Source organism: Rhinatrema bivittatum, chromosome 4 (assembly GCF_901001135.1).
Source record: "Rhinatrema bivittatum chromosome 4, aRhiBiv1.1, whole genome shotgun sequence".
NCBI classification, from domain to species: domain Eukaryota; kingdom Metazoa; phylum Chordata; class Amphibia; order Gymnophiona; family Rhinatrematidae; genus Rhinatrema; species Rhinatrema bivittatum.
Genome location: NC_042618.1, coordinates 172,479,345 through 172,623,523, shown reverse-complemented (window position 1 = coordinate 172,623,523; position 144,179 = coordinate 172,479,345). Strand labels below are relative to the sequence as shown.

Sequence of the window (144,179 nt, the reverse complement as noted above, 5' to 3'; positions counted from 1 at the left end):
TACCTTATTACTAGTAACACATAGTCTGACACTTCACCATTATATTTAGCTGACTACTAGGGGTCACATAATCTTAATCACTGTCTAGGGGACTATATGGTGTTCATGAGCCTATGGACTGAAATAACAAGGCGGCCTTCTCCACTCTAATTCACTAGCCAGGAGTTTATAAATTTGTAAATGGGCCACATGGTGGTCTTCAGTCTTATAAAGATGTAATTCATTGGAATACAGTCTGAACAGGGTAGTTTTCACCGGTCTAAAAATGTCACTCAGATATCTGTGGTCTTCATTACAACCCGTTAGTAATCGAGTCTGGTGCCCTCTGTTAACAGTATTAAGTCTTCACTAGGAGCAGAATGCCTCATGTCACTTCACTGAAACAAGAGTTAGATACTTTATGCTACATTTGTTTTGGTTAGCCAGCTACTAAACCATCACTGGCATATTACTCAATACTTAATTCCCTCATGAATCATCACCAGTGATTTACTACCGGTAAATCTCATTATTAGGCCAGTGCTGCAGGAAGTACAAAAAGTGCTCTTGGGTTTCAACAAGGCCCAGCAGTACCAGGTGTGAGGCAAGTGTGACAGGGGCTGAGTAATAAGGGGAGGGATGTGAGCAAACTTGGCTAAAGCAAAGACGGTTCCCCTGCTAACTCAACTAAGGGGGAGCTACCGCTGTAATTCAGTAGCAGAATCCCTAGGTGGAGAGACAAAAGGTTGCAAGCTGAAGTCTCAGCTGGAAAAATTGGCCGTGGTGGAGCGGCATGCACAAGAACTGTGGGACCTTCAGAACAAGGTGCAGCCTGTGCTGTCAGTCGGTGGGGACTACTTAGCACTTCCTTCTGCTCTTTTTCTTGTAACTTATTCTATATTTGTGACTGTAAATATTAAAAGCTGCCTACTATAGAAACTGGAACCTTTTTATAACTCTCAGCACAGAGGCAGGCGCAAACTAAGCTGCTGTGTTACTCCAAGGCACCTGAATGCACCAATACAACTTCGTCGATATAGTAAGCAGCTTTGGTTCCCTCACCTATTCGCTATTAGATGATGTTTAGGGTGAGGTGTTGGTGCTCTTTGCCTTTTGATTTATACTTTGCAGACAAAGCTGTCCTAGGAACAGGCTCATTTCTTACCTGCAGGGAAAGTTCTGACTCCTCATTATTTTGGAGATGGTTTACTGATATGGATTCCAGAGAGCTACCAAACCCATTTCACTTGGATTTTCAAGTTAAACTGGAATCCTTATCATAGAAGTGTCTGGTAAATTGTTTTCCAGAATCCAGTCAAGAGCACATGACAATAATTCATAAATATTGACTGCACACATTAGAAGAATGAAGGACAGACCAGTCCAGTACTGGCAACTTGCATAAACAGCCAAAATCTCCTTGCTGATTTTCAGAGCATGTCTGGAACAAGAAGTGTCAAGGTCATAGTCTAATGTTGTTTCAGGATTGTTTTTCTTTAGTGGGGTAGTGGTCTTTGGAGATTTTGGCTGATTATTATATTTAAGGTCCCCCTTAGTCGTTAAGCTCACCCTCCCTGACAGTCTGCCAAGACCTAGTACTGACCCACAAAGCTAAAAGGACAGCTGTTCCCAACTGTTCCCTTTACCAGAATCTCAGCTTGGTCATTTCACAGATAATCATGACTGCTGCATCTTTCTACCACCCACTTTCAGCACCTCCTAGAGCTCTTCTCTGCTGCCTCTGGCTTGACCACATCCCTTCAGGTCATGCCAGGGTGTGAGATGCTAAGCCTTATGCTTTTACCTTTATGAAAAAGCAGCACCTCGATTCCCAGGCTTCTTTGAGAAGGGAGGTTAAAAATCCAGAACTAGATCACTCTGCCAAGTGGCTTGGAGCCATGGTGTTTTGCCCATACTAGGGCAGAGCTCTGCTGGAGCAGTGCAGACTAACAGGCAGGCACAGCTCAGGCAATCAGGTGCAGGATGGAGGACAAGGCCAACAGGAAGGATGAGATTTCTTCAGACCGGATTGCCTTTCTCTTTTTCTCCACAGTGATTTTTAATCCTGCCAGTCAGGAAGGAAAGATTAACCTCATGAATTATTCAGGTCCTGAGCTCTCTCGGTTGACGGCTGTGCACTCAGGTCTTCGGTGACCTCTCCGTCCTTGGGAGAAAAAAAACCAAACAAACCAGAATCTCTTCGATGCATGTACAGAAAACAGACTGAAAGGTTGCCTCTGGGCGGGAACACTAACGGTGATGAACATATCAAGCCTCTGCTTCACAGGCTGCTTATCTTTTTGTTTTGCTGCCTTTAAAGTGAAGTTATTAAAATCCAGATCTACTGCACCAAGTGTTATTAATGACTGGTAAGATACACTCCTGTTAAACGAGTTTCACTCATTTCTAGATGATATACTGCAGAAGGCTCTCACAACCTCCTCACAGTCTGCAATTGAGTCTCACTAATTTCCTCCCATCACTAACCTCACACACTGCAATGGGGTCTCACTCCTCCCATCGCTGACCTCACACACTGCAGTGGAGTCTCACTCTCAACGATGACCTCACACACTGCAGTGGAGTCTCACTCTCAACGATGACCTCACACACTGCGATGGAGTCTCCCTCAAGTCTCCCAGCGCTGACCTCATACATCACGATAGGGTCTCAACCCCTACTTCTAATCCTGACCTCACTGTAGTGGACTCCCACTCATGCCACCCATTGCTGACCTCTCTCAGAGGTTCAAAGAAAATGCAAGCAAATATTTATTTACTGAAAAAGTCATGGATGCCTGGACTTGCCTACCAAAAAAAGTGGTAATAACCAAGGCAGTGACAGAATTCAAGTATCTTTAGCACAACCCAGAAAGCGGTGGTAAAAGTAAGAGAAAGAGAACCCAAGAGATTAAGCAGAGTCTGCATGGCGCAGTAGATAGGGGGCAACTTGGTGCATTTGGGGTCTCGTGGTCCTTCTCTGCCAACAGCTAGAATGTTATTCTGAGAAATGAGACAAGGCGGCGAGACATGAGATCAGAAGGGAGGCAGAAAGAGATCCACATGCAGAAGAGAAAATGGACAGGGAAAATAAAGATGGAGGCAATGGACAGGGGATTATTCCTGACAGCCGAAGGAGTTATTTAATGAGATTATTTCTGTGTCTTGAAGAGATGCTGGAAGGGAGACATATTACAAAGCTCCCCCTACCACTCTCACTCCTCTCTCTGGCCTTCTGCTTTTGCTTCCCCTCCCCCCCCCCCAAACCCCCAACCTATGAAAGCAGGCAAGATCTTCAGATTATTCTCTGGTCAGATTTCCTTAAGTACCTCACCCCTCAGCACTCACCTTTAAATGCTGTAAATTCCTTCGGCCCTGCAGGACAGCATGATCAATAATCAACATGCCCATAAATTTAGCCTCTGGTTAAAAATCCAGTTGTCATGGTGATGAGTTCAGGATGAGTGAGCTCTCAGTGTTGCAGCAGGGCTTAAACCTGCTTACAAGGTGTTCTTTTGCACAAAAGTAATTGTAATTGTAATTTTAGTTTACTCACACCTTTCTGCAGGCAAAGCCCACACCCATTGAATGTTACAATGGGCCTAATTACATGCATAATATGACAAATCATCAAATACGTCTTAAAATATAGCATACAAATTACATTAATATATATGTGGTGTGTGTATAATTCATATATATATATATATATATATATATATATATATATATATATATATACAATTCTATTACAATCTGACCCCCCTCCCATTCTGACTAGGGAGCTAGAATAGATTGTATTATTTATTTCTATAGATTTTTTTTTTTTTATATTCCGCTTTTTGGTCTTCAAAGTGTACATCAAAGTGGATTACACTCAGGTACTATAGGTATTTCAGAGCTAAAGTGAAAATTACGCTATCTCCTTCCCCCCATTAATATAAATCCATCATAAGCCCACCTACTCCCTTCCTAAAACCAAAAGGCCAGAAAAGGAGTAACATTAAACTCATCTGCTGAAAACTCACCACCTGGCAGTCCTGAAGGACCCCCCAAGGGGAGCCCCCTTTCTGCCCACTGACAGTTGGGACCAGAAACAGCAGGGTCGCGAGTCTGGGACCTGATGGTTCAACTCCCCGCATATAATATAAACAGCTGCTTCTTACTATAATATAGACCAATGGTTCTCAACCTCTCATGGTTTAGGGTACCCCTTTCAAGAGTTTGAGATGGTTTGACTACCCCCAGAATTGAAAAAAATTCAAAATTCACAAAAATTCTATCTTTACATTTCAGTCAGGCCGATTCAGTAAAGACTGCGGGAGAACGGGCGCTCCGTGTTGAGCGCCCGCTCTCCCGATGCTCTCTCCTGGACGCGCGATCCTATATTTAAATGAGGGGTCGAGTTAAAAGGAGCTGCTAGGGACGGTTACGCGCCCCTAGCAGCTCCTTTGCCCCAGGAGTGGTGGCTCTGTCAGCGGGTTCAGGTAACCAACACTCAATTCACGAGTGTCAGTTTTCCGAACCCGTTTGACAGCGATCGGTTAGGAAAACGGACGCCGATAAAATTGAGCGTCCGTTCTCCTAACCAGACAGGTTGGCACATTTTTTATTTTTTTTTACATTTTTGGTTCCTCCGACTTAATATCGCTAGGATATTAAGTTGGAGGGTGTACAGAAAAGCACATTTTACTTTTTGAATCCTGGGTGAATGACTAATAGGCTCATCAACATGCATTTGCATGTGATGAGCGCAATTAGTTTTCAGGGGGTTTGGCCACGCGCTTTCGAGGCGCTAAACCCCTTACAGTAAAAAGGTAACAGACACCCCTTGAAAACACGCGGCCAAATGCGTGCTGAACAGTGCACATGGCCCAGCGCACTTTACTGAATCGGCACGAGTGTGTGATATTTTGGCCTGTTCCACAATTGGCATTTAACTGCTAAATAACAAACATTCACATCAAAAGCTGAGCTTATTGAATTCAAACCGAGTCTAGCAGGAAGTGACATTCGTGAGGCAGAGCTGGTGGTACTGAGTAGGCTGGGGAGCACAATTCTTGCAATGCTTTCTCTCTTCCCCACAAACTGGCACCAGTTTTGAAGCTTAGGAGAGAAATGGAAGTGCCTGTGGCAGGGAGAAGGAAATGTCAGACAGCCCAAGTTTGCTTTGTTTATTTTAGGGAGATGAAGGGATAAATCTTGGAAGTCCATTACCTGCTATTAATTTAGTTGACTTAGGGAATAGCCACTGCTATTACTAGCATCAGTAGCATGAGACAGAGTTAGTGTTTGGGTACTTGCCAGAAACTTATAGCCTGGATTGGCCTCTGTTGGAAACAGGATGCTGGGCTTGATGGACCCTTGGTCTGACCCAGTATGGCATGTTCTTATGTTCTCACATAAACAATGAAATCACCAAAAGTTGTATAAGGTATATTCTTAGTGGGCATTCAGGCCAGCAGATCTGAGAGTAATGAACTTGGCGCTTCCTGCATGGTGGTGAGTGGTTGTCTCTTGCAGTTCAGGTTCCCCTCTTGTGTGACAGTAGTGGACTGGTTGCGTATCCTCTGACAGGCTTCAAGTACCCCCAGAGGAAGATATACCCCTGGCTGAGGGCCACTGATAGATACACATTCTAATCAATTTCTACACTAAGTGGGCAGTTGAAACTCTGCACATTAATAGTCCTAGTATCAAAACTAACAGGCAGAGTTCAAAAAACATGTTTAATTATTAGCAGGGGAATGGGATTCAAAAGTTTTTCAATTTTTTTTCTAGCTGACTTGGATTGCATATCAAATAATTATTATCAAAGCTGGTGACTTTTTTCAAAACTGTAGGCCCTACAAACATAAGGATCAGTGTTGAGTCAGTTTTAAATTTTAACCCAGTTCTGCATCTCCCATCCTCACCTTCCCCCCCTAATCTGTTACTGTTTCCTGAACAATGATTTCCAGACATATTGGGGTCCATTTTCAGTTGCCGTCTGGCTAACTTGCAGGGTATATTTAACGGCACAGTTGTGCCACTAAATATACCAGGCTATCTTATAGTTAGCTGGTTGTGTCTAACCGGCTAACTTTAAGACAGCCCTACAGTCTGACCAGAGTTAGCTGCATAGTTTAAGCGGCTAACTCCGAATATCTCATGGCTAACTCTGCTCCACGCAGAAACGCCTCCCACCCGTCTCCAGAATGCTCCCTTCTTAGCTGGATAATGGCTAAATATAGCTGGTAAGCCATTTAGATGGATAACTATTGCGTATCCGTCTAAATGGCTTTTGAATATTGACCTTGCTGTGTCCATTTTGGAAATATTTTGACATCTTTTTCCTGGAAGCTTCAGGTCAGCATTTAGGATTATACATGGAAAGGGATTAGCAACTTCTGTTTCAGACAGACTTCTAGAAGTTTGTAGGTTTGCCATATTGGTTCTTTCCTTTTTCTAACTCTGGAGGTTTGGGGTCTTTTTGACAGTACTCATCAGAACTGGTTAGGGCTGGGTCACCTACCATCCCTAGAGTTGTTCACCAGTTGATTATCAGAAATCTCAGTTAACAAAGTCTTCTTACCCTCAGTGTTCTGCTTGCATGTTTCACAGTTCCTCTCGCCCTTTCTCTTACCTCTCTCTGCTTTTATTTCCACATTCCCTCCTTCTTTTGCTTTCCCCCCCCCCCCCCCCCCCAACTTCTTTTTTTCAGTCTTTTAATTCACTTGGAACCAGGCCTGGTCGGCTGCACCCTTAAACAAACATCAGAGGCAAATATTTAAGCATTAGACTGTATTGCAGCCAAAAGCACACACAAGTGCTATGCAGAGCTCCACTCGGCCCACACACTCACCCCTGTGTTTCAGCATTCCTTCTTTCTCACAAAAGCAGTTAAAATGACAAATATTTAGTTTTGACAAATACCCAGGGGAGGCGAAAATTGTTATTTATCACGCAAGTCCAGTTTCATTTCCTTTCCTGGGGAGAATGTCTGCCTGTGCCTCAAGGTGATAAACTCCTGCCAGTCACACCTTGGTCCACCGAGATCTGGTGGCCGCATTCAGGAGAGTGCTGGCCTTTTTAAGACATAGCAAAATCACATGGGCATTTCTTGTTTCATTGTGTGTCATTTCCCATCCATAATGACCCAAACCAATCCCAACAAAATTTGTGATTCATTTGCAAGTTAAAACCCAGAAGCAAAACAAAATGGAAAAAAAAAAAAAGTGAATGAAATGAAAACCAAAATGAAATAAAAGATTTTCTTATGCCAGCCTCTGGTTCTATATATAAATCATTACATTGCATTATTGTCCTGATACAGTACTATCCTCCACCTACAATACCTGAATTTAATCTGCTTTGAACTGTCATAAACTGTCATAAATCAACAAATATTACTATTATTAGCACCAGTACTGAAAGAAAGTAATGTAGAAGTGCTAACTTTATCCCCCAGTAGATAAGTTTACCTGTTTTGGGATTCTCTACCTGCCACTGACATCAATTAGTCTTATTCCTAGGTCTCCTTTCATTCTTTTTTTTGTCCAAGCCTTTTTATTTCTCACACTCATACATTTGGCAAGAAATCGAGGCATCTTTCGATAATGGTCAGTCTCACCCTAGTTCGATTGCTCTGTTCATTACTTAGTGCTGATAGCATGGAATTGGCACAGCGGCATCCTGACCTTACCTAGCTCTACAATGAAAGAAAACAAGTTGATCAGAAGAAGCTTTTAAATGTTCAAGCACTTGTTCTTTCTCAGGGAGGAAATAAGAATCAGATAGAAAAACCCACATTGAAAACATTCTATTTGTCTTTAAGTGCTGATAAAATTCTGTAAAACTGTGGTAGTACTGATCCTGGGAAGCATTCAGTTTAATTATGATGAGTGGAGGGTAAGACAAAAAAAACGTGGCTGGTAAACATGGCTTCCCAGGCCCTAGTGTTCCCTCATCATCTATTTGTTTTCTATGGACTACTGGAACATGCATTAGAATGAAACAAATTTAGCAGCTCTAACATAATAGCACAGTATTGTCGGCAGAAAAAGACCAAATGGGCCATCCAGTCTGCCCAGCAAGTTTCTTATGGTAATGACTGCTGCTCCGTGCAGGTTACCCCCAAGCCTTATGTTAAAGGTAGTAATATTTACAATTAAAACCAAGCAACTGTCAAACCCATAACAAAATTACTGCTAGCAATGTTTTACAGGGTGAACAGCCTTTCTGATAGTTCAGACAATGCTGCTTGAACGCCATAGAAGCAGTCCTGTGTTTTACCCCTAATGCCAGTGTATCAGCAGCAGCACCCCAGACCGTAAACGTCGGGGCCCAGCATTGACTGTCGTCCAAATCCAATTCCCCTTTCCACTTCCCTCCACCCCCTGCCTTCAAAGTGGAGAGCGATGTTGCAGTTTCATCAAAAACATCAAGGCTAATTGGTTAAGGGTAGTAATTCTCCATGCCTTCTGTTAAGGATAGTAACTGTCGCTCTGTGCAGGTTACCCCCATGCACCCTTTAGTTCATTATCATCCACAAGCCTTTAGGGATCCTCAGTGTTTATCCCATGTCCTTTTGAATTCTTTCACTGTTTTTGTCCTCACCACCTCGTCCGGAAGGGCATTCCAGGCATCCACCACCCTCTCTGTGAAAAAAAATATTTCTTTATGTTGGTGCTGAGTCTCCCCCTTTGGAATTTCATTTCGTGATTCCTAGTTCTACTGGGGCCAATATTCAGCCGCAGAGTGGCTAGTTAAATTAGCCAGATATAGTTAACCAGAAAACTTAACAGGGATATTCAGTGGTGCAGCCGCACCACTGAACATCCTGGGCTATCTTAAAGTTAGCCAGATAGATATATCTGACCAACTTTAGGACAGCCATATGGCACGACCAAATTTAGCAGCATAAGTTATGCTTTAAATAAAGCCAACTAGCCATTTAGCTGGATAACTTTTCAGTTATCCAGCTAAATGGCTTTTGAATATCGACTTTACTGTTTCCAATGGAAAAGTTTTGACAGTTGTGCATCATTAAAACCTTTCAGGTATCTGAAGGTCTGTATCATATCTCCCCTGTATGTCCTCTTTTCCAGGGTTTACATATTCAGATCCTTCAGCCTTTCCTCATAAGTCTTCCGATGCTGACCCTACACCATTTTGGTCAACCTTCTTTGGACTGCCTCTGTCCTGTCTCTGTCCTTTTTGAGATACAGACACCAGTATTGAACGCAGTACTCCAGGGAAGGCCTCACCAAGGACCACCTGTACGAGGGCATTACCACCTCCTTTTTCTTACTGGTTATTTCTCTCTCTATGCAGCCCAGCAATCTGCATAGAATACTTAGACTTCATAGCTCTGAAGTACTGCAGAAAAGGGAATGACAGATTCACTTCTGGTCTCTTACTAGTTTTTATGTTAGTACTAGGTGGATAAAACGTCCCATGACATGAGACATAACCCATGCCCTGCTTCTACTCTACACACATAATAATTTGCATTTGGACCAATCCCAACATTTCCGAGATATTGCAGCCACCGCTGCCAGCTGGTTCCACGTATTCTGGCCAGGCTGATCAGGCCTTGCTTTCTCTTGGACGCATAGTCCTCTTTTTAGCCAAATCAGTCCTATGAATTCAGAGGTTCAGCTTGTTGAAGAAAACTGGAGTTAGTTGGCACCCCTAATAGAAATTAAGGCATGCTGTGGGATAAATTCAGAAGAAAACAAAAGTACGATATTCTCAGCATTACTAAATAAGCATGCTTGGTTGATTAGTCTAAGATCACATGCAGAGAGGGGATGCCAGGGGCTGGGACTAGGTCCACTAATCCTAGGAGTTCTTTTGAAACCTCAATTTGTATCCTACTGCAAGACCATCCTCTACCACCAAAGCACCTGGTACTAACTAGTCTATTTGCATTTCTTGTTCAGAAGATAAGTAGCAAAGCAAAGGACAGGAATTAGACTAAATGGTATATGATATAAACTGAATGAACAGAGTAGAGGACATCCAGAAAAGGGCACTAAAATGGTTAAAGTCTGCACTTAGAACTCTGTAACATGAGATTAAGGTCCTAATCCTGTACTACCCCAGAGGTCAGGAGAGAGAAGGGGACTATGACAAAGACAGTCAAATACTTCAAAAGTATAAATAATGCAAAAGAAAAATCTTTTTCACTGGAAAAGAAGTTCTAGAACAAGTCATGATGTATGACTCAACAGGGACAAGGAAATATTTATTCATGGAAAGAGTGGTGGCTTTATGGCCTCCCAGGGAAGATGGTGGAGACAAAAACAGTTATAACAGAATTTGAGAGCCTGGGATAAACATGAGGAGGGGGGGGGGGGTCCATATTAGGTAAGCCGATTGAATATAACCTGCCTAAAGTTATCCAGCTACATGTAGGTGGATAACCGGAGCTTCGACAAGAACCTTGCCATCGAACATTTAAGAAACACCTCAAAACATGGCTTTTCAGACAAGCCTTCCCGGAATCCCAAGACCACTCGGACACCGGTTGAAGGACATAACATGACATGCTCCTCTCTCTTTTCTTCCTGACCCACAGCCCTTACTTCTTGTCCCCCTTCCCTCTCATCTCTTGTCTCCTCCTCACCTCTTATCTCTTATCTCTACCCATTGCCCTGTCCCTCTCTCCACACCCTGTGCCATGTGTTACTCTAAGTTAACCCATATTATCATACTTAGTGATAAAGTTAAGGTTACTATTAATGATTTAAATGTTCTAATGTGCCAATGCTCCTTGAAGACCCTATTCGTTCTGTTCCAAGTGTCTATATGTACTCATATTTATATATTCTACTAGACGTTATGTTCTAATGTTACGCCCTAACCACAATTGTCCTGTTATTATATTCTTTTGACGCTATGTTTTTAATGTAACGCCTTAGACGCTATTGTTCTGTTGTATTGTAAACCGATATGATTTGTAAATCCTGCAAGAATGTCAGTATATAAGAATTCTAAATAAATAAATAAATAAATAAATAAATAACAAACACCTAATGAGCTCAGAAGCGGGTCCATAGTTATCCAGCTAACCTAGCCTAATATGAGGTGTATCCAGCTACGTTAGCTGGATAATTCAACCCCTCCTCGAAATGCCCCGAAATACCCCTTTTTTTTTCTGGCTAAATTCTAGCCAGGTTAGCCATTTAGATGGATAACTATTACAATATCCATCTAAATGGCTTTTGAATATGGACTTCAGAGGATCCTTACATGCAGGCAGGGGAATGTAAAGCAAGAGATTGTTGGATCTGCAGTATTGCATCAGGAAGTAAACTGGGCACAGACTAACACAGAAACATAGAAAAATGATGGCTGAAAATGAAGACTAAATCTACCTAATCTACCCATCCATAACAATTACTCAGCTCTGCAATCTCTACTACTCCTCATGGATTCCCTGTGCTTCTCCCATGCTTTCTTGAATTCAGATATTGTCTTTATATTTACCACCTCCACTGGGTGGCTGTTCCATGCATCCACCACTTTTTCTATAATGGAAATACTTCCTTAGATTACTCCTCGGTCTACTCCCTTTCACCCTCATCCCATGACCCCTTGTTCTAGAGCCTCCTTTCCATTGAGAGTTGATCACCTCCTATGCATTGATTTGTCCGAAGTATTTAAATGTCTCTATTGTATCCCCTCTCTCGCCTTTCATCTAGGGTTTACATATTTAGACCATTAAGTCTGTCCCCATGTGCTTTACAATGAAACTGTAAAGATCCATTTCTGAATTCTCCTCTAACCTGCAGATGGTGTTGTGAGCTGCCTGGATTATCTATCCAGTCCTCCCAACCCAGTGCCCACTGGTGGCCATTGTTACGATCCTGCCTGCGGACCCCATCCCGCGGACAGGCCCTTCACCTAGACCAACGCTGCTCTCTCTTCCTGCAGCCTAGCGCTGCTCCTGGGACCTCCCTCGTGGCCCTGGCCGCCTCTGCTGCAGCTGTCTCCACTCTTCACAGCTGGAGCCAGCACCGCTGACTTCTCCGCAGCGGGGAAACCCCCGCTGGGATCCCCTCAGGCGATAGGAGGCCGCCGCCGCCACTCTCTCCCTCTTCGTGGCTATGAGCCGCCGCTGCTGACTTCTCCTACGCAGCGGGGAAGTCCCCACTGGGATTCCCTCTTGCGGCATGGAGCTGCTGCCGTCTTCCTATCCTCTTCGGGGCAGGAAGCCGCCCCCAGAGTGGCTCCTTTTTGTGGCAGGAAGCCACCACATGCCTCAGCCCCTTCTTCATTCCTCTGGGGTCCTCCTAGGTGTGGGCGCGCGCCTCTCTTCCTCTTTTAAAGGGCCAGCAATAGGAAGCAGTTCACGGCTCCACCGGATGACGTCTTCACATCACTTCCTGGACCAATACTATATAAAGGCCCTGCTTCAGTTCCTCAGGGCCTTCGAATCGGATTCCATCGGATCCCATGGTCGTCCTTGTCTTCACTTTTCCAGTCAAGGTCCTCAGTGATCTGCTCCTAACCAGATGGCTTCATGTTCCATGATCTTCATGTTCCTGATGTTCTCCATCTGATGTTCTGGGTCTCGTCCCTCGTCGGACCTTCTTCGAGGTATGTTCCAGTCTTCGGGTTCCTCTTCCAGAAGCCCTGGTGTTCCTCGTCTGAATCCAGATGTCCTAGATGTCCAGATGTCCTCATGTCCAGAGGTACCAGTCTCCTGTGTCCCCAATGTCCTTCATTCCAGTCCAGTTCCTGATGAATCCACGAGCAGCCTTGCTGTCCACCAGACTTCGTCTCCAGTTGACCTTCTTAGGAGTAAATCTGTCTCATTTGGTGTCCATCTTCGGGTAACTGGAGTCCGCTTCCGGCTAGATTTCTCTTCAAGTTCTGTCCGGATCCTTTCTCCGTCCTGTGCATGTCCCGCTCTCCGCATGGTCCGCGACCAGCCTCTCAGGTGGTATACGGCGTGCAGCAGGACAGGGTGGTCCATGATCAGTCCTCGTTGGGCTGTGTAGGGCACCCTGAGGGACAATGCCTTCCACGTTCCAAGTCTCGTCTCTTCCAAGTTCCAAGAATCTCATCTCTTCCATGTTCCAAGAGCCTCATCTCTTCCATGTTCCAAGAGTCTCATCTCTTCCATGTTCCAAGAGTCTCGTCTCATCCAAGTCTCCAGAGTCTCATCTCGTTCTAGTTCCAGGAGTCCTCATCTCGTTCTAGTTCCAGGAGTCCTCATCTCTTCCAAGTACTCTGACACTTCTTTGTGTCTTCCAATTATCCTGAGTCTTCTGAGTCTTCAGTCTAAACTCTCTAAAAGTATACTGACTCTTTTATGTCTCTCAAGTGTCCGGGGTCTTCTATGATGGATCCTTGTCTCTTCGTTTCCAGCCCTCTGCCTCCCTTTGACCTCATGCACTTGTCGCTCCCTAGTGGTGGGCCTGGAAGGGCTACTGAGTGGCTGGAGGCCTACTCTCAAGACCAGCATTGCGTTGCTGGGTCTCACTGGTGCATGTTGGTTCAGCGAAGGGCTGACCCTGCCTTGTTCTAGTTCCTGTGTTCCTGCTTTGCCTGTGCCTGTACTCGCTCACCTCCCTCGGAGTGTGTCTTGGGCTCCCTTCTGAGTTGCCCCGTGGGCCAAGGGCTCACTATGTCTCAGGAGCAGGTGATCGCGCCTCTGTGTCCCTCCTCAGGGCCTGCAGGGCGCATTCTCAACAGACATCTTGTTTTCTGTATAGACTGTATTTATACTGAGGCAGTTTCATTAGTCAGTTGCCAGAGCTTTGTCCTACTGTCTGGTCCTCGTACTCTGGCTCCGTTCCTGTATCCAGAAGGCTTCATCTGCAGATTCTGTAATCAGCATTCCTGGCCAATATGGACCCCATTGACCTGGCTGCGTATTTGGCAGCCCAAGGTAAACTCCTGGGGGAACTGAACCAACACTTGGAAGAGCCTGGTAAACCTATAGGAGCAAGTTAATGCACTTGCTCAAAATCCTTTCCCTGGGGCCTTTGGATCACAATTGCAGCAAGTGACTCCTTCTGCTCCTACACCCTTGCAGTTGCAGACTGTACGTAATAAGGAGCTCTGGGTAAAAATCCTCTATACTTTTCTGGAGACCCAGAAGCCTACTGGGGCTTTCTGAATCAGTGCTCTATATTTTTTACTCTGCAGGCTTTCCATTTTCCTGACTGTCAGTCAAGAGTGGCGTACATAATATCACTACTGACTGAAGAGGCTTTGGCCTGGGGGCTTCCCACTCTGGGAAAAAACAGGACCCCTTGATTTCAAACTGTGATGCTTTTCTCACAGCGGTTAAATTAAATTTTTTATGACCCAGGCTGCTTGATTTCAGCTTCTACCTCCCTTCTCTACATGAAGCTTGGGACCTGACTGTGGGGCAGTATGCCTTGTAGTTCTGCACAGCCATGGCACAGAAAGACTAGAATAATGAGGCCCTTGTCACAGCCTTCTGGAGTGAATTAGCAGGTTGGATCAAGAATGACCTGACCTGCCAGGAGTTGCTTTTAAAATTGGATGCCTTGTGTCTATATCGGGATGCCCATATTTGTGAATCACAATCAGAGCTCCAGCCTTTCACCACAAGCCCTGTGCCCCATGCTGTTCAATGGGCTAACCCTATCCACCAAATGAGGAGCCTATGAAACCAGATTGTATTGGCACTTGCCTTTCTCAAATGGAGAAAGATCATAGGAAGTGGCTGGACACTTGGTCAGAAATTGTCTCTGGCCTCATAAAGAGCAGATTCCTTTGGACCTTGTTGAGGTGTCCCTCTATCATGTTGCCTTGCATCTCTCAGTCTCAGTCTCCTTGCATTGGGCATTGGGATCAGCGCAGACCCTTGCCCTTATTGACTCTGAGGCAACATGAGATTTCATTAGTCTGGATTTTGTCCACTTGCATGGAATTCCTATTCGACCTAATCCTGCATCAGTCTCCATTGTCACCATTGATGGTCAACCGAAACCAAGGAGGGGGTGCAGCAGGTCACAGTGAACCAGAATCTTCTAGTGGGTATGTAGCACTCTGAAACTATTTTATTCTGGGTCTTGAATCACCTTCCTGTTTAGTTCTTCTGCGGTTACCATGGCTTCAGTTACATAACCCACTTATTGACTGACGTTCAGGACAAATTGTGTCTTAGTCTTCTCGTGTTCCAGACCCAAGGTCTTTAGCTTCCACTCTTGTGGAAATACTCCCGGGCCTTCCCATTCAGTACCATGCTTTTGCCGACATTTTTAGCAAGAAACAAGCAGACACAACTATGGCATCGGTATATGATTGTACTATTGAACTTCTTCCTGGAACCATGACACTAAATGTCTGGATATACCCATTGTCAGGCCCAGAAACTGAGGCCGATGTATTGTCACAACAGTTTTCTTCTGAGGAGAGTCCTGTACCTTGCAATAAAGGCCCCATTATACCAGCCTCCAGGATCATCACATACACATTCAAAAGTGATCTAATGGAGAAAATTAATCTGGAATCCTTGGTCCAGAAACCTCCTGTAGGGGTTCTTATTTGGCATACTTTTGTTCCAGAAACTTACCTCCCAGATGTTTTCAAAAGAGGGCATGATTCCAAATTCTCTGGACATTCAGGGATTAAAATAAACTTTTGAAATGATTTACAGGGTTTTTTTGTGGCTTTCCCTGCAAAAGGAATCCAAGACATGTCTCGGTCTGTCCAGTATGTGTTAAACCGTCAGGTGAATTGCACTCACTCCCAATTCTTTCTGTACTGTGGACTCACCTCACCGCAGACTTCATTGTGGACCTTTCAATTTCCACTGACTGTACTGCCATCTTGGTGGTAGTAACCAAATGGTTCTCTTCATTTCCATCTCTAAGCTGCCTTTGGCCCCTCAACTAGCTATCATCTTCATTAGGGACGTGGTCTGTTTACATGGAATCCCAACCACTATCATATCAGATTGAAGTCCCCAATTTGTTGCCAGATTCTGGAGAGGCTTTTGTAAAGATTTAGGTATTAATTTGCAATTTTCATCAGAATACCTTCCCCAGACAAATGACCTTATAGAGAAGACCAACCAAGATTTTGAACAGTTCCTTAGATGACTCATCTCTACTCATCAGAATGATTGGGCCAGATTGCTCTCTTGGGCTGAATTTGCTCACAATAATCATGTTAACAAATCTACAGGGGTTTCCCCATTCTTTAACGTTTACGGCCGACACCCTGTTTGTTTGCCTTTTATTGCTTTGGCTACAGAAATTCCTGCAGCTGATGAAAATCTGTGTACAGATGTACAATAATTTGGAGAAAAACATGACCCAGCAGAAGAAATTTTCTTATTATCATCGTAAACATAAACCTCAGCTTCAGGTTGGCTATAAGGTATGGCGAACCTACTAGACCCATGCCAACAGCTGACATTTGCACCCTGGACTGGGATGGAACTGGACTTCTCCTATACCAGCTCCGTTCCCTGTAGATTGAGCCTTTGGGTTCCAAGGGCTGGTAGAACTAAGGCAAGTGTCCCACAGGGCGGTCAGGAGGAGAGAGTCCAGGGCCAGGCTGAGGTCAGGGCAGGCAGCGATCAGACAGTTACCAGGTTCAGACTGAAGGTCAGGGTAGGCAGCAAGCAAGGCATAGTCAAGGACCATAGCAGGGGGGTCAGTGGTAGGCAAAAGAGTAGTCAAGGTCCGTAGCAGAGGTCAATACCAGGTAGACAAGAGAGGGACTGGGACAGGGCAAGACTGAGGTAGGACAAGGCAAGATGGATTGTCAGAAGCAGGGCAGGCTGGATGAGGCAGGACAGGCTGGATGAGGCAAGGCAGGAACAGAATACGGCAGGAGCAAGGCAAGGAACAAGACAGGACAAAAAACACATATTACAAGGTGCAAGAGGACTTGTACCTAGGCGAGGTTAGGGAGTATGGCTGGGGCTTATAAATCCAGCCATGTGATGTCATCTGTATGCACCAGCATCCCTGCTTCCTGTCACAGGGTCTTTAAAGGAGGAGTGGGTGTGTGGACACGTGTCTAGGGAATGACACAGCACGGTCGGAGAGGGAATGGCATTCTTGACAGCATCAGGGATGGTTAACAGCATCTGGGATGTGTGCAGCCAGTCAAGGGGTCAAGCTGTGACCAGCCAAACATTACAGTACCCCCCTTCTAAGCCCCCTCCCCAAGCCTCTTGGTTTAGGCTTCTGGGGAAAGCATCGGTGGAATTCTCTTTCCATCTGAGAGGCTTGGAGGTTGGACACATGCTCCTATGAGTTCTCTTCGGGGTCAAATCCTTTCCAAGAGATGAGATATTTGAGCCAATTTTGACATCTGGAGTCAAGAATTCCCTGAACCTTGAAATCAATATCCATTTCAGATATGGCTTTCAATGGGCTGGGGGGATGATGGGATGGCCACGATAGGAGCAGGAGTTTCAGGAGCGACTCATGAAATACATTGTGGATGGGAGTCACAGTTGGTAGGCAACTGCCCCTATCTGCCGAAGGATGGCAATGGCTCAATGAACCTAGGTGCACACTTGGTTGATGGCATCTTGAGACATAGGTTTTGAATGCCCAGGTATACCAATTCCCCAGGCTTGAATTATGGTTTTGGCCATTGCCTCTTGTCTGCTTGTTTTTTTTTAATTGGTTGGAAACTTCAGTAAGGACTTGCCGTGTTTTCAGCCATAGGTCTTTGAAATTGTGACTTATGGAATTAGCTGCAGGACAGGAGACAGAGTGGAACTGGGCGTGGTACCCTTGGGTGTCGGCCGAAGACTATTTGAAAAGGTGAAGATCCAGAAGAACTCCCAACATGGGTGTTGTGGCAGACGTTTGCCCATGGAAGGAGGGAAACCCAGTTGTTTTGGTGCTCATTTACATATGCTCTCAAAAAGCTTTTTGAGGGTCTGGTTGACCCTCTCTGTTTACCCAATACTTTGTGGATGGTACACAGATGTCAACTCCAGTGTGATACCAAATCTTTTGCAAAGAATCTTCCAAAACCGGGCTGTGAACTGAAGTCCTTAGTCGGAGAGGATATGTAGATGAAAGTCTGTGTAGGTAGAAGATATGTTGCACATAGAGACGGCCCTACTACAAATAATCGGAGGTAAATCAATAAATACCATATCATAACTCATACTCAATGAAATCCAATCCTTTATTTTGTAATTATAATGGACCTATGTATCCTATAAATATAAGCACATTAAAAATGAACGCACCTAAATCTCAGTTCAACACACCCATACCACAACACATCATGCTTTACCCTCCCATCATTAAAATCACACCATTACACACTCATTCATAACATAACTTGCACTCGCATCCCATAAAACCAACAGCTTATTTAACTCTGAAATACCCTGGTCTTAACAACCTTAGAATCACATTCTCACTTATGATTCATAACAGGTCAATATCATTTTGAACACTATACACCTTTTCACATATGTGTCTCTTGTATCAAATATAATGGATCAATGTCCTTTTGAACAGGTATTCCCCTAATCTCAATCACGTTCTTGGACAGGTCTTCTCTTTTATCCTGAATATACTCCTGTCCGACGAGAGCCTCGTTTCTCCCTGTTGCACAGGGCTTCTTCAGGGACTTCACTTGTTGAAATTTCAATGAGAAGTTATTTCTGGATCCCTTTTCAATCGGCGTCCATAGGTCCATTATCTAGCTTCAATAGAATATGTTACCGTTCATATCCATTTTGCCCACACTTCTTTCATCCCACACAGGTCCAAACATACTGCAGTCGTCATATCTCTGTATCTTCCTTCACTGTTTACCAGTTATCAGAACAGATTACTTGCATGTATACTTTCACAGCTTCCCTCCATTGACTTCTTATCTGTAAACCGCAGCAGCGTTCACATTCATGTATTGTACCAGCATTCAAAGTGTTGTTCCTGACGGATTACAGCCTCGATGTAAACGCTCTTTGATAAGAAGTCAATGGAGGGAAGCTGTGAAAGTATACGTGCAAGTAATCTGTTCTGATAACTGGTAAACAGTGAAGGAAGATACAGAGATATGAAGACTGCAGTATGTTTTGACCTGTGTGGGATGAAAGAAGTGTGGGCAAAATGGATAGGAATGGTAACATATTCTATTGAAGCTAGATAATGGACCTATGGACGCTGATTGAAAAGGGGATCCAGAAATAACTTCTCATTGAAATTTCAACAAGTGAAGTCCCTGAAGAAGCCCTGTGCAACAGGGAGAAACGAGGCTCTCGTCGGACAGGAGTATATTCAGGATAAGAGAGAAGACCTGTCCAAGAACGTGATTGAGATTAGGGGAATACCTGTTTAAAAGGACATTGATCCATTATATTTGATACAAGAGACACATATGTGAAAAGGTGTATAGTGTTTAAAATGATATTGTCCTGTTATATGATTCATAAGTGAGAATGTGATTCTAAGGTTGTTAAGACCAGGGTATTTCAGAGTTAAATAAGCTGTTGGTTTTATGGGATGCGAGTGCAAGTTATGTTATGAATGAGTGTATAATGGTGTGGTTTTAATGATGGTAGGGTAAAGCATGATGTGTTGTGGTATGGGTGTGTTGAACTGAGATTTAGGTGCGTTCATTTTTAATGTGCTTATATTTATAGGATACATAGGTCCATTATAATTACAAAATAAAGGATTGGATTTCATTGAGTACGAGTTATGATATGGTATTTATTGATTTACCTCTGATTATTTGTAGTAGGGTTCACTGATGTTTTGGAGGACATGCATATTATTGTTTACCTTATGAGGTTAGCACATAGAGACGGGCGAGCTCTGGTGCAGAGAGAAGGCCAGAGAGTGGTTTGAAATGAGCCGTCTTAGAAAAGCAATCCACCACTATCCATACAGTGGTGTGGCCATTAGAGAGGGGAAGGTCAGAGACAAAGTCAGTGGCCAGTAACAGCCAAAGTAACAGACACTCAGGCCGATACAGTAAGGACGCGTAAGAAAAAGTGCAGCAGTGCCGGGCGCCCACTCGTTTGACGCGTGCACATTTTGGTTCACAAGCCACTCGATTCAGTATTCAAATTAGACGCAAATCCAAGCGGCGGTAAACGAGCATCCAAAGCGCGTCAATGAAGCGGTAGGCGTTCACAGTCCATTTTACTGTATAGAGCGGTATACAGCGCCTATACAGTATCCAGGGTGCGCTGGATTTGAAATGTCATTTGAAATGTCATTTGAAATGTCATTCCACCAGGTAGGTGGATGGTTCTTTTCTAAATGATCGGAGGCCCTGCTGCCTTGAGCGCCTTTCATGGACATCCAAGGTCGGGGCTTCTGTTCATGGACCTTCCTGCCTGTATCCTGGCGTCCATGATCGTAGGCCAGACGTCCAAAGTCGGGGCTTCCGTTCATGGACGTCCATGAACGGAAGCCCCGACCTTGGACGTCCATGAACGGAAGCTCAGACTTTGGACGTCCATGAACAGACGTCCATGAACGGAAGCCCCGACCTTGGACATCCATAAATGGATGTCCATGAATGGAAACCCCAACCTTGGACGTCTATGAATGGACGTCCATGAACGGAAGCCCTGACCTTGGACGTCCATGAACGGAAGCCGGACATCCAAAGTCGGGGCTTCCGTTCATGGACCTTCCCGCCTGTATCCGGGCATCCAGATGAAGGCGTCCATAAAGGCGTCCCTATAGGCGTCCATATAGGCATCCATAGAGGTGTCCATGCCTCCGCTGGACCATGGAACCTCAGGATGCCTAGCAGACGGATGAAGGCCTGGCAAGCCTCCCATCTCTCCGGCGTCCATAGAGGCGTCCATGTCTGGAGCCTCAGAGACGCCCAGAGATGGATGGTACACTTGAACCCAAACAGAATACATATCTCCTCCGATCTTGCTGCTGGGTTCTCCGAGCAAAAATAGCACCAGAGCCAATATATGCATGTTGTCCATGGCGCTGTCAGGTACGAAGCTGACTGAACACCACACTAACGCCAGGGTCAGGGTAGGCGGTTATGCAGGTTAAAGACGCGGTAAATAAGCCGGTTAAAAAGGCGATAATTTGGGCTCATGTTACTGTATCGGAGGAAATAGCTAATCCGATCATTAACATATCATATACATGCGGCGGGCGGAAAGGGATACGCGTCTTTTGCTGCAAGCGATAAGGACACATAAAAGCCGATACTGAATCGCGGGTCCGCCTTACGCGCTCAAAACGCGAGTCCAAAGCGGGTTAAAAAACGGGCAACTGCGGCCGCACTTTACTGTATCGGCCCGAAAGTCAGTGGTTGTAACAGCCCCCAAGGACAAGCATGAGAGCTCTTGTACCTTGTGCAAGTGGGTAAAGATTCCACATAACATGAGAGGAAATGACATCATCCGGGCTGCCGGCAGCTTAATCAGTGAACTCCTTCCCCATGAGCCATAATCGAGCTGAAAGCTCAGATATCTGTACACTATGAAACCTCCAATTATCTCGATCTGCCAGAAGTAATGTTGCCGATGTCGACAAAGAGAAAATCACTTGATTTTAAACAGTTTTCTTACCAGAAAACAGAATCGGGCCACAAGATGGCCTTAGCAAGAATGGCGGCAGTGGATGGTGCTGATGCCAACAACATGGCAGAAAAAATCTCTGAAAACTCAGTATCGGAGTTCCCTACTCGTACCAAAATGTGCACCTGGTTCAGAGACCTACGCCAAGATTTGAAATCTTATAAACAAGAAATGATGGCAATGTGGAACGAAGTGAAGGAAGAATTGGCTGATATGGGGAGGAGGATAGATGAAGTGGATATTTGCACGGAGGGTCAGGCCAAGTATATATCTCACTTGCACCAGGAGCATCAATCATTGCATTCTGAGTGCATGACGCTGGCTAAGAAGCTGGAGGATATAAAAAATCGCTCTCATTGCTGCAACCTCAGATTCTGTGGGGTGCTGGAAACCCCAGAGTTTCAGGACTGCTCTGGCGCTGTGGCTCAAATTTGTACCAGCATATTGGTATCCTCTATGCCTGCAGACTCGCACAATGTTTCCGATATTAAGCTGGACCGAGCCCATCGCTTGTTGGGTCCAAAAAGGGATAACAAGTCATGTGATATAATTGTTTGTTTCCACAATTATTCCACTAAAGAAAAAAATTTACAACTTGACTAGAAAACAAGCTATATGGCCCTGGAATAATCATGATATATCCATTTTTGCGGATTTATCACCAACTACTTTGTGAAAGAGGTAGGAATTTCGCCCTATCATTGACTTGTTAAGAAAGGAGAATATCCAATATCACTGGTTATTTCCATTCGGCCTCTGGTTTTCGATGAAAGGGGTCTCTTACTGAGTTAAAACGAATGAGGAGATGAATACCATCTTTCAAGATCTGGGCCTTCCGGCAGTACCAGCGTTATCAGGGTCTCAGCCCATGCTTCCCAACAGAGACGACATAGAAGATGGCAGTGCATAGGAAAGGTCGGGAGGAGATTCCATCGCAACTCTGAGGAATCTGCAGCGCCCAGCGATGGAACCTGAAGCTTTTCTATGGTTTCCAAGGTTTTGTTCGTAGGAACGCTGGATAGCTGGTGACTCATGGGACATGAGGTCTTATTTAAGCAACCGTTGGGTTAAGAGAACTAATTGTGCATTTCATTGTTATCAGTTCGTTAGGATGCAACTGAGTTTTTTTTCTTTCTTTTTTTTTTTTGTGGAGAGGATCACTGGTAGTCTGAATGACATTTCCTCCTTTATTTAAAGTGGGATTGCGGGTTGACTGTTTTGGGGAAAGGTTGGGGGGAGGGATTTGGGGGTGGGAAGGCTTGCAGTAGAATACTGCATCACCAAAGCTTGCTATTATAGATGTAGGAGACTGGAGTGGATAGCAGATTACAGGCTTTTTCCTGTTTTTCTCATTAATCATGACATATCTATCTTATATCATGGCTTTGTATCTTGGTTTGACATCCTACTAGCTTTCAGAAACTTATTATGTTTTCCATCATGACATCCTGTAAAGTTTGTATTTTTAACATCAAGGGCTTAAATTCTGGATGGAAATGGCGTCTTTTTTACGATGAAGTGCGCCCTATCCATGCTGCAATAGTATTTGTGCAGGAGACCCATCTGCAAGCTCGCTATGATCATCTTATGCACTCGGGTGTGTTTCCTTCTCAGTAGTGGGCACCACGATCCAAATTGTCCAAGTACACAGGTGTTGGAATCCTTATTCACAAGGATCTTATTTTTTAATTTAAAGGATGCCATAAAGACTGGGAGGTCATTTTCTACTTTTGCATATCAAAATTGAGCGAGAACTTTATAAATTGCTTTCAGTTTATGCTCCCAATACGCAACAACACTCCTTTTATATTTCATTGAGTGATACTATAATGGAACACTCGCAGGGTTCCCTAATAACAATGTCACTCTGAATCCAGTACTAGATAATTCTCCCAGATCCTCACCATCTGATTCTAGGGGAGGGAGGAGTGGGTTGAAATCCCTTATATCCCAGGCTAATCTAGGAGATATATGGCATTCACGTTTCCCTAAATCACATAATTACACTTTTTACTCGTGTGCTCATAGATCCTACTCTTCTAGGATAGATTTTTTATTAGTGAATAAGTGTATCATTAATAGAATTACTTCTTCAGATATCGAGTCCATGACATGGTTGGACTGCGCCCAGTCTGGTTTAGTATTCAGTTTCAGGACTATAATAGAGGGCAGTTATTCTGGAAATTAAACAATAGTTTGCTAGTCGATGAGATTTCAGGAAACAAATTCAGAATCACGTTAGCTCTTATCTAGAGCTGAATGATTCTCCAGATGTCTCATCAGTTTTTAAATGGTCATGTCTTAAGGCAGTATTGAGAGGCCATTTTATTGCTAAGGCATCTCATGAGAAAAACTGCAGGGAGAAGATTAGGTGTGAGTTGCAAGCTAAATTCAAGGAATTGGAGAGTTGTCATAAGTCTTCTCTGTCACCTCAGATATATTATAATATCCAAGTCTGCAAGTCTAAATTAGCAGAGCTATATTCAGCCTCTATATCCCACAAGCTAGATTTAGTAAAACAGAGACATTTTGACGAGGATAATAAAGCAGGTAAAATATTTGCTAATAAATTGAGGGGTCCGCGTAGCCTGAATATTGTGGTGAAAATAAAAGATGTCAATGGAAACATTTTGACCACAAACCAAGATATCAGAGATCAATTTTTGTGCTTTTATTCTGATCTTTATAGCGCCAATTCTTCAATAAAATCGGAAGATATTGACCTATATTTGTCGAATATATCTTTGCCGGGTGTGACAGAAGCTCAACAGGAAAGCTTGGACCGTGAAATCTCACAACTTGAATTAATGCAGGCTATTAGGAATTTGAAACCAGGTAAAGCAACAGGCCTTGATCATGTTTCTGCCAGGTTTTTGCTGATCAATTGGCTTTACCGCTAAAGAAAATGTTTAATGCCCTTCGGGGGGATTATGTCCTTCATTGTTTTTCTAATTTGGTGGGTATAACAGTTCTGGCCAAGCCTGGCAGAGATCTAGCCTTATGTGGGTAATACAGACCAATTTCTTTGTTAAATTTAGACCTAAAAATTTTAGCCAAGATCTTTGCCAATAGGCTTAATTCTGTCCTGCCTTCTATTATACACCTGGACCAGTCAGGGTTTATATCGGGCCGTATGGCATCTGACAACATCTGAAAAATTGTGGATATCATTTGGTGGGAGAAGAAGCAGAAAGACCCTTTTCTTTTATTGACCATAGATGCCGAAAATCTTTTGATTTAGTTCATTGGCATTTTTTATTTAGGACACTGGAGAAAGCACAGTTTGGACCATTTTTTCAGCAGTGGATCTTTAAGCTCTATGACAAACCCAAGGCGTGTATTAAGATCAACAGGGGACACTCGGACATGTTTGAAGTGACTAGAGGAACAAGATAGGGATACCCCTTATCTCCCTTACCCTTCTCAATTTTCTTAGACCCTTTCACTACCAAAATTAAGGATAATCCTTTGATTCGCGGGGTTCAAGTTGGGCCATTTTCATCGAAAATGTCCTTATTCCCGGATGACGTGTTATTCACATTGTCTCACCCAGTGGTCTCCTTGAGGGCGACAGTAAATGAGATTGCTCAATTTAGTGCAGTTTTGGGGTTTACCATCAATTGGGAGAAATCTGAGATCTTAAATTTTATGAGCCCCAGTCAATCAGGTTAAAATATTGCAATCTCAATTTTCTTTTAAATGGTCAGATAAACAAATTAAGTATTTGGTGATCTACACTGGTAATTCGAAAGATCTCTTTCAACTGAATTACCCTCCTCTCTTGTCATGAATTTATAGGGACCTGAAGGAGTGGGACCATTATCATATCTCTTGGCTGGGCAGAATCGCTTTTTTTAAGATGAACATTTTGCCTAGAATTTGTTATCTATTTCAAACTATACCATTTGCTATTCCCGCCTTTGGTGTTGAAAAGATGGCAGAGAAGATTTCTCCACGTTATTTGGAAGGGGAAGCCACCGAGGTTCGCTAAACAGTTTCTGTTTCTTTCAAAGAAACAAGGGGGACTGGGTGTACCACATTTATTGTGGTATAATGCTACAGCCCATCTCAGGTCCGTCATAGACTGGCATAAAACAAATCCTATCAAACCTAGGGTTATTCTAGAACAGGAGATTATTGGGAAAATGCCACTTCAAGCTTTAATTTGGCAGCATAGAAAACGTGCAGACCCATTTCTCAGATGCCCCCTATTGTTTCATAGGTACTTTCTGTGTGGTGAGCCTGGAAGAGTTTATTAACTGGGCAACGGGATTTTTATCTCAGTTCCTCTTTATTTGATAACTTGGCTTTTGGCCCAGGTCTTACTTCCCCTTTGTTTAATTTATGGAAACAGCAAGGGATCTCCCATATTGAACATTTATGGGGGGTAAATGGCCCTCTGAGCTTTACTGATCTACAGAGGATTTATGATTTTTCAGCTAAGGAAATTTATGCTTATTTAAAGGTCAGGCATTTTTTGTCAACTATTTCTGTGGCGCAAAATCTGTCAAGGGGGGATCTCTGTGTTTGAATCCTGGTGCTGGAATGCAGATAAAATGGGGAAATTAATTTCTAAATGTTATACCCTGCTAATAGGGTCCCTTCTTCTTCTCCAAGTCATATCAAGGCCTGGGAACAGGATTTGGAGCATCCCTTTTCAGATGAGGAATGGAGGGTTATCTTCTCGAAATGGGAAGAGGGCTGATTGCTACCAATCTAATTGAAATTGGGTATAAAGTTTCTGTTCGTTGGTATTATACTCCTGTTAAGTTGATTTGATTTTCTTTGATTGCTTCTGACAGGTGTTGGAAGAAGTGTGGGGGATTGGGAATGCATATGCACTTTGATGGGCGTGCCCTTTCATGCAAGGTTACTGGGGAAAGGTCTCTACTTGGCTGCAGAGCATGTTGTGTCTTACTTTTAAGTTGTATCCATTACAGGCACTACTGAATGTTCCCATCCCTGAAGGAAATAAATTCCAACAAAAATTAGTGATTCAGGTTGTTACGGGAGCATGCTGTGAGATTGCCAAATATTGACGTTCCATGCAGATCCCTTCATTACAAGGTTTGCATAGTCATATCCATAGCCTGCATTTTATGAACACGATCACTGCTCATATATTTATTTATTTATTTATTTATTTATTTGTTGAGTTTTATATACCGTCATTCGGTAAAGCCATCATAACGGTTTACAAAATTTAAATTGTAACTCTCTTAACAATTGTGGAAAAAGTATAACAATGTGCATATTAAATAGAGGTTAAACATTTCATCAAAGGAATACTATGGTAAAGTTTGACAAAATTTGGTCTGCTTATATCTTCTGAGAGATTCCTGCTCTTCGGAGTGTTCATGAAGTTAAGGGGGTTTCTTGGAGAGGTTTAGTTTTGGGGAATACTTTATGATACTTTATGATGATCTGAACCCTCTTATTATAGGGGAATATACTATAGGTAGAATCTTATAAGCCCCTTTTGGGGGGGGGGGGTTGAATGGTGTTTTCAGAGGCTTTCGTTTTGGTGACAATATTGCTAAGAATGTCTGATTTTGAGGCTGGGGGTGGGGGTGCTATTATATTATATTTTCTTGGAAAATTTCTAAAGACAGCGTTTGTGTTGTGGGTTATTGGGCTCATTAACAGTGTTTTATATCTGTTTTTTGTATTTGTTCCCATAGTCCAAGATGGTGTTCTTGTATTTGCTATTCTGTCTTTAATAAAAATGGTTAATTAAAAAAAAATTCCACATAATGTTTCATGTCTTGCTTCACTTGAAGGTACCAATAGTGTTGGAGAATGAGTTCCAGGGTTCTGGTGACCCCGGGATGTCCTGCCAGGTGGGAGTCCTGGGCCGATTTGAGTACCTTTTCCTGGAGTTGTTTGGGAATTACGGTTTTCCCATACTGTACAAGTTCAGCAACGCCAGCCACAGTCCTTGCTGGATTTAGGATGAGGCAAGGGGGCTCCAGGGTGTCCTAGGTCTCGAAAGACTATGAGAGAGCATCAGCTCATTGGTTCTTTTCTGTTGGGTGACAGTATAATTTGAAGTCAAAGCAGTTGAAGAACAATGACCACTGGGCCTATCAAAGATATTCCAAGTTCTTGTGATCCATATAAATGGTGACTGAGTGTCTGGTTCCCCTAACAAATGACATCCCTCCTCCAATGTCAACTTTACTGCCAGAAGTTTGCGACCTCCAATCGTATAGTTTTTCTCTGCAGGAGTGAATTTTTTTTAGAAGTAAGAGCACGGCAAGAGAGTTCCGTGGTCATTATGTTGAGCGAGAACAGCCCCTACTCCAATGGCAGAGGCATCTACTTCCAAGATGAAGGGTTTTGATAGGTCTGGCTGGCGGAGACAGGGCTCCTGAAGGAATTCTTGCTTGAGACTGTTAAAGGCCTGGCTGGCCTCTTCCAGCCAGTGCCTAGTGTCAGCGCCCTTCTTCGTGAATGTCGTGAGAGAAGCCACTAATGAGGAGTACCCGGGCATGAACTGCCTGTAGTCAATTGCAGAGTCCAGGAAGCGTTGTAAGACCTTGAATCCAACAGGCTGGGGCCAATCTAAAATGGCCTTTCACTTTTAGGGTTTATGTGGAACCTGTGCTGGGAAATTATGTAATCCAGGAATGGCAATTCTTTCTGTTCAAATGTGCATTTTTCAAGTTTGATGTATAAGTAGTCTCCCGAAGTCTCTGTAAGACTTGCTTTACAAGTTCATGGTATTCTGCCAAGAAACATGAGAAGATGAGCATATCATCTAAATACACCACCACATGCAAGTACGGGAGGTCTCGGAAAATCTTGTTGACCATATGCTGAAAGCCGGGGGCACTAAAAAGGCCGAATGGCGTAAGCATTTACTCAAAATGGCCGTTCCCAGTGTTAAAGGCAGTTTCCATTCGTTGCCCTTACGTATGAGATTATAGGCTCCTCCACCACCCACCCCTCCGGAGATCAAGTTTTGTGAAGATTTGTGCTCTTTGAAGGCATTCAAACAACTTGGTGATAAGACAGGGGATAACAATTTTTCTATGAGATCGCATTGAGACCCCTGTTATCTATGCAGGGTCTGAGTGAGCTGATCTTTTTCCCCACAAAGAAAACACCTGCTCCTGCAGGGGAAGATGAGGGCCAGATGAACCAACTCTTCAAATTCTCTTGGATATATTTGGACATGCCTCCGTCTCCGGGGTTAGACCCAACCTCTCGGTTAAGAGTTCTATGGGACAATCAAAATATTGATGAGACGATAGCATCTCAGCCTACTGTTTGCTAAAGACATCCGAGAAGGCGGTATATTGGGGTGGCAAGCCCGGTAGGCTAGGGATGGTGGCCTGAGTCATGGTAACTAGTAGCAGGATCTGCATGAGGCAGTTCTCTGCACAGGAGGTACCCCAACTGGCAATTGTAGCATGTCCCAGTCAATGGTCAGTTGGTTAAGCAGGAACCAGGGCAGCCCAGGAATGACAGAATTGACTGCCTTGGGTAGGACATAGAATTCAATGCTTTTCTTGTGAAGACCGGTCTGCATGGTGAGGGGGACCATAAGTATGGTCAAACAACAGGGCAGAAGTTTACTGTAGACAGAAAAGATTGTGAGGGCACTAGTCAAGGTGGTTGTGAGCAGGTTATGCTGCCAAACCAGTGACTCCTTGATAAAATTGCCCCCTGCCCCAGAGTCCAGAAATGCCTCTGAAAGGACCATGATTTCCCCAGTGGTGAGGTAGACAGGCACCAGTGATTGCAGTGAGTGGGAGGTTTAACCTAGGTTGTCTGTCTGACCAACCCTATGTGTGGAAGTTTCCCAATTTCTTGGGGAAGTGGCTGGCATAATAAAGGCAGAGGTATAATTGTCTCCATCTCAGTTTCTCTTCCTTGGTAAGCTTAGAGTGACCCAGCTGCATAGTTTCTTCCAAGGTAGCTGCCTGCACAGGACTGGATGAGGATACCAGAGGGTGCTGGAACTGAGGAGCCAGGCAGATGCTGTGATGGAAGACTCTGTTTTCTTAAGTGCATTCCTGAAATCTGAGGTTCACCCTCATGGCCAGTGCAATCAAGCCTTCCAGTGTGGGTGGAATATATCGGCCTGCCAACTCATCTTTTATTTGCCCAGATAATCATTGTCAAAAAATGGCTGTCACACTGTTTTCTCCACAGCAGAGCTCAAAGGCCAGAGTGCAAAATTTTACAGCATACCTGCCTATGGTGCACATTCCTTGGTGGATTCACAGCAATTCCATGGCTGCAGATGAGGTACAACCTGGCTCGTCAAATACCAGATGATATCGCTGTAGGAAGTGGTCCACGTTCTGGAGGAGTGGGTCATCTCATTCCCACAAAAGGGAGGCCCAGGAGAGGGTGGGACTGTCCATCAAGAAAAACATGTAGATCACCTTCATGAGGTCTGATGGGAAGAGATGTACCTGGAGCTCAAAATGCATTCTGCATTGATTAATAAAGCCTCTGCATTCCTTGGGATCCCCAAGGTACTGAGGAGGTGGCGGAAGGTGAGGCAAGGGTCCTGGGAGACTGGAAGGCTCGAATGGGAACAGGGACTGGTGTTGGTAGTTAGGCCTGCATCACATCCATATGCACCATCAGACACTAAAGTAACTCCTGTTGCTGCTGGATACACTGGGCCAATTCGGGTATGGCCTGGACTGTGGACAAGTCCACTGGATTCATGCTCTCCACAAACTTATAATGGGAGTGAGTCCTTGTGCTGTGGTGTGGTTGATGCAGCCTAGTAGGCAAACCTATTAGGCCCACGGCAACAGCTGGCAGACAGGCCCTGGGCTGGGATGGAGCTGGATCTTCACCTATACCAGCCCCGTTCCTCGCAGGTTGAGCCTTTGGGTTCCAGGGGCCAGCAGGACTTAGGTGAGTGTCCCATAGGACGGTCAGGAGGAGAGAGTCTAGGGCCAGGCTGAGGTCAGGGCAGGCAGCAAATAGTTACCAGGTTCAGGCCAAGGGTCAAGGCAGGCAGAAAGCAAGGCATAGTTAAGGTCCTTAACAAGGTTCAGCAGCAGGCAAGAGAGTAGTCTGGGTCCATAACAGAGGTCAGTGATAGGTGGCAGGCAAGAGAGTAGTTCAGATCTGTGGCAGAGGTCAATACCAGGCAGACAACAGAGGGACCAGCACGGGGCAAGGCTGAGGCAGAACAAGGCTTAGCGGACTGGCAGAGGTAGGCTAGACAAGGCAGGACAGGTTGCATGAGGCAAGGCAGGCTGGATGAGGCAAGGCAGGAATGGAACACAGCAGGAGCCAGGTAAGGAACACAGCAGGACAAGCAACATGTACTGCAAGGTGCAGGAGGACCTGTTGCTGAGGCGAGGTTAGGGACTGGAGCTGGGGCTTATGTAACCAGCCGAATGACGTCATCTGTGCATGCCAGCATCCCTGCTTTCCGCTGCAGGGCCTTTAAAGGGGAAACAGGTATGCATGCACACACTTAGGGAACGGCACAGCGCAGCCGGGGAGGGTATGGCATTCTTTGCAGCGACACCTCCCCACTTTTGAATTTCACAAATACAGACTTTGTCAAAATGGGGATGTACCTGGAAGAAGAACTGGAAGGCTGGGAGAAAATGGGTGAGGTGGAACAACAGTGGGCCAAATAATAAAGGCAAAAAGAACAGCATTCAAGAAGTATAAAGGACCCTAAAAAGAGGAACACAGGGAAGAATATCTGGTGAAACTGTGGGAGGCAAAGAGAGAAATCAGGAAAGCAAAGGATCAAGCGGAAGAAAGGATTGCAAAGAGGTAAAGTGAGGTGACAAAACATGTTTCAGATATATCAGAGAAAGAAGGAAGGCCCAAAGTAGTATAGTGAAATAGAAAGTTGATGAGTAGTAATGTGTGGAGAGAGACGAAGAAATGGCAGCAGTATTAAACAAATGCTTCAGTTCGATGTTCACTAAAGGAGATCATGGAGAAGGACCATTACTGGTTTGCAAGACTGTAAATGGGAATAGGGTAGACACAACTCCTTTTATAAAGGAGAATGTATGGAAAGAGCTAGAAAAACAGAAAGTGGACAAGGTCATGGGACCAGATGAGGTACATGCCAGGATATTGAGGGAGCTCAGAGGTGTCCTGGCAGGTCTGTTGTAAGATCTGTTCAATAGATCCCTGGAAACCTGAGCGGTGCCACGAGATTGGAGAAATGTGGTCATTGTCCCTTTTCACAATGGGGCAGATTTTCAAAGGGGTACGTGCGTAAGATACGCGTGTAACCCCCGAAAAGCTGCCCCTTCCAACCCCTGCGCACACTGAGCCTATGTTGCATAGGCTCGGCGGCGAGCGCAAGCCCCGGGGCTTTCCTGGGGGGGGCGTGTCGGGGGCGTGTCGCAGCCGGCGCGTCATTGGGGGGCGTTCCGGGGGGCATGGCCGCGGCCTCTGGACCAGCCCCCGGACCGGAACATGGCACGCCGGCAGCCGGCCCACGCACGCAAGTTACGCCTGCCTTGGGGCAGGCGTAACTTTTGAAATAAAGGTGTGGGGGGGGAATTAGTTAGGGCCGGGGGGCGGGTTAGATAGGGGAAGGAAAGGGAAGGTGGGGGGTGCCAGAAAGAAAGTTCCCTCCGAGGCCGCTCCAATTTTGGAGCGGCCTCGGAAGGAACGGAGGCAGGCTGTGCGGCTCGGCGCATGCAGGCTGCCGATTTTGCACAGCCTTGCGCGCGCCGACCCCAAATTTTAAAAGATACGCGCGGCTACGCGAGTATCTATTAAAATCCGGTGTACTCTTGTTTGCGCTGGGTGCGTGAGCAAAACTACGCGCGCGTACTTTTTAAAAATCTGTCCCAATGGTAGTAACAGAGAGGAGGCTGTAAAGTACAGGCCGGTTAGCCTCACCTTGGTGGTGGGAAAATTAATGGAGACTCTGCTTTAGGAAAGGATAGTGAGCTACGTACAATCAGGTGGCTTTCTGGACACTAGGCAGCATGGATTCACCAGGGGAAGGTCCTGTCAGCCCAATCTTATTGATTTTTTTGATTGGGTGACTAGAGAACTGGATCAAGAAAGAGAGCTTGATGTGATCTACTTGGATTTCAGCAAAGCCTTTGATTCAGTCCTGCAGAGGAGGCTTGGGAATAAAATGAGAAGCTTGGGAGTGAGAACCAAGGTGGTAGTGTGGATTACAAACTGGTTGACTGATAGACACTAGACAGCATATAATGGTTAATCCTGGGGGAATTCTGCGCAAAAAGTTTAAAATTTTACGCACAAAAACTTAAAATTCTGCAAAATTCCCCAAACTTTATATTAGTCAAAATAACACAATTTACATGACAGTCTTTAAGTAATTACATTTTAAATTAATACAGAAAAAAGTTATTACTTAAAGATGCAGAATTTTAAATATTTTGTGCAGAATTTCCCTAGAAATTCACTGTAAGAGTGTCCCTTCCACTCGTTCTCCCTACTCCCCTGGCCACTTTGCCCTCTCAGGCCCAACTCCACCACCTACCAGTATCTCTCCCCTCCACCTCTAGGCTCAACCCCTTCCACTCTATCGCCAGTCCCAGAGTTTGACCCCGTTCTGAGTACTGCCCCTCACACAGGCTCCCTCTGTCCCTCCCTCTCTCACACACATGCTCCCTCTCTCTAGTACACATACACACACCCTCATTATGGCTCCCTCACTCTCTCGCACATTCACATCCCCTCATACAGGGCCCTCTCTCTTGCATACTCACCCACAGAAGCTCCCTTTTCTCTCTCACACATACATCCTCACACAGGCTACATATGTCTCTCTTTCACACACCCCTTCACACAGGCTCTGTCTCACACATACACAATCCCTTCACACAAGCTAGCACCCTAACATACACACAATCCCTTTTTCATACACACGAGCTCCCAATCTCTCACACACATACACACTCCTTCACAATCTCCTCACTTCATGAAGGTCGGTATAGAAAAATGTTAAATAAATAAATAAAATAAATAAATATAGGCTCCCTCTCTCTGAAACCCACACTCAAGCATCCCCCCTCTCTTACCTCCTATGCTCTCTCACCCTCCCCTCCCCTCCCCACACCCCCTCCCCTCATAAAGGCTCCCTCTCTGAAACCCACACTCAAGCATCCCCCTCACCCCCCCTTTTCTCCCATGCTTTCTCTCACACCCTCCTGCTCTCTCACACCCTCCCCTCCACCACACCCCCTCCCTTCTCTCCCCCACACATTCTCTCTCACCGGAATGCTGTGAACGGAGCGTGTCCCGCATGTGCCGCGAGACGCACTCCGTTCAAGGCGATGATGAAGGCCTAGGCGCACCATTCGTGGCACACGGGGGCCTTCCATCTTCGCCATAAATGGCGCTCAGGTCTTCATCTTCGCCGAGAATGGAGAGTGTCCCACGGCACACGCAGGACGTGCTCCGTTCGCGGCATGCTGGGGTCTTCTCTGCTATTTTCTGTGCAGAATTTGGCAATTCTGTGCAGGGGGGGAATTCTGCGCAAATTCTGCGCTCCGCAGTAGCGCAGAATTTCCCCAGGACTAAATGGTAAATGGAACCTACTCTGAAGAGAGAACCATGTTAAGCAGAGTGCCACAAGGATCGGTTTTGGGAAAAGTTCTGTTCAACATCTTTGTGAGTGACATTGCGGAAGGGATAGAAGGTAAAGTCTGTCTATTTGCAGATTATATTAAAATCTGCAATAGAGTAGAAAGGCCTGAAGGAGTAGAGAGAATGAAAAGTGATTTAAGTGTTCGAAGATTTGACAGCTGGGGATTCAATGCCAAGAAGTGCAGTGTCATGCATCTGGTGTGTGGTAATCTGAAAGAGCTGAATATGATGGGGAGTGAAACACTGATGTGCACAGACCAAGAGAGAGACATTGGGGTACTAGTATATGGTGACCTGAAGACGGTGAAGCAATGTAATAATTCAATAGCTAAAGCCAGAAGATTGCTGGGATGCATAGAGAGAGGAATAACCAGCAAGAAAAAGGAGGTGATAATCCCCTTGTACAGGTCCTTGGGGAGGCCTCTCCTGGAGTACTGTGTTCATTTCTAGAGTGCATATCTCTAAAAGGATAGAGAAAGGTCGGAGGTGGTCCAGAGAAGGGCGACCAAAATGCTGTGGGGTCTGTATCAGAAGATTTATGAGGGCAGGCTGAAGGATCTAAATAGGTATACCCTGGAAGAGAGGAGGTGCAGGGGAGATATGCAGAAAACTGAAAGGTTTTAATGATGCACAAACTTTGAAGATTTTCTGTCGGAAAGGAAACAATAGAAATAGGGGTCATGAAATGAAGCTCCAATGTCAGGAAATATTTCTTCATGGAGAGGGTGGTGGATGCTTGGAATGCCCTTCTGAGGGAGGAGGTGAAGAAGAAAACAGTCAATGAATTCAAAGGGGCGTGGGATCAACACTGGATCGTTAAAGGCTAGAGGATGGAAATAAAGAAGATGGTGCATGGGGGTAACCTGCACAGAGTGGCATTTACTGCCCTTAACAGGAGGCACGGGGATTACTACCCTCAACCAATAGCCTGAATGCTTTTGAAGCACATGTAACATCGCTCCCCGCTTCAGCAGGGGGAGGAGGAGGGGACTTGGATACAGGCGACAACTAACATGGGCCCTGACTTTTATACTCTGAGGAACTGACATGCAGACATAAGGGAAAAAGCAAAGGACAGCTTCTACGACCAAGTCTCAAAGCAAAGGACATCAAGTATTATCATCTGAATCATTAAGAAGGCTCCACACCCAGTAAAATAGTTGCTAGCAATAATTTGTTAGGGGTTTTGACAATTGCTTGGTTTGGAATGTAAATATTACTATAAGGCTTGGGGGTAACTACACAGAGTGGCAGTTACTACCCTTAAAAGAAAAATGGAGGGGCAGATACTACCCTAAGAAGCTTGCTGGGCAGACTTGATGAACCATCTGGTCCTTTTCTGCCATCATTACTATGTTTCCAGTATGTTACTGGTTTACTGGTTAATGTTAAAAAAACAAAATGGATACCATTTGCACGTGTTACAGAGTTAATCCCCCCCCCCCCCCCCCCCTAATTTTCAAGTAGATGGAGTTAAGATTACAACAGTTGAGTCAGCCTAAGATTTGGGGGTGATATTAAATACCAGGTTTATGCTGCGCCCCCAGCTCCAGGTTGTTGTGAAAAAAAAAATTTTTTTTTAATTGAGGTGTGTTTGGAGATTAAAATATGTACTTGAAATAAATGATTTTAGGACAGTGATGCAGGCCTTTGTGTTATCTTGTTTAGATTACTGCAACGCCCTTTATGTAGGACTTCCAAAATGTTATAAAGGGGTGCTGCAGTTATTGATGAATGCTGCTGCTAGGTTGATTGTTGGCTGCCCTGTGTCTGCTCACATATCCCAGTTTTAAAAGAATGACATTGGCTCCCTTTTGACTCATGCATTCCATTTAAAATTTTAACACTTGGACATCGGATTTTATGTGGTCAGTGTCCACAATATTTGAAAGCATTAGTACAGTTGTATTGTCCACAACGAGCTCTATGCTCTGTGAATCAACAGTTATTAATGATCCCATGGGCCAAAGAGGAGTGCTTACAGCAAAACTTCACATTGTGCTTTTTCTCAGACAGCGCCAGTATTATGGAATTCTATTCCTTTAGAGATACGACTGGTTTCTGGTTATCAAACTTTTAGGAAAAAAATTGAAAACCTTTCTTTTTAATATCGTTTTTAATTTACATTATAGATGTTGAGTTCTATTTAAATGTATGTTTGTTATTAATTATGAGATTATAAGATTATGTATAAGAATGCTGTAATCCGCTTCGAACATTTTTTGTTAATGAATTGTGGAATATAAATATATAAAACAAATACTATGTCACGGCTGCTCAGCAGTGTGTACAGCAGGTTGCAGGGCTATCTGCAGCCGGTCAAATGTTATAATCTTGGGTTGATGCATCTGACCTCCATGCACCTCGTCTTTAGAAGGAATTTCTAGCAAAGCAAAGCAAGGGGCCGTGCAGAGGCCATCTCTGAAAGGGGGAGGGTTACTGTAAGGATCTGTTGCTGAAGTCTCCTCTGGCCTGCAGATGGTGCTGTGAGATACTTGGACTATCTATCCAGTCCTCTCAAACCAGTGCCCCTCACTTCCTCAGTAGCTATCTTATTTCCTGTATTTATTTATACAATTTATAGCCCACCGATCCACAGAACTCTGCGGGTTACAATAAGCATACATAATAATAAAAAAAAATACATATAAATACAATATTACAATATGACCTTTACAAAGACAAACTGACACAACTACACAAAAGCAAGTTAAGGTAGTAATTTTTCCACCCAGTGGAAATAAGGTTTAATCTGGAAAGGCCAGAGAAAACTTGTATTTATACTGAGGCAGTTTCATTAGTCAGTTGCAAGAGTTTAGTCCTACCTTCCAGTCCTCGGACTCTAGCTCTGTTCCTGTACCTAGAAGATTCTACAATCAGTGCTCCTGCCTGTTATCCTTCTAGGGTTCCTGGATTCCTAGTTTGTTCCAGCTTCTCGCACCATTCCAGGACTCTTTCTCCTTGTTTATATTGGGGGCTAACCCCATTTCTCATGCCTCACTGGCCACCAGCACCTTGAGGGTTCAACCTAGAGGAAAGGTGGCTGGCATAGGTGGAAGACCTTCTACCATCAGTTATCTGGATTTGACTTTCCTGACACTATGCTGCTCATTTCCGGGGCAACCTGCAGACAACAACCATCACAGAAAGTCACTGGCCATTTTAGTAGCCACCCTCTGCAACAGCTCCATCCTGTTTATATCCTTTAGAAGGCGCAGTCTCCAGAATTGTACACAATATTCCAAATGAGGTCTCACCAGGAATCTACAAAGGGGCAATATCGCCTCCTTTTTTGTACTGACTATTCCTCACCCTATGCACCCAAGCATCTTTCTGGCTTTTACTGTCACTTTATCCACCTGTTTGGCCACCTTGACATCATCATATACAATTATCCCCTTATTGTGTTCTTGATGTGGGCATAGAAAATGTCACACCTTAGACTGTCCCCACCTCTTGGGGGGTTTTTTTGCAGCCCAAATGCATGACTCTGCATTTTTTAGCATTAATCTTAGCTGCCAGACCTCAGACCATTCTTCGGTCTTCCCTAAATCCCTCCTCATGTTTTCCACACCTTCATGGCTGTCTGTTACCCTGTTGCATATTTTGATATCATCTGCCAAAAAAAGACAAACCTGTCCCAATAGTCCTTCCTCAATATCAGAAAAATATTGGAAAGAACTGGTCCAAGGACCAATCCCTGTGGCACACAACTAGTAATGCCCTTTTCCTCAGAGTGAGTTCCATTTAGTACTGTCCTTTGTCACCTCTCACTTAACCAGTTTCTACCCAGTCAGCCACTTTAGTGATGGTCGCAGTGATTCCATTAATTTACCCACCACAGAGGTTAGATTAACCAGACTGTAGTTCCCAGCCTCCTCCTTTTGTGAAGACAAAGCACATCCATCTGTCTCCAGTACTCCAGAACTACTCCCAACTCTAAGGATGCATTTAAAAAAATCAGCTAGTGGAGCTGCCAGAACTTTTAAGTTCCCTTAAAACCCTTGGCTGAATCTCATCCGGCCCCATCATTTTAAGTACGTTAGGTTTAGGTGGCTCCTCATGAACACACCTTTCTTAAAATTATTTGAGGTTTACCTCACTTTCAATTCTATTTGTGTCTGCTTTCTATGGTCATATTCCTGGCCCTTTCTCAGTGAACATCAAACAGAAAAATGTGTTAAGCATGTCTGGGTTTTTTTCTACATATTCCTCCCCTTCACCTCTGAGTATCAAAATGCCACTTTTGAACTTCATCCTATCACTAACCTCCTCTTGTCCTCCCTCCCCTATTTTACCATATTGGCCATTTCTAACTCTGCTTCTTATGGTTCTGTGAATAATGAACAAAAATGCAGTGAGCGTACCTCTCCTGGCCTACCTCAAAGCTAATACTTTGTGCAGAAGCAGCACATTTCTCTCTCACTTTCTGCCTGTTTGTTTGTTTATTCTGGAACATAATGAACCTTTATCTCTAGTGTCTCACCACTCCACTCCTCATTTATTTAATGAGAGGTTACTCTCTGAAGCAATGGACCAATTATACCTGGAGCTCCCTGAAGGCTTCCAGTGAGCAAGCTGGAAACCTTTAACGCTCACAAGAAAAGACAATGGCAATGTTTAGGTGGAATCTGACTTTATTCCTTCTTAGTGGGAGTGGGGTGGTTTAAGTTATGGTTCTAGATTATTAAATGTATGTTTTGTATGTAAGCTGTAGATGTACCTGATTTTAGGGTTGTATTATTAAGTATTGGATTTTATTGATGTATTTTTTTTTATTACCATATATAAATTGTTTGCTGTAAATCGCTTTGGGCTGAATCTGTTTCAAGGAAAGTGATATATTGTATTTTGCCTGTAGTGCCTTAGCTTGTTTATTATAGATTGTTGATTTGTAGTTTTCCACTTATTATTGTTAATCTGTTTTCATATTGTTATACACCGCTTTGGACAGCCTTTTAGGCTGGGAAGGCAGTCTACAAATGACCTAAATAAATAGATGACATAAGATTAGATAAAAGCTTTGTCGTGCCCATTCAGCGCAGGAGCAGAACTGTCCTCACAGGTGAGCTTTGCCGTGCTTTGTACTTCTGCACAGAGCACAGCTGCCCTCTCAGGAGAAGTGTACCTTACTGCAGTTCTCCACAGGGAAAGCCAGCTCACGCAATGGTGCTGCTCATCCTCCTACATCTCAAAAACAAGAAAAGGGGCATGTATAAATTGCAGGGGTACATCTTCAAACAGTGGGTCTTTTGTACAGATGCATTAAATAAACTTCTCAGGATGCTTTGTGGAATAAACCAGCCATCACAGAGATAATTCAGGAAGAAAGAAACTGTAACGTTACTTGATTTATTACGATTTTGTAAATTTTTCCCTTCTTTCCCTACCCTTTTATTTTAATCATTCTGTATATTACTTTGCCAGCATGTGTAAAATTGGCATGCCAATAAAGTTATTTGAATCTAGAATGGGCCCTCCCCACCAGAAGCATTTCATGTCTGTCACTGGCTGGGTTTCTGACTCGTTTCTTCCCATCTTCTTGTTCTTTCATTCAGTTTAATAAGAAGGGCAGAAACTGACCTGTGCAAGGACAACTGTCTCCTCTGGGTATGGGTTATGGATTGGATCTCTGAAATGCCAAAAGTGAAAAAAAAAATGACTGTGATGCACAATAAACACCACTGCAGACATGATCAGCTGTGAGGTCAATATACAGTATTTACAGGAAAAAATTAAATGCTGCTGGTTCAGTCATGTACATCACTTTGGGCAGTCAGATGAGGATTGGGAAAGCAGTAAATGAATAAAATAATGGTTTTCTTCCATTTCCTCCATTCATTCCATTGAAATATGGTGACTATATACAATTGAATGCAGAGTGGTAAGAGGATCTATACAAACTGTTTTACTTTTATTTTCCCATCTCTGATGTAAGAAGCATGTGTACAAAAATGAGCCATACAGTAACCTAGGGAAGCAGCTCTTTCACAAGTGACTTCAAACAGTGTTATCGCATGGAGCAGCCAGGAGCTGCGTTGGTTGAATGACATCATTGCGGTCTGGGATACAAATGGACAAAACCTGGCCCAGGCTTTTGTCTTCTGTCAGAGATAACATCCTACAGCCACCCTATGGGCCAGTGCCTGGTTGCCAAGCACCGTGTTTACTATGGAAATAAAAAAGAGAGATAAAGGACCCTCAAAGATCAGAAACAAAGGGTTGTAAAGAGGAACAAAGGAAAAAATTGCATCATAGGAAATATTTCTTTACAGAGAGGGTAAGTGGATGCATGGAACAGCCTCCCAATGGAGGTGATGGAGACAAAAACAGTAGCTGAATTAAAGAAAGCATGGGATAAATACAGGGGATCTCTGAGGGAGTTAGAACAATTGCAAAGCTAAATTAATTGGGAAGATGGGCAGACAAAATGGGCCATGATGTTGAGGAGGATGTAACATGTTAACTTTCGGAACTGGTGAACACTCCGCTCCCCCTGATGCAGGCATTAATATGCCGAAACGCTGCAGTGTCGGGAAAGGGAGAAATCTGATATTAAGAGTGTGCAAAATTCAGCAAGAGTAAGATTTGAAATTGAAAATTGCTTTCAAAGTTCAATGCCACCTTTATTGTGAAAGCTACAAAGAGAGATACATTGGGACTGCATTATAATTCTCTCCGTGGAAATTGTGATCTACCAAGAGAAACTACATCGAGTTTTGTGGTTTGCAACTTTCAAACAGAGAGCACCTTTCTCCAACTGGAAAGTTTGGAAGCGAGACAGGACATTGGGATTGACTGACCGTTTTGCTCAAATGAACTGAGATTTACTTTACATCCTTTATATTAAGCTGTAAGATTATAGAGACATGATATCCTTTAAAGGATATTAGGAGAATTAGGGGTGTACACACTTGTTTTAAATGTAAGACTTTTGTATAAATTAATGAGGGTTGTGAAAGCTTTAGATTAAAATAAAAATTAAGATATAAATTAATGAGTTAAAAAAATATATATATATATTTATTTATTTATTTAGAATTTTTATATACCAACATTCTCGATAGACATATCGAATCAGGTCGGTTTCCATAGAACAAAACAGTCGCTGATAAGGCGTTACATAGAACAGGGTTTTTTGTTTTTTTTGTTTTGTTTTTTTTTAGAGCATGAGAACGTAGATATAAACAAAGTTTCTGAACATTAGAACGTGACTATTAGATAAATAACAATAACATGTTAAAGCAACTCAAACATAGTTTCTGAACATGTCAAACAAAGTTTCTGAACATAAGAACGTGACTATTAAATAAATATCAATAACATGTCAAAACAGATTTTAAATGTCGTAGAAAATAATTGTCTACAAGATAATGAACTAGTTGAGTGTATCAGGTAATAGTGTACAAAATTGGGTGATATGATCTGAGCATAACACTAGCTGAAGAACTAGAGCATCTACAGTAGTGTCTTTCGTGGCAGTCCGTATAAGGTGTAATCAGGCATTGGGGAGTGATGAGTTCATGAGGTTTGTGTTGTTCTAAGTTGCCTGTTGACCAGCTGAGTGTTGCTTCAGTTCCGGGAAGGCTTGCCGGAAGAGCCATGTTTTTAAGTGTTTCTTAAAAGTTTGATGGCATGTTTCTAGGTGAAGTTCTGGAGGCAATGAGTTCCAGAGGGTGGGCCCTGCTGTGGAGAGAGCTCGTTTTCTTAATAGGGATTTAATTGGGGGGGCATATAAAGATCCTCACAGCTGATCATGTCTGCAGTGGTGTTTATTGTGCATCACAGTCATTTTTTTTTTCACTTTTGTATCTGATGGGTCTTTGTGATGTGTGAGGGCGGAGTTGCGTGTTTAGATGAAGGTGGGCGATGCCCATAATGTCCTTGTGAATCATCATTAGTGTCTTGAAGGTGGTCCTGGATTTTATCGGAAGCCAGTGAAGGCTGTGTAGAATTGGTGTGATGTGTGCTCTTTTGTTTGCGTTGGTGAGTAACCTTGCCGCAGCATTCTGCACCATTTGTAAAGGTTTTGTGGATATGGCTGGGAGACCTAGTAGAAGGGAGCTGCAGTAGTCTAATTTTGACAGAATTATGGACTGAATTACTAATCGGAAGTCGCTGAAATGGAGGAGCGGTTTCAAATTTTTTAACACTTGAAGTTTGAAAAAACATTCTCTAGTGGTATTATGGATGAAGGATTTGAGGTTAAATTGATTGTCGAGTCGTACCCCTAGGTCCCTGACGGATGGGGAGTGGTTAATATATGCTTTTGCAAATTGTGTTGCGTTTCGAGAGTTGGTGAGAATATGGTTTTCATCTGGTGAGATGATGAGGATTTCCGTTTTGTTGTGATTGAGTATGAGGTTCAAGCTGGATAGCAGAGTTTTGATAGATTGTAAGCAGTTGTTCCAATGTTCCCAGGTTTTTTGCAGGGATTCTGTGATGGGGAGAAGTATCTGAATGTCGTCAGCGAAGATATAGTGTTTTAGATTAAGGCTGGAGAGTAGGTGGCAAAGAGGTAGCAGATAAATGTTAAAAAGTGTTGGGGAAAGAGATGATCCTTGCGGGACTCCTCGGTTTGATTTGATGAGAGTTGATTCTTCATTATTGATCTTGACTTTATAAAATCTATTCTCCAAGAATGATTGGAACCAGTTGTGAGCTTCTCCTTGGATTCCTATATCAGATAGCCACTCGAGAAGGATGGAATGATTAACTGTGTCGAAGGTGGCGGAAAGGTCAAGAAGGGCGAGGAGGTATGGTTGGTTTTTTTCCAGATTTAGGAGAATAGTATCAGATAATGATGTGAGTAGTGCTTCGGTGTTTTGTGATTTCCTAAATCCGAACTGGAAAGGGGAGAGTATGTTGTTCTCCTCTAGGTAATCGGCCAGTTGTTTGTTAACGAATCTTTCCATCACTCTTGAGATCAAGGGGAGGTTAGCGATTGGACGGTAGTTTGCAGGGTCGTCCGTTGAGAGGTTAGGTTTTTTTTATTAAGGGTTTCAGTATGGCTATTTTTAGTTGTTCTGGGACTTTTCCTTGAGTTAAGGAGCAGTTTATGATGTCTGCTAATGCTTTGGAAATGGTGTTAGGAATGGCTAGTAGCAGATTGGAGGGTATGGCATCCAAAGGATGTGAGGAGGGTTTGAGCTTGTTGAGGATGATTTCGATTTCCATTGATGATGGGGTTTCGAAGGATGACATGCTGAAATTCTTGGTGGGTGTTGAGGAGCTGGGGGGCATTGCTGTCGGCTGTAGAGAAGAGATAGGCTTGAGGAGGTTGGTGATCTTCTTGTCAAAGTATATTGCTAGTTCCGTGGCATTATAAAAATATATGATTTTTATAATTAGAAAATCTGTATTTACTGTACTTTTTTGTGTATTTGGATACCAATTTCAGAACAGTATAGCAGTTATTGATGCTGAGTTTGGTGATGTAAAGGCTTCCAGCACTGAGATTTAATACAAACCAACTGTAAGATAGCAGGAAGAGGGAGGTAGTGATGGAAGATTTAGGTTTACCACATATCCACATATTGATTGGAGCACCCTGAGAACAGGACATTTTCTATGCGAGAGGACAATGCACCACATGGAGAGCAGATCCTTGCTACAGGATCATTTCATAAGAACGTAAGAACATAAGGTATGCCATACTGGGTCAGACCAAGGGTCCATCAAGCCCAGTGTCCTGTTTCCAACAGTGGCCAATCCAAGTCACAAGTACCTGGCACGTACTGCTGCACCAGGTTGATGCTTTCCGATCATGAGACCTTTTTTGCAGGGGTCGCTGCTCAGTAACATGGAGAAGGCAATATTAGATTCAGGGTAATTGTTGGTGCTTCCCTTCCCTTTCAGGCTCATGTGCTTGCAGATTTACAAACTGACTCTAAAGAACAACATGGCACACACACACACACACCCGGCTTCGTACTCTGGCAGTTGCCATGCTTGCCCTGCCCTTGTGATAGCCCTGATTAGAAATGGGGAAATGTTGCTGGTACTGAAGTAGGAAGCCACCTGGGGTCCAGTGATCATCAGACAACTGAGATCAGTAATAGCAGAGATTGGAGGAGGGAGAGTGCAGTGCACACAGCACCCTCCTATCAGATGAAAGCATTAGATGTGAGATGTCCACAAGTGTGAGAAGGGAACGACAGTCATTCCTCACACCACACAGCGCCCAAAGGACCATCAGACCAGCACGCTTCCCTTCAGTTGGTGAAAGGAGAGAAATTGCACAGAGAAGTGCAGGATGCTTAAGCCCAGTGAGGTTAATGCCTTGCTTCTGGTCACAGGTGGCGGTGAGATTACACTTGCGTCTCCAGGTCTCACAAATCCCATGTGCTCATCTCTAGGCTACACTGCTAGCCAGTAAAAATGAGAAAATAAGGAAAAATTACCAACAAATCCTGATCCATAGCAGCCTATAGGTGACTAAAACTGGGTTCTTTCTCCTGCTAAGCTTGGGCTCAGAGTGCACACACCTTTTATTAGAAAAACAGAATCACTAGGAGGTAATGTCCTACTGTGGATTGCAAACTGGTTAGTTTTCTCAATGGACAAAGGTAAACAGTGGAGTGCCCCAGGGATCTGTACTAGGACCGATGTTTTTTAATATATTTATAAATGATCTGGAAAGAGGTAAGATGAGTGAGGTGATCAAATTTGCAGACTACACAAAATTATTCTGAGATGTTAAATCCCAAATGAATTGTGAGAAATTGCAGGAGGACCTTGCAAGACTGGGGGATTGGGTATCTCAATGGCAGATGAAACTTAATGTGGACAAATGCAAAGTAATGCATACAGGAAAAGTAATCCAAACTGTATTCATATGATGTTAGGCCCCATATTAGGAGTCTCCACCTTGAAAAAGAACCTAGGCATCATCGTGGGCAATACTTTGAAATCTTCAGCTCATTGTGCAGTGGTGGTCAATAAAGCAAACATAATGTTAAGAATTATTAGGAAAGAAATGATGAATAAAACGGAGAATGTCATTATACCTCTGTATCGATCCATGGTGAGATTACTGGTCACTGTATTTCAAAAAATATATAGCTGAATTGGAAAAGATACAGAGAAGGGCAATCAAAATGCTAAAGAAGATGGAACGGCTGCCCTATGAAGAAGTTGGGGCTGTTCAACTTGGAAAAGTGGCAACTGGGGAGGGATATGTTTGAGATGTATAAAATCATGAATAGAGTAGAAAGGGTAAATGTCAATCGGTTGTTTACACTTTCAAAAAATACAAAGACTCAGGGGCATTCCATGACGTTAGAAAATAGCACATTTAAAACAAATTGGAGAAAATATTTTTTCACTCAATGCAAAATTAAGCTCTGGAACTCATTGCCAGAGGATGTGTTAAAGGCAGTAAGCATAGCTGGGTTTAAAAAATGTTTGGACAAGTTCTTGGAGGAAAAGTCCATAAACAGTTATTAACCAGGTAGACTTGGGGAAATCCATTACTTATCCTTGGGCGTTAGCAGCATGGTATCTATCTATTGTTTGGGATCCTGCCAGATACTTGAAGCCTGGATTGGCCACAGTTGGAAACAGGATACTGGGCTTGAAGGACCCTCAGTCTGACCCAATATGGCAATTCTTACTATGTCTCCAGTCAATACTTGGGCAGGTGATGACTCCTACAAACTGTTCTTTCAGAATTTATCAGCACCAGAAAATGCATTTCCTAAGATAAGCAAGGCTGCAATCACAGAGGGTTTGAGTGATACCAAATGACACAAGAGACAACAGATGATGATTGCAGTTCAGTCCTACATAGTTCTCTTTACCATTAGGCATTGCCTAAACCTACCCCCATGCTTATCTCAAGTTCACAGAGGAATGGGAGAAGGAGGATGAAACCCAACAGATAGTAGCATGGACTGAGAACAGAATATGAATTCTGTTTCTATTGCTACTAATTTCTGAGACCTTGGGCAGAGAGCAACTAAAATGATAAAGGGGATGGAACAGCTGCTCTATGATGACAGGCTACACAGGTTAAGGCTCTTAAATCTTGGAAAAGAGCTGGCTAAGTGGGGACCTGATATAAAAGGGGACACTCCATGAAACAATCAGCAGATTTAAAACAAATTATAGAAAGTACTTTTTACTCAGTGAACAATCAAGCTGTGGAATCTGTTGCCAGAGGACGTGGTTGACTACCATGGCGGAGTTTAAATGAGGTTTAGACAAGTTCCTGGAGGAAAAGAAAGTCATTGTTATTCCTAGGAGTGAGTAAGAAAAAATAAGTCTACTTTTTGAGATCTGATGGATATTTGCGAACCAGTCGGAAATAGGATGCTGAGCTCGATGGACCTTGATCTAACCCAGCATGGTATTTCTTATGTTCTTATGTTAAGTGACCATCTTTCACTCACCCCTCAAAGAGCTCTGCCAATGCACCTCATTCCTGACTTACAGCACCCCCAAATCATTCCAATATTGAGACCCCTATACCTTACCCCCCTCCCCACAGACAACTTTGCCAGTGCCCCTCACTCCTGCCCTGCAGCACCCCCTGCTACTGACTGCTGAGACTGACACACTCATTTAATTTATAATCCAAGTTGGATCTTAAATTAACCTTACCAAAAAAAAAACCCAGACAGAAATCTTAAGCTAGGAGCTAATGAGCAGGGACAGAAAAATTATTAACCAGTAATTTAAGCCTAAGCAACTGCATTCAATGAACTGGGCTATTATATTTGGAATTTGAAAACAGTAATTTTAGAGGAAATGGGTGAGTTGGGGGGGGTTTTCAAATTTTAAAGGAAAAAAAAAATCCAAAGAGAGCGTGAGCGTGTTTAAGAACTGTTCCACATCACTGTTTCTTAAGCTTGGCAGTGTTTGTCTCTGGAACCAGCTGTGCACCAGCTTCCAGCGCTTCTGAAAAAAAAAAGAAAAAAACAACCCACGCCATTCAACATTTTAATTTCTTTTAACCTGGATCACCTTGGTGCAGGGTTTCACTACTCCAGCAAATCTCCTTTGCACTTCCATCTGTGTTGACCTCTTGGTGTAGCTGCTGAATACCAAGGACACACACACACTCCCTGGCAGTCTCCATGGGAACATTAGCTAACCTGGTTAATAATCAGCGGCCTTCCAAAGCAATTGGAAAAACAGAAATTATTCTTAGTTTATAACCAGTCCCTTTGAATGCAGCACTTTAGACTTTACCAGCACTATGAAAAAAATGTCCCCTTGCAGGGATGATGTGCTTATCGTATACACTACTGCATCTGTATTCTTCTCAGATAAATAACTTCTGGTCAGACTGGTGGGTTACCATATGCCAAGTATTCTCTGCAGCCACCCTAGAAGTGCTTTAAGCCCCTATGGAGCTTTTCTGGGGGAGGCGAACTGCATTCACAGAGCTGCGTTGCTCTCTTTTCTTTAACTCTTTCTTCAGTGCCCGCTTGTCCTTCTATGGGTCCCTCTCATGTTACCCTCCTTCCTCCTTTCCCTAGAGCCCTTGCAACCCTCCCCTGTACCCTCTGAGCTCTCCCTCCTTTGGATGGCGCTCGAGTGTGGATTGGATAAGGCAAACTTGCCACAAACCACCACACTGCTCAAAGAAAGCCTTCAGTCAACTGCAGTCAAAAGACTTCTGTCCTTCCAGTAGATTTCTTAGAGAAAGGCAAACTCTGCTCCTGTCAGCCCTTCCTCCTGCTAAAACCACATCAAGGAAAAGTGTGATCTTATGGTACCACAGCTCTGGCAATAATCCCAGGATGACTGGTTTCAGCTGTCTCACTGCCTCAATTTACAAATCCAAGTTACAAAGCAAAGGGCAACACCAACGAAATGGGCTTCCTGAAGATACAGGGCTATCTCCTGTCTCCAAAGCCAGAGCTACCAAGTTACCCAGTCCCAGGAAGAAGAATTTAGGCCAGTCCTGGATTTCCGACAACCTCATTCTGATGCATTATGGGACTTGTAGGACTGAGTTCAATGGGTAAAATCAGGGACTACAAGTACCACAATGCTTTCAAAAGCAAGACTGGCCAAAAGGTCTCCCGCTTGTAACTAGGTAACTTGGCAGCTCTGCAGAGCAGAAACTTTCTCCATTACAAGCCACAGGGGATGAGTAGTGTAAGAAGACCTGGGGTAGAAATAGGCAGCTTCAATTTATTACAGGGAATAAAGAGGCTGGCCATCTATTGTGCAGCCCACTATATCCAGCTCCTCTGCCATCTGCAGTGTCACTGGAATGGGAGAGGATGAGGGTGACTGCGGATGCATTAATCAAGCAGGGGATGGTGTCACAAACCAGAACACGGGACTGGGATCCAAGATGGCTCCCTCAGGAGAACAACATCCCCAGCACTGGCCAATAAAGTACAGGAAATCACTCGGACCAATGTAATGGTCTGGTGATTGTCAAATTTGGGGAAAACTGCAAAAGCTCAATGAAGGGAACCGCTGATCCGGCCACTTAATAAACAAACCTTTTTTTTTTTTTTTTTTAATTGTTTACTTTTAATAATGACAATGGCTTGGACAGCAGGTCTACTATCTAAACTCAAATACAGCATCCCTTTCTCAGTGCCCGAGGTCAGGCCACCCTGCCTCCATGCTTCACAGCGCACCTGGAAGGCAATAATGCATGTTCTGTTAGAGCTCTGGGAAAGAGGAAAAGCACAGGCTTCCCCAAAGCACTGCTTCTCCTAGCCTGGAATAAGAGAAAGTGCTATCATGGGTCTGGGGAAAAAGTGAGCAAAAACCTTCAAAACACAAAAAAACTCCCAAAAAACGCTCTTCCACTGGAAATGCCACAGTTTTGCTGTGTTCATCTAACTGAATGAAAGCAGCCACTTCAGCAGTCAAGGCCATCCTGGTCTGAACTGCAGACCAAGAACAGTTAAAGAAATATAAGCACCGCTCAGGGCCCCTGTAGCAGCATCTTACTCAAGGCTCAGAGTAACTGAGATGAGAAAATCAAGTGTATAAGGAGCTCTCTGCTCTTATGAGCCCCCTATCTTTAACTGTTACACCAAGCTTCAGAATCTCTTATTTTTAGCTCAGGCCTTTTCATTGTTTGCTCCATACGAGTTACATTCAGGTATTGTAGGTATTTCCCTGTCCCCAGAGGGCTCACAAGCCCTTGGGCAGCCCTTCAGAAAAAGGGGATCATTGAGCCCAATGTGCCCTGCCCTGTTCTTTTGACAGTAACGGGTCACGTCATTCAAGATTTTCAGTGCAGGTCTTATGAAGTCGAAAGGTCAAGGTCATAAGTTGAAGCTCAGATCACTAGAGAGACATAAGGCTCCTTGGGGATATCTGGAATTCACAAATGAGCTCAGGAACTCAAACGCACAGCTGTATTTGGCTGCAGAGACATGCAAGAAAGAAGTGACCTCAAAGGCAACAAGTGCGTAATGAATTAAGGAAGCAATTACAGCAGCCTGCGTAATGAAGGAACAGTCAAGGTTCGGGAGCCTAAGAGTACACTTGGTGAAGGCTCAGGCAGCATCCTCTGCACTGGCAGTGACCCTAGGGGAAACCTGTAGGGCAGCTACAAGGGCATCTTGTTATACACTGACAGAATATTAGAGGTCAGTTCTTTTAAGGGAAAAAAGGGACATAGTATCTAATATGAGCGTTCTGCAAGTAGGTCTAAGTAACTCCTACCAGGGCTAGCTTTGCAACACCTCATTCACAAACAAACAATCTCTGTGCATAACTTATTTTCCTGTTTTCCCTTAGAAACAAAGAATATGGAGGTAGTTAACTGCAAGGCCTATCTAGTCTCCACCCATTTCCCCTATGATAGATCCTGCTTGATCTCTACCTTTACCATTACTCACAGAGGTGGTTCAATCATTAGGCAGGGTGAGGCGACTGCCTCAGTCAGCAAAATTTGGGGGCGGCAGCAAATGCCCCCTAAAACACTCCTGTGATGGCTGCCTCACCTTGCATTAAAATCTAAGATGCTGGTGGCATGGGATGATAACATGCCTTCTGGGTTCTCGCACCCTACGGGCAGAAAGAAGACCTCAGTGGCGGCATCGCCATTAAATGATGAGGTTCCCAGGGCCTGCAGGCAGGACGCCACCACTAAGTATGACACCACTAAGTCTCGCAGCAGCATGGGAAGATGTCATGCCTGCAGGGATCCCAGGTCCTATGGGCAGGAAGAGGATCCCATGGCCGGTATCAGATGATGAACTACCCGCAGGGATCCCACAACCTGCAGGCCAGAAGAAAATGAAAGTTGGGGAGGATGTGACTCTGAGGGAAGAGAAGTGTGGAATGAGTGAAAGGGAAGGGAAGGGAGGGAGTGAGTGGAGATGGAAGGAGGGAAAGAGGTGACTGAGTGGGAAGAGAAGGGGTGAGTGTGTGAGCAGGAAGGGAAGGGGTGAGTGAGAAGAGATGGAATAGGAGAGGAGGAAAGTGACTGAGTGTGAGTGAGTGATAAGAGATGGGATGAGAGGGGTGAATGCATGGGAAGAGAAAGGTTGAGTGAGAAGGGAGGAAAAGGGTGGGAATGAGTGGGAAGAGAAGGAGGGTGAGTGAGAAGGAAAGGGGTAAGTGTTTGAGAAGGCAGATGAGTGAGCGAGAGGGGATAGAAAGGAAGGCGGTGAGTGAGAGGGGAGAGAAGGCAAGGTGCTGTTAAGGAGGTGGAAAAGCGAGAAAAATAGTGAAGAGAAACACTATGGAGAGGTTATGAGTGGAAGAGTGGAAGGCCAATGGAAGGATTAGGCAGCCACATAGAGCACCACAGTTTTGGAGGTGCACAGAAGTGGCAGAATTGCAATTATTGTGCCGCCTTGTTCTTCCATCCAGTGTGGGCCTGGAAGAGGAATTTGTGTCATGCGGGCTCGCATAGGTGGGGAGAAGGAGATGCAATCACTGTGGTCGGAAGGAGCAGGAGCTGCACTAGCCTGCATGGCTAGAAGGTGCAAGAGTAGTGTCGAACCATGGAGGCGTCCCGTTGGTTGCATGGGCTGAAGGTGGAGGCTGCTGCCGCTTGTGCATTCCAGAAGGGGAGAAGAGTGAATGTGTATGAGTGAGCAAATGAGTGAGAGAGTGCATTTGAGCAAGTATGTGAGAGTGAGCGAGCAAGTGTCTTTGAGAGAAAATACACAAATATGTGTTAGTGTGTATATATATGAGAGCAAGAGAATGGAGCCTCCCTCCCCCAATTATCCAGAACAATCTCAGGGTGACTAGAAATCAAATGATTCCAGGTATGGAGAGCAGGGAATTTTGTATCTTTATTAGTTTTAATTATTATTATTGGATGTTATTTAATGTGGTTACAGTTCTGAAATATTGATTTCTGGGAACTTTTGAAATAAGTTTATATGCGTTTAATTATTGAATGCTATTCCGTTCATCAGCTGTTTTGAAATATTGCTATATTAATATGGTTTTACTATTATCAATGATCTTATATATTTCTTGATTTTCTTGTTATTTTATGAGGAATCGTGATGTATCTGCTTTTCCCTTGTTATACTGCATAAAGAGTCTGGCCTTTTTTTGGTTTCTAGTTCAGTTTTTTGTCAGCATATTTCTGTTTATACTTTATGGCGTCTTTATTTCATATTTTGTGTGGGTTTGCCTGTGTTCTGCATGTGTGACCAAGGAGAGGTATTCTGCTAGCATGTTGTTTCTGTGCAGGGATCGATAACATCTTGGCTTGTTCTATTTTCCTAATAGGAGGTGTATTGGTGTTTTAGGGCCTAGTGTAATAATAGCAGTGCTGCCTTTTCAGAAGGTTGTTATGTTTAAGTGCTGACAGTTTGCACTGTTTTGGTGCGGCAGGTTTACTATATTGTAATTTGTAGGTCACTTTATTTATGGCTTTCTGAGGCCAAGCCCAAACCGAATGCACTTTACAATAGACCTAATATGATACAGGTTCCAAGTTTCTTTTTTGCAGGGTTTCCTCACTGGCAACACAGAAGTGCATGTAAATATAATCTCCATGCTGTTGTAAGTGATATTTTTTTATCTCAGAAGACTGTACTTTGAATGTCCTTTTTCATGTACAATGTTACTATAAATGCATAATTTTTAATTGTGTGTGGTGAGGGCAGGGGCTGGGGGGGGGGGGGTTACAGCTATAAGGTTCACCTTCACTGGCCCTGAGAGTGTGCATCACACAGAGATCCCCTTCATTCAACCATTTCCCACTTCCCCAGGTGGCAATTGCTGGAGAAGGGTGGGATAGCAGGTGATAGGTAGGGTTCCTAGAAATAGTGTTGGTGACAATATCTGGCACTCCTCTGGGAATCCTGGCCCCTGCCTCTACCCTTCTGAAGCATTTCGAATTACCGAAAGGGCCAGACTCCAAGGGACACACACACACACCCTCCCGCTTGGTCCACTCGGTGATTTTTCCTGCATCATGCCGAGGAGGGGAGTGGAGCACCATCTCATCCTTTGCCTCAGGCAGCAGATTGCCTTGAGCTGCCCCTGTGTAATGAGCTCAGTATTGGTGAGCTCTTAGAACTGTGGCGAGCCTGCTAGGCCCACACCAACAGCTGGCAGATGTGCCCTACGGCGGGACAGGCTGGAGCTTCACCTATACCAGCTGCCTCCCTTGCAGGCTGAACCCTTGGGTTCTGTTGGTCGGCAGGACTTAGGTGGGTCCCTGGGGCAGTCAGGCAGACTGGAATCCAATAACAGATCAAGGTCAGGGCTGGTGGCAGACAGGAAAGACCGAAGACAAGCCAGAGGTCTGGGCAGGCAATGGACAAGATGTACTCAGATCCAAGGTGAAAGGTCAGGCCAGGCGGCAAATAAGGAAGATCAAGGTACAAGCAGAGGTCAGAATCCGAGAAGGCAAGCCAAGGGAAGACAAAGAAAAACAACACAAAGTCAAGGACCGAGACAAAGGCAAAGACAATGATAGGGCACGGTGGTAAGGGCAGAGCAGGGAAAGGCAAGGTGGACAGGAACTCAGGAACACTGGAACACAAGAACACCAGAACAAGAACAGAAATGCTGGGAACACAGGATGAAAGCAACACACACTGAGGCACAAGGCACATCAGGAGACCTGTTGCTAAGGCATCTGTTGCTCCTCAGAAGGAGCCTTTTGTACAGAGGTGCTGATGATGTCATCAGAGGACGCCACGGCTGACTTCCCACCATGGGCCCTTTAAGAGTTGGGCTGTCGGGCGCGCATGCACCTAAGGGAAGTCAGGGAGTGGAAACTGGCAGCGTCCCGTGCCGTGCTGAGCGGAGCTTGTGGAGCAAGATGGCATCTTGGCTACGAAACAGGTCCAGGGTCAACCTGAGAGATGACAAACATAACACCCTGATCACTCATAAGTATAACTAAGGAACTGGTGTGCCTGTCTTATGCTTGCCTTGGTTCTGATGCCCTCACCACTAACTCTTCTATTGCCCAAATGCCATACAGTTGAATGCTGGTGTGCAGACTGCATTGTTATAATCCTTTTCATGAGCACAAAGTCCTTTGGGATAGATGAGGCATAAAATACTACACATGTACTCAAACCCAAGAAGGAAAGAGGCTACAGGAATCTAGGCTGCTGGCCTCGCCTCTCTCAGCAGAGAGGGACTCACATACACCACAGCAAGCAGACTTTGTCCGTGGTCCATAGACCCATAGACAAAGATTATTATTTAAGTGTGTAAGGAGGCTCTTTAGCCTGTGGGACTGTGGTTTAGGCAGATCTCACGGCAGCACCAAAAGGCATTGTTTCTGGCATAGATCCTCAGACACTGCAGTCTACAGCCCAGAAAATCCATACAAAATTTTGTGTGAATGCAGAGCTCAGACTGAAAACATTCCTTCATTTCTAAAAGCACTAGGGAGGGATGGGAATGTCTCCAAAAGTCAGTAAAAAAAATATTCCAGGAAGCCAGTTAATTTTTTTTTTATAGGAGCCAGGGCAGGGCAGCTCATATGATAAATGCTTATTTGATTTTAATTCCAAGTTCCCTTGAAATATGCTGGTAAACAAGGTGGTATGCAATGTTTTTTAGGTAGATCTCTCCTCCCCCACATAGTCCAGCACAAAAAATGTATCTCAGACTTTTCAGCTTTCTCTGCCTTTTGAAGCACTGGCACCTGTGCAGAAACTCTGCTCCTCTCTCTCTCTCTCTATTCCCAGGCTGGCCTTAGACACACACTGTTCCCATTTCTGGTACAACATGGTTAAACTGTACACACGCAGAAGAAAGTGGCCTGTGCCTACAAATACCATTGGTCCAATCAAAAATAAAAAAATACAGAATAATTTATTATCAGTCGGGGGGGGGGGGGGGGAGAAACCAGGGCCAAGGACCTATCGGTTCAGGAACATTTCTCACTACTTTGTGATCCAACCTCCACTTCAGCTTCATTCTGGAAATTAAACAGCAGATTTGAAATTAAGCCACTTAAGTTAAGAATCGTGTTGTACTTTGAGTTATGCTTCAGAAAACAGTAATGCCGCTGTTCTCCTTTAGAGCTTCTACCTGTTGCAGACAAGGCAGAACAATTTGTACACTGAGCAGTTCCAGTGAAAGACAGAGGGGAATCTATTTTTCACATCTGGACACTAAGGAAAGTGGTTTCCATGGTAAACAGAGTTGTTTACGAGAGGTTTCTACCCTTTTGAAAATAAACACGTATTCCCTCTTTTCTTGGGGTTTTTTCTAACGCTCTTTCTTCCTTCATAATTCTGGCGTTTAAAATGAGATGGCCACGGAAGCGGCTGTACTGCTCACAAATGTTCACCCCCAAGGACTGCCACGACGCAGTTACAGGAAGAAGGATTCTGCTAGCTTGAAATAAGTTAAGAAGATAACAGCACGCTGACAACTGTTCACCAAATCAAGAAAATCTCACTGTTGCCCAAGAAGACCGCGCGTTTAACCGTGAAGAGCAGCCTGTCCCAGGTTATGTTCAGCCTCTATGAGCAGTTACCAGCAGCTGAGCGCTGACTGCCACCTGCTGGTATTACGATGCAATTACAAGAACAGAAAGCTGAATTTCCCAGTATATAAAGCAACTGTATGTATTTATTTATTTAAACACATTTATAGTTCGCCTATATCAAAACTAGATGAGCTATGCAAGTTACAACATAATAAAATACATAAGCAAATATAGAAACATAAGCAATTAAATCTGAACATATATAAATTACTGTTCCTCTCGATCAGTCACATTCTTGCACTATGAAATGGACACCTTCCATTTCCCCAAATGCTTCCAGGAACAAAAAAAGTTTTCAACTTTTTCCTAAATATCTTAATATCAGTAATAGCCCATAATTCAAGGGGTAACTTATTCAACAATACCGGCCCTATTACAGAGAAAGCACTTTTCCTAGTATCTGCTAAACGTATTCCTTTAACGGAGAGCACCTCAAGGTAACCCAGCTATTGAGAACAAAGCTTTCTAATAGAAGTATGTGGATGCAGTAATTTTGTTAATGAATTCTTTGTTTTTAAATTGAAATTTTTGTTGGGGGTGGGGGTTAACCAGTTAAGCCTCGCAACATGGAGCTACTCTGACCGTGCTCGATCATAAAGTGCAGTTGTCTTGTAATAGGCATGTTTGTGTTTTGCTGTACATCAACAAAGGGCAGCTATTATTCAACAACAGTGGAACGTGCTGTCCGTACATTTGATTTTTTCAGAGAAGCCGCTTATTTAATTTACTCAGGGCATGAACATCAAGGAACAACTTGTTTGTGCACATCTTCTGGTGTTTAGTGAAACTTCTGACATGAGTCTTAAAAGGCCACCATGGGTGCAATAATTGTGAATTATGTGATCTAACCATGTCTGGCCTAAGATGAGTTCAGCCCACCACTAGATATAGGATCGCAAATTTTATTCAGATTATGCATCAACACATGTGGTTTATTAATACAATTGCACATGTCCACATATCTATATGGGATATTGTGAAGTCTTGTGACTATGGTGAGGTTGGTGCAGCCTGTAGGCCCTCACCAAGTTGATTGCATGGGCTATGAGGACCGGCAGGACTTAGGTGATGGTCTCTTGCAGCATGGCATAGGTGAAGGTCCAGGGCCAGGCAAGGGTCAGAGGCAGGCAGCAATCAAAATAGTCAGGAGTCCAGGCGAGACATCAGAGGCTAGCTGCAATCAGAATAGTCAGTCCAGGCAAGGGATTAGAACTAGTGGTCAGGCCGAAGGAAGATGAGGAGACAGAGAGGACTGGCATGGAAAGACTGGCAGGCAGACAAGGAGTGTAGATACAAGGTGGGGCAGGCTGGAGAGACGAGGAAATGCTGGCAACTCACACTACGGAAATAGCAGGACCTGTTAGTGAGGCGAGATGCTGGAGTCGCAGCTGGGTTTAAATATCCAGCCACATGATGTCATCAGGGAGTGCCAGAGTTGGTTTTCCCACCACAGGGCCCTTAAAGCTCCATGCATTGAGCACACGCCTAGTGCAGAACCATAGCTGGGGAGGCACTGGCAGCATCCATGGTGCAGGGAAAGGTCAGCAGCAGTGCAGGGAGTGCAGCTCTTGGAGGCCTGGCCCCACTGCAGGAATTGCTCCAGTGGGACCAGCCACCAGCAGCATCTGGGGTAAGTACAGCAGCTTGCGGGAGCTTCCCATGAGCCACCAACATAACAGCAAAACAAAAACATCCACACTTTAAAATAAAAACCTTCAGGACAGAAACATTGAATAAATTGCAAAAGTGCAAGTAACTGACCCCAGAGTTGGCTTTGGTACCTGGATAAGGGAATGGAACTAATAGGAGTCAGATGGATGACATTAAATTTATTTAGTCATTTTAAATACCATTGTTCCAAGGGCTGCCAGTCGAATAATTCTGTGTATTCACTAAGTGTACTGATGCTGTGCAAGTCTAAAAGAGATTACACAAATTATTTCTCTCCTCTAAGTATTGGAAAATTTGTTCATACCTGCTAATTTTCATTCCTGTATTACCACAGATCAGTCCAGACAAGTGGGTTTTGCATCCCTTCCAGCAGATGGAAGCAGAGAATAAAAACTTTTCAGGCACTGCTGTATAACAGAGAGTGCCACCTGCAGTCCCTTAGTATTGACCTGTACCCAAGCCAAGATGTCCAAATCAACAAATGCCAAAAAAAACCTCTGGGTGAGCAGAGACTCAAAGTTGGAACCCCCTAAAACTATGGACCCCCCCGTCTCAAACAAGGAATATACTAACATAACCTATGTACACACTTAGTTATTCTGCATAGGATTACACACTGTCTCAGCAACATCCAGAAGTGAGGAAGTTTTTCAAAAGAAGGAGATGGGTCTCTGGCCTGATCTGTGGTATTACAGGAATGAAAATTAGCAGGTAAGAACAAAATGTTCTTACCTTTTTGACGAATGCATACCCCAGATCAGTCCAGACAAGTGGGATGTACCCAAGACCCTCTAAAGTGGATGGAAACTCGAAAGAGCCCCGCGCAACACACTTTCCCCAAAAGCCGCCTCCTCCTAAACCCACACATCCTTTGGTAAAAGTGTGAAGAGACAACCATGCCGTGCACCACAAATCTCTTGCGGAGAAATCAGTTGACACTCTGCCCAGGAGGTTGCCTGCACCCTGGTGGGATGTGCCTGCAACTCTTCCGGCACCGACCGACCCTTACAGATGTAAGCTGTATTTATCGCCTCCTTCAGCTGTCTTGCAAGCATGCCCTTGGAAGCCTTATTTCCCTTCTTTGCTCCACTGAACAAGACAAAAGGATTATCTGACTGGAAAAAGGCATTCCTCACCTTAAGATAGCACAAGAGGATTTGCCACACATCCAATAAGTGAAGCTCCCTCGCCAGAGGAGCATCTGATGACAAATGCGGAAAAGACAGTAGTTCAACCATCTGGTTAAGATGAAACAACCTTAGGCAAAAAGGAAGGACCCATACATAATGCCACACCATTCTCCAAAAATCATGGGAAAGGGTCCCTACTAGAGATGTGAATCGTGTCCTCGATCGTCTTAACGATCGATTTCGGCTGGGAGGGGGAGGGAATCGTATTGTTGCCGTTTGGGGGGGTAAAATATCGTGAAAAATCGTGAAAAAATCGTAAAAATCGAAAATCGAAAAAACGTAAAATCGCAAAACCGGCACATTAAAACCCCCTAAAACCCACCCCCGACCCTTTAAATTAAATCCCCCACCCTCCCGAACCCCTCCCCCAAATGACTTAAATAACCTGCGGGTCCAGCGGCGGTCCGGAACGGCAGCGGTCCGGAACGGGCTCCTGCTACTGAATATTGTTGTCTTCGGCCGGCGCCATTTTCCAAAATGGCGCCGAAAAATGGCGGCGGCCATAGACGAACACGATTGGACGGCAGGAGGTCCTTCCGGACCCCCGCTGGACTTTTGGCAAGTCTTGTGGGGGTCAGGAGGCCCCCCCCAAGCTGGCCAAAAGTTCCTGGAGGTCCAGCGGGGGTCAGGGAGCGATTTCCCGCCGCGAATCGTTTTCGTACGGAAAATGGCGCCGGCAGGAGATCGACTGCAGGAGGTCGTTCAGCGAGGGTTCCGGCGCCTCGCTGAACGACCTCCTGCAGTCGATCTCCTGCCGGCGCCATTTTCCGTACGAAAACGATTCGCGGCGGGAAATCGCTCCCTGACCCCCGCTGGACCTCCAGGAACTTTTGGCCAGCTTGGGGGGGGCCTCCTGACCCCCACAAGACTTGCCAAAAGTCCAGCGGGGGTCCGGAAGGACCTCCTGCCGTCCAATCGTGTTCGTCTATGGCCGCCGCCATTTTTCAGCGCCATTTTGGAAAATGGCGCCGGCCGAAGACAACAAGATTCAGTAGCAGGAGCCCGTTCCGGACCGCTGCCGTTCCGGACCGCCGCTGGACCCGCAGGTTATTTAAGTCATTTGGGGGGGGGGTTCGGGAGGGTGGGGGATTTAATTTAAAGGGTCGGGGGGGGGTTTTAGGGGGTTTTAGTGTGCCGGCTCACGATTCTAACGATTTATAACGATAAATCGTTAGAATCTCTATTGTATTGTGTTCCATAACGGTTTAAGACGATATTAAAATTATCGGACGATAATTTTAATCGTCCTAAAACGATTCACATCCCTAGTCCCTACACGACAAGGCTTGCAGCTCTGATATCCTCCTAGCTGAGTAAATGGCCACCAAGAAAACGGACTTCAAGGTTAGATCCTTCAAAGAAGTCCTACTAATTGGGTCAAAGGGAGGACCACAGAACTCGAAGGACCAGCTTAAGTTTCCAGGCCGGGCATACTTTCTGGACCGGAGGATGCAGATGTTTCGTCCCCTTCAGGAAACGTACCACATCCAGCTGCAACACCAACTGTCTTCCCTGCCCCTTACCTTGAAGACACCCTAAGGTGGGCACCTGAACCCAGAGAGAATTATAGGCCAATCCCTTAGCCAAGCCACTTTGTAAAAAGGCTAAAACCTGAGGAACATCCACCTTCAATGGTTGCAACTTGTTCTGCAAACACCACAACTCAAACAAACACTCTCCAAATCCGGATATAAGCCAAAGATGTGGAGGGTCTCTTTGCCTGAAGCAAAGTCGTAATCATAGGTTGTGAGTATCCCTTCAAGCGAAGATGTCGCCTTTCAAAAACCAAGCCGCTAGACAAAAGCGATCTGTCCGGTCTGAAAAGATGGGTCCCTGCTATAACAACGCGAGCAGATGAGCCAAGTAAATGGGACCGTCTACCGCAAGATTTTTATTTTATTTTATTTATTTATCAGGTTTTATATACCGTCATTCGGCTTCATTATAAAGCCATAATAATGGTTTACAAACATGAGAAGATTACAAACATATTAATATGACTGTTAACAACGAGAGACATCCGTTACAAAGATTAACTAAAACTAGCACTATGGATTGCACGAAGGGGTGCACAAAGGGGAATACCCCTTCGGCGCACAACGCCTGGTGGTAAGGCGCCGTTTAATGGTCGGTGCTGCCTTTGATGACATCAGGGGGGCGGGTCTCCCGATCGGGGCTCTCTCTCTCTCTCATTGTTATTCCTTCTCCTTTCCTGATGGTTTTTTCTTTTCTCATGGTAAGATGAGCCAGGTCTGCAAACCATGGCTGGCGCAGCCACGCTGGTGCCACCAGGATCACCCTACCTGGATGAAGTTCAACACGACGCAACACCCATCTTATGAGAGGCCACGGGGAAAACATGTCCAACAGCAGCTCCGTCGGCCATGGCTGGACAAGGACATCAATGCCCTCAGAGCCAACTTCTCTCCTGCAACTGAAAGACCAAACCGTCTTCGCATTTCCTAGAACCACCATGAGGTCTAATTCCAGCCTGCCCCATCTGGCCTATATAAGGCCAAAGGCCTCACCGACATCTCCCACTCCCCCAGATCCAGTCGCTGCCTGCTGAGATAGCCCGCCTGCAAGTTGTCCATGCTGGCCCCATGCAACACTGCCAGACGCACTAGATGGCTCTCTGCCCAAACAAACAATTCCTGCACCACCAGGCGACTCTTCGTTCCATCTTGACGATTGATGTATATCACTGTCATCACATTGTCTGAGAACACTCGTACTGTCTTTCCATGAATGAGAGGGAGAAAGGCAAGAAACGATTTGTGAACTGCTCTGGTCTCCAACAGATTAATTGACGAGGACACCTCTTATTTTTTTATTTTTTATTTCAGATTTTTATATACCGGCATTCGAGACAGCAGTCACATCATGCTGGTTCACATAAAACAGGGGTGCATAGTAAACATAACTATAACAATGGTGTTGAAAAGGCAGTTACATATAACAGGGTGATAAGAACTTGGCTGAGAAGGAAGAGAAAGGAAAAGTTATTAAATTCACCTCTTATGGTGACCACCATCCCTGGGCAGTTTTCCCTTGACAATTCACCTCCAAATCTTTGAGGCTGGCATCCATAGTCACCAGCACCCAGTTGGGTATCTCCAGGTCCATCCCTTTCTCCAAATTGGGTCAAGACAGCCATCATGAGAGACTGGACCTGGCATACCCCTGAAGCAGTAAAGGAAGCTGAAATTCTTCTGAAAGCGGATTCCAAAGGGATAAACTGTTCCTTTAAAGGGATTGCATGTGAGCAAAAGCCCATGGAACTAACTCCAGCATAGATGCCATAGAACCCAGGACCTGTAAATAGTCCCAGACTCTGGGAATTGAAAGTCGTAGAAGTCGAAGCACCTGACCCTGCAACTTGACCACCCTCTCCGTGGTCAGAAATACTTTCCTGACCTAGGTATCGAACCGAGCTCCCAGATATTCCAACGACTGGGACAGCTACAAGTGACTCTTTGCCAGATTCATCACCCAGCCCAACGAATGCAGGAGCTGCATGACCTGTCGAACTGAATGATGTCACTCCATTTCCGACATCGCTCTGATGAGCCAATCATCCAGATATGGGTGCACCAGGATTCTTTCCCTTTTGAATGCAGCCACCACTACCACCATCACCTTCGTGAATGTCCGCGGCACTGTCGCCAACCCAAAGGGAAAGGCCCGAAATTGGAAATGCTCCCCTAGGACTATGAACCTCAGGAATTTCTGGTGATCAGCCCTTATGGCATTGTGGAGATAGGCTTCCATCAAATTCAGTGTCTCCAGAAACTCCCCCTTTTGCACTGCTGCTATCACCATCCACAACATTTCCATGCGAAAGCGTGGCACCCGGAGTGCCGCATTGACACTCTGAAGATCGAGAATGGGCTGAAAAGTCCCTTCCTTCTTGGGCACCATGAAATACACTGAGTATCTTCCCTGCCCCCACTCCTGAGGGGGAACAGGAACAATTGCATACAGGCATTACAATCATTGTAAGGCAGGGCTTCCCAAACCTGTCCTGGGGCCCCCTCAGCCAGTTGGGTTTTCAGGATTTCCACAATGAATATACATGAGATAAATTTGCACATTGTGGAGACTCAGAATATGCAAAATTAACTCATGCATATTAATTGTGGTTATCCTGAAAACCTGATGGGCTGTAGGGTCCCCAGGACAGGTTTGGGAAGATCTGCTGTAAGGTGTCCTGCACCACCTCCCGCTTGGACAGGGAGACGCAACAGGAGACCATGAAGGCTTCTTTTAGCAGATGAAAAATTCTAAGGCATAGCCATCTCTTATCACGTCCAGAACCCATTGGTCTGACATAATCCTGATCCATTTCTCATAAAAGAGGGACAGTCTCCCTCCAATAGCTTCCAAAGAGAAGCAGACCAGCTTACCTTCATTGGTCAATCTTACTTCCGCCAGCCCCCTGGCCAGTACAAACACAGGGAGTCCTATGCTGCGCTCAAAAGGGCTGCTGCCTGCCTGAGCTCTGCTTTTGCACCGTAGGCAAAGAACTTCTGCTTGATCAGAATCTCCTCCCAGCTTGAAAACGAGCACATGGTGGAAAAGTCTTCTTGGTGATCTTTTTATCCTCGAGTACTTTATTTTCCTTCAACTCCCCCAACTGCTTCAGCAGTTGCTCCACATCAGCTCCGAACAGCAACTTCCCTTTAAAGGGGAGGTTACACAGCTGAGCTTTAGACCACACATCAGCTGACATAGTGAGGGCAAAGGTAGCGCCGGCGCCATTTTGAAGATTGGCATTACGGCGCGAGTGCAGGAGGTCGCTCCCGGACCCCCGCTGTACTTTTGGCAAGTCTTGTGGGGATCAGGAGGCCCCCCCCCAAGCTGGCCAAAAGTCCCTGGGGGTCCAGCGGGAGTCCGGGAGCGATCTCCTGCACTCGTGACGTTGGGTGTCAGGAACCAAAATGGCACCGGCGCTACCTTTGCCCTGTCACATGATAAGGGCAAAGGGCCACTGGCGCCATTTCTATTAACGCAGCCGTGGCCCGAGAGCAGGAGATCGCGCCAGGAACCCCCCCCCCCCCCCCCCACTGGACCCCAGGTAATTTAAAACATTTGGGGGGGGGGTTCGGGAGAGTGGGGGATTTGTTTTAAAGGGTCAGGGTGGGTTTTAGGGTTGTTTTGGTGTGCCGGTTTTCCCGCCCTCCCCCGATTTACGATTTAAAAAACAAACAAACCAAACATGACAATCAGATTTCCCTCCCCCCCCCCCCCAGCCAAAATCGATCATTAAGACGATCGATCACACAATTCACATCCCTACTGATCAACAGGAAAGAGCAGGGAAGGGGAGTCCCGAGGCCCTCTTGCAGCAGCCTGGCTCCTAACACATGGAGCTAAGATGGCCACCATATCTTCCAACCTCCCTGGGATCTCCTCCACTGGCCCAGTCGACCTCATGGCACGACCACCCCCAGAGGATTCTGTGGCGGTCCCAACCCCTCCGGAGACACAATCAGCGCAAAACGCGGCTGCATTGAGGCGCACCCGCTTCCAGCCACAGCTGCGACAGACTTTTCCACGCTGAGCGGGAGATGCCATTCAGCCACGATCGGGCCTAAAAATAGCCTCTGCTGCAGGAAAACTGCCATCAATGCGATCCTCACTCTCCAATGCTGTTCAGGCACCCGGCCCAGCGGTCGGCACAAATCTGGCCCCACTTATCTGGCACTGCCTCCTGACAGCCAATACACCAGTCTCTCTTCTGTATTTACTTTTTTTATTTTTTAAAGGAACACACACCCAGAAAACAGCAAGCAAGGAAGGAAGAAGAAATAAACCTGAATACTTACCTGCTTCTGGATGGCGGCAGCTGACCGCTGAGGGTGGTGGGGATCCAGAGGGGTTGCAGGAAGAAAGATCCCTGGCTTTCACCTCCCTGAAAGATGAGGGTCGAGCTAGATCAAGGATCACCAACCCCCCACTCACCCTGCTCTACATGAGGGATGGCCCAAGAAGGAACCTAACTCCTTGGGGAGCCTTCCTGGTAAGAATCTTCTTTCTTCCAACCTAATCTCCTCTTTTAATTATCTTTTGGATCTCCAGCCTGCAGGTTTGCCCCTCTACCATTTGCTGGAGACAGAGAAATACTGAGGGCTTGCAGGTGGCGTTCCCGGTTATGTAGCAGTGCCTGAAAAGCTTTTATTCTCTGCCTCCATCTGCTGGTAGGGATGCAAAACCCACTTTTCTGGACTGATCTGAGGTTTGCACAGGAATTGAAGTTTTGTACATTTCTTGAAAGGAAAAACAAAGCGCATTACAAGCTCTTATAGTATAGGACACCTAATTAAGATATCAGAATTCTAGTGGCCAAACTGCACCTGGAAAAAACATGGATTTGTGTAAGTTGTGTAATATCTTCGTTTTGACCAATAAAAAATGATATTGTAATAAAAAAGTCTTCCATCTTCCAGATCTCACAGGTCTAACAAAACCACTGTGGTCTCATCAGCTGGTGTGCCACATCTTTTTTTATTGGTGTAATCTGGGTATGGACACTTTTACTAAGAGTTTCTCTGAACCAAATGGCAAGTGGCATAAAAATTGCCCTCAGAACTTGAGAGCCCAAATATGACCCAACCTCTATATGAACACAACAGCAAATACTAGGGATGTGAATCGTTTTAGGACGATTAAAATTATCGTCCGATAATTTTAATATCGTCTTAAACCGTTATGGAACACAATACAATAGAGATTCTAACGATTTATCGTTATAAATCGTTAGAATCGTGAGCCGGCACACTAAAACCCCCTAAAACCCACCCCGACCCTTTAAATTAAATCCCCCACCCTCCCGAACCCCCCCCAAATGACTTAAATAACCTGCGGGTCCAGCGGCGGTCCGGAACGGCAGCGGTCCGGAACGGGCTCCTGCTCCTGAATCTTGTTGTCTTCAGCCGGCGCCATTTTCCAAAATGGCACCGAAAAATGGCGGCGGCCATAGACGAACACGATTGGACGGCAGGAGGTCCTTCCGGACCCCCGCTGGACTTTTGGCAAGTCTCGTGGGGGTCAGGAGGCCCCCAACAAGCTGGCCAAAAGTTCCTGGAGGTCCAGCGGGGGTCAGGGAGCGATTTCCCGCCGCGAATCGTTTTCGTACGGAAAATGGCGCCGGCAGGAGATCGACTGCAGGAGGTTGTTCAGCGAGGCGCCGGAACCCTCGCTGAACAACCTCCTGCAGTCGATCTCCTGCCGGCGCCATTTTCCGTACGAAAACGATTCGCGGCGGGAAATCGCTCCCTGACCCCCGCTGGACCTCCAGGAACTTTTGGCCAGCTTGTGGGGGGCCTCCTGACCCCCACGAGACTTGCCAAAAGTCCAGCGGGGGTCCGGAAGGACCTCCTGCCGTCCAATCGTGTTCGTCTATGGCCGCCGCCATTTTTCGGCGCCATTTTGGAAAATGGCACCGGCTGAAGACAACAAGATTCAGGAGCAGGAGCCCGTTCCGGACCGCTGCCGTTCCGGACCGCCGCTGGACCCGCAGGTTATTTAAGTCATTTGGGGGGGGTTCGGGAGGGTGGGGGATTTAATTTAAAGGGTCGGGGGTGGGTTTTAGGGGGTTTTAATGTGCCGGTTTTGCGATTTTTCGATTTTTAGATTTTTCACGATTTTTCACGATATTTTACCCCCCCAAACGGCAACAATACGATTCCCTCCCCCTCCCAGCCGAAATCGATCGTTAAGACGATCGAGGACATGATTCACATCCCTAGCAAATACTGGAAAGTGTTAAAACCGCAGTGAATTAGCATGGCAGAAAGTTTTCTGAAGGTTGATGGGTTATGTGGCCACCTTTCCCGGACAACTGCAGGTCAAAGAAGAGTTTATGGTTGTCACCTGCCATTGTGTGGTGAAGCCTTGATTGTTGCATGGAATGTGTGCAAAAAGGAACACTGTAAATCATGAAATGTAAGAGCTACTTCCAGCCAGTCATACAGAGCACTGTGCATTTCCTTCGATAATTTGTGCAATATCTAACAAAGGCAAAATGTTGATCCTGCACTATTATATTTTCTGTGAGTGGAAGAAGGCATAGCAAAAATGAATACAGTTTGCTGCTCAATGAATTTCTCTGCAGCCCTTACAGACACATTTAAATTCCAGTTGAGTTGCAGAGACCACAGGGAGTGGATGCATAAAGTCTGAAAAGTTCATGTTCAGTAATCTTGAAATAAAATGCATATTCATGCCTATCTGTATCAGGACCCTGAAAATTCAGCAGAAGGTTCCTTCCTAACACACAAGAGCATAATGAGCCTTAGCCCTTCAACCAAAATGTTTTGCTCTCCTCTTTCACCATTTAATGCCATTTACTGCACACATGTCCTCAGTCAAAGACCCAGGTTAGACTATACAGCTTCACTGACACTGCCGGCTGCTTGCATCAGAGATAGCAAAGAGATTACTGTGCTTTTATTACAAAACAATTTTATATAAGCTCCTGGCAATGTTGATTGTTATGTTACAATGCAGGGTGGTTGCACTTGTTGCTTTTAAGAATGCAAATTATACAGAATTATTCATGGAGGCTCTTTTGATTTGGCTCCAATTACAAACAGAGAACACACATACCTAAAAGTACAGAGTACACTGGAAACCATGTGCTCATGCACTTCCACACATTCAACTTCGCTGACACCCCAAGACCTTTGCATGCATTAAGAATCTTGGCCACATTTCGGCAGAACACACAGAGGTTAGGGTGACCTGTAGTAATGAAAGCTAGAGATTCCCATTTTCAGCACTGTCATGCCCGCAAAGAGTTGTCATGACATGGGATTTCCACCACTTTCACAAAGTTCTTGCAGCCTGTTCCATTCATCTCTGAATGCTGCAGATCAGCTGGAAATGTCACAGAGGGAGAGAGGTGGTACTCATCATTGTGTATTACACCAGAATCTGCACTGAAATATATTCAAGCCACATAGGATCTAAGTCTTTTTTCCTTTCTTCACTTTCAATCTAACCATTCCCGGGTGACTAGTCCATATTCTTCAGCTTGTCCCTGGCAGGCTGGCTACTCTGGGGCAGAGCCTGCTGTTTTTGCTTCTTTAAATCCCTATAGGCCTGAATGACTCGTGCCCTTTCTTCCTCTATTATCCTCTGCCGCGCCATTGAGGCTGTGGCTGGCTTCTTCATTCCCAAGCTGCTGTTCTGGTCCAGCAGGGATTTTAGCAGGAGCTGCTTCTGCCCTGGCTTCAGAAAATGGAACAGAACCAGAAATATAAATCACTACCATCGCAAGAGACAAATGAAGGAAAATCATAAAGCAGAGAATAAAAACAAGCAAGGAGGAAAACTCCCTCCCCCCCCACTGACATCTCATATTGCAAATGCTCTGCTTTCCACTCCTCTATAATCAACATGTCTGTTGTACTTTTCAAGCAAACTAGGTCCTTAAAGTCTTTACAATAATAAAACTAATAATATTAACAGAAAGAACCATGAAACCACCAGTTCACAATAACGAATGACATGTGAAAGGGAGCAGGAGCAATGATAGACAATTTCATCATGCTGTGGAATAGTGAAATGATTTGTCTCATATAAGGAGGTTAAAGACAGAGCCAAGTTCAGAGCTCAGAAAGGGGCGAGGGGGTCATTGACTTCAAGATTGCTGAGATTTGTACCCTTTATATCCAAGCATTACCTTTCCTTTGACAACACCCTTCCTGGGTTTGGCTGTGAAAGATGGTGGCTGCATTGCAACCTCTCCAAACTTCACCTGATCTGAAAGGCAATACATTAGGCAGAATTACAAAATCAATTAGGCACCAGGCATTGTTTTAGTAGCAAGAAATGTGCATTTATTTCTATAGTAGATAGATTGTCCCCCAACTAAAAGAAAAATGAAATGTTCATGCATAAATCATGTTGAAGTTCTTACTTTTTTTGTTTACATATCTGTCTTTTCCCTATTTTACCACTCCAGAATTAGGATTCTCAATATAATTCTATACTGAAAAGAAAGATCAAAATTCTGCATTCTGACTTGTTATAATAGAATAAATTGAAGTTCTTATTAGACGAAACAAAACGATGCAACGCCAAACCCCAGCAACATCTCCAGTGAAAATCTAGCACAATTCTTCAAGGACAAAGTCGACAACATCATTGCCAAGATTCCACAAACCCACACCGACTCAATGGACATCCTCCCTCACATCCACACATGGACACAATTCGCCCCCGTCGCAACTACAGAAATTGATCCCATCATCAAAAAAACCAACCCCGCACCCCACTCCCTAGACCCTATCCCTATCAAAACCCTAAAACTAATCAGAGAGATCATTACCAAGCCAATAACCTACATCATCAACCTATCCCTCGAACAAGGAATCTTCCCAGACAAACTGAAGAACGCCATCATCAAACCAATCATCAAAAAACCCCAACTCGACAAAACCGACCCAGCAAATTACAGTCTCCAACCTACCTTTCTTAGCAAAAATCATCGAAAAAAGAGTCAACAACCAACTTACAGATCACCTTGACGCTAATAATGTTCTCTACCCAACACAACACGGTTTCAGAAAATTCTTCAGCACCGAAACCCTTCTCCTCTCTCTCACAGATACCATCCTCAGAGGACGCGACAAAGGCCAATCATTCCTCCTGATACTCCTTGATATATCAGCCGCCTTTGACACCATCAACCACAGAACCCTCCTCACCAGACTGAAAGAAATTGGTCTACGAGACATTACAATCAAATGGTTCAAGTCCTACCTCTCAAACAGATCTTACATCGTCAAGACAAAAACATCTGAATCCGCCCAAGTACCCCTCACACACGGTGTCCCTCAAGGATCTTCTCTATCTTCAACCCTCTTCAACATCTACCTCCTCCCCCTCTGCAAATACCTCTCAGACGCAAACCTCACCTACTTCGTTTATGCAGACGACATTCAAATTTTACTCCCCATAAGCAAGTCCATTGAACACACCATGGATAGATGGAGCAAACTCAACTCAAAATTATCCCACCTGCTATCACAACTATCCCTATGCCTCAACCAAACTAAAACAGAAATCCTTCACATCTACGATGACCGTCCTCATCTCCCCTCAACATCACCCCCCCAAACTACTCTGGAAGCCCAAACAACCCAGGGGTCCCAAACATCCCAGGAATCTCACTCACGCCAGCCACAAGAAACCTAGGCGTAACCATCGACAACCAACTCAACCTCAAACGCCACATCTCTAATACAATTAAGGATGGATTCTTCAGGCTACAAACACTGAAAAAACTCAAACCCCTGCTCCAAGCGCATGATTTCCGAACAGTCCTTCAATCAATTATTTTCTCAAGACTTGACTACTGCAACTCCCTCCTTCTTGGCCTCCCTGAAATCCACCTCAAACCCCTCCAAGTTCTACAACACGCCGCCGCCAGAATCATCACTAACAGCAGAAAATCCTCACATATCACACACACTCTCAAAGAACTCCACTGGCTCCCCATCACACAAAGAATCCAATATAAAACCCTCACCCTCATACACAAAAAACTAAACAACAACGAAATGAACTGGCTAAACACCTCAATACACCCATACCCCACACAAAGAAATCTCAGGTCCTCCAACACTGGACTTCTCTCTGTCCCCAATTGCAAAGCTGCTCACCTAAATGCAACCCGCAAACGAGCCATATCTATAGCAGGTCCCTCCCTGTGGAATTCACCCCCCCCCCAGCTCAGAAATGAACCCTCATCGCAAATCTTCAAAAAACATCTCAAAACATGGCTGTTCATAAAAGCCTTTCCACCAGACACTTAACCCACCCACACGCACCTTACCCTTCCCGAATACATCACACCCCCCTCCTGACCCCCCCCTGACCCACACTCACACCCCTGCTCCCCCCCTGAACCTACACGCCTCTGCCCACTCTCCACCAACTATTATATACTAGTTATGTTAAATTACCTTTACCCCCTTCCTCTCCTCAATTATTTAACCCCTCCTGTCACTTAAGTCATACCTAATGCCTACCATGTTATTGGGAACATTGTTACCATGTTATAATGGTACCATGTTATAATGTAATATAGTTATAATTTACCTTGTTACTGTTACCATGTTATAATGTAATTTAGTTTTAGTTTTAATCTACCATGTTATAATGTAAAATAGGGCGGTCCCATCTCTAAGTTTCCTGTAAACCGATGTGATATTTCGATCGAATGTCGGTATATAAAAAGAAATAAATAAATAAAATAAATAAATTTGATAAATTTTATTTCCTTGCAAAAGGATTATAAATATAAAGACTAATCGCCACATTATGCCTTTTCTATTATTAACGGCCCCTAGGAAATGGAAACACACTGCCTGTGGGTGACAATGGCTTACATGAACATTTTGCTAATACTTAGCTGCCTTGCCTCCTCCACCAGTCTAGGTACACAGAGATCCCCAGACATAGCCAGCAATAAATCTTACCTTCAAACAACTCCTTTTCCAGCTGCATTTCCTTTTTGTCTTCCTTTTTTCTCAAGATTTTAGATAACTTCTTTTTGTCAAAACTGAAAGGAGACAAAATAAAGGAAAATTGGTTCTTACCTGCTAATTTTCGTTCCTGCAGCACCATGGATCAGTCCAGACAGTGGGTTGAGCCTCCTGTCTAGCAGATGGAGATATAGGATACCCTGTAGTTTTTTTCTCTATCAGGACAGTGCTCACCCTGCAACCCTTCAGTACAAATGTTATCAAAGCAAGAAAAGGTAAAGTTAACCAGTAGAAGATCAAGCAAGTAACAACCAACATGTAATGTTAACTATCAACATGTGAAAGAACTGCTCTTACATATATAACCAGTTGAGAAAGACTTCTGGTGCCTTGAAGTTCTGATAGGAAGTAACTGGATCCAAAATGCTGTTAAGAACCAAACAAAAAAAAGGAAAAAAAACCCTTCGAGCAGACGAATCAAAAAGAAACCACAGCCCGGGCGGGAGTCTGGACTGATCAGTTGTACTACAAGAACGAAAATTAGCAGGTACGAACCAATTTTCCTTTCTCTGTACATACCCGGATCAGTCCAGACAGTGGGATGTACCAAAGCTTCCCTAAAGAGGGTGGTATCGAGACAAACCCACTCAAAGCACCTGCCTGCCAAAGGAGCCAAACACTGGCACCTGGACATCGAGGCAATAATGACGAGCAAAAGTATGCAGAGACTTCCATGTAGCCGCCCTGCAGATTTCCTGAGGAGAGACCGACTGACTCTCCGCCCAAGAAGTAGATTGCGCACGCAAAGAATGGGCCTTCAAACCCTCCGGAACCGACTGGCCACAACAGATATAAGTCAATGCAATGGCCTCCTTAAGCCAGCGAGCAATGGTAGCCTTAGAGGCCTTGTTACTTCTATTTGGGCAGCTCCATAGGACAAAGATGATCAGAGATGCCAGGTGTGCGTGCAGTGTCTTCAGGAGAAAAGGCAGGAAGCTCCACTGACTGATTGACGTGAAAAGAAGACACAACCTTTGGAAGAAAGGATGGCACCGTCTTGAAGGAAACACCTGAGTCAGAAAAGCGGAGAAAGGGCTCCTGACAAGACAAGACTTGGAACTCGGACACTCTCCTGGCCGAGCAAATAGAGACCAAAAATACTGCCTTAAGAGTGAGGTCTTTAAGCGAGGCCCGCTGGAGAGGTTCGAAAGGTGCTTCGCAAAGGGCTTGAAGCACCAAATTGAGGCTCCATGACAGACAAGTAGGCCGGACAGGTGGGTTTAAATGTTTGGCCCCTTTAAGGAAGCGAATGACATCCGGATGAGTTGCCATCACGTAACCATCAATACGCTCAAGGAGAGAACAGAGGGCCGAAACCTGCACCTGCAGAGAATTGAAAGACAAACCTTTGGAGAGACCAGACTGCAGGAAGGAAAGGACCTGAGACACCGGAGCATTGCGCGCCTGGATTCCGGACTCAGCACATGCATTCTCAAACACTCTCCATACGAGGACGTAAGCGAGAGAGGTAGAGGTTTTCCGTGCCCGCAAGAGAGTGGAGATAACTTCCTTCTTATACCCTTTCTTTCTCAGGCGCCGCCGCTCAAAAGCCAGGTCGCTAGACAAAAACAATCTGCCTGATCGAAAAATACGGGTCCTTGGCGGAGCAGGTTTGGGAGGTGACCGAGGCAAAGAGGACCATCAGTTGCGAGGTTCACCAAGTCCGCGAATCACGGTCTTCAAGGCCATTCGGCGCTACGAGAATGACCGGCCCCTTGTGGAGTTCTATCCTTCTGAGTACCTTTCCCACCAGAGGCCAAGGTGGGAATATATAGAGAAGAACGTTGTGAGGCCAGGGAAGAACCAGGGCATCTCCCCCCTGCCAAGCAGTGCTCCCATCTGCGGCTGAAGAATCTGGGAGCCTTTGCGTTGTTCAGGGTAGCCATCAGGTCGAGGTGAGGAACTCCCCACTTGCGCACCAGAAGATTCATCGCCTCGTCGGACAACTCCCACTCTCCGGGGTCTAGGTGTTGTTGGCTGAGGAAGTTCCGCTTGTACATTCTCTGTCCCCGCAAAGTGGGAAGCTGCCAGATGACGCAGGTGTCTCTCCACCCAGGAGAGCAGCTTGCTGGCCTCCCGACCCACCAGATGACTCCTGGTGCCACTCTGGCGATTGATGTAAGCTACTGTGGTGGCATTGTCGGAGAGGATCCACACAGCTTTGTGACGGAGCAAGAGCAGGAACGTCTTTGAGTGCCAGATGGACAGCTTGGGCTTCCAGACGATGATGTGCCATCGGGACTGCACAGGAGGACTACCGCCCTTGTGTAGACTGGTGCTTGATACACCGCTCCCCAGCCAGAGAGGCTGGCATCCGTAGTCACAGCAATCCACTGGGGTGTCTCCAAAAGGCACTCCTTTCAAGAGATGGGCAAGTGAAAGCCACCGCTGCATGCTGGCAATGGTAGAGTCTGAGAGCAGTAGGGGTGTTTGGAACTCCTGCGAGACCGGCTTCCAGCGGGACAGCAACGCTTTCTATAGAGGACGCATAAGCGCAAAAGCCCAAGGAACCAGATCTATGGTGGAAGCCATGGAGCCAAGACCTGGAGATAGTCCCAGGCCGTGGGTACCGAAAGAGATAAGAGATGTTTGTACCTGGTTTATGAGCTTGAGCGCCCGGTGCTCGGGCAAGTAGGACTTTGCCCACGCGGGTGTCGAAACGGGGCTCCTAGAAAATTCCAGGACCTGGGAGGGCTTGAGATGACTCTTGGAGAAGTTGACAATCCCACCCAAGGGAGGAGGAGAAAAGCCATGACCCTGTCAACCGCTGCAGTGCACAGGTTCTTCGACTTGGCCCGGATGAGCCAGTCGTCCAGGTAAGGGTGGACCAGGACTCCCTCCCGACGAAGGGAGGCCGCCACCACTATCATGACCTTGGTGAACGTAGGCGGCACGGTGGCCAGGCCAAACGGAAGCGCCCGGAACTGGAAGTGGTGTCCCAGAATGGCGAAGCGGAGATACTTCTGATGGTTATGGCAGATTGGGATATGCAGGTAAGCCTCTGTCAAGTCGAGAGAGGCCAGAAATTCGCCTGAGCAAACCGCCACTATGACTGCTCGCAGGGTCTCCATCTGAAAATGGGGCACCCGGAGAGCCCGGTTGACCCTCTTGAGGTCCAGGATTGGTCGGAAGGAGCCGTTCTTTTTGGGCACGACGAAGTAGATGGAACACTGGCTGGATCCTTGTTCCTCCAGGGATACAGGGACTATGGCCCTGAGCTCCTGTAACCTGTCCAGAGTCTGGCACACACGCTGGACGCTTCCGAGAGCCGCAGGGAGGAGATTAGGAAAAACGGCTCGGGGAGTTCCCGAGGCAAAGTCTTAAAACGCGTAACCGTTGGCGATCACATCGAGGACCCACTGATCAGACGTGATGTTGGCCCATTCCTCGAGAAAAAGGGACAGAATCCACCTAAGGCGGGGAGCGGAGGAATGGGCCGGTCGCATTTCATTGGGAGGACTTTGAGGTGGAACCTGAAGGGTTCGTATCCAGAACGGCCGTTGGCCACAATAGGAATGAGACCAAGACGGGATCTAGTGGAGGTGGGTCTTTGGGGCAGCCCCTTTCGGCAGTTGTACCTGCACTGACCCCTGAACCAAGAGCGCAAAGGAAAAAAGGATTTGGATTGCCGAGGGTGGTCCTCCAGCAGCTTATGCACATTATTGTCCCCAAAAGATTTAATAAGCTGCTCCAGGTCCTCCCCAAAGAGCAACTTACCTTTGAATGGGAGAGTGCCCAACTGTGATTTAGAAGAGGAGTCTGCTGCCCAATTACGAAGCCAGAGGAGAGGTCTAGCAGACACCGCCGAAACCATAGCTCTGGCCTGCACCTGAGAAGATCGTAGAGGGCATCCATCCCATACACAATGGCACCTTCCCAGCCGCTCTGCCCGTTCCGCCTCTGCAGACGGGAGGTCCTGGGTGCTGAGTAGTTGTGAATTCACCTAAGGCTTGTCCGCTGCATGAGACTGGCCTACAGACTGTTGCCCGGACCCAGAGCACTAGGACCTCAAAAATCCTTTTGAGGTAGACCTCCAATCTGCGATCCTGAAGATCTTTCAACGCAGTCGCCCCCACGACTGGGATAGTAGTGCGCTTCGTGACAGCAGAGACAGAGGCGTCCACCTTAGGGATCCGGAGCATATCCAGACACGGGTCTGGAAGCGGGTACAGCTTGTCCATGGCTCTGCCCACACGCAAACCGGCTTCCGGCATTTCCCATTCCCGGAGCAGTTACTGCATTAGCATTGGATGGAAAGGGAAGATGCGCGGGGGGTGCCCTCAGGCCAGCGAGAACTGGGTCGACGTGCTAGAAGCTTGCGGCAGACGCATTGCCCTCTGGAGGGGCATCTAACATGGGGTATAAGCGGGTCCAGACTAGAACATGGGGTATAAGCGGGTCCAGCTCTTCATGCTGAAGAGACGCAACACCCTGGGTCGTTCCCCCTCTATTGGTGGATTCAGAGCGAGGACATCAGAATCTGGGTCGGGGTCTGGTGTTGGAGCAGGTGGATCAGTGGAGGCCGGTGGGATCGGAACCCCTGGGACCTTCGCCCCTTTAGAGTCTGGAGTCTGGGCCCCTGACGCTGCAGCCGATCTAGGGACCTTGGCAGGAGGAGGGCAGGCAGGCAGCTGAGGATCCGATGGGTCCCCCCTCCGAGGCAGGCTCTCCATAGAGGGAGAGAGGGGGAGGGGCAGATCTGCCGCTTGTGAGACGGCAAGAATCGCCGGTGCCTGGCTGAGAGCAGGGAAGTGAAAGTTCAGCTACCCACTCTTTCCCCGATGGAAGGGGGGGTTTTTTGTTTGTTTGTTTGTTTTTTAAACTTGTTGGTAAAGTTAAAGAAGCAGAGGAATGAACTTCTCTACAGCAGACCCGAGGTATGCTTCGTCTGGGTCTGAGAGGGGGAGGAACTGGACCACCAGTTTCACCCCTAGCCAGGCAGGTCACCGGGTAGGGTGCTAGGCTGAGGATCTCAAGAGCAAAGCCTCCTTAGGCACTCAGTAAGAGCAAGGGGCAAACACTGTTGCTCCCTACAAGAAATGAAAATAAGACCTTTTTTTTTAAACTGAAATTAGAAATTAAGTACTTGCTTGATCCAAATAAGACAGAAAGAGGGAGAAGTAGACTTTCCCAAAACAATCAAGCTGACTAGAGGGGAGCTGCATGGTCTACCAACTGCATCTGCTGGAGATAGAGAAATACTGAAGGGATGCAGGGTGAGCACTGTCCTGATAGAGAAAAAAGCTTAAGGGTATCCTATATCTCCATCTGCTGGACAGGAGGCTCAACCCACTGTCTGGACTGATCCGGGTACGTACAGGGAACTGAAGGTTCAAAAGAGTACATAAAATTCCTAAGAGCACTAAGGTGCTCCATTTGTTCCTTCCTCAAAAATTCATTAAATGTTCATTGAGAGCATCATGAGCAAAAGCAGTCCTTTTTATCCAAAAGCCAGAATTAGCTGTAATTCCTCCTGTGCACTCAAAAGTATGCTTAGGCTTAATGTACCACCAGGTATTCACAAGCACATGGGAACAAGCTCTTGCGACCAGATTCTCTCCTTTAATTTTGTGGAACTAGACGTCCCTACAATATATGCTGTTCCACTGGCAGAGTGCAGCAGCAAAGAATGAAACCACAGGGACTTTGAAGGAAACACATTCCTAGAACCAGTAGAATAAGTTATTTAGCTCCTGCACACAAAAGGAGCAAACATATCCAAGACTCACTTTTTCTTTCTCTGGGATTTAGTTTTCTGGAGTTTCTCTTCCAATGTTTGCTCCTTTTCAGGAGCTCGCTCCACTTGATTTCTGGTGAGGAACATGACATGCCGTGTTTCCCTTTCCATTCGCTCGATGTACGCATGTGCAGACTCCCACTTCCGCCTCTTAAACTTGGGAACCGGGATATCACTCTGGAATCCTGGACCATGCTTACTTTTGACTTCTTGAGAAAGAAAATAATTCCATTCAGACATCTTGGGTTACGTTACCCAGAAATTGGCTTTGGAGAGAAAACTGTGCAGGATACAGATAATCTAAGTTCTCAGGTAGAAAAATAAAAGTTAGAATGGGACTTCGGCACAACTATGGGCAGCACTGGATTTTCCGAGATTTTAGATAAACTACAAATGCCAGAGAAACCACCTGCCTGACTCTCCCCCCCCCAACTGTTATTTTCTAAACCGTTTTTCCTCTGTACAGTGTAATGGCAACAGAACTGAGGGGGGGTTGGTTTTTGGGGTTTTTTTTTTTTTTTACAATGTTTAATATAAAATTTTATATACCTATAAAACAAAGCAAAACCAGATACATACTTTCACTAATGCAAAAATCTGTGTCCCTTGCCCTTCTTCAAATCAGTATCTGTATTTGAAATATAGAAACTTGATGCAGTAAAAGACCACCACAGCCTATCTAGCCTGCCCATCTACACCAACTACTCAGCTCTTACAATCCTACCAGTACCTCAGAGAACCCCTGTGCTTGTCCCATGCTTTCTTGAATTCAGATATTCTCCTTGTCTCTATCACTTATTCCATGCATACACTACCCTCTCTGTAAAGAAATATTTCCTTAGATTACTCCTGAGTTTACCCCAATTCACCCTCATCCCATGAACCCTTGTTCCAGAATCTCCTTTCCATTGAATCAGGCCCACACCGATGATAAACATTTAAATCATTTCAAGTTATCATATAGGAAAATTGGTTCTTACCTGCTAATTTTCGTTCCTGTAGTACTACAGATCAGTCCAGACTGCTGGGTTTTGCCTCCCTTCCAGAAGATGGAAACAGAGAAAAACTTTGAGTATCCCCCCTCTTTAGCTGGTGTGCTACCTGCAGCTCCTCAGTATAAAACAGTATCCAAGCAAATATTAACTTTATGGAACAAAGGCACTTCAAGTGAAGGACCAAGAAGAATTATTAAACTGCAAACTATATACACCAAAGCTGTAACACTGGAGAACCAATTTTCCTTTCCCTATATGAACCCAGATCAGTCCAGTCTGCTGGGATGTACCAAAGCTGCCCTATCTGGGGTGGGAGTTGGAGACTCTGGCTTGAATGACACTGCTGCCGAAATTGGTTATATCCAAAGCCTGGATGTCCAAACGGTAGTGTCTGGAAAAGGTATGCAGAGATTTCCATGCTGCCGCCCTGCAAATTTCTTGCGGCGAAACTAAATGATTCTCCACTCAGGAAGCCGCCTGCAACAGAGTGGAATGCGCCTTCAAACCTTCCGGAACTGCACGTCTGCGGCAAATATAAGTGGAAGCAATGGCCTCTTTCAGCCATCAGGCTATAAACATTTTAGCCGCTTTTTGGCCCTTCTTAGGGCCGCTCCACAAGACAAAGAGATGATCTCAGAGCCAAAAAGAGTTCGTAACCTTCAGGTTCCGCAAGAGACATTCAAGCACCTCAATTCCTGGGCATGAGTTGGCTCTGTTTCAGCATTAAGGAATGGTGGTAATTCTACCGACTGATTCAGGTGAAAAGCTGAAACCACCTTCGGAAGAAAAGAGGGAACCACTCTGATAGAGACTCCCCGAATCCGAAATCCGCAAAAATGGCTCCCAGCAAGAGAGAGCTTGCAACTCTGACACCCTCCTAGTGGAACAGATCGCCACCAAAAGCACCATTTTCAAGGTCAAGTCCTTTAATGACACCTTCCTAAGAGGTTCAAAAGGAGCTTCGCTTCACACGACTTTAAGGACTAAATTAAGACTCATGAGGGACACACCCGACGAACTGGAGGATTCAAATGTTTCACTCCGCAAAGGAAACGTACCTCGTTGGGATGTGCCGCCAGGATCACACCCTGAACCCTGCCTCTGAGGCACCCCAGGGCCGCCACCTGTACCCTAATGGAATTAAACTACAAGCCCTTAGTAAGGTCCTTCTGCAAAAAGGCCAGGATTTGAGGCTATTCGAAAACTTTCCAAACCTTGTCATAAGTTAAAGAAGAAGATGTCTTGTAAGCCCGAAGCAGGGTAGTAATGACATCCTCCTGGTAGCTTTTACTCCTCAGCTGCCTCCTTTCAAAAGCCAGGCTGCTAGACAGAAGCGATCTGCTTGGTTGAAAAATATGGGGCCTTGCCGCAGCACGTTCGATAGATGAACCAGGCGTAGGGGACCGTCCACTGCCAGATTGACCAGGTCTGCAAACCAAGATCTTCGGGGCCACTCTGGGGCTACCAAAATCACCAGACCAGGATGAACATCTATTCTCCAAAGAATTTTCCCTATCAGAGGCCAAAAAGGAAGCACAAAGCCGGACTGTTTTCGGCCATGGGAGGACCAGGGCATTGACTCCTTCTGCTCCATGTTCCCTCCGGCGGCTGAAGAAGCGTGGGGCCATGGCATTTTTGAGCATCACCATCAAGCCCAGATGGGGAACCCCCCCCCCCCCATCTGCGAGAGATGAGCTGCATGGCCTCGTCTGAGAGCTCCCACTCTCTGGGGTCTAGCCTCTGATGGCTCAGAAAATCCGCCTGCATGTTGTCGGTCCCTGCTATGTGCAATACGGCTAGCAAGGACAGACTCTGCTCTGCCCAGTCCATCAGCTGAGCTGCCTCCATAGCCACCGGCCAACTCCTGGTCCCGCCCTAACGGTTGATGTAGGCCACTGCCGTTGCATTGTCCAACAGTACTCGCACTGCCCAGTTGCGCAAGAGCAGGTTGAAACTCTGCAACACAAAGCACACCGCTCTCATCTCGAGATGACTGATCGACCACGTCGCCTCCTCCGGAGACCATTGACCCTGGACCAAATGAGACTGACACACAGCTCCGCATCCGGCGAGACTGGCATCCGTCGTCACAGTCACCCACTGAGGTACCTCGAGATCCACTCCGCACACTAAGTGTTCTTGCACCAGCCACCAACAAAACTGGACCTGGCGGGCTCTGTGAGTGGTAAGGGAACTTGAAACTCCTCCGACATAGGATCCCCCTGGGAGAACAATACCCTCTGCAAGGGTCTCATGTGAGCAAATACCCATGGTACCAACTCCAGAGTGGATGCCATGGATCCCAGGACCTGCAAGTAACCCCAGACTCTGGGAACCGATGTCCCCAGAAGGTGCTGAACCTGAGACCACAGCTTGGTGGCTCTTTCATCTGGGAGAAAGTCCTTGCCCTCCCAAGTATCGAACCGGGCCCTTAAGAAGTCCAGGACCTGAAATGGATGCAGATGATTCTTGGCATGGTTGACCACCCATCCAAGGGATTGTAAGCAATTCACGACTATGGCTACTGCCTGCTGGCAGAGTGCTTCCGACTTTGCCCGATTGAGCCAGTCGTCCAAGTACGGGTGGACTAGAATCCCTTCCTTGCGAAGGGCTGCTGCTACCATCACCATCACCTTGGTGAAAGTACGCGGAGTCGTCTCCAGACCGAAAGGAAGAGCACAGAACTGGAAATGCAGGCCAAGGGTCATGAAGCAAAGAAATTTCTGATGATCCCGACGGATACCTATGTGCAGATATGCTTCTATCAGATGGACAGAAGCCAGGAACTCCCCCTTGCAGACTGCCGCTATAACCGAGCACAAGGTCTCCATATGGCAGTGCAGGGCCTTGAAGGCCCTGTTCACCTTCTTCAGATCTAGAATGGGACAGAAGGACCCTTCCTTCTTCGGTACCACAAAGTAAATGGAGTAAGGTCCCATCCCCCGTTCCTCTGGGGAAATGGGAACAATAGCCCCCAGAGACTTCAGCCGGTGGATGGTCTGACGGATTATTCGTCATTTTGCCAGGGAGCCACACGGCGAGATCAGAAAGAGGTCTCGGAAAGGATGAGCAAATTTTAAAGCACAGCAGTGAGTGATGATACTGAGTACCCACTGGTCAGATGTTATCTTGGCCCCATTCCTCGAAAAAAAGGAAGAGTCACCCCCACCCCCATGATCGGCATGGAGGAACGGGCCTGCCGCAACTCATTGCAAAGAATTGGCTGTGAGGGCTCCTTGGCCAGGGCCATCTCGGCCGGCTCGGAAACCACGAAAGGACTGCGACCAGGACAGAGACCGCCCCAAGGTTTGTCGCTGGCCCATGCCCACTGCTCTATTCTAGCGAAAACACCACTGGTCCCTAAAGCGAGAGCGGGTCGGGGGGGAACCTGATAGAAGCCTTCGGCCTACCTTCTGATAACTTGTGCACCTTATTATCACCCAGAGATTTGATTAGTTGCTCCAAGTCCTCACCAAACAGGAACTTTCCCTTGAAACAGAGCACACTAAGCTGCGCCTTTGAGGAAACATCCTCCAACCAATTGCGCAACCATAAGAGCCTTCTGGCCGATAGAGCTGACACCATAGTTCTGGAGGAGGCCGAAGGAGATCATATAAGACATCCGCTCCGTAGGCCACCGCTGCCTCTAGGCGCTCCACCTGAGCTGATTCCTGAGGAGGCACTCAAGAGCTGTTGAACTCATCTCAGGCCCGCCCGAAGCGTGAGGCTGCTGCAGACAGCCGCTTGGATCCCCAGAGCTGATACTTCAAATTTGCGTTTAAGTTGGACTGCGAGCTTCCTGTCCTGGAGGTCCTTGAGGGCCGCTGCCCCAGCCACCGGAATGGTGGCCCTTTTGGTGACTGCGGAGACCAAAGCATCCACCGTCAGGACCTTCGGGGTCTCCTCTGGCAACGGGTACGTCTTGTCCATAGCTCTACCCACTCGCAGACCTGCTTCCGGAGTATCCCACTCCTGGGTCATGAGTTGCTGGATCAACTGAGGAAACATAATGTTTTAGGCGGGCCCCATAATCCCGCCAGGACCGGGTCCACCGTATCCAGACTGGGGTCCTCTGAAGGTGACGAAATTCCCAGCTCCGCCAGGACATGCGGAACGAGAAGACTAAGTTCCTCCCTCTGAAAAAGGCGAATGACCCTAGGATCGTTGCCATCCAGGCACGTTGCCTTCTCCAGCTCATCTCCCAGGTCCACCTCCGCCGGAGGTGCGGAAGCTGATAAAGGGTCCTCGCCCAAGGCCTGCCCAAGCTCGGGCTCTGCCGCAGTGAGACCATCGGAGGGGCCATGAACACTTTGAATCCGAACTGCCCCTTGTGGCTCCAACTGCCTGGGCAACTTGCTGGGTGGCCCCTCTGGAAGCTGAGACCCCCCTCTGGGCCACCGGTCTAGGCCTGGCTGGCCAAATAGGCCTGGTACATCAAGAAAATGAAGTCCGCCGAGAAACCAGGCAGGCTCCGGAAATCCCCCACCGGGGGAACAGGGGGAGGTAGTGGGAGATCGCAAGGGGAGTCCTGGGGATCTCCCAGACTCAAACCTACTGGCGATAGTGCAGGGGGAAACCCCTCCCCCGCTCAATGTCTCTAAACCAGCCCGCATAGGATGCAAAATGGCCACCGTTCCCATGCTCAGCGGGAACGGGACAGCCTTGCTCTCCCTCCTGACGGCCCTTCTACCTGCGCCATGGGGCATGGCCATCGAACCTGCCACCGCGCTGGAGAAGCCATCCCCACCAGGGAGGTAGCGCGTACAGAGACCTGACCTGGAGATCTGTCGAGTTGGCGCACCGCAGGTTCACAAGCAGCACAATGTGGCATACAAAGTGCCATAACAGCATGTGTGCAGACAGCGCCGCCAATTCCCCAAACACACCACGGAGCAGGACCCGAAAAAAAAAAAAAAAAAGACGCCAAGCACGGCCCTTCAGTGCAACCCGACCCTCTATGGTCAGTTGCACCGGCAAGATCTGCAACTCCAAGCACTGCCGATTAAAGCTCACAACTTTTGGGGGTTTTTTTTGTCAACAAGGAGAGCTTAGAGGCTCCGGGTCCCTGCTGGGGGGGGGGGGCAGAAGGGAACCAGACCACCGGCTATCACCCCCGGCAGTCAAATGAAGGAGCCACTGGGTTACCAACCTGAGTTATTTGACACCTGCTACCAGGGAGAATTGATCTCCCTAGGACGTGCGAACTACCTGGGAGGCCCGCTGCACTCTGGTCCTATCCTGACCGCCTAAAGGAAGGATAGAGGAAAAAAAATAACTGGACTTGCTTTTCTTTATTTCTTTTTTTTTATTATTATTTTTAAAGAACCCCCACAGGTTCAGAACTGCAGGTTTTGCACTACCTCCATCTGCTGAAAACTGAGAAATACTGGGGAGCTGCAAGAGGGGGTACTCTCAAAAGTTTTATTGTAAACTGCTCTGGGGACTTTGTTTAGAGGCAGGTAATCAAATAGATAAATGCATGCTTTTCAAAGAATCCAGGCACCTTTACCTGCAGATAGGACAGGCTGATTAGTACATATAAAAACTTGGAAAACAATGCTAATGATAGGAAATACCCTCATAGGTACTTAGTATCACATTGCATTCCATATCCCTCACAGAATTTCACCCTTTAAACTCACAGAAAATGGAAAGATAACGGGGGCGTGTTCAAGATGGCGCCCTGACCAGACATGTGTAACTTGAGCTCCTGCGCTTTTTCTCATTTTGAACACTTTCTCGCTGTTTCCTTCTCCTTTTTGGAGTTATGGGGAAGAGGAAAGGGGCTGTTAGATCTTACCCCTCTGCAGGAGCAACTTGGCAGACCATTATGCCAGAGGTTTCACCAGTGCTGCCTTCACCAATTTCGACTACCTACTTGGCAGGAGGGGCTCCCAGCCTGTCGATTGCTGAGGTTTCACTCAGCCCAGTCGCTCAGTCATCACCGTGACACAGTCAGCCCGCTTGGATTGGTCATTTGTGCAGGAGTTGCCGGAGCAGGTTTGGTGTTCCAGCGCTACTCCTGTGTCATCGATCGGTGTTCGTGTGCCTGCCGCTGCTGGTGGACTGCAGTGGGAAGCGGCAGCACAGAACCAGCCTCTCCAGGAGTCAGGAAGTTTAGCTGAGGGAGCGGTTCCCAGCGTCTTGGCAGCAGGTGAGGTCCCTTTACTGGGTAAGGTCCCTGATGTTTGCTTACAGGAGATTTGAGATGTTATCAACTCTCTTCAGGTTAGACCTGCTTTAATCAAACCTAATCAAATGACTCTTGATTGTTTGTGGGGCGTTCTGGCCGCTGTTGAGAAGTTGATTTCATCTCTGGTCACAGTTACACTGGATATTCATTCTAAATGCTTAAATCAAGATCATTGGATGTCTGCTTATGAAGCAAGTATCTCTGGCCTGGAGACTTCTATCTCCATGGTAAAAGACATAAAAGTTAAACTAGTTGTAGATTCTACCCTAGGTTCATGAAAACTTGAAAGTTCGGAGAACACCTCCAAGAATTTGAATCTATGAATTTTAAATTTTCCTCAAGTACCACTACTTTCTCTTACTGAGAAGTTTAAACTATATATGAAAGAAGTTATGCAAATCCAGGAGTCTGCCTATCCCCCGACTCAGAAAATTTTCTACTTCCCATTGAAGAAGAAGAATGTGGACAGAGAACAGCAAGATGTTTCCTTGAATTTAACTGAGTTTCTAGAGAATTCTGGTGTACACTCTCATAATAGAGCCACCTTGCTGATTTCTTTTGTGATTTTACAAAATAGAAATAATATTCTTTGTCTGTTCTTCTGTAACCGTGAAGCTTTATTCAAGGGGGAGAAGATCTGAATTTTCCCAGATCTAGCTGGGGCAACCGAGGAGCATAGAAGAAAATTTGTTATACAATCAAAGGTGTTAGCTTTGCGGGCTTCTTGTGTTATTACATCCATGTAAATGCATTGTTGTACTGAATGCAATTAGATATGTTTTCTTTGACCCTGTGCAATTGAGGGACTTTATCAAGGCTATCCACACTGTACCCTCTCAACCTACTTAAGGGGTGGCTCAATTTGAACGGGCAGAGTTAGTTCAGGATGTTGTCTACTTACTTAGGTCATTTCTTGATTTGTATGGTCGATGTACCCTAAGACCATTTTCTTCTCCCCCAATACTTTTGTTTATTTTGAGGAGATTGCTATTGTATTTCCTTTATTTATATTGCTGTTACGCTTTTTGTTAGCAATATATCCTCTGTTTTTCTTTTCAAATATGTTTTATTTGAAATAATATCAAACTTCAATAAAAATAAAGTAAAAAAAAAATAATGGAAAGATAGCCTACCAACTTTTCTTTTCCTCTTTGGTTCATTCATTTCTTTCCTGCTCTTCATAATCTCCCGCAGTCGGAAAGGGATTTCCTGGTCATCCAAGTTTTTTGGTTTAGCATTCACCTTCTTTTTCTCTTTGCTAGACAATTTATTTTAAAATCAATGTCAAATCCACACTGTGTCTCAAAATAAACTTTTTTTAATAACTAGAATTAAGAGTGATCAAACAGTAGAAAGATAGTCATATAAACATTGTTTGATTTAAAAAAAAAAAAATTCTAACAATGCAAAAGTGGTATTTTATGATAAACTGAGCTGAGGTCACCTGGTCTTTTTCTGACCCAACACTGTATCTTTACTAATGATATCAAAATACTGGACTCCTTGTATTTTATTTCATTTTATTGCTGTATTGTTTTCAAACCATAACGTAAAAAAACAAAACAAAACAAAGATGCACCAGGTATTTATACACCATTAAATTCTGGAGAAGTCCACATTCTGTGTGTGCACCAGTGTAAACGTATTATATTGTTTTCAAGAGTCATAAACAGCAAGATCCGGCCTGCTCACTCTCCCTGAAAAGAAAAAGTAACAAGACGCTTCTCCTCGCCCCTCCCACGGTACTAAGGCTAATGGCAGGGATGGCTGACTCCAGTCCTCAAAACACTTCTGGTTTTCAGGATATCCATAATGAATATGCATGAACTATACGTGCATACACAGGAAGTAGTGCATGCAAATCTATCTCAAACGTATTCATTGTGGACATTCTGAAAACCAGGCATACCTATGGCTCCTGGAGTCGGCCATCCCTGGACTAGTGCTTCTCAGCTCTCAGCCGTCCAAACCCCACTCCTGGATAAGAACCTGAGCGTCGCCCGTACCTGTACAGCTGCTGCCTCAAACAACCCTTCCAACGGCCACCCCCGACCCTGCGCCCCGGCACTACTGCCGCCGCCGCCATCGCCAGGGTTACAGCCACGCATCCGACCTCTGACCCGGTCATCACTCCGTCCCCCTGCCTTCACTCCATTGGCCAGGAATCCCCTTCCTCCTTCAGCGCCGATTTGGGATTGGTTTGTATGTGATGTGACGTCACTCCGTTCGTTAAGGCGGAAGGTGAGCGGCAGTCGCTTGAGGTAGAACCGTAGAGAATCGGAAGCTGCAGTCTTGGTCTGTGGGAGGCTCTTCTCGCTGCCTTTAAGCCTAAGGCGACCTTGGTGCTTTTAGCGGAGCTCAGGACATGTCCTTTACGAGAACCGCGAGGGGTCTTTTGGATACGGGAAGGGCATCCCTCGCGCCCCTGGCAAGTTCCCGACAGCAACTCTCATTTTATCTTCTGTCCTTGTCGGTATGAGCAGTGATCCACACATATAAGCTGGTACTTGGGGGGAGGGATATGAACTTGGATCTCTAATCACAGTGATGTATTCCCAACTGCTAACAGAAAAATATCATAATAGCATAGTACATTAAAGAAGAACAACAAAGATTAACTGATAACACTAGGAGCGCTCGGTTCTCATCTGAAGGGAATGCTCAGGCAGTTAAAGTGGGACTGGATTAGTGAGTGTTAGTCTGCATCTGTCGCCTTTTGTCATTATAAATCAAGGCTTCCCAAACAGTAGGTCAGGATCTCAAACTGGGTCACAAAATCTTCAGCAGAGGTCACAAGTGCTTCAGATGTACTTTTCAGGTGCCAACCGCAGGTGAAGGTCAGCATGGGGCCTGTGAACCAACACTTGCTTACAGGCCCTTATTTATTTTATTTATATATATTCTGTTTTTTTGGCACTTCAGAGGGAATTACATTCAGGTACTCTACATATTTCCCTATCCCCAGAGGGTTTACAATGTAAAAGCCCTGTTTACAAAGTGTTTTTCCCATAGACACAGAATGGGAGAAAACCTTTAGTAAATAGGCCCTGAGATGACAAAGGGTAGAGTGACTTGCCCAAGGTCATAAGAAGCAGCAGTGGGTTTTGAACCCTGGTTCATAGGCTGCTACTTCTCCACTCTCATTGTCCTTGCATGAGTTTCTGTGGCATCAGGAAGCCCTGCATAAGGCAGATTCAGAACTGCTGCAGGACCATTTAGTTTGCACAAGCCCATAGGCCCTATGCTGTCTTTCATTAGTAATACTGCTACTGCTTGCTGATTTGAATCCAGCCACAAGGAGACGGGAGGACTGAATGTGCATGGGTCAATGGAGATTGCCACTGCTCCTCTCTCCTCACCAACAACTGAACCTACCAAAGAGAAAAATGTTGCCCCTAGCATCATCCTGACCTCTCTTCCCACCAGTGGTCATTCATTTTTGGCCCAGAACTGAAAGGAAAATGTTGCTGTTGACCCTGGCCAGGGGGATGTTAGAAGGCTAAACAACTACCAGCGTGGTTAAAAGGTGAGGTGAGAGAGGCTATAATATCTAAAAGGACATCTTTCAAGAATCAGAAAAGAGATCCAAATGAAAAACCAAACAAACCAGGAAACAGCATAAGCCTTGGCAAATGAAATGCAAAGCATTGATAAGGAAAAGAGAATTTGAAAGGAAGCTTGCCATGGAAGCAAAAACTCATAAAAACTTTTCCAGATACATTTGAAGTAAAATGTCTGCAAGGGAGTCAGTTGGACCATTAGATGATCAAGGGATAAAAGGGGCACTTAAGGATGACAAAGCCTTAGCAGAGAGATTAAATGAATTCTTTGCTTTGGTATTCACTGAGGAAGATGTAAGAGATATACCCATCAAACACAGAAGCAGAACACCTCTCTATTATAGTCAAAAACCAATCAAAGAGAGGGAAAAGGATCAAATGTCCAATCCACAAAATTTACAACCAGTTAGTAGCAAATGACAATATCATAAAGTTTTTTTGCTTTGGAAATTCAATCTGCGGCCTCTCGCCTCGCAATGGGCCGCAAGCCTTAATCAGCTTACAAAGCAAGATATAGATTTAATCATTTATTGTCATTTTGCTCGTGCTAAATTTTATTCTAATCTCTTAGTCTAATTTTTATCCCAATTTTTATTTTCAAATCACCCTAAAAAAGGTTTGTGTGAAACCAAAATTGCACTTCTCACCAAAGTTAAAAATCTTTCAAATAACAAAATTAGAGAGATGAATACTTAGCCTTGCTCAATGAAATATTAATGCAATCGTTCCCGACATGAATCATGTTTCGATTGTCTAAAACAATCTTCTTCAGGGGATGTTTCTCAAACGTATTATGCATAAAGCGGCCAACATTCTTCAATCCCTACTAAACACAAACACAAACACAAAATATTACATATTAAAAAGTGCACCTATTAAATCATACAAGACACACGGTAATTTAACTTTCCATCTAATAAAAGTTAATACTCACTGTCTTATATCGCTAAAGCAAACTTACCCGGACAAACACTGTCTCAGCTGATAGTTTCAAAAATGGCGCCAAGAGCGTCTCTATCAAAATCTAAGTATCCCAGCTGTTTAAATCCCACTTCAGGAACCATCGTCACCGGAAGCCACGTCAGCAAAACACTAAAAAACTACAAATCCCACACAGCAAGCAATTTTTGTTGCTTCCTAATTTCCACCAATCAGGTCGCATTCACGTCAACCTTAGAACACAAACCAATCAATCTCTCTATTTAATCCTTTGGGAGCAACAGTATCGAAGTAGTATATCCATTTCTGTTCCCTACGTAAAAGATAGTTATCAAAGTCTCCCCCTCTGTTGCCAGGTACCAACTGTTCTATTGCCGCGAATCTAAGCGAATCAAAAGAATGGCAATACTGCAAACAATGCTGTACTACAGGCACTTCCAAACGTTGTCTCGCAATTGCACTTTTGTGCTCTATTATACGAATTTTTAAATTACGCTTGGTTTTGCCTATATATAACAGGGGACACGAACACCACAAACCATAAATTACCCCTTTGGACTGACAATCCGTATGTGATCTAAATCTAAATCTTCCTTTAGCAAAAAATGGTAAAAATTCTCCTGAGAATGATTGTTCACAAACACTACATTTGTTGCAAGGGAAATGACCCTTAGGCTCAATATTATCAACCACAACTTCTGTAAATTCATCAGAAAAATCTGAACAGACCATCAGGTCTCTTAAGTTCTTATTGCGCTTGAATGCAAAGCGAGGAATTTGTTGTAGCTCAGGATGTAAACTGAGTATATGCCAATACTTTTTAATAATGTTCTGTACTAAATAAATCTGAGATGAATACGGAAGTACACATGTAGTTTTTTCAGGTGTTAATGTGGGCTGAGTTGGCAAAAATAAAAGGAAACGATTCACCCACCTTGCACGTTTGTATGCCTTTTTGATAATACTTAAAGGATAACCTCTTTGTTGAAAATTTAACATTAATTGCTTGGCCTTAAATTTATAATCTGTGAGGTCAGAACACAACCTTCTGAGTCTCAAAAACTGACCATAGGGTAAATTTGATCTTAAATGATACGGATGACAGCTCTCAAAGCGCAGCAAGGTATTCTTGTCTGTAGGCTTGCGGTATAGGGAAAAACTCAAACCAGTAGTGTATAATGAAATAGAGATATCAAGATAGCCACGATCGACGTAGTGTCTTTATACACTAGTATCCCGCAGAGGGAGGCATCTGAGATAGTGAGATCAAAATTAAGTGAAGTATCCTCTAGGACTCCGTCAGCGTTTATTTCAGCATTAGCTGATATTTCATTGAAAAATAATTTTTTCAAATTTGGTGAGGAATATTTTTTACAGTGCAGAGGAGTCGCTATGGGGGCCGCTATGGCGCCGGACATTGCGAACCTCTACATGGGGGACTTTGAGGATAAATTTCTTTCTGAGAATCCCTTTGTCAATCAGGTGAAATTTTGGCGTCGATATATTGACGATATACTGATAGTTTGGGAAGGTGATGAGGATAGGTTTGTATCATTTATGGGTTGGTTGAATTCTTGTGACACAAACATTAAATTTACCCATATATTCGATAAATCGTGTATTGCCTATCTTGATATCTCTATTTCATTACACACTACTGGTTTGAGTTTTTCCCTATACCGCAAGCCTACAGACAAGAATCCCTTGCTGCGCTTTGAGAGCTGTCATCCGTATCATTTAAGATCAAATTTACCCTATGGTCAGTTTTTGAGACTCAGAAGGTTGTGTTCTGACCTCACAGATTATAAATTTAAGGCCAAGCAATTAATGTTAAATTTTCAACAAAGAGGTTATCCTTTAAGTATTATCAAAAAGGCATACAAACGTGCAAGGTGGGTGAATCGTGTCCTTTTATTTTTGCCAACTCAGCCCACATTAACACCTGAAAAAACTACATGTGTACTTCCGTATTCATCTCAGATTTATTTAGTACAGAACATTATTAAAAAGTATTGGCATATACTCAGTTTACATCCTGAGCTACAACAAATTCCTCGCTTTGCATTCAAGCGCAATAAGAACTTAAGAGACCTGATGGTCTGTTCAGATTTTTCTGATGAATTTACAGAAGTTGTGGTTGATAATATTGAGCCTAAGGGTCATTTCCCTTGCAACAAATGTAGTGTTTGTGAACAATCATTCTCAGGAGAATTTTTACCATTTTTTGCTAAAGGAAGATTTAGATTTAGATCACATACGGATTGTCAGTCCAAAGGGGTAATTTATGGTTTGTGGTGTTCGTGTCCCCTGTTATATATAGGCAAAACCAAGCGTAATTTAAAAATTCGTATAATAGAGCACAAAAGTGCAATTGCGAGACAACGTTTGGAAGCGCCTGTAGTACAGCATTGTTTGCAGTATTGCCATTCTTTTGATTCGCTTAGATTCGCGGCAATAGAACAGTTGGTACCTGGCAACAGAGGGGGAGACTTTGATAACTATCTTTTACGTAGGGAACAGAAATGGATATACTACTTCGATACTGTTGCTCCCAAAGGATTAAATAGAGAGATTGATTGGTTTGTGTTCTAAGGTTGACGTGAATGCGACCTGATTGGTGGAAATTAGGAAGCAACAAAAATTGCTTGCTGTGTGGGATTTGTAGTTTTTTAGTGTTTTGCTGACGTGGCTTCCGGTGACGATGGTTCCTGAAGTGGGATTTAAACAGCTGGGATACTTAGATTTTGATAGAGACGCTCTTGGCGCCATTTTTGAAACTATCAGCTGAGACAGTGTTTGTCCGGGTAAGTTTGCTTTAGCGATATAAGACAGTGAGTATTAACTTTTATTAGATGGAAAGTTAAATTACCGTGTGTCTTGTATGATTTAATAGGTGCACTTTTTAATATGTAATATTTTGTGTTTGTGTTTAGTAGGGATTGAAGAATGTTGGCCGCTTTATGCATAATACGTTTGAGAAACATCCCCTGAAGAAGATTGTTTTAGACAATCGAAACATGATTCATGTCGGGAACGATTGCATTAATATTTCATTGAGCAAGGCTAAGTATTCATCTCTCTAATTTTGTTATTTGAAAGATTTTTAACTTTGGTGAGAAGTGCAATTTTGGTTTCACACTCAAACCTTTTTTAGGGTGATTTGAAAATAAAAATTGGGATAAAAAATAGACTAAGAGATTAGAATAAAATTTAGCACGAGCAAAATGACAATAAATGATTAAATCTATATCTTGCTTTGTAAGCTGATTAAGGCTTGCGGCCCATTGCGAGGCGAGAGGCCGCAGATTGAATTTCCAAAGCAAAAAAACTTTATGATATTGTCATTTGCTACTAACTGGTTGTAAATTTTGTGGAGAAATATACCCATGCCAGAATTATATTCAAAGGTGATGATTCAGAAGAACTGAAACAAATCTCAGTGAACCTGGAAGATGAACTAGGGAAAATTGACAAACTAAAGAGTAGCAAATCACCTGGACCAGAGGGTATACATCCCAGAATGCTGAACGAATTGAGAAATTAAATTGCAGACCTGCTATTGGAAATTTGTAAACTATCAGTAACATGGAGGGTTGCCAATGTAATGCCAATTTTTAAAAAGGGATCAAGGGGGTGATCCATGAAATTACAGACTAGTGAGTCTGACATTATGTCAGGCAAAATGGTAGAAACTAACAGAACAAAATTGCTGAACATATTGGTAAGTATAGTTAAGAACATAAGAAGAAAATAAGAATTTGCCATACTGGGTCAGACCAAGGGTCCATCAAGCCCAGCATCCTGTTTCCAACAGTGGCAAGTACCCAAAAACTAAGTCTATCCCATGCTACTGATGCTAGTAATATTCTAACAAAAACGTGTAGGGGATTAATTGCTCGGTGATCTTGTACGGAGGTAGGTCTATGAGGGTAACCAATTAATGATTATCCTCTTATGTACCTCCGTCTATTAGTCTTTTTTAATTTTTATTTAATTACCAACATCTTTTGTTTTTTGTAATTTTTCAAATTTTCTTAAAATCCCTTCTCCCCTGCTGCTTTTCCGCCCCACTGATATTTTATTGCATACTTATCAGGACATTGCCTCTGTAATATCTCATGGGCGCGGAGCTGCTCGTCCGACACGGGCCATGTTTCGGCACAAAGTGCCTGCTTCAGGGACTGTGGGAGAATAAGCTGTGTCCAACACTGGGTTCACAGCATATGGCAAACCTTCAATATATGAAAAAGTCAATTTCAGATAACACAAGCCTTATAAAGCCTTTATAACATGTCTAAAATCACAAGACCCACCTGGCTTCTTCTAAAGAACTTACTGTTATGCCGCTTTCCTTTGTCATACTCGGTACGCCCGTATTGCTTGTCTGGGCGTCGGCTTCATTCTAACCGTTTATATAAGCCTGCCTGGGAAACCTACCTCCTCCTCTTCGTCAGAACCAAGGCTATCTCAGGTGTGAATATTCACAGTGGTGTCTTAAATTTCCGGCATGGGCGAACCTGATTGTCTCTGTGGGCGGCTTCAATTCGACCGGGGGCGTTTTCTGGGTGGAGTTGATTTTTTTCAATTTTTTCTATTTGGGGGCGGGTCTGATTCGCCCAGGGGCGTTTTACAGGCGGGGCTGATCGCTTTCAATTTGCTCTTTTGTCTTTTGTCTCTCATTTAGCGGGCGGGTTAATACAACTAAGTGTTTCTCTCAGGCGGAGCTTACGGCCGCGTTTTATAAATCGAACCACCTTTTATGTCTTTGTGGAATTATCTTCCATATTCATCTATCAAATAAAAATGTTAAGTATTTTGTACGAACCATTATCTTGTTTTATCTTATCAAGGGTATGGCTATAACTTCAAAATTCCTTATTGTTTCACGTTTGATTGCTCTAAGTCTGGTGACATTTTCACTTCCTAACATCATCTGTGATTTCCTTGCGGGCATTAGTGAACCTTCCGACGTGATATTAATGATGAACGATGGTATTATCCTCCTTGATACATGGTGCTGATAGCTTCACTTCACCAGAATATTGTCCAATCAATTTCCCGGTTCAGTCCTTTCGGATTCACTGTATCCCATGTATATATGTATTTCTGTTCCTCTTGTATCAATCTGGTGTTGAGATCTCCTCCCCTTGGGTGTTCTTGTAATTGAAAAAGGACCGCCACTTTAAAATCTTCTGGTGGATGCCCCATTTGTTGCCAATGGTCTGTTAAAGGAGCCCCTTCTATTTTGTGCCTAAGTCGACTGACATGTTCCTGAAGTCTGCTTTTAATCTTACGCATTGTCTTGCCAATGTATACCTTGTGGCAGGTACACCACAGCGCATAAATGACTCTCATCGAGTCGCAGGTGTAATTGCCTTTAAAAGTATATTTCCTACGGCCAGGGATGGAAAATTCGGTGCCTTCATGCATGAACTGACATGCACTGCATTTTCCACATGCTTTTTGCCCTCTTACTGTATCTTGACTTCGAACTTGTATAGGCAATAGATTAGAATGTACTATTAAATCTTTCAAATTTTGTGCTTTTGTAAGAGCAAAAGTGGGTTTTTCCTTCAGATTGGGATGGACTTGTAGGATGGGCCAGTATTTCAAAATACTTTTTTTCAACAAGTAAGTTTGCGGTGTGTGTGGTAACACGCAAATCAGTTTCTCACTTTCAGTGTGAATTTTGGGCTGAAGCAGCAGCTCTCTATTAGCCCATCTGGCCCTCTTGTACGCTTTTTTTACTGTGACTGCTGGATACCCTCTTTGCAAAAATCTATTTGTCATGTCAACTGCTTGCGTTTTAAATTCTGTAACAGTGGAGCACAGCCTTCTTAACCTGAGGAATTGCCCAACTGGTAAGTTATTTCTAAGGTGGTTGGGATGAAACGATGAGTAATGTAACAGTGTGTTTCTATCTGTTGGTTTTCGATATATAGTGAATTGAAATCCTTCTCCTGTGAGCATGACTTGAATATCCAAAAACGGTATGCTGTTCCTATGATGTTGGTTTGTAAAATGTAAATGTGGATTGCAGCTATTCAACCATTGCATAAAGAGTTTCAATTCCTCCTCTTCTCCATGCCATATGACAAAGATGTCATCGATAAATCTTTTCCACAATACTATGTGGCTTTCATAGTTGTTACGGTATACCCATTTTTCCTCAAACTCTGACATGTACAAGTTAGCCAAATCGGGGGCCATGGTGGCCCCCATAGCTGTGCCTTTAATTTGTTTATAATACTTCCCTAAGAACTGAAAATAATTCTCTTGTAATGCAATGCTGGCAAGTTCCTGGATGAAGGCTACTGGAGTTCTCCGTCGTATACCAGTTGACGTTAGTTTTGCTGTTATAACCTCGATTGCCTCACTCTGAGGGATGCTGGTATACAATGCTGTGACATCTATGGTAACTAGGTAAGTACATTCTGGTGCTGGATGGAGATCCTGTAAGAGAGTCATAAGATGTGCAGAGTCTCGTATGTATGAAGTAATCTGTGGGACATATCCACGCAAAGACTTATCTACGAACTGGGAGAGCGGCTCCAGAAGCGACCCCTTTGAGGATACTATTGGACGTCCCGGGGGGGACTCAAGCGATTTATGAATTTTTGGTACGGTGTAAAACACCGGGCAGGTAGGGTATTTAACTGTCAAAAACCGAGCCTCCTTCTCTGTAATCCAGTTTGCTTTTTGTGCCTGATTTACTATAAGGTCTATCCTCTTTTTGATCTCTGCTGTTGGATCCTCTGGTAATAGTTGGTAAAACTCTATATCATTTAGTTGACGCTCTATTTCGGTAATATATTGTTGTCTACTTTGTACTACAATAGAGCCCCCTTTATCAGCCGGTTTTACTACTATTTGTTGGTTGTCTCGGATCTCTATCAGTGCGTGCTTTTCTGCAACAGAAAGGTTATTGTTGCTAGTTGGTTGTTTAGTGGTTTTTAAGAAACTGTCTCTGCGAACCATTTCTGCAAATGTAAAAATCACCGGATCTATTGGACCCGGTGGGACCCAGGTGGACCGTGGTGTCAGTTCGTCTTTCTGATGCTCCTGAGGGGCTGAATTGGCAAAGAATACTTTCAACCGTAGTTGTCGGATAAATCTATTTAGGTATTTTTCACCTTCAAATTTCGAATAACTGTTAACTGGTGCGAACGATAAGCCTTTGTTCAATAAAGTCAATTGAGCTTCTGTCAACGGAGTAGTAGAAATGTTGATAACTGCTTCGTGGGTATTAGTGACTATTTGTTCTTGGCTTGTCTTGTCCGACCATATGGGCGTTTTGAGCCTTGGTTTTCTTTTTCTTTGATCCGTTTGTTGTCTTTGCGGGCACTGACTTGTTCTAAAAAATGAGACTCTCTATCTGCTTGTTGTTCACTGATGTTCTCTGTGTGTCGTCTACCTGCGCGTACTTCTTCTCCTGAAGAATCATCTGATGACCCCGCAAAAGTGACCTTGGGTTTCCTGTATCTGTGTGATTGTGTCGACATCCATAGGTATACATTACCTTTTTTGTAGTCCTCTTCATCTCTGGTAAACTTTGTCAACTTAAATTGTGTTAATTCATCCCTGAAGGCATGTATTTGGTCCTGCAACTCTTTGAGAGACTCTTGATATTTATCATCTGATTCGGCTTGGCGGATTTCTGATAAAGTTGTTTCAATTTCTTCTTTGACTTGAACTGCTGTGGTTTGTGCCTTTTCAATAATTAGGATCATAAGATCCAATGAACATTTATTTAGAATTTTGTTCCAATTTTGCAGAAATTCAGGATCTTCAGCATATAGCCTTGGTTCCTTCTGGACCCTTAATCCACGTGGTATTCTCTGAACTCGACAGTACTCGATTAGAGTTCCGGCGTGCAATTCAGTTCTAATCAATTTTTTATTTGATGCCAGGACCGTATTCCACTGGTCTGGTTTTTGACCATCTGATGTGGTGAAGATTGAAGGTGCTGTCAAAAGTGCCTGTAGTCTGGCTTCCGAAAAGGATAATGTATTATCCCAGGCAGTAATAGAGGTCATGATAATTGGAGGTTATTTGTAGGGCCACCATGGCCCCCGATTTGGCTAACTTGTACATGTCAGAGTTTGAGGAAAAATGGGTATACCGTAACAACTATGAAAGCCACATAGTATTGTGGAAAAGATTTATCGATGACATCTTTGTCATATGGCATGGAGAAGAGGAGGAATTGAAACTCTTTATGCAATGGTTGAATAGCTGCAATCCACATTTACATTTTACAAACCAACATCATAGGAACAGCATACCGTTTTTGGATATTCAAGTCATGCTCACAGGAGAAGGATTTCAATTCACTATATATCGAAAACCAACAGATAGAAACACACTGTTACATTACTCATCGTTTCATCCCAACCACCTTAGAAATAACTTACCAGTTGGGCAATTCCTCAGGTTAAGAAGGCTGTGCTCCACTGTTACAGAATTTAAAACGCAAGCAGTTGACATGACAAATAGATTTTTGCAAAGAGGGTATCCAGCAGTCACAGTAAAAAAAGCGTACAAGAGGGCCAGATGGGCTAATAGAGAGCTGCTGCTTCAGCCCAAAATTCACACTGAAAGTGAGAAACTGATTTGCGTGTTACCACACACACCGCAAACTTACTTGTTGAAAAAAAGTATTTTGAAATACTGGCCCATCCTACAAGTCCATCCCAATCTGAAGGAAAAACCCACTTTTGCTCTTACAAAAGCACAAAATTTGAAAGATTTAATAGTACATTCTAATCTATTGCCTATACAAGTTCGAAGTCAAGATACAGTAAGAGGGCAAAAAGCATGTGGAAAATGCAGTGCATGTCAGTTCATGCATGAAGGCACCGAATTTTCCATCCCTGGCCGTAGGAAATATACTTTTAAAGGCAATTACACCTGCGACTCGATGAGAGTCATTTATGCGCTGTGGTGTACCTGCCACAAGGTATACATTGGCAAGACAATGCGTAAGATTAAAAGCAGACTTCAGGAACATGTCAGTCGACTTAGGCACAAAATAGAAGGGGCTCCTTTAACAGACCATTGGCAACAAATGGGGCATCCACCAGAAGATTTTAAAGTGGCGGTCCTTTTTCAATTACAAGAACACCCAAGGGGAGGAGATCTCAACACCAGATTGATACAAGAGGAACAGAAATACATATATACATGGGATACAGTGAATCCGAAAGGACTGAACCGGGAAATTGATTGGACAATATTCTGGTGAAGTGAAGCTATCAGCACCATGTATCAAGGAGGATAATACCATCGTTCATCATTAATATCACGTCGGAAGGTTCACTAATGCCCGCAAGGAAATCACAGATGATGTTAGGAAGTGAAAATGTCACCAGACTTAGAGCAATCAAACGTGAAACAATAAGGAATTTTGAAGTTATAGCCATACCCTTGATAAGATAAAACAAGATAATGGTTCGTACAAAATACTTAACATTTTTATTTGATAGATGAATATGGAAGATAATTCCACAAAGACATAAAAGGTGGTTCGATTTATAAAACGCGGCCGTAAGCTCCGCCTGAGAGAAACACTTAGTTGTATTAACCCGCCCGCTAAATGAGAGACAAAAGACAAAAGAGCAAATTGAAAGCGATCAGCCCCGCCTGTAAAACGCCCCTGGGCGAATCAGACCCGCCCCCAAATAGAAAAAATTGAAAAAAATCAACTCCACCCAGAAAACGCCCCCGGTCGAATTGAAGCCGCCCACAGAGACAATCAGGTTCGCCCATGCCGGAAATTTAAGACACCACTGTGAATATTCACACCTGAGATAGCCTTGGTTCTGACGAAGAGGAGGAGGTAGGTTTCCCAGGCAGGCTTATATAAACGGTTAGAATGAAGCCGACGCCCAGACAAGCAATACGGGCGTACCGAGTATGACAAAGGAAAGCGGCATAACAGTAAGTTCTTTAGAAGAAGCCAGGTGGGTCTTGTGATTTTAGACATGTTATAAAGGCTTTATAAGGCTTGTGTTATCTGAAATTGACTTTTTCATATATTGAAGGTTTGCCATATGCTGTGAACCCAGTGTTGGACACAGCTTATTCTCCCACAGTCCCTGAAGCAGGCACTTTGTGCCGAAACATGGCCCGTGTCGGACGAGCAGCTCCGCGCCCATGAGATATTACAGAGGCAATGTCCTGATAAGTATGCAATAAAATATCAGTGGGGCGGAAAAGCAGCAGGGGAGAAGGGATTTTAAGAAAATTTGAAAAATTACAAAAAACAAAAGATGTTGGTAATTAAATAAAAATTAAAAAAGACTAATAGACGGAGGTACATAAGAGGATAATCATTAATTGGTTACCCTCATAGACCTACCTCCGTACAAGATCACCGAGCAATTAATCCCCTACACGTTTTTGTTAGAATATTATTGAAAAGGGGAAGAGGTTGGTTAGTGACTGATGCTAGTAATAGCAGTGGCTATTTTCTATATCAACTTGATTAATAGCAGGTAATGGACTTCTCCTCCAAGAACTTATCCAAACCTTTTTTAAACCCACTTACATTAACTGCACTAACCACATCCCCTGGCAACAAATTCCAGACTTTAATAGTACGTTGAGTGAAAAAGAACTTTCTCTGATTAGTTTTATATGTGCTACATGCTAACTTCATGGAATGCCTCCTTGTCCTTCTATTATCCGAAAGAGTAAAAAACCGATTCACATTTACCCGTTCTAGACCTCTCATGATTTTAAACACCTCTATCATATCCCCCCCTTCAGCCGTCTCTCCAAGCTGAACAGTCCTAACCTCTTTAGTCTTTCCTCATAGGAGAGCTATTCCATCCCCTTTATCATTTTGGTCGCCCTTCTCTGTACCTTGTCCATCGCAACTATATCTTTTTTGAGATGCGGCGACCAGAATTGTACACAGTATTCAAGGTGCGGTCTCACCATGGAGTGATATAGAGGCATTATAACATTTTCTGTTTTATTCACCATTCCCTTCCTAATAATTCCTAATATTGTTTGCTTTTTTGACTACTGCAGCACACTGTGCTGATGATTTCAATGTATTTTCCACTATGACGCCTAGATCTCTTTCCTGGATTGTAGCTCCTAATATGGAACCTAACATCGTGTAACTAGAGCATGGGTTATTTTTCCCTATATGCATCACCTTACACTTAGCCACATTAAATCTCGCAAGGTCCTCCTGCAATTTATCACAATCCACTTGTGATTTAACAGCAGGCACTATGTGATTTAACAACAGGCACTACAAAGTTAAAATAAATGACAAAGAATCCCACCCCATCCCGTCAAAACAAGGAGTACCACAGGGCTCTTCCCTTTCCCCTACCCTGTTTAATATATATTTACTTCCTTTATGCCAGCTGTTAAATAGCCTCAACCTCACCCATTTTATATACGCGGACGATGTGCAAATCATAATCCCCATCTCGGACCCAATCTCCTCAACTCTAAATTTCTGGAACGACTGCCTACATGCCATAAACCAGCTCCTCTCGAGTCTCAACCTGGTCCTAAATACGTCCAAAACAGAACTCCTGGTTATCTCCCCTAGCGATAACCACCCCTTCACCAATAACACAATAACCCCACTAGCAAGCCATGTCAGAGACCTTGGGGCCACCCTTGACTCTAGAATGAATTTCAAAAAATTCATTAATGCTACAACTAAAGAATGTTTCTTCAAGCTACAGGTCCTGAAGCATCTAAGACCGCTTTTACACTTCCAGGATTTCCGTTCTGTGCTTCAAGCAATACTGTTCTCAAAGATCGACTATTGCAATGCTCTTCTACTCGGTCTCCCCGCCTCTTCGACTAAACCTCTACAGATGCTGCAAAACGCAGCGGCCAGGATCCTTACAAATACACGGCGCAAGGACCACATCACACCTATCCTAAAAATCTTACATTGGCTTCCTATTCAATATAGAATTCTGTTCAAAGCTCTCACTATCATCCACAAATCGGTCTACCAACAATCCACTCTCCAACTCACCTTCCCTCTTGAACTACATACATCCTCAAGACCAATAAGAACTGCCTACAAAAGTAAGCTCAAGGCCCCTCCCAACAAATCATCAATCCACAACTCCATTCACAAGCGAGCACTTTCGACAGCAGGTCCGCTACATTGGAATTCGCTTCCTCAAGACTTACGCCAGGAACAATGCCACTCAACCTTCAAAAAAAAACTTAAAACCTGGCTGTTCACACAAGCCTACCGTTGAAGGAATCCATTCAACCAACTCTGTCTCTCACCCTTCAACCCACCCTTTTTCCCTCCCCTCACTCCCAACCTTCTCCCTTTCCCCCTCAACCCCAACCCACACTTTTTCCCTCACCCCCCTCATCCCCCGCCACTCCTCCCATCAGACATACCATGTATATATCCGCTGATTATAATCCTTGTTTCTGCATTACTAATTTGTTGTTTTGTGTTAATGTATGGTTTAATTTTGTTAACTTATTGTTTGATTACTCGATCTCCAATTTCTGTTATAGTTTAATTCTTTCCTATCTTCCGACATCCATGTTTTTACTCTCCCTGTTTTAATGTAACTTCTCATTTCTACTTATACGTTAATTGGTTTCCCCATGTACTAATGTAAACCGGTACGATAAGACCTGGTCTTGAGTGTCGGTATAGTAAAAGAAGTTAAATAAATAAATAAATAAATAAATAACTACTTTGAATAATTTTGTATCCTCTGCAAATTTGATTACCTCACTCATATTCCTTTCCAGACCATTTATAAATATATTGAAAAGCACGGGTCCCAATACAGTTCCCTGAGGCACTCCACTGCCCACTCCCCTCCACTGAGAAAATTGTCCATTTAATCCTACTCTGTTTATTATCTTTTAACCAGTTTGTAATCCACTAAAGGACATTGCCACCTATCCCATGACTTTTTGCTTTTCCTAGAAGCCTCTCATGAGGAACTTTGTCAAACGCCTTCTGAAAATCCAAGTATACTACATCTACCGGTTCACCTTTATCTACATGTTTATTAACCCCTTCAAAAAAGTGAAGCAGATTTGTAAGGCAAGACTTGCTTTGAGTAAAGCCATGCTGACTTTGTTCCATTAAATCATGCCTTTCTATATGTTCTGTGATTTTGATCTTTAGAATGCTTTTCACTAGTTTTCCTGTCACTGAAGTCAGGCTAACCGGTTTGTAGTTTCCCGGATCGCCCCTGTAGCCCTTTTTAAATATTGGGGTTACATTAGCTCCACCCTCCAGTCTTCAGGTACAATGGATGATTTTAATGATAGGTTACAAATTTTTACTAATAGATCTGAAATTTTATTTTTTAGTTCCTTTAGAACCCTGGGGTGTATACCATCCGGTCCAGGTGATTTACTACTCTTCAGTCTGTCAGTCAGGCCTACCACATCTTCTGGGTTTACCATGATTTGGTTCGGTCCATCTGAATCATTACCCATGAAAACTTTCTCTGGGACGGATATCTCCTCAACATCCTCTTCAGTAAACACCGAAGCAAAGAAATCATTTAATCTTTCCGCGATAGCCTTATCTTCTCTAAGTGCCCCTTTAACCCCTCGATCATCTAACGGTCCAACTGACTCTCTCACAGGCTTTCTGCTTTGGATATATTTTTAAAAGATTTTAATGTGAGTTTTTGCTTCTTTGGCCAACTTTTCAAATTCTCTCTTAGCCTCTCTTATCAATGTCTTACATTTAACTTGCCAACACTTATGCTTTATCTTACTTTCTTCTGTTGGATCCTTCTTCCTATTTTTGAATGAAGATCTTTTGGCTAAAATAGCCTCTTTCACCTCACCTTTTAACCATGCCGGTAATCGTTTTGCCTTCCTTCCACCTTTCTTAATGTGTGGAATACATCTAGACTGTGATTCTAGGATAGTATTTTTTAACAATGTCCACGCCTCTTGCACACTTTTTACCTTTGTAGCTGCTCCTTTCAGTTTTTTTCTATTTTTCTCATTTTATAAAAGTTTCCCTTTTGAAAGTTTAGCACTAGAGCCGTGGATTTGCTTACTATCCCCCTTCCTGTCATTAATTCAAATTTGATCATATTAAGATCATTATTGCCAAGCTGCCTCACCACTGTTACTTCTCTCACCAAATCCTGTGCTCCACTGAGAATTAGATCTAAAATTGCTGCCACTCTCGTCGGTTCCTGAACCAATTGCTCCATAAAACTGTCATTTATTCCTTCCAGGAACTATATGTGTGTGTGAGCTTATGTGTGTGTGTGTATATATAAGAAAGAGAGGAGAAAGTTTGCGCACTCCGCTTCCACTAATAATCCATGACAATCTCAGGGTGACTGAAAATGAAAAGTTTCTAGGTATGGAAAGTGTGAATTTTTAAATCCTTTTTAGTTTTATTTTTTGGGTGTTAAAATGTCTGCTGTTTTGAAATATTTTAATAGTGTTTGGGACATTTAAAAAAAAGTGTGTATGTTTATAATTCAATCTTTTATTTATCAGTTGTTTTTTTATTTAATATTAGTATATTTTTACAATTATGATTATGTATTTATTATATTTCTTGATTTTATTGTTTAATGTTTGAAAAAAAGTGATGGTTCTGTTTTTTCATTGTTGCACTGCATAGAGAATCTGGCTTCCTGTGGTTTCCAGTTAAGATTTTCTCTGCATGTTTGTATTTCTACTTTATGATTGCTCCATTCTGTATTTGGTGAGGGTCTGTTTATGTTCTGCATGTGTGACTGAGGTGAAGTATTCTAATAGTAAGTGTATTGGTGTTTTAGGGCTTTCTGAGGGTCAAGCCCACACCCAACACACATCATAATAAGCCTAATACCATTTGGGTTCCAAGTGTCTTTTTTTTTTTTTTTTGCAGGGATTTCTGGTTGGCATCAGAGCAGTGCATGTAAATATAATTTCCCATAAATAAGCAGGGCTGAATTAGCCATAATTTCTGGGGTGACATCATCCAACGGCACCAATGCATCTCTCTCTTGTAGCTAGTAGAATTTTTGCCTCACTGAGCATGTGTGGGAATTCCTGCTTGGGCATTGCCTTGTGAGGCCCCTCAGTGTTTTTTCATCCAAGCTTTAGCACAGAAGTGTACTTCTATCTCTCTCTATTTTTCTGAAACATTCTTCAAATTTTTTAATTTCCTCACTGCCTCAGCAGCCCCCAAACAGCAATTTTCAGTGTTATTGTCCTTTTAAAAAAATATATATATATATATATTTTTCATGAAGATGTCTATTAAGAAAAAGGCCACAGGGTTTAAAGACTATATTTCCTAGCGAGTAGCCAGATGGACTCAGGACCAGTGGGTATTGTGCTCTTTTGCTAGCAGATGGGAGATGGAGTCAGATTTCAAAGCTGACGTCACTCTAGATATACCCCCAGCAGTAACCTCAGCTCTTCAGTATCTCTCTGTCTCCTAGCAGATGTGGACACTATCCCTCACACTGGAATAGTGTTAAGAATTACAGCAAAGAAGAAACAAAATTTACCTTAAGGAAGATCGAGACCCGCTCTTCTGCGGTGATACCTAAGGGTCCCTCCCCCAGTCAACAATTCCTGAGGTAATCTCTGATATCCCTCAGAGGTGTGCTTTGGTCCGGCAGCCGGTTCCCTGCATGGACTTAGCCCCCAGTGTGGCTGAAAGGCAGCAGGTGTAGAAATGAGCGCAACAGTGAAGGTATTTCCCTCTCCCCCCCCCCCCCCCCCCCACAGCTGGAGACCATCCGGCACACGATTGGTAAGCACCGAGACCAGGTAAGGAAAAATCTTTAAATTCAGGGCTCCGGTCTCCAAAGCTCGGATTGCCCTGCCGAATCCATCCCCAGCGAGGTTAGAAGGTAGCACCGATCGGGTTGAGCAGCCTTGCTTGGGCTAGGCCCCGATCCGGTGCAACGGTCCACACACGTGAAGCCCCTAGGGGGCACCATCTTACGCACGGGTTTGTCGGCGCCATCTTCCCTTCTCGACCGGCGGTATGTGCAGGGCAGACCGAGCGGCCGAGGCGCATAACTTGCGCGCGTAGCTGCTCACACAGCTATGCACACAATTGAGCACACCCGGTGCACAACTGAGCGCTCCCGTGCGCATAACTACACGCACAGCCGCGTTTACAGCTGCATGCGCGCAAACACATAGAGACAATGGCACGGCATCCAAGAAGGCCAGAAGGCACTCTCTTTGCACAGCCTGCCACATAAGAGCCGCACAGCCTGAATTGGAGTCCTGCCTGTGTCAACATTGCGAAGAAGCCCAGGGGGAACCAAAGCCTGGTCCCTTACTGTTGGGAGATGGTTCCGGAAATACTGACGATAGCTCCGCGGACCTTTGTCAGCAATGCACGTATATAAGAAAGTAATGTACTGCTTAGAGACTGAGTAGGTTTTGTAGTACGTCACTGTTAGACTACTGCGCTACTCCCAAGAAACTGCTGTATCTTTTTGTATCACAGAATAATTAGTACTGTCATAAGGACCATAAACAAATGGAGAATTAGATCGTCCTCCTCCTAGGATACAAGGAACGTGAGGAGAGTTAAGTTCAGGCCTAAAGACTGTGCAAGCAATGTATGTGGAATTGAAGGTATGGTTGTACTGGGTTTCTGTACTTAGGTTTACAGTTTCTGATACAGTCATTACACATGTTACGCAGGGTGAACTCTCAGACATGGGAAAGGAAGCGATGATCGAACAATTACATTTCCGTAGAAGGTCAGAGATGGGGGGGGACTAGGTAAAATGGTTCCTTTACAGATAATCCATGTGTTATTGTGTGTGTAATAGGTATAATTGCAAGGGATTGGACTCAGGAAAGTAATATTGCTAAGGCAGAGATAACCATTGCTAGGTAAATCGGCAGTGAGTGGGGGATGTGCGATATTGGGGGATGTGCGATATTACCCAAATATTGTGTCCATATCTTTCCTGCTAACGGATCCTGGGAAATAGTATGTCGTTCACAGTCATTAAATCCTAGTATGTGGCATAGCAGTACTGATAAAGTGATAGCAGGGATATGGGAAATGGCCTTAGGGTGAGGGGTACAAATAATACAATCAGTAATGTGGGACTGTAGAGTCTTAACTAATTCATGGATACCTCAAACCCACAAGTTAGTCTGACCTTGGAAGGGAGCTCGTCCAATGGGAAGCTCAATCGTCAGGGGACAAATGCACATAAAAATACATACAACTGGTAATGCTTCTTTTGCTACCATTATGTCTTCCGGCTAATGCCTAATGTCTAAAGTCCTTTATGTGTGTACAAACAGGGTTTCCTTCCAAAAGAACAGCGGTGTGAGTGGCAGCAACAACTTTGTAGGGTCCCAGGTATACTGGATTCTTCCAGGTTTTATGAGTGAAATGCTGTCGGTAAACCAAATCTCCAATGGCAATAGGAAGCTCAAGAGGTTCTTTCTCAGGGTCTTTTTTTTTTTATAATTTGTTTATTGTGAAGCGAAAGTTGAACATATACATAACGATAAAAGAACATCACAGCGATATAGTTCCAAACAGTAGACAATGATACCACCAAACGTTAATACCTTGCCCAGAATCTTCCGCTGTAACTTCCAAAATACTAGTGGACATAAAAATTTCATTCCACAAGAATAAACGGTACAAACTTCACATTTTGTAGTTTCATGACTAAGTCCCCTACCCCAAGTCCCCCTTACCCCCCCCCCCTTCCTATGGTAGATAATGTGTCAGAGGTAACAGTGCAAAGGTAACAGTTCAAAGGTGACAGTTCATAGAGGGCGAACATTCCCACCCGAACAGACTGAACTATCGAAACAAACTAATCTAGAAGGGCAAGTTATCCTAACAGAGATAAACATAGCGTGTATCACCAGAGTTCTATGGGTAGTCGCATAGCATGTGTCCCCAAAAGTCTATAGGCAAAGAAGCATCTGGAAGAACCTGTGGTGCGGGCAGAATATCAGCTCTGTGGAAACAGCCTAACAGAGGACAGAGGACAAAACCCATCCAGCCAAAAAAGGAAACACACCCCAGCAATGACAGCGCCAAGCTTGTGTAAAGATGGGTGAGCAAAATATGATACTTGATAGGGCAAAAATTATGAGTAGAGAGTTTGTTGAGTTCGCCTGCCAGGTTTGTGATCGCTGAGTATGAAAGGGACTCTTCAAGTATAGAGTGTAGGTGGACTGAGAGTATGGGTGTTAGGTCGTGAGTACGGGTACTACTGTTCCCAACCAAGGTATAATAGTTCCATTCTCTAGGCGGACCTGAAGTAGAATCAGTTGGACCAGGTCAAACTAAAGAGTCATCCGGTAGTCGGCCTTAAATGAGAAAGAAACGGTCCCCAAATCTGTTGCACCAGTTCTCTTTTCCGAACAGTGGACTTAGCTGCCAATAGATACTCCTGCGAGCTGAGGGTTAACACTCGTTGAAACCAATGGTCGATATGAGGTGCTCGTTCCGCCAGCCATTCGGATAAAATAACTTTCTTTCCAACCAGCGCAGCTTTAGAAAGAAAAGCCACCATGTTATCTTTATCCAGCAAAGTGTCCGGCCAGACGTCAAACAGCCAACCTTCTGGTGTAAGCGGAAGCGTAGTCACCCACAACCTCTCACAGAACATCTGAACCTCCTTCCAAAAAGCGCTGACCTTAGGGCATTCCCAGAAGTAATGAGAGTAAGTTCCAATTTGGGTAGCACACTTTGTACAGTTCGGAGATGCGCAAAGGTTAAACTTATATGCAGAGGTCGGAGGAATATAGCTCTTCCACAGGAATTTGTACTGAGTCTCTCTCAACTCTTCGTTGGTGGATATGTCCCGGATGCTCTTAAAAGTGGATTTGAAATCGGAGAAAGTAAGGCTAAAGGCCGGCCAAGATTGCCACGAACGGTATAGTGCAGCTAGTGCTCCGTCGTCCGGGATTTTCTGTAACTCCCGGTAGAAGCAAGAAATACTTGGACCTTTTCTCGTGCGTACTGTCATAAGTGTGGGCAGGTCCATCCGTTGAAACCAGCACTCAAGATCCTCGCCTAAAGTACTTAGAAAATGCCGGAGTTGCAAGAACGCAAAAAAGTCAGCCGCGGGGAGCTGATAAGTGTTCTGTAGTTCCTGAAAACTGAAGCTAATCCCCGTGTCCGCATTCGCCATCTGGTATAGGTATCGAAGCCCCTGCTCCCGCCATCTGGTGAAAACGGATCGCCCCTGACCCGGAGGAAATCGAGCGTTATGTGCAATACTTAGTAGGGGTGTAATGGTGGACTGAAACCCCAACTTCTTACAAACAAATTTCCAAGTGGTCCGGCATGTTCGAAGCAGGAGATGCGACTTTATTTGGGGGGAGATATCCCCAGGGTGTGCATGTAGTAAACCGTTCAGAGACGCTACTCCATACCAATCCAATAAGAGCGATCCCGGAGTGAAGAACTGCGTCTCAAAAAGCCAGTCTTGAAGAAACCGAAGATTACAGGCGATATTGTAGCGGAAAAGGTTCGGGCATCCGAGCCCTCCATCCTGCTCTGCCCCTTGTAATGTGCGCAGTGCTATTCTCGCCTTTTTTCCTCCCCAGAGAAAGCCGGACAGAGCCTTGTTAAGGTTCTGGATATCTTGAAACTGGAGCCATAGAGGGAGCATTTGTAAAATATACATCCATCTTGGTAGAAGTACCATTTGGTATAAATGTATACGGCCTTTTAACGATAGAGGTAGGGAAGACCATTTAGTCAGGGTAGTCAGCGTCTGTTGAATTTTAGGTTTCACATTTCTGCCGTAGATAGATTTCAGGTCCGATGGAATAATGACTCCCAAATATTTCAGTTTGTCCTCCGCCCACCTCAAAGGGAATGCCTGCGGCCATTGCCCTCGAACCATATGGCAGATATCTAAAGCTTCAGACTTTTCCTTATTTATCTTCAGACCCGCAAATGCTCCGAAGTGCGATTGGATGTCCAGGAGAGTGGGGAGGGAATTCCGAGGCCGGGTCAAAAACACTAGCACGTCATCTGCGAAAGCCGCAACTTTAAAACCTCTCCCTCCGCGCATGAATCCATGAATAGTAGGATGCTCGTGTATCTTCCGCAATAGGGGATCAATAGACAATATATATAAAAGTGGGGAGAGCGGGCATCCCTGTCGAACCCCTCTCTGCAGAAAAAAGCGCTCCGATGGCTGGCCGTTGACCAAGATTCTGGAAGATGGCTGGTGGTATAGTAGGGCAATATAGGTCAGGAAGGCTCCAGAGATTCCATACTTCTGTAGAACTGAGAACATATACGACCAGGAGACTCGGTCAAAAGCCTTCTCCGAGTCGAAGCCTATAACCAGAGCCGGAGTGCGCTCCTGCTGAGAGAATTGCATCGCCGTAAGTAATTTAATAATGTGACTCGTAGCTCTTCTCCCTTGAACAAAGCCGACCTGATGCTCAGAAATTAACATTGGGAGCTGCGCGTTTAATCTATCAGCCAACACCTTTGCAAGGATTTTAAGGTCGCTGTTTAAGAGGGATATTGGCCGGTAAGATGCCGGGAAGCAGGGGTCCTTCCCCTCTTTGGGAAGTACAGTGATAATCGCGCTGTTGAAGTCCTCCGGGAATGCCCTTTGTTCCAAGCCGGTTCGGTAATATTCAGTTAAAGGAACGGTTATAAGATCTTGTAGAATTTTATAAAAGTCGTAAGAGTAGCCATCCGGCCCTGGGGCTTTCCCTTTAGCCACCCCTCGAATTACCCGGAGAACTTCCTGAGCTTGTATAGGTGTATTCAGAAAGTCCCGCTGCTTTTCCGATAACCGAGGGAGATCGATATCTGAAAAAAACTCCTGTTCTTGGGTCGGAGTGGGTGTCAGGTCATCTGCATACAGGGACTCGTAAAAGCGTTGAAATACTGCTCCCATCGCCTCGGTATTAGTAACCACTTCACCTGAACTTGTCTTCATTTTATGAATGAAGGAGCGTTTTCGTACGCCCCTAACTAGGTTCGCCAGAGGGCGTCCAATCTTATTCCCAAATTTGAAAAAATTGTGGTTAGCAGCTTGTAGCTCCCTATAGGACCTGGTGTGTAGAACCGTGTTCAATTGGGCTAACGTACTGAAGTAGTTCTTCTTGTTTGTGTCGGTTGGAGAAGTGCTCCATAACTGCTTGTGGATCCGCAACTGAGATTCTAACTTCAAAATGTCAGCATCCATACATTTCTTTTTAGCACTGAGATAAGCGATTATGTCCCCCCGTAAAACAGCTTTTCCTGCTTCCCAGAAGAGAAGCGGGGTGGTCAGATGTCGACCGTTGTGTGTCTGATAGTCCCTCCACTTATCTTTTAAATAGGCATGAAATTCCAGATCCGTTGCCAGGCCCCTGGGGAATCGCCAAGATGCAGGTCTATAGTCTTTAGCTCCCAGACTTAGGGTCAGAGACACCGGAGAGTGGTCAGAAATGACAGGGATTTCAATGTCGGCTGCTTTTGTGTTGGAAAAGAGTTGCCGCTGAATGAGAATATAATCGATTCTAGACCGGGATCCATGCGGAGTGGAATAGAAAGAAAAGTCTTTTTCCGTGGGGTGCAGAGTACGCCACACGTCAATGATGTCTAGGTTTTGGCAAAGGAAGTCCACTCCGCTAGGCATTTTGGATCTCGGATGTAGGCCTGGGGGGCATTTATCCATAAACGGGTCAGAAGTGCAATTGAAGTCGCCAGCCACTATTAAATGACCTTCTAAATGTGTTAAAATTAAGTTTAAGAGATCTGAAAAACTCTGTCGAATTAGAGCTAGGGGCATATATGTTACAGATCGTAACTTTCACCCCCCTCCAACAACCTTTAACCAAAACATATCTGCCATGCTCGTCTGTGACAGACTGGGTAATGCTGAAATCAGAGGATTTATGGAAAAGGATGGCCACACCTGCTTTGCGCCCCTGCGCTGGTGCAAAAATACACTTGCCCACCCAATCTCGTTTCAATTTGAGACTCTCAGCTGAATTTAAATGGGTTTCCTGTAAACAGGCTATTTCTGTGCCCAGCTTTTTAAAATTATTCAAAATTTTCTTTCGTTTAATAGGGGTACCGAGGCCATGAACGTTCCAGGATAGCAATTTATTCATGTTACCCCAGCCTCTTGAGTCCCCCAGGAAACGGTATAAGTACTAATGCTCTGGAGAAGGGTGCCCAGCCCCCACCCTCCCCCAACTTTCCAGATGCTCGCTCTCCTCTGACATTGCCAAACACTCCAACAATTTAGCCCTACTAGGACCACTAACAGCTCACCCTGAACCCACAAACCTACCCTCCCTTCCCCCCTCCTTTTCTCCCTCCCCCCCTCCCTTCCCCCCCTCATCCTCCCCCCTAACCCCAAACAGAACATAGTCTTTCTTCCGCTATACAAGCGGGAGCCTTAGGGTCAGTGTCTGGATGTACGAGCTCCCCGCCAAACCTCAGGCTATCCTCTGCGGTGCTGGGTATAAGAGTACTCTCTCTGAGCCCCAAAGCTGACTGGGGTTTCTTCAGACCCCAGTAAAGCTGAAATCGCATGTCTCTCGAGACCGTCGGCGATCCTCAGCAAATGATGAAGAAGACATAATAAAAACCAAGAAGACAAAACCGCATGGAAACCATCTTAAACAGTGTTCAGTTAAAGTAATGGTAGAAATTAGCAGTCGCCATCAGCTGGAAGTGCTCAGCCCACTCCGGTTGGACGAGCGTATAATCCGCGTTGGTTGAACATGTCTGAGCAGTTAGGAGGCACCTACTAGTCTTCAGGAGGAGCCGGGTTTGAGAAAACTTGCAGCGGCTTCCGGAGATTGAAATGTGTGCACTTTCCCCTCTTTCCATATCTTCAGTGTTGCGGGGTACTGAAGAGCAAATCGAATGTCAGAGTTCACTAACTGCGAGCATAATGGGGAAAACTGCCGCCTTAGCTGTGAGACGCGGACTGAATAGTCCTGCGTGAGTCGAATCGAGGTGTCATTGTAGGGCAGGCCCTTAAGTTTCCGGGATGCCATCCATATTTTCTGTTTGTGGGCATAATTAAGTATTTTAGCAATTGCTATTCTTGGGCGCGGGTCGTTATCTCGTTTGGGGCCGACCCTGTGGGCCCTCTCCACAACCAGAGTCCCCTTGAGCTCCGGGAGCCCCACCGCCTCCGGCAGCCATGATTCTAAAAACTCCACAAGGCCCTTATCATCAACCCCTTCGGGTAACCCAAGAAATCGAAGGTTGGCCCTTCTGGACCTATTCTCGAGGTCATCTATTTTCTCCTGATATTCCTTGATTATAGCGTCATGAGACTTGATCTTTTGTGCTGTCGTGGCGATTTCATCCTCTGCCGTGCTAACCCTCGATTCCACGTGGTCGAGACGGGGTCCCAGTACCGTCAGTGCCTCATTCATTCCAGTCAGCTTTTCATGGATGCCGGCAAGTTTCTCGTCAAGGGCAGCAGCAATCACGTCTCGCAAGGTATCCACAGTCAAAATGCCGGGTAAGGCCTGATCGGGCTCACCATTTGCTGTTTCCGCCGCCATCTTGCTCGTCCCTGTTTTCTCCTTGTCCTTCTCCTTTTCTTTTCGGACGCTCTTGGAAGCCATGAACTGCGGCGATTTTTTCATGTACTGGACAATAGACATGTGCCAGTATCCCCACCTCGTACAAAAGACTTAAAGCCGGAACGGTGTGTAAAGCCGGTAAATAGCAGGCGGGGAGCTCGGAGCTGAGGCGAGACGCGTCTACCTCAGCACATCACCCCACGTGACCCCTCTCTCAGGGTCTTTATCTGAAAGAGAACAAGAAATTATGTGTAAAGCGTGTGCAAGGCTGGCCTAGTATATGGGGAAATCGTCCAACTGTACCATCTTAGTTAGGGACTTCCACGGCATAGGGCGTCCTGTACAGATCTGAAAAGGAGATAAGTTATGCTTTGAAGTGGGGGCTTGTCGTAGATAAAGTAAAGCCCATGCCAGGCAAGTGATCCAATCACTCTTCAATTCCATACCAAGTATCCGAAGTTGAGTCTTCAAGAGTCCATTGCACCGTTCTACCAGACCATCGCTGGTCAGTCTATATACAGAAACTTGTCTGTGATGACATTTCAAAATTGAAACTAGGGTATTAAGCAAATGATTATGAAAATGAGAGCCATTGTCAGTAACTATCACACTTTTCCACAGGAGGGCACTTCTGGGGCCCCTACTCCAACTCCCCTTGGGATTTACATGGACCCAGGGACCTTCTCCTGGTTGGAATTTGTCCAAGGGCTGCAAGCCTTCGTTCAGGCACAATCAGCCCCAGCTGCGCCATAGGCTCAACCAGTGCCGGAAGCACAAGATCCACCCGGTTCGGATGCCTCGCCTAACCAAGAACTTCCCTAACAGGGACCCAGACACCTCAGATGATGAAAGTGACTCCCTGGAAGAAGGAGTAATCCCTCCAGGAATGGAACCATACCGAACCATGCTTCGCTTCTTCCACAAGGATGAATTACCAGCCCTTGTTTCCCAGACTCAGAAGACGCTGGGTATTCCTGGCATGGACCCTATGGAGGAACCAAAGAAAAACCCCCATCTTGGTGTCCCTTCGTAAGGCTTCATGCTACTTTCCAATGATGGAAGCCATCCAGGAACTGATTGACCTGGAATGGAATGCCCCGGAGACCAGCTTCAAAGGGGGTCGGGCCTTGGAAACCATATACCCCCTAGAACTAGTGACCAAGGAATGCCTGCGTTTCCCAAAAGTGAACACTATGGTCTGTGCCATCTCAAAGCGAACAACTATTCCCTTTGAGGGAGGGGCTGCATTAAAGGACACTCAGGACAGACAATTGGAATCCATCCTTAAGCAGGCCTTCGCAACAGCAATGACACTGCAGATTGCTTCGTGCTGCGCACTGGTGGCATGTTCCTGCTTGCTCTTCTCGAACCTATACTGGTGAGACGATGGAACCTGCAGCAGCCTTCCTCACAGATGCAAGCTCAGACCTGGTGCGCACCTCAGCCAGGGGCGTTGCCAAGGTATTAGCAGCCAGAGGACAATTATGGCTACGGAATTGGTCTGTGGACTCGACCTCTAAAGCGAATCTTACAAGAATGCTTTTTAAAGGATCTCTCTTGTTCGGAAGCGAATAGGAGAAGTTAGCCAGCAAATTAGGCGAATCCCCAGTACTTCGGCTACCAGAAGATAGGAATAAAAGATCTCAGCATCCCTCCCCCAGAAGAACCATGGGCAGAGGATCGCAGTGCTTTAGACCCTACAAGAACTCGCAGTTCCAGGCACCTTGTCCCTCTGGAAGGTCCCAGCCCTTTCAGAACAGACAGACCAAGAGGGGAGAAGGCCCGGGGGCAGGCTCCAGCCGTGCACCACAATGAGAATGGGCCGACCCATCCACTGGAAGAGGATATAGGGGGTCGACTTGCTCTCTTCTACCAAAGATGGGTAGAGATAACATCAGACAAATGGGTTCTAAACATTATTCGAGAAGGTTACTCTCTGGAGTTCCGCAGCATCCCTCGAGACAAATTTATGATGCCATCCTGCCACTCCCACTCCAAGAGACTGGTAGTAGAAACCACTCTAACAAGACTACTCAGTCTGAAGGCAATAACTCCAGTTCCCACGCCCCAACAAAATACGGGGCACTATTCCATTTATTTTATCCTTCCTAAAAAGAAAGAATCATTCCAGCCCATCTTGGACCTCAAGAATGTCAACCGTCATCTGAGGGTCCTACATTTCCGCATGGACCTCCCTGGACCTTTCTGAAGCCTAGCTTCACAGCCCAATCCATCAGGATCGCCACTGCTTCCTGCGTTTTGTGATACTGGGTCACCATTACCAGTTCTGAGCACTACCCTTCGGCCTAGCAACCGCCCCAGAACTTTCACCAAAATCATGGTGGTCGTGGTGGCAACACTGAGGAAGAAAGGAATTCTGGTACACCTTTACCTGGACGATTGGCTAATCAGGGCAAAGTCTTTGGAAGAGAGCCGTCAGGTGACCAGCAGTCAAGAGCCTACTGCAGGAACTAGGTTGGGTCGTGAACACGGGCAAAAGCATTCTGCAGCCCCCTCAATCGCTAGAGTACCTGGGGGCCCATTTCGACACCAAACAGAACAAAGTCTTCCTCCCTCCTCCGAGGAGAAGGAAACTGATGGAACAATTACAATGGTTGATGACCAATGCACGCCCCAAAGTATGGGACTATCTTCAAGTCCTCAGCCTCATGGCATCAACCCTGGAGGTCGTCCCGTGGGCAAGGGCCCATATGCGACCACTCCAGCGCGCATTACTGTAACGATGGAACCCACTTTCCCAGGACTACTCAATTCGCCTCCAACTACCAGCAGAGGTACGTTCTCAGCTTCAGTGGTGGCTACAGGAAGACCACCTAAGCAGAGGAGTAAGCCTATCCCCACCGAACTGGATCTTGCTCACCACGGATGCAAGCCTGTGAGGGTGGGGATCCCACTGTCAAGAACTGATGGCCCAAGGACAATGAAATAAGGAAGAGGCAGAACAGAACATAAATTGCCTGTAAGCCCAAGCAGTCAGACTAGTGTGCCTGCGATTAGCCACAGACTCCAAGGCAAAGCAATTCAGTAATGTCGGACAACGCGACAATGTTTGCTTACATCAACCGCCAGGGAGGAACCAAGAGCCAGCAGGTGTCTCTGGAGATAGACCCTCTCATGGCATGGGCGGAGATAAACCTACAAGGGATCTCGGCCTCTCACATCGCGGGAAAAGACAACGTCTCAGCAGACTTCCTCAGCAGAGAGAGTCTGGACCCGGGGGGAATGGACTCTTTCGACCACAGCCTTCCAACTGATAGTAAATTGCTGGGGCCTCCCAATCATGGATCTACTGGCCACCCATCTCAGTGCCCAAGTCCCCAGGTTCTTCAGCCGCAGACGAGAGCCACAATCCCAAAGAATCGACGCTCTCGTCCAGACTTGGCCAGAGGAAGACTTACTGTACGCTTTCCCCCATGGCCACTACTGGGCAGGGTCATCCGCAAGATAGAACATCACAGGGGACTAGTTCTACTGGTGATCCCGGATTGGCCAAGATGACCATGGTACGCAGACATGCAAAGACTCCTTGGGAGGAACCCTCTGTGCCTACCTCCGCCTTCTCCGGCAGGGCCCGATTCTCCACGAAGATCCGTCTCGATTCTCTCTTATGGTCTTGCCCTTGAGAGGACTCGCCTGAAGAAGCGCGGTTACTCAAGGCCGTGATTAACACCCTGCTCCGAGTGCGCAAGTTCTCCACATCCCTGTCATACGTACGGATCTGGAGAGTATTCGAAGCCTGGTGTGAGGACCACGGGATTCTCCCGCGGACGGCCAAGATTCCCATGATTCTGGAGTTCCTACAGGATGGTATGAAGAAGGGGTTGCTCTCAACCCCTTCAAGGTCCAAGTAGCACACTGGCCTGCTTCAGAGCAGAAGTGGACTGTATCCGGCTATCAACCCATCCGGACTTGTCCCGCTTCCTGAAAGGGGTTAAACAACTCCGACCACCCCTAAAGTGGCCGGTGCCTCTATGGAATCTCAATCTAGTATTAGACTTCCTAGCTGGGGCTTCCTTCAGACCAACACACGGTCTGTCACTACGCCTCTTAACATTGAAGATGGCATTCATGGTGGCAATATGTTCAGCTCGTCCCATCTACGAACTACAGGCACTATCCTGTCGGGAACCGTTCCTTAGGTTCACGCCTGGAACCATACAACTGCGCACTGTCCCCTCCTTCCTACCGAAAGTGGTATCCGAGTTTCACTTGAACCAAACCATCTCGCTACCATCTCCGGATGAACATAAGGACTCGGAAGACTCATGCCTTCTTCGCCATCTAAATGTCGGTAGACTCCTGGTGCAATACCTGGAAAGATCGGAACCAGTGCGCAAAACAGATCACTTGTTCGTTCTTCACAGTGGGAAGAAGCAAGGAGAAGCGGCCTCACGGGCGACCATAGCCCACTGGATCAAAGATGTAATCAAGGCAGCATACATAGAGGCAGGAAAGCCCTTAACTCTACAGGTTAAGGCTCATTCTACGAGGGCCCAGGCAGTCTCTTGGGCAGAAACCAAGCTGCTGTCGCCCGCCAAGATCTGTCGGGCGGCGACGTGGTCCTCCATACACACTTTCTCCAGGTTCTACCACCTGGATGTTCAAGCCCAAGAAGACGCAGCCTTCGCAAGAGCAGTATTAAGTGGGCCATGGGCAGCCTGCCACCCTGACTGGGAGTAGCTATTGTACATCCCATTGGTCCTGAGTCCATCTGGCTACACGCTAGGAAATGGAGAAATTACTTACCTGATAATTTCGTTTTCCTTAGTGTAGACAAATGGACTCAGCATCCCGTCCATGGTTGCCCCGGAAAAGGAGAATCTCGGATAACAAACCTCGAGACTTAGCAAATACAGGTAAGCTGAGGCCTACCCCTAGTTCAAGACACCCACAGTTTGTCTGGTGTCGGTGTGTTGTGTCTGGTGCCCGACGCCCTCTCTCTGCCCTCCTTACCTCTCTGGTGCCTCCCTCTCTGACCGCAGGAAGATTGGCTGCCGCGGCATTCTTCTGCCGCAAGTCTTCGGGCGTTCCCGGACCAGCTTGACGCTGCTATCCGCCATGTTCCTGGAGGCCTAGGGGCATGTGCACGGCGCGGCCCCGACTGAAGTACCGGCAATGGCGCGAGCCTCGGGGGCGTCCCCTGAAGATGACGTCACCCACGACGGATATTTAAGGTCTCAGTATTTGCTAACACATCGAGTTAGCAAGGGTTTCCATAATTAAGCTACTCTGCCTCCTTGCACTTACCAGAGGTACCCGCTCCTCAGGGGCCTCGCTCTCTCCTTTGTTTTTCAGGTGACAGTCTGGAACCGGTACTCGCTCCTCGAGGGCCCTTGTTCTCAGACTTGCTTCATATACTCTTCTGCCTGGAAGTCATCACTACCAACTATATCAGCTACATCATTTCTCTATAGCTCAGCCTCCAGGGATCGCTGTTCCAGTATCTGAGGGGCTACAGCCCAGCCGGGCTTTCCAGCTCACTACTGCCATCTCTGGTAGTTCAGTATATTGTTTAATAAAAGAACAAGTGTGTGTCTGTCTCCAAACTGAGCCTGACCTGTGGTCCCTCTCGGGATCTCCCCCCTGGAGGCGTGGTCATCTGCCACCTGCCCAAGGATCCACCCATAACTATCCCTAACTATAACAGATTGCTATTCCATGCATACTGTTAACTCCAAATGATAACAGATTGCTAACTTCTATCTGATTGCTCCTCCCATCAGATAGCGGTTTCATAACACAGCGGTAATTGGTTGAGTGCACTGACGGTTTCCAGTTTGGAAATTAGTTGAATAAGTTCAAGTTTTACTCAAGTTTAATCAAGTTATTTAAGCAAAAATATATCCACAATGGCTTTTCGAAGAGAATACTGAAGAGCTGAGGTTACTACAGGGGTATATCTAGAGTGACATCAGCTTTGAAATCTGACTCTGTCTCCCATCTGCTAGCAGAAGAGCACAATACCCATTGGTCCTGAGTCCATCTGTCTACATTACGGAAAACGAAATTATCAGGTAAGACATTTCTCCATTAGTGGCAAGAAAATGTCCATTACAGATGGATACGACCTTTGCTACTGTTATGTAGGTCCGTATTATGACCAAACCAGTTGTTAAAATTGTGGACAGATATCCCCACAAATACAAAGGTCCAGGGCCTGGAAAATGGAGGAACTGCGTAAGTGTTGGAGAAACTGCAGATGGTCCTCTTCCCAAAGTGCAGCATTGTCTGCCTCACAGAAACAGAGTTGAGCACTTGCTCTTCTAAAATGTCTCCCCCATCACAGGAACAGGCAGAATTCTTGGGTCGAGTAAACATAGCCACCATTCATTAAAGGAAAGGTGGGGCTAGTTTGCAGATCCACTGGAGCAGTGAGTGTCAAGGAAACACAGAGGCTCGATGGACAGTGCATTGGCGCCATTGATGACTTCACCATCAGCACACAAGACTCCTTTGGTGCCACTGATTCACAAGATCTCAATATGCCATCTAAGCATAAGGCTGCATCGGTGTCATTGAAACATAAGACAATGGCACCACTGATGCATAAGGACCCAGTGCCATTGATACAGAAGTCACTGGCACCACGACGCATCTAGCCCCAAAACATCAATCTTTAACGCTTTTGTCCATTAAACCATTGGAAGTATCGATACATTGTATCACAGATTTTTCTACACAGCTATACATTGGTCAAAGAGCAGAAACGGATAGGACCCCTAACTAATCAAGCTAGACATTTCACTTGGATGCAGCTCCATCACTGCTCGCTATATTAATGGTGGGGGTGGAAGGGAAATAGAACCAAGAGCTAAGAGAAACAGATAAGTATGAGAGAAAAAATGTGTGAGGCTTTCTGGGCAGACTGGATGGGCCGTTTGGTCTTCTTCTGCCGTCATTTCTATGTTTCTATGTTTCTATGATTCCTCTTCCTCAATCAATTTCTCACAACAAAATTACTGTTGCAGAGTCTTCATCTAGAAACAAAAGATCCTATTTGCTCTTTGGTGCTTCTTACTTCCAGTTGGCCTCCAGCTCAAATTCTGCAAAGTCCAAAGGATGTACAAGATTCTATTCTAGTATCAGAAGTTGTTCCATCACCCACACCTGGTCAGAAGGCACGTCAGACACTTGACCAAGTAGAGGAGTTGGTGAATAATTTCTGTACCTTATTAGTGGCTAAGGATAAGGAGGGTACCACGTAACCTTTCCTTTCCAAGAAGTCATCTTTACTTCCATGAGAGAGTCCTAATATCCCTAATTCATGTGGATTCACCATCAGAACCCCTGCAAGGTGTTTCTAGCCACAGCATTTGCATGCAGCGGACTCTAGGCACTACAAGGATGTCCATGAGTACACTCCTCCAAAGCAACTGAAGATCCTGCCTCAGTCACCAACTTCATCAGTGAGTCTTGGATCAGTTTTCCCTCACCCCCAGGCTCCAAAGAGGGATTGATGGGAATTCCCTCCAACCCCCACTCCATAACCTCTTGAGTACTCATTTCCCCCAAAGACCTTTCTTTCTTCAGGTTTCTAGATAAATTCATAAAAGCTCTTAGAGTAAATGTACACAAGGGCAAAGATCCTCATGCAGACATCTTGGGGCTCCTCCAGGTTCTGGAAACTCCAGTGGACCCAGCAGCTATTCCTGTCAATCATATCCTGTAAGATTTACAAACAGAAATGTGGGAAAATCCCGTTTTCTGTGCCCCAGTAGCAAGGAAACTTGACCTCAAGTACAGAGTTCCAAAATACCCTGGTTTTGAAATAGTACAATTACCCCATCAAGCAGTAGTGGTGGAATCAGCTCATAAAAAAGCAAAGAAGACAAGAATATATTCAAATACGCCTCCAGGGAAAGAATCCAGGCTATTGAACAATTTTGGCAAAAAGAGTTTCAAAGCACCGTACATAATACACAGATGTGCCCTGACTGGGTGATAACCTCTTTGGAGAAAAGCTCAGAGAAACAGTAGCTCAAATCAAAGAACAGCATGTGGCAGTGCAGTCTCTTCAGGACCGGAGCAGCAATTGTCTGCAAGGCGTACCTTCTACGCTTTAAAAGACCATATTTCCAGAGACTCCTCTTCCGGCAATTCCAGCTATATTGGATGCCGTCACTACTTCTGCAACAGCAAGACCAACCTCCGACTCGTGCTCAACAGCATGAACACCATCAACCAAAAGCAGTGCAACAAGTCTAGTCCAAGCCTAGGCCAAGTTTTTAGCCAGCCTTCAGACCTAACAATTATCCTTTCCGGTAGGGGGAGAATCCATCACTATCTAGAAGAATGGCGCAAGATCACCAAAGATTGCTGGGTTCTCAAGATTATGGAGCATGGATAATGCTTGTATTTCTCCCATCGTCCCACATTTCCTAGCTGCTTTGCCTTCAATCTGGATCCGTCAAACTCGATGTAGCTCTGCCAGTAGGTGAACTTGCTCTTTGAACAGCAGGCAATAGAACTAATTCCTCCCCATCTCCATGGCTAGGGGTTCTACGTCCGCTATTTCCTCATCCCCAATTCTGGATTTAAGAAGCCTGAGCAACAATCATCCCCTTCATCCTGAGTGTTCTTTTCATATTCCGAGTGTTCTTTTCATAATCCTTTCTTGTTTATTGTTGTGTAGGATATTTAAATCGTTTAAACCTACTGCATCCCTTTTTGGTCAAGATATCTCCTTTTACCCTGATACTATGTCTCATGGTTTGTATTGCCTCTTATTAATTTGTATTTTATTCATTGTAATTTATTCATTATAATTTTATTGTTGTTGTCATTATTTTCATGCAATCATAATTGTATTGTAGGACACCTCACCACCTTATATATTCTTACAAAATGTATCTTGAATTTATACAACCCTTACACCTTTAATTGGTATGTACTTATTATGCACACTTTGCAGTTGAATACTTTTGAATCATTTTTTGCCACTGTTCTTTCTGTTTTTGTATAGATTTCAACACTTATGTGGGACTTATCTCCCTTGGGTCCCTCCGGATACAACCCCAACAGCAAAACACGGCCATGTTGGGGAACTGCATTTTCTTGAAAACTTGTTTGACACTTAATTCTTCACAAAGCAAATGTTTATTTTAATTACTTCTACTCATGATTATTTGGAGCATCTTAAAGTTTTGGTTTCACACCTTTTGTTTTTGCATATACTATTCGGTGTGACCCCCATTTACTCCACACAAACTGTTAGCTCAAACCGAGGGTAAGCTTATCTCTCTGTTCATCCACTAAGCAACCAAGTCATGAAAGGCTTGTGAAATACTAAATCACTTTGTGATTTGAGCGTGATGCTGGCACAACTGATGAAGCTGCTCTTTAAACTGTTGTAGATAGCTTTTCTCAAGTTTATTTTTATATACCGACATTCGATCTGAGATATCACATCGGTTTACATTCAGGTACTGTAGGTATTTCTCTATCCCCAGAGGGCTTGCAATCTAAGTTTGTATCTGAGGCAACGGAGGGTAAAGTGACTTGCTCAAGGTCACAAGGTCTCCTGGTTCATAGCCCACTGCTCTAACCACTAGGCTATTCCTCCTCCTCTAATATGGAAAGTAATATTCCTTGTAGCATTAACCTCAGCCAAAAGAGTCGGCGAACTTATTTATTTATTTATAGGTTTTTATATACCGACAACCGTTTGCACATCGTGTCGGTTTACAGATAACTTAAAACTTTTTGGAAGTGCCATTACATTGAACAATAACTATGCGTACAAGGGAAGAACATGATAATATTACATTGAAAATAACTATGTGTACAAGAGAAATACATGATAATATGGAAACTGGGTAACTATATACAGGGTACGACGGTTCCTCAACCAGGTAGCGGATGAGGAAAAATCAGCAGGAGCACATTGTAAGGGTAATACATGGAAAGCACTATAAAACAGCTCAGGAGGTCAATGAGAAGAAGGTTATTGTGGGAAGAAGTCAGAAGGAGCACATTGTAAAGGGTTATACAGGGAATGCACTATACACAGCTTAGGAGGTCATCGGGAGGATGGTTATTGTGGGAAGGGTAGGCCTGTAAGAATAGCCAGGTTTTTAGTTTTTTTTTAATTTGGTGTAGATGTTTCAGTGCGCAAGTCTGGGGGCATAGAGTTCCACAGGGTGGGGCCGGCCAGGGAAAAGGCTCTGTTCATTGTGGAAATAAGTTTCGTAGATTTGATAGAGGGGGTGCGGAGTGTCCCTTGGAGGGCAGTACGAGTAGGTCTGGTAGATGTGCGGATAAGCAGTGGGGGGTTGATCCAGTTGGTGTTTTCATTGATGATGCTTTTATGAATGAGGGAAAGAACTTTGAAAAGGATACGAGATTGTATTGGTAGCCAGTGGAGTTCGATAAGGGTAGGAGTGATGTGTTCACGTTTTCTGGAGTTAGTAAGGATACGTGCTGAGGTGTTCTGTAGGAGTTGCAACGGTTTAGTATGTAAAGCAGGGAGACCAAGGAAGAGAGCATTACAGTAGTCTATTTTGGAAAAGATAATAGACTGTAGTACTGTGCGAAAGTCAGACTTTAGTTCATTATTCTCCTTACATGCAATTCTTCCACAATTGTGTGGAGCTCTGCACTCATCCAAAGTTTCTGCTAAAGTTTGTGTCAGCTTTCCATATTAATCAAGCCGTTGTACCACCCACGTTCTTCCTGACACCACATGTACATGAAAGCGAGACAGCCCTTCATATCTTGGACTGTAAAAGAGCTTTGGCTTACCACAAAAGAACACTGCTTCATCATCAAGCTTCCCAACTATTCGTCTCATATGACTCCAACAAATTGGGCATAGTAGTGGCCAAACATACATTGTCCAACTGGCTAGCAGTCTGCATAGCACACTGCTACAAGTTAGCAGGCATTCAAACAGACTCTATCAAAGCTCATCAGATTAGAGCCATGGCTGCATCAATGTCTCATCTGCAAGCTGTGCCTCTTGAAGAAATTTGCAAAGCTACAGCATGATCACCAGTTTATACCTTTATGTCCCATTACTGTCTGACTGACAATAAATTTGGACAAGCAGTTTTGTGTAGCCTGTTAATCCAAGTACTCTACTCTCCACGGTAGGGGACTTGGTTGCTTATTAACTAAACGCTCCGCTACTACCTTCAGTTTCGGACTCCCCACATGTTTTGGCTAATTCAGCCCAGCTTATTGACTCAAAAAGCAAGTTTAACTGTGAAAGAGAGGTGTGTTTGGCACTGTTGAATGATGTCACCCCACATATTTTTATTTATTTTATTTAAAATTATTTTTAACCTGCACCCTCCAATGTTCGGGGCAAGTTATAACATCACCAACATAAAAGCAAATGTTCACATATACAACCTATATAAACAAACAACAATATTATGGCTAATTCATCCTATCTATGGAAAACACTGTTTACAATAAGTAAACTTACTTTATGATTACCTGGTTTTACTGCTCACCTTTTATATGGAAGTTTTACATTATATGACTGTCATTTGCTGTATTATTTATACATGCATTTTTTTTATAATGTTTTAAGTATTGAAACACAGTAAAACACAGCTTGATAAAAACCAGGATTTAAACTATATTATAATGGCATACTATGATTAATGTACCCCATCTCTCTTTTCTGTACTTCTAAAACCTTAACACCTTGGTCATGAATTGAAGAAAATATTTACATTTATTTTCATACAATTAACAGGAAAATCTGGATCTGCTATGTCACTGGAGGCCTCTGCCATGGAGACTGCCAAGTCCTTCCTCAAGGCTTACATCAGACAGCCACTGTGCTAAAGATTTCTATATAACTAGGAGGTTCTGTACAGATTCAGAAAATACCCCAGGTTCTGCAGAAGATTCAGAAGCCCAACAACCAAGTGTAGGGCCGGTATCTAGCATGGCTACAATACAAAGGGGACAGGTGCCTGACTCTGAGGACAAGGGCTCAAACTCCGTTATGCCTGTGGGAACAGACTCAGCAGCGCCCCTGGCCCTCACTCCCCCAACGCATTGCTGTATGAGTGCGTGCCAGAACTGTGTTTGGATCCAGTATGCAGAGGACATGTTGAAATATTACCAGGATGGGGGTGAGAGAGCACTAGCAGCTCTGGAAGCCAACATACATGATGAAAACATTAAGGCATTTATAAAGATGGAGATAAAGTTCAGGATGAAAACAGGCAATGTCTGATGGTTGCACAGTTTGTGACAATCACTTGGGGACTGATAAGCAGCCTTTTTGTGTAAAAGATGCAATGGAGAGACTAGAATCTCAAATGGCCCCTGCTCTCAAGCTGGTTTCTATCAATACATGGAGACCTTGATCTTGTTAATGGTCCCACTACAATTGTAACCTGATAAACACTCGTGGCTTCTTCCACATCGCCTCTTCATACGGCAGATTCTGTTGTGCTCTTGGCTCTGGCAGCTGTTGGATACCAAAAGGAGATGAGAGTTCTTTCCGTCAATCTGCGTTTCGCAGAAACCCCTGAGAATGAAAGCTTGGCACTTTGTGGCTGTCATCCCACAGTCTTGCTCATTGATGAGAACCTTGAACACACAGCTAAGGCTTCACCTTCCCTGGTGGTTTGGATTTATGATGAATCATTTATCATCCCTGCCTTCTGGCTGCTACTGAGGTTAAAATGTGTGATTTGGAATTCATGAAAACTTTTAAAATGTCTAGTGTTATAATAAATTACTGTATTTTTAAGCTGTTTTGCATTCTAGTTAAGCGCTTACGTTTTAAGGTCACATGTACTAAGCTCTCTCCCTTTATCGACACAATGGGAACATTTCTTTACTGCATCTGGCTCTTGGTGCTGCTGACCACAGGAACCAAAGGCTTGGGTGTTGTGTGCCTTTTAACAAAAATCAATTGTCTGCAGGTGATTATAAAATGAAAACATAACTAAAACAGACTGAACGTTTGATACTGTATGTTTTCCTTTATCAGTGAGAGGGCAGCACGGGTATTCACTTGGCAGGTTTGTACTTCAGAGACTGGATTTTGCTGTTTACAAAGGTGGGCTTAACCCCTCCCCCAAGACTATGACATATTCCCAGTATGGTTTTTTTATTCCTATGCTGTCTCCATCAGCTCAGCTGCTGTCACACAGAACTCATGCCCAGCCAAACATTATGTCCAGTCCAGTATAGAAAGAACAGTCTAAATCCCAGCCACATATCTTTCCCCACCCAGGACTCGCTCTAGAGTGGTAGCAGAATCAAGGTATGTGCAGCAAAAAATGCAATCACTTAAATGTGAACCTCTTCCCTGCTGAAAGTGCTTGTACAAATGCAACTTCCTTGAACTTCTTGGACAAATGCATCCTAGATCTGTGCACATTCATAAACTAGTGAAACCCTTTGACATTTTTAAAACATCACAGAAAAAAAATTCAGCAGTTACTTTAATTGAAAGTTTTAAAGGGGATAGTGCATATGGTTGCTTGAGACTGCTCAGGGTGGAAATGACTCCCTGAAGGATTTAGTTTGAGAGTCATTGCCCTAAAATCAACTAAGAAAGGTATGAGATATAGGGAAGGGGCCTCTCTGTGGGATAATTTGGTACCTTTGTCATTGGCCTTTCCTTATTTTCTATTTCTTTTCCTTCTGTCTGCATCACTGTGTTTTTTTTGCAGGATTTTTTTTTTTTTTGTATTTTGGGGGATGTAGAGTTTGACCAGCAGTTTCCTTCTCCTCTGGACTCCAGCTCAGTTGAAACCAGGGCTGGGATCTAGTAGTGGCATAAGCTGTTATTCACAAAACTATCTTGGGATTTATCTGCTCCCTAATCACTGGCTCAGTCATTGCAGCCACAATCCTCAGCTGGAAGCCACACACCAAAGCTACATCCGGAACCCTGCAGTCATAGGTTCTCAATCTGGCAGCTAGGTGTCGCCATTGCAGGATGGCTATAAATCCCTTTTCCACCCATGGGCCGTGAACGCTGTCTCCACAGCATCCTCAGCCCCAGCTGAGTTGGACACGAGTCTGGGAATCGGACCCAGGTCCCTCTACATGGGAGCACTGTCACTGAGCTACCGGGCAAGACCAGCACCACTGTTAAAATAATAAAGGGAGGCTCAGTAATTTAACATTTTATCTGCAGGTAAAAAAGCCCCATACACTTTTTCCTGAACTCCTAAGCAATCTCTGGATTTGATTAGTCTTGTTTGCTGAAGTTTTATTACTGTTAGGGCGTGGACATGAGATTGCGTTAAACTGTACTGGAATCAGGGAGTTCTGGAATGAGCTTAATCACAAGAAGCAAATCGCAGAGGAAACAAGCCAGGCTGATTGTGAAGCTGTTTTGCTTTACCAGGCCTCTGATTAGAGAAGAATCCTCTTACTTTTTTATCTAAATATTGTTCCAATTGCATACTCCCTTGTAACTGTGGAATCACACAGGCTTACACCACCACCATTGGTTCTGTCTATGATGTTGAGCCTGAAACTACCTGTAATTAGATAATAATAAAAAAATGACTTATTCTCCCCTCTCTCTCCCTCCTCTGAAGTAGTCAGATTAGGTTCCAGAATTGATAGCCAGTCTAGACTTCCCAGCTTGCCGGTCTGCTGGAGATGTTTACAACTATTAAAAACATTGGGAGCTTGTTTTAATGGAAAATGTTTAAATGCAAAGTTAACAGCAGTATCAAGACTGCACAGTATTACAGCTGAGAAGGTCATCACTGTGTGACATTCGATTTATTTTAATAGTTTAGTGCAGCGGTTCTCGACCGGTGTGTCACCAAGCACGGGCAGGTGTGTCGCGGCTCCTGGTGTCCCACTGCCCCGCTTGTGCTTCCCTTCTCCCCAGGGATGGGGCGAAGAATGGCGAGATGCTGCGTGCCACCGCCGGAGGCCAGGCCGCCGGCGGCTGCAGAGACGTTGCACGCCACCGGAGGTCAGGCCAGCAGCGGCTGATAAGCGGAGGCCAGGCTTATTGAGCCAAACAATGAGAAGAGGCTCCATGTGAGCTTGTGTGTCTGTGTGTGTGTGTGTCGTAGAATGGGTGCCTGGGTGCGTGAGTGGCAGCTTTGTGTGTGTGTGTGTGTGGTAGAATGGGTGCCTGAGGGCGTGAATGGGCAGCTTTGTGTGTGGTAGAATAGGTGCCTGGGGGCGTGAGTGGGCAGCTTTGTGTGTGTGTGGTAGAATGGGTGCCTAGGTGCATGAGTGAGAGCTTGTGTGTGTGTGTGGTACAATGGGTGCATGAGTGGCAGTGTGTGTGTGTGTGTGGTTGTAAGTGACAGAGTATGTGTGAGCTTGTATGTAAGTGACAGAGCATGTGTGTGATTGAGAGAGAGAGACTGGTCAGAGTGATGTGTTTCTGTGAGAGAGAGACTGGTCAGAGTGATGTGTTTCTGTGAGAGAGAGAGACTGGTCAGGAAGATATCTGGTGTGTGAGAGAGACAGAGACTGGTCAGGGAGGTGACTGGTGTATGTGTGAGGAAGAGATACTAGTTAGGGAGGTTACTGGTCTGTGTGAAACAGAGACTGTGCGTGAGTGACTGGTTGTGGGCCCTAAGGAAGAGGACTGTGAGGACAGAGCTTCAGCAGCCACTGCTGCTTCTGGTGAGTGCTATTGGCCTGCAAGGGAAAGGAGTAGGAGAATTGCTGGAGAGGGTAAGTAAAGGTGGCTTTTTAAGATTATTTTTCTTGATTGCCATTTTAATTATTGGGTATTATGCGATGTCTGCTGTTTTGAGATTTTATTGATATTTGGACAATTTTTAATAATTTTTATGAGTTTTTAATTGTTGGATGTTATTCTGGTCATCAGCTGTTTTGTAACATTTATTAGTATAGTTTTACAATTATTTCTGAGTGGGGATCTATAGCAGCTTGGCTTATTCTGTTTTCTTAATAGGAGGTGTATTAGTGTTTGAGGCCTGGTTAACAGGCCGATTCAGAAAAACGAGCAGGAGAGCAGGCGAGCGCCCGCTCTCCCGGCGCGCGCACAGGCCACTCTCCTGGGCGCACGATTCAGGAGGGTGGCCTACGCAAATTAGGGCCCGCAGTAAAAAGAGGCGCTAGGGACACTAGCGCGTCCCTAGTGCCTCTTTTTTGACAGGAGCAGCGGCTGTCAGCGGGTTTGACAGCCGATGCTTAATTTTGCCGGCGTCTGTTCTCAAACCCGCTGACAGCCACGGGTTCGGAAAACGGACGACAGCATAATTGAGCATCTGTCTTCCGACCCGCGGGCCGATTTTTAATTATTTTTTTTAATTTTAACTTTTTTTTTTACTTTTGGGGCCTCCGACTTAATATTGCCATTATATTAAGTCGGAGGGTGCACTTCCCCGGTGCCGGCAGAAATTAACGCCAGCCTTTGGGCAGGCGTTAATTTCTGAAAGTAAAATGTGTGACTTGGCTGCACATTTTACTTTCTGTATCGCGCGGGAATAACTAATAGGGCCATCAACATGCATTTGCATGTTGCGGGCGCTATTAGTTTCAGGGGGGGGTGGTTGGGCGCGTGTTCTCGACGTGATATTACCCCTTACTGAATAAGGGGTAAAGCTAGCGCGTCAAAAACGCGCATCCAAATGCGGGTTAACAGTGCGCTCCACCGGCACCCATCCACCGGAGCGCACTGTAGTGTATCAGCCTGTAAATATTTGTAGTGTTGCCTTTTCATTGGTAGGGTTGTTACTGTTTGAGTGTGTTCCATAATACAGGAGTAACTTTGTGTGGATTAGTTTGTGTGCATTATTGCAAATCCTGGGACTATGTTAGGTGCTATATTTCTCTTTCCATTTCTCCAGGTTTGCACTGCATGCAGAGTGGCTTTTTTGGTTTTCCATTCCAGTTTCTGTCTCCATATTTATAATTTGTGGTCTTTCTGTACTTGGTGAAGGTCAGTTCTGGGTGTGTGACTGAGGTGAGGTATTTTACTAGCATGTAGGCATTTGTATCAATCTTATTTGTTGTGTTTTCTCAATAGAACATGCATTAGTAGTAAATTACTGTCTTTTCATAAGGAGGGCTATTGTGCCTGGTGGTAAAGGGAGTTTGTTTTGCTTTTACTGAGATGTCATCAGAACCAGAATATCTTTTTTTGTATGGTGAGCTGTATGGGTACTGCCCTAGATCTGCTCTGCACCCATTTTTGGGGGGGGTCGAGGGGGTTCCTGAGGATGTAGAATGTATATTTACATTTAGCCCCGTGACGGTCACATGTTCAGTGTGTCACGCAAGTGAGAACCATCTGTCAGGTGTGTCCCGGCCGAAAAAAGATTGAGAACCAGTGGTATAGAGGTATCCTAAATAATTAGCTACAACTGAGAAAAAACACTTTAGGGAACAATTTGAAGTGTAGCAATAGAGTATAGGATAACACTAACCCTTTGACTTTCAAGGTGACTTTATTCCAACCTCCCAACACACACACAAATATACATCTCATCTTCTCAGGTTCTCAGTAATGATGTGACCATAGCACCAGGCATGTCATCAGATTAAGAGCTGAGGGGGTAAATGATAATCCTATTATGCAGGAGGTGGATAAATCCTCTTACCTGAGAACTGGGTTCAGTGCTATTCCAGAGTAGAGGAACAGCAGGTGCTGGGAGCTGTCCCAGGCTCTCAACAGACTTCTCTGGATAGGCAAGTGAAGCTCTCATAGCGTGGTAAGTTACCACTCCTCTTACATTTCATTTGAATAAATAAATTGTGTTACTGAACTGTCATAAAGTATTTTAGGAGCTATTCTGCAGATCAACCAATTACGCTGGACGCTCAGATATACTACATGAATTACCAGGTCCTGACCATGCTGGAGATTCCAGTAACGTGAAGGTCAGGAAGTACTGGACAGACGAACACAGAGCAGAGGACAAAATACTGGCAAGACAGAGTTACTGTATTACATAGGTAATAGAGAAGAAGATGAGAACAGAACAAAGTTAAAAGGTTGTGGAAAAGTCATGCTGGATTCCAAGGTTACAAAAAATGCAGAGAAAGCAAACTCTTAACACTGGTCTAGGACAAGCAACTCTCGGACTAAAATGAGGGTCAGTGTTTTGAAATGAAGTCTCATTGGCAGTTGAGCCTAAAGCACTTATCGGTCACATCATCAACTCCAGTAATATCAGGGTGGCAAGGCTCAAAAGAAAAACAATTAAACATTCCCTTTTTCTTTTTAGTTGTTACATCAAAGTGTCATCTGCATTTGATTTTGCAACACTTTAAAACTTATAGAAGGGTCGCACTGAGTGCCATAAAGACCTACAAATTGAGTATCAGCAGTACACTTCTAGAAATTTCTCCACCAGGAATTCTCTGAAATTTGACAGCAAATGGACGTTTTATTAAGGCTTCAGGATAGTATTTTGTGCCATCCTTAATGAACGCCCTTAAAAAAAAACAATGTGTATTTCTCATTGCTGTTAAGCCTTTAGGAGGAGGAACCTGCAGCAGATTATCATTTCAGAACTGTGATCATGAATGACAATGTTCTGAAGTGCCTGGTGTCTTTGAAGTTCTTCTAGAAGAAAACTTTCTTGGGTTTGCTCCATCCATGTCCTCAGTTCCCAGTTTGTCCAAAATGCTCGGATCTAGAAAGTCGTCTTAGATCTTTTCCCTTCCTTAATAACAGTGACTGTGGTTTTTCCATCTCATGAGGCTTGCACAGAGGGGACAGAATGCAGTGCAATATTAGGAAGCATAAAATGCTGTTGTCTTTGTATTATTCTGTTCTTGTGCCTGACTTGCTCTGACCTGGAGTGTTTCTGGGCCCGCAGTGGAAGTAAGGGGCAGTACTAGTTTCTAAGTAGGAGAATTTGGGAGTTTCTGTGGCTTCTTCACAGCAGAATTTGTTTATGAAAGAGGTGGCTGTGCCAGGAATAGGGAGAGAGCCCAGACGCAGCAGGGTCCTACTTCTTTCTCCTCCTTCCCCTTCCCTCCAAGTCCCCACATGCCTGTGATCCAGAAAGAGCTGGCTGAAGGTTAAGGATTTGTGCTACAGATAAGCTGCTTTTAAAAACTCTGCTAGGCTGCACCAACACATTCTTAATATAAGCCAGTCACATGCTGTTTGCTCATCAAATAATTAACAGCTGCTTTAAAGGTGCAAGCGGGGCTGGTTCAGTTCTTGTAACATAAATAATCCAGTCGTGTCGGGGTAAGTTTTAGACATTTCAGCAAAGGGTACACTGTAAAGGGGGTGGGGACCCAGAACAGAGGGATACGAGATTTCGGCTCTCTGGATTGTCAGTGGGTGCCGTACTTCTAGTTCCGAAAGCACGTCCGCCCCAGACTGAAGGTATTTGGGCAATGAGTGTAGTTCCACTGCACTTATACCACCGATCAGCTGTTCTGTGCTCAGCTGTAGAGCTGTTACACAGATATGCTACATCAGTACTTTTGGGTGCTGTAGATCCACTCTTGAATGCGTTCTCTTCTGGCATGCTTTAATGATGTACAGTTTAAATTTGTCATATGTGTAGTGACATAACAGTGAGTCAAAAAACCCCTCCTAATCTTTCTAATACCACTGTTGTCAAAGGCTCTTTGGGGCCGATGCAATACAGTGCGCTCAGCCAAGCACACTCTAAAACCCGCAGTTGGACGCGGGTAGAATAGGCGCTAATCAATCCCCTAATGCAATAAGGGGTTTGGCGCATATTCAATGCGCGTCCAACGCGGAGTGAATCTAATAGCGCTCATCACATGCAAATGCATGTGAATGAGTCTAATAGGCATTCACTCCCGATGCGAAAAAAAAAATTTGCGTCTCAGACGCACATTTAACTGTCATCTATTAACTCCTGCCTGGAGCAGGCGTTAAAAGCTGAGTGCATCAAAAACAAGTACAGAAAAGCAGAAAAAACTGCTTTTCTGTACTGCCTCCTACTTAATATCGTTGGGATATTAAGTAGGATGAAAAATTCAAGAAAGAAAGTTAAAAAAAAAAAAAAAAAACGGCTTCAGGAAACAGACGCTCGACTGACAAGCGTTGGTTTCCTGAACCCTCTGCATCGGTTTTCCTTGCCAGCGGACAGCTGAGTCACGAAAATCGATTGGGTTCTCATCAGCAAGGAGGCACTAGGGTCATGCAAGCGACCCTAGCTCCTCCTTGCTAATGCGACCCCCCCTAATTTTAATATTGCATGGCGCCCCCTTGGGGGCGCATTAAGAAAGCGGGCGCTGACTTTCTGCGCCCGCTTTCTACGCTAAGTTATTGCATCAGCCCCTTTGAGATTTAAGGTATCATATCTGCCTTATCTTCTTTCCAGCTTATTGCAAGCTTCCAAGTTCTCTTACCCTGTTGATTGTAACTTTGACTCATTCCTACCTACTGTTTACTTTTTGTTTACTTGAATTGTTACCCCAGTTATATTCTTTGTTAATTGTAAACCGGTCCGATATGGTTATTTACTATGAAGGTCGGTATATAAAACTGTTAAATAAAAATAAAAAAAAATATAAGGGCATACAGTAAAAACAAACTAACGGTAACTTTAAAATGGGTGTGCAAGCACCCATATGCTGAAATTTTAAATTTTGCACGCGTACGATTTAAAATGCAGCTACAACTTGTATGTAGGCTCCTAATTTTAAGCGGTTACTCGAGAAAACATACTTTGCGTACCTTCCTTGGGGCTTTGTTGGCTTTAATGTGGGCAAGTAAGTGTTTTTTAAAACTTGCTCGTGTGAAGGACATTCCCAGTTTTACCAGTTAGGCCACCAGTTTGCGCAGTCTGTCCCAAGGTCCCTCTGGTTCTTCAGCCTGCACTCCCAACAGTTGACCCAGACCCCTCACCCAGTCGATTTAGACCTAAACAGAGAATTATGCAGACGTATCTCAACAGGGGCAGAAGTAAACGCCCCTGGCTAACAGCCCGCCCTGCGCTGCGGCCGCTGGATTTAAAATTTGGATTTACGTGTGTACATTTTTGGGCCTGCCCCTGACATGCAAGAAACTCTGCCCCCCCCCCCCCTCCTTTGTTTTTGTTTTTTTTACTACACACACACGCACATGCACGATTTGTGGACCTTTTAAATACGTATTGCTCACACACGGCCCATATACTCGTTTATGTAGACCTTTTTTTAACACAAGCAACACTTAAAATTCACCCCCCTGTGTGCCACCAGTGTTGGTTTTTGACCCTCTGCATTTCATATTATTGTGAATAGATGGTGGTGGTGGGGGGGGGGGGGTGTTCTTTATTTATGTGTTGGTTTGGTTTGGTATAGTTTGGATTTGTTATACTGTGGTAGCTTGAATTCTACACTGGTTAAGTAGTTGCCCATTTTTTGTACAAAGGATGGGATTAAACTGTACCATGGAGATAATGTATTTGTGTTAATGAAGTTGGTACTACTTATCATTTCTGTAGTGCTATTAGGAATATCTAGAACTGTACAGATCCATGTTAGAGATGGTCCCTGCTCCATGGAGCTTACAATCTAGTCAAGACATCCACACAAGACAAGTTTCAGAAAATGTATTTACAGCAGTAATCATGGTTAAAATTCAACAAGGCTATGATCAGGCAGTGATCCAAACAAATTGAAATGAATGAGAGAATTCCCATTTAGTGTGTGACAAATAAGGAAGCAAGGGTCCATCAAAATACAAATTCAGATTAAATGTATTAGAAATTAAATACAATTGAAAAGGTTATTTAAAAATATATTATAATGCAATGATATGTGAATAACACATTTGTATATATGATAGCTTACTATTTTTAGTAGCTTTTGAATCATCCAGAGTCTAAACAAACTAAGCTCACACCCTAGTTCTTAACCTCTTCAAAAACAAAACCTAATATGGAGTAAAGGGTTTGAAAATATTTTTTTTGTATTGTTTGAATCATCATCAGGATTTTAGAAAAGTGAATACTTTTGTAATGTTGTTAACCTTACTGATTTAATATTAAACACCCTACAATGCACAACTGCTAGATTGCCTTTGGTATGACCTTGAATTAATAAGATTAGTCCCTGAGTCAATTTAATGACAAGCTCAGCAGACCTTAGCGAGTACAAGGGGGGTGTATGTGTGTGAGGGGAGATGGGGCCGATTTTGTAATGGTACAGTCAATCATGGCATTCTTTATCGTACTATGATATATAATAATGCCAACAAGGCGACAAAAAAAAATAAAGGACAGCTTCTATATTTAATGGAAATTGATGGGCATTTTTTTTAATCAACAAGTGACATCTTTTATAATAAGAGACTGCTGGACTCCCAAATTATAGGGCACAGTTAAAGAAAACCTTCCAAGTAACTGCAAAATGCCACATTAAAGACAAGCTAACGTAAAATCTAGACATTGAACATGTATCCCATATATGTTTGCCTACATAAACCAAAACTGATAATAGAATAGGCCTTTAAAGGAAAATTCAAACATCTTTAGTCAACCGTATATGTAAAAGCCCAGACTTTCCCTTATAAAATTCTACTTTTCATTAAGTGTTTTGGATGTTGAAAGACTGAATACACTGCAAGAAAAATAACTTTTCATTCCTTTCTCCTTTCTTTGTATCATTTGCCCTGACTCTTTTTCTCTCTTTAGTTCAGTCTCTTAAATGTTGCCCTCCTTCCTTTCTCCTGCCCCTGAACATTTGTGAAGGCTTGGAGCACCTGGACACCCATCCTTCGGGTCCGCGGTCACTTCCAGGGTGAAGAAAAACCACTCAGGGGAAGTGACTGCAGAGCAGCAGTCTCTCCAACGGCCATGAACCTGGAGCCAGTCAAGCCTGAAATCAAATCTGCCACCAGGGTAACTGGAGGACCTGCAACTCCAAGGAAAGGACCCCCTAAATTTAAACAAAGGCAAACCAGGCAGTTTAAAAGCAAACCACCAAAGAAAGGCGTGCAAGGGTAAGAGTCAAACTGCCAGGGAAGCATTGGGGAAGAACAGGAGAAGCATCCTCTCTTCTCTGTCAGCCTGGGTGCTTCCTGGAGGAAACAGTCCACAGATCGCCTCTGGCACAGGCCTCGTGGTTCCCCTGGAGCCTAACATGCTTCTCTATCCTGCAAGGGCTTCAATAAATATGTTATGCAGCCACAAGCAAACCCCTTTACTGGAGGTTGGCTAGCCTTTAGAAGTTTTCTAACCAGGGCTGGTGCTTCCATTAGGCAAGCGAGGCAGTTGCCTAGAGCGTCAAAATTTTAGGGCAGCAAACCCAGCATAAGGCCCAGAGAGGGGGTTCTGTGCCAGAGCCAATTCTACCAAAGAGGAGAGGGCTGAAGCCATTGCTGTCATAGGGCAGGCCTGGATTTGTCCATGGGCACACTAGGCCGGTGCCTAGGGCAGCAGAAATCTGGGGGCGCCCCAGGCTGGCTGAAGATTTGCTGCCGTCCAATAAAAATAATGTAAATTATACTAATGAATTTAGTGTAACATTACTTTAGTTTCATAACGTAATATAAAAGATGGAAATGTTTGACAATTTTTCTTCAGAATTCTAAACTTTTTGGCACAGGAAACTAGGGAATTGTACCTTAGACCTTCTACCCCCTGTTGTCCAACCTTGGGAGGAGTAGAGTAGAGGGGGGTGACAGCTGGCAATAGCACCAACAGTGCCTAGGGGGTGCCAAAATCCTAAATCCGTCACTACATAGGGAGGGAGCGTTGTGCTGGAGCTGCTGCCAGTTTTAAGTTAGGGGAGGAGCTGCATGACCAAAGGTTCACCTAGGAAGCCAAATGTTCTTGTACCAGCCCTGTTTCTAGCCTGAAAAAGTGATATAGCAGTACTTCAGTCCATGTGTTCGTTCATCTATCCATCAGGTGTTAAACTGCACCTAGCAACTCAAAACTTGGGTTAGGTATGGTGGGGAAAGTCCACAGTTTACAATATTGAAAATGACCAGACCTGATAAGGTTCAGGTCTTTTTCAATAGCAATAATGTTGAAAACCACTAGAAAATCCAAGCAAATTCACAGTTTTCACTTCCTCCCTTGTTTTGGAAAAGCAGAGTATTTAAATGAAAAGAAATGTCTGCCACTTGTCTGTTAGCCATCCTACGTTACTAAGCATGCTATGCAGAAATCCGCACTGGAGACACAAATGGAATGAATAGCGCATGGCAATATCACGACACACTGGGGTAAAATCTGCAGCAGCTTAATGTATGTATGGTTTACGACTGCATTCTTTATAAATCACACCAGATTGCCCATTGTTGGAAAGAGTCAAGTTATGTGCACAGGTTTAGGGGACCTTTTTCAGTCTTATATTGTCTCACCTGGGAAGAAAAACTCAGAATGATACATTTTCATGAGAAGCTCTTGTCTTCCTGCAGGTTCGGCGATGACATCCCAGGAATGGAAGGTCTAGGAACAGGTACAATAGGAATTTTATTGCTCTTTTTTTTTTTTTAAAGAATGTTAATTTAAGAAGAATAATGCTATAGAAACCCTTATAGCTTTGAAAATAATCTGTAAAGTCAAACAATTACTGCTGATCCTGAAGGCTCCAAAGGGCCTCTAGTGGCAGAAGGACAGCTCTGCAGCTGAATAGACTTGCACAGTTCCTGGGGCTGAGCCGAGGAAAGGAATCCTTCCGTCTTCCAACCAAAGGAGTCCATCCACTCTTCTAAGCCTTGTTTGCACAGATATAGAGAGAACCTGAGAGAGCTAACTACCTACCTGTCTCAGAATCTTGTGCCTCGCTCTGTTCCCACTCTCTGCTTGTTTGTTAATTCCCTGTATTCCTTATGTAAAAAAAAAAAGACCCTCCACATCAACCTCCCATTTATATAAACCAAGGAGCACCAGCTTCTCTCTGTCTTTAAGTTGCTCATTTGTTGCATTATGATATTTTCTTGGGTGGAGGAGGACAGATGTGAGGCCTCCCCAGAGTTTAGCCCATCACTCATGGGTTATTGGGAAACAGGCAGTGCACTGTTTCCAGTCCTTGAGTGATTAGGTGCATATCTTTCACAAATCTCCTGAGCCCCCCCCATCAGTCCTGGCATTGATATATCCAAAGCCATTCAGCTACCTAATTCCGTTTGCATATATGACAATGTTTGTACAATAATTAATAATGTGCTCGTTTGTTTCAGATATCACAGTGATTTGTCCCTGGGAGGCATTCAGCCACTTGGAGCTTCATGAACTGGCACAGTATGGCATAATCTAGGAGCCTTTGAGCAGCACACAACCCATCCTTTCTACACCTGTTTTTCTATGTCTTGTTCCTGTCTTGCAGTGAGCTTTAGGATGTACAATGCTGAGGAAATGTTTGTGAAGCCCCTAGGATTGTGTCTACTTTAGCATATTTTTTATACTCAAAACAGGATCAGATCCTAATCTTTACCTTGATAAGATTAAAAGACAATAAAAAGGTTCAACAATAAGTATCCTTGTGTGAAAAAGTGTGTGAACCCTTCATTCAGTAACTGGTGACACCTCCTTGAGCAGTAATAACTCCAACTGCACATTTCTTGTAACTGTTGATCAGTCTCTCACATCGCCTTTGAGGAATTTTAGTTCATTCTTCCATAGAGCATTGTGATATTGGAGGAAGTCTGCCTTGCATAGACGGCATGCTTCAGATCTTGGAGCATTTCAATATGGCAGGAATGGCCAACCTTCAACAGTCCAGGAGCCAGAATGCACAGAACCAAAGAGCCTCTCGTTTTCAAGAGACAAGAAAGGGTGTGCAGGAGTGGGGGTTCACAACAAAGAATCCTCCCAACCTTCACCTACCAGTCTGTTTCTCAATTCCACCCTGTCCTCACCGGGTCTCTCGCAATATCCACACTGTTTCCCCATCTGCCTCTCTCAGCAGCCCAGGCATAACATCCGCCACCCTGCACAAGAACAGTTGCGGAGGCTCAGCAGTCTCAAAATAACATCTTCCACTCCACCCTTCGGGCTACTGTACCCTCATAATCCCCTGACCCCACTCCCTCTGTCTCCACCCTGCCCTCCACATAGTTTTCTTTCTCCCCTACCCTCGGCCCAGCACCAGGATCCCCAAACCTCACGCCTTTCTGGCTCTTTCACTATCCTACCGTCATCACCTCTGGCTTTCTTTCACATACACCTTCCCCCTATGGCTTTCTTTGATGCCGCTACTGCCTTTTCCTCAATTCTTTTGAACCCTTTCTTCCCCATCACTAGATCTCTCCTCCTCTCCTCCCACACTATTTCACATACAACTTTCCCTCTCACATGGCTCTCATGCAACGTCTCTCCCAGAGTCCTTTCATCCACCCACCCACCCTCCCTATCCCTGGTTCCTTCATGCATGTACCAGCATAGACTTTGAGGAGGAATAAGTTGTAAGAGCCTACATTCACCTTCTCCTTATCTCCTCCCAGCATTTATCCTCTTCCTCAACTCTCCCAATATTCACCCTCTTGCACTTATCTTCTCCTCCAAGTATCACTTCCCACATAATATACTAATTCTCACACTGCCTGCCCTTCCCCAGGAATTTACCACCTGCATTCATCCCATTCTCCTTTCACTCCCTTTCAACATTCACTCTCTTTCCATTGAGAGATCATTCTGACCTGACTGGAGCTCCAAATGACTCCACTTTCCCCTCTGCTGCCAGCTGAATTTCAAATCCTGGGAGCACAGTGATCTGCTGGGCCTGGAGCTGCATCCACTCCAGTCCCTCCTTAATTGTAAACCACTTTGATATTAATTTGGAGGTTGCAGTATATAACAAATCTTATTAAATTACAAAATGCATGGGGGCAACCTGTACAGAGTGGCAGTTACTACCATAAGAAACTTGCTGAGCAGACTGGATGGACCATTTATTATTCTTTTTTTGCCATCATTACTATGTTACTGTTTTAAATTAAATCCCCTTTTAGTCAGCAGAACAGAGAAGAATCCTCTACTCAAGCAATAGGTTGATTGGAGCATGCACAAGATGGGGAGGCTGAGGCATGGAGCCAATTGGCTCTTCTCTCTCTGTTAAGCTGTGGTCTCTGGTCCAGCTCCTCCTCTCCTGACTTCTGCAGTGTTGCCCCTTTGCATGGGGATAGGAGAGTAAGAGCCACATGCACTCATGGAGACACAGGTTGGTCATTAGTGCAATATGGTTTAGGTCAGGACTTTGTCTTAGCTAATCCAAAACACAAAATCTCTTCTTCAACTTTTCTGAATTAAGATTCACTTGAATGTTTAGGATCATTGTCTTGCTGCATGACCCACTTTCAGCTCATGGATGGACGGCCTGACATTCTGCTCTAGAATTTTCTGATTCATGGTTCCATCAGTGCTGGCAAACTCAGCCAGGTCCTGATACAACAAAGCAGCTCCACACTATGATATCTCCACCATTATAGAGCTTGACAGTTGGGATGACGTTCTTTGGAAGTTTCGTGGGTCATCCAGATGTTCTTTGGCAATATATTGCTTTTTATTGTATTATTTTCATTTTTTTCTGAATAGCTTTGGGTTGGACTATGTCTACGAAAGGCAGTATACAAATATAGCATAAGGTAACCTGGGGCAGGCACCAATGTTCTTTTCAGAAAGCAATGATTTCTTCCTAGCTATCCCCCCCATCAACACCATTCCTATTCAGTGTGTTTCTGATGGCTGACTCATGTACCCTTGCATCAGCTGCAGTGAGAGAGGTCCTCAGATCTTTAGACGATAATCTGAAGTTCTTTGCGACTTTGTGGAAGATTTTCCAGTTAGCTCTTGGGGTGATCTTAGCAGGATGACCGTCCCTGGGTAGAGTCACAGTAGTCCTCAGCTATTTATAGGCTTATCTGTCCGACAGTGGGTGAATGGATCCCCAGATGTTTAGAAATGGTCTTGTAACCCTGTCCAGACAGATAAGCATCAACTACTCTATTTCCTAGGTCATCTGAAATTTCTTTTGATCGTGGCATGATGAGTTCCCACTAATTTTTATGGTGAAGACCAAACTCAAAACCTTTTGGACCTTTATATAGGACAGGGGGACCAAATTCAGTGGTGCAGATTTACTCTGCAGGTTGGTATACTTGCTACCCAGTTACTTACGCACCTGATTCTAAACAGCCAATTATTTGTGCTAAGGAAACTAGAGGATCGTTTGCTATGTCACACACACTGATTCTGAATTCATCTTATTGTTCCTACTTTGCACATTATTGTTTCATTTATATCCTTTTTATTGCACAAGAAAATATGGGTTTCAATTACACAAGGGGATCACAGTAAGAACATGCAGTTCTCATTATTATACCTGGGGATTTACATACTTTTTCTCAGCACTGTATAGAACTAAAACAATAGCTTGTAAAAGCATACAGTCCATACCAAAATAAAGAGGGATGGATCTTGTAGGGTGCTGAGGTGTATGCAGCTGGCCCAAACCTGCTCTTTCTGTGAGTACTAATGCAGCGCAGCAAGGCAAGAGCGGCCCAGGTTTGGAATATGTTCAATTGAGAAAATATCACCTACAGGATCAATAATATGAAGACACCCAGGACTCAGCTCTCATCCTCACACCCCATCTTTAACACATAAATAACTCTATATAAATAAACACAAGTTTGGGAGATCAAAGGTCGCAGCTTTAATACAATCAAGTACCCGAGCAAAACAACATAATCCTGATATGTAATCTGCAGAAAACACTCCAATATACCGGCCCTGTTAGGTCAAATGCCACAACCCAGCAAATTAACACTACCCCTAGGTCACTGACCTGTAGGCCACTTGATCACAGCACCCCGCCACAGCCAGCAAGGAGCCAGTCACCCGCAGGGCTGAACCCAAACCCCACAGCACAATACAACCCCAAGAAACTCCAAATCATACAAAGTTTGCATTTTCTGCTCGGGTACTCCGCTCACTGTGACAAAATAGCATGTAGACTGAAAGAAACAACACAATGCAACCAACAATAGTACATCAACAACCTCTCAAAAAAACGATAAAGTGAATGGTGGGAGGGTGGGAGAAGTTCTACAGGCTGGGAAGGAGAGTACGGGGGACGTCCAAATATAAATAGGAGCCAGAGGGAGCAGCCGGATTGGAAAAGGGGGGTCCTCAGGTGCCATGGCCAACCAGGATCGATATTGATCTGCTGTCTTAGTGATGCACGAGGAGCCGCGGGAAGGAAGAGATTTATTTTTATTATTTAAATTTAAATTGATGAATGACCAATTAAAAGAAAGAAAAAGAAAGGGTAGGGTGAGGGATCATGTTTCCAGCTCACCCGAGGCCCATATTATATTTGGCAGCCCAGGATGAACCTGAGCTGCTTCCATTCATGCAAGTAACTATGTCATGTCATGAAAATGTATCTCCGTACGAAAAAAGAAAAGGCAATTCATGGTGCCTCTTCTAACAAACTTCTGGGTTTCTCTGTTATTTTCTGCATTCCCTAGCCCCCATCTCTTCCTGCTGTTTTATTTTGTATTGCTCAGCTAGTCCATTCCATTCCATTCTATTCTTTGCGACTTTGGATGCTTGGCACCCAGCTGCTGCTGGAATTATCTGTTTAGCTGCAAAGTTCAGGCGACCAAAACAAGAAAGACTCTGAGCTTGTTACTAGGTTACTGTGTTACTAGGAACCACAGCAATGTTCATAATGCCAGCACCGGAGAGTCACATGCGAGGTCTCTGCAAGAGGGGGAAAGCAGGGCCAGGAAGCAAGACAGTTATTGATTTAACAAAGCCAAAGCAGATCAGAAGCCAGAACTCTGGAAAGACAAAAATACAGGAGGGCATTTACAATTACCAATGTTTTTTTTTCCTGTCACTTTGAAAGTGAGATTCCAGTGCTTTCTGCACCTCTCTTTACACTTATGATCTTAGTAGCCATAACCTAGAAAAGTGCAAGGAAAACAAAAAGACCAAGAAAAGATAATAGATAAAATGGTGACTTCTAATCTGTCATGTGCAAAACCTGCTGCTCTTCGTTTCTGTTAAGGAAAAATATAAAAATGCAAATAGAAGCACCTTACTTACTGCCTGAAAAACATTCAGAAGGATGACTGACTGTCAAAGTAGATCTTGCTTGGCTGAGGAGACTGGCAGATGGAAATGGGGAGGCAAAGCAACTAGGTAGCCCCCAAATCCTTAATGTCCCCTTCTTTCAGTCCTAATTTTCCCAAATAAGGTAGGGCTACAGTCACAGGATTCATCTGAGTGGGAGCTCACAAACCATTGCTGGTTGACACATCCCTGGAACCTTCCTGTGCTGTTATATCAGATCCCTTTACCTGCTCATTTATAGTCACAAAGATTGCTGATGTCATTGTCATCATTGTTGGGCTGGATCCAGAACTGTTCAGCACGTGTTTCTGGTTCATTGGCTTCTCGGCATTTTTGGCTGAGATCTGAGTCATGAGCAGAGGATGGTCCTTCTTGGCCTTTTGACTGAGATTAACACCCTACCAACCCAATTCCAGTGGGGACAGGAAATCCAGCCAAACCAGGAGGACTAAACCCCTTATAAAGAAAAAATAAAGTGTCTCTAAATAAGTGCGTTCTGAAGTCCAACCTTTCTTTCAGTTTCATACCTGACAAGAATCCCTTTTTTTATTTCTAATCTTCCTCCCAATACATTATTTGTCTCCTGCAACCCTCAGATACCCTATAACCGACTTGTACTCCCTACCTGCAAAGAATGGGGAGGAGCTGGAGATGATTCTTGCAAAACTGATGCAAATAGTGCCCAGTGCAGAAGAAAATTTCCCCTTAGATGTCTCTGAAAGCAATTCTTACCCATTCCTCACATCCCAGGCTCCCTTAAACGCTCACTGGTGTCAGCTCCAGACAAAGGTCCTCCCCACAGCTCGACATTCTGAGTTTGCCTTGTTCTTTTCTTCTCAAGATAAAATGAGCAAGTTTTGAGCTTCAGGCCACCTCCTCTGACAGCAGATTGCAGGACTTTGGAGTTTCTTCTGTTTTCAGATTCACTCTGCAGTACAGGGTTAGTCTGCCCAGGGACAGTAATGCCACCTCCGGCCTTTTCTGACATGCCCACTTTAAATATTATGACATGAACCCCTGAACTGTGTTATAAAAAAAAAAAAGGGTGACACATGGAGAAAGGAGTGCAGGAAGCATGGGATATATTACATCAGTGGAAATCCATAGTAGGTACAACATTTGGAGCAAAGATATGGCATGGTTGTTCTTTAGAGTTTACAAATAAAAATGTACATACAACAGGAGAGATAAGGTGTGGGTTTTTTTTCTTTTGTTGTAGGGTTGTAGGCGTGTCCTGTCTTAATTGCTGTAAAATAAATCCAGTAATCCCTTATATCTGTAAAACACCTTCTAAAACTACAGCAGAGTTGAGAAGTACTAACTACGTTTTGCTAACGAACCCAATATGATTAATACTTGATATTATAAACACATCTGATGGAATGTTAAAATAGATGGGTTTTGCAGTTGTTCATAGAAAGTTTCTCTCTTTTCCGCTTTTATATTACTGTTCAGTGGCCTGCTCCTACTGCTGTCTGTTAGCGCTGTAGCTACTGTCTTATATCTTCAGTCCTGGTGACTTACCTGCAGAAGAGGGAGCACAGTCGGGTCACTGATCACAAGGCTCTAGCTCTGTGGTCTTTTATGCTTTGCAATCTTCTGTGTTAAGATCCGAGCTTTTCTAAGCATTCTCAGTTTCTCAGGATTTTTTTACTTATTTAATTGAGCATTGTTCGCATTTTTCTTTTAATCTAAAATGAGTTACAATAGGACAGCTGCATACTTTCAGAAAGTAGCACTATGCATTTTTAAACCAAAAATAACTCAGGAACTGTGCTGATCTTAACTTCTTAACCTGCAGCTTTCTCCAACTACTACTTCTGAGCAAGCAGCTCGGTTGGAATGGCCCCCTGGCTAGGATACTAAGAGACTGCCTTTGCAGCTACTTGTGGGTTTCTCCCCATTTTTATCCTCCTCTTGTCTAGATCAGTCATTGCAGCGGCAATCCTCTGATAGGCCTGGACCACAGCCCCACCCCAACCCCTGCTGCTAGAACCTGACACAAGAGCACCCTTAAATCTGTCATTAAATATTCCTTCCTGCTGCACAATAATATTTTGAATTCAGTTTTTAAGGGTGTTCTTTCATGTCAACCTAACTAACCCTCTATTACTACTACTTAACGTTTCTATAGTGCTACTCAACATACATAGTGCTTACAAAAAACACATAAGAGACAGTGCTTGCTCAATAGAATTTACAATCTAATCAAGCCAACCATACAGATCAAGACACTTGGGAAGCTGCATATAACAAGACAATGGTTAAAATTAGTTAATGAGGGTAAAGGCAAACCAACAGACTTAAGATTTAAAAGCCGCCTCAGAAAGATGTGTTTTTAGATGGGATTTCAACAAGGTGAGAAAGGTAGCATGATGCACCAGCTCAGAAGGTATATTCTAAGCACATTGTGTAACCAGGTGGAAAGTACAGAGTTGGAAACTAGTGGTAGAGGAGAAGGGCAAAGATAAGATTGACTTGTCTGATGAACGGAGTGCATGAGGAGGAGTATAGAGGAGAGATAAGAGAGGTGAGGTAGTGAGGAGCTGCAGAGTGAAGGCACTTGTAGGTGAGTAAGAGGAGCTTGAACTGCATGCAGGAATGGATAGGAAGCTAATATAGTGACTTCAGAAGAGGGATGACATAGGTGTAGTGATTTGGGCAAAAGATAAATTGTACAGCTAAATTTAGGATAGATTGTAATGGAGAGAGGCAGCTCACAGGGAGATCTGTGAGGGCAGCTTGTAATAATCTAAGCAGGAGGGAAGGAGAGAATGGTTAAGGGTTCAAGGGTTCTGTTAGCATGTTTAGAAAGGAAGGGACAGATTTTGGCAATGTTATATAGAGAAAGAAACAG

General features: G+C 44.7%; 2 protein-coding genes across 4 annotated transcripts; one reads left to right on the top strand and one right to left on the bottom strand.

Annotated features, from left to right (window-relative positions):
• Positions 1-65,816: 65,816 nt before the first annotated feature.
• On the bottom strand, positions 65,817-85,510 carry CCDC137 (coiled-coil domain containing 137). Its single transcript, XM_029599233.1, has 6 exons — positions 85,353-85,510; positions 84,480-84,604; positions 76,151-76,367; positions 70,356-70,438; positions 67,553-67,632; positions 65,817-67,098 (listed from the first exon to the last, which is right to left on the bottom strand). The coding sequence occupies exons 1-6, from the start codon at positions 85,472-85,474 to the stop codon at positions 66,883-66,885; spliced, it is 843 nt and encodes a 280-aa protein (XP_029455093.1). The 5' UTR covers positions 85,475-85,510; the 3' UTR covers positions 65,817-66,882.
• A 177-nt stretch (positions 85,511-85,687) lies between these two features.
• Positions 85,688-136,719, top strand: PDE6G (phosphodiesterase 6G). Of its 3 annotated transcripts, none has more exons than XM_029599235.1 (4): positions 85,688-85,819; positions 133,925-134,232; positions 135,658-135,698; positions 136,423-136,719. In XM_029599235.1, exons 2-4 carry the CDS (start codon positions 134,087-134,089, stop codon positions 136,497-136,499), a joined length of 264 nt encoding a protein of 87 aa, XP_029455095.1. In that variant the 5' UTR covers positions 85,688-85,819; positions 133,925-134,086; the 3' UTR covers positions 136,500-136,719. The 3 variants fall into 3 exon arrangements, with proteins under 3 accessions (XP_029455095.1, XP_029455096.1, XP_029455097.1); XM_029599236.1 differs by lacking the exon at positions 85,688-85,819 and adding an exon at positions 130,421-130,512; XM_029599237.1 differs by lacking the exon at positions 85,688-85,819 and adding an exon at positions 130,546-130,653.
• The last annotated feature ends 7,460 nt before the right edge of the window (positions 136,720-144,179 follow it).

What these genes read in the sequence shown, in the direction of transcription:
- CCDC137 (XM_029599233.1), bottom strand. Translation starts at nt 85,474, where the DNA reads ATGACCGGGTCAGAGGTCGGATGCGTGGCTGTAACCCTGGCGATGGCG. An exon ending in TTGAGGCAGCAGCTGTACAG is followed by an intron (nt 84,605 to 85,352) that starts GTACGGGCGACG and finishes TAAATTGTCTAG; the next exon opens with CAAAGAGAAAAAGAAGGTGA. An exon ending in GGAAAAGGAGTTGTTTGAAG is followed by an intron (nt 67,633 to 70,355) that starts GTAAGATTTATT and finishes ATTGCCTTTCAG; the next exon opens with ATCAGGTGAAGTTTGGAGAG.
- PDE6G (XM_029599235.1), top strand. Translation starts at nt 134,087, where the DNA reads ATGAACCTGGAGCCAGTCAAGCCTGAAATCAAATCTGCCACCAGGGTA. An exon ending in CCAAAGAAAGGCGTGCAAGG is followed by an intron (nt 134,233 to 135,657) that starts GTAAGAGTCAAA and finishes GTCTTCCTGCAG; the next exon opens with GTTCGGCGATGACATCCCAG. An exon ending in AATGGAAGGTCTAGGAACAG is followed by an intron (nt 135,699 to 136,422) that starts GTACAATAGGAA and finishes CGTTTGTTTCAG; the next exon opens with ATATCACAGTGATTTGTCCC.